Source organism: Marmota monax, unplaced genomic scaffold (genome assembly GCF_021218885.2).
Source record: "Marmota monax isolate L192 unplaced genomic scaffold, Marmota_monax_Labrador192_F-V1.1 WCK01_AAM20220418_F8-fsc00043, whole genome shotgun sequence".
Taxonomy (NCBI): Eukaryota; Metazoa; Chordata; class Mammalia; order Rodentia; family Sciuridae; genus Marmota; species Marmota monax.
The window spans coordinates 10,170,764-10,314,942 of NW_026691982.1; the positions used below are offsets into that span (position 1 = coordinate 10,170,764).

Below are 144,179 nucleotides of genomic sequence, written 5' to 3' on the forward strand. Positions count from 1 at the left end.
TAAAAATAAATAAAATGAAGGTATTGTGTCCAACTACAACTAAAAAAATACATATTTTTTAAAAACTGGGCAAAGAGTGAAAGAAGATGTATGTAGCACACAGGAGGAATGACTCATACTACTAAAAACATTTACTACAAATCATACCCCAAATCTAATGATTTAACTAATAACTCTGAAATTGCTTCTAAGACTGTGGACTAAAATAAATATTATAGAATATAAACAAAATTTTAATTTTTCTTTCTGATTGCTGGGTATCCTATGAGGGTTGAGGGTTCTCTCAGAAGGTAATGCAAATTTGATTTTGTTCTATAGGTATATTTTAAAAATTATTTTAGGAATGTACAATGTTCTGCGTGATTCATCCTATGATGTCCAACTAGCATCACTTCAATATTTTTCATAAAATAGTCTAGTTAAGTACCCACGAACAAATCACACATGGTCATAACAAAAATGTAATAAAAATATTTAGTGAAATGACATTTTAACTCCCATTTATGGATTTTAAAAATACAAATAAAATTTATCAATTTGATATTCAGCTTTTAACAGGCTCAATACATAGCCTTGATTTATTTTCTAAAATCATACTGCAGCATTTTTGAAAAACTAAATGCAACTTTATACCTTCATTGTTATAAGAGAGGTAAATATTTGAATAGTACACTCATCCCTGGGTCTCTTAAAAAAATTGAAAAGTCAGCATAAGTTTAAAATTTTAATATTTATAAATTTAAAAAATTTTACACGTGCTGAATGGTAGCAGTGCTAACATTTTGTGACCATTAACCACAAACTCACTGCATAGAGCTTCTTTCTTTGTACACAGAATCAAATCACAATACCAATATTTGCAATTTGTCATAATTTTGCGGTAAAAGACATCACACCAGAAGCCTGGGCTCAGAGCACACTTGAGGTCAGATCCCCAGGAGGAACATAGTGCAGATGTGGTATTTAACTTCAGGCTAGGGAAATTTGCTGTTAGTATATATCTGACAACTCCTAATAGCTAAGAGACCTAAAAATACAGTCTGAAAAAGAGAAAATCAGACCTCTCCTCTGCTGAGGACCAGGAACAGGTGAAGGAAGAGCAAACCACAGTGGGTGAGGAGGGTGGATAGATGGTTCATGGAGTGAGTCTCACAGGTGATAGATTATGTGTAAGCCACACCTCTCAGTTCATGGTAGGGAATAACCACCACAGCTAGCTTAGAATATTCTATCTTACAAAGACTTCCACACAGAGAGTTACAGGCTAGAAACAGAATTCTTCATTCATCTTCTTTAAAAATAAAACAGAATGGATGCCCACTATTAAGCTTCTATCTTTACCTGAACCAAATTATTCTTTGGCTACATATGTCATGGGTTCTCATTATTTGCCCAGTGGCATTTCTTACATCTAAATTAAAAAGCTTAAAGTTCAACTTGAACCATGGCACTTCAAATCAATTTGGGCTCAGCAAGATGCCTACCTTGGACATATTTTAATGTCAGATAATCAATTTTTAAAGAATTCTTAAATGCAGTGTTTTCAGAACATAGTTACCAACTCAGAGAAATACCCACTTACATTTAAAAATAATTTAAAAGATTGTTATATTCTCAAATCATTTGTTTTATGGAAAAAATTACAGGAAATTATGTTAAAACTTCATATCTGAATTAGTTCCTTATTTTCTGGTTTGAAAAACAAAAACAAACAAAACCCCTAAGAAATACTGAGGTTCCTTCTGACTTAAAAGGTTAATATTTTATTCAGGAACCAATAATGACAATTACCTGTCAGAGACAGCTAACTTAGCAAGGTCCAACAACCACCACCTCTAACAACAGAGATGGCAAATAGAATACAAGTAATAAAAATCGTATTTTAAGGGTTATACCAACACTGTCTACCAAGAGATTCAAACTTGGAATCCTTGAAACTGACAGCTAGTTTCCCTTCAATACTTGAGGGGGTTCATAGAAATTTTAACAGAAACAGAAACATGGTAATGTTAGGACTTTAGAGACTTGACATTTTTGGTAAGGGAGAAAGTTCAATCAAGACAGGGCAGTATTAGTAATGCTGACTGGTGGGGGGATTATATAGAAGCTTGTTTTTGAAATGAAAATTGTGAAGGAAAAAAATAGTAGTAATCATCTCTTCTGAACAGGGCAATGTAATTTAAGTAGATACACAGTTTACCATAAAAATAAGTCTGAATTCTTAAAATTAGTTTGAAAAAACCTGCAAAGTTTTGTTTACATAAAATGTTACACTTTATACCAGATGAAAACTCAATGCAGTGATGTTAACATGCCACTGTCTTCCAACAAAGTAAAAGACTGCCAGGCAGAAAAGACCCAAGTAACTGTGCTGGAAAGAATACTGTCAAGCAGTTTGGCTATCAGCAGCCACCCATCCAGCACAAGGATCATAAAATCACACCACCCTTTTTAACAGAACTACAAGAACAGAGTTACAGGTGCCGTTACATTAATACAAAGTGTGAGCATACAAAGTCCTTAGTAATTGTGCCTTAGGACTCCTTAGTGATTGTGCCTTGGGAAACAAATAAGGAACAAAAATGAATCACAAATCAAACAAAGGGTACAAGGAAAACTTAAGTTTAGAGGATACTATGTGAACAACAGAAATTTAATAAAACAATCTAAAAATTGAACACTTAACAGTGCCCCTTTAACATATATAAAGAACAAAAATAATGTTTTTGTTTAAAAAAAAAAAAAAAAACTTTAACAAATTAACAGGCAGTTGTAATTGGAAAAACCAATTTACTAAATTCAGCCAGTGTTCAATACCCACTGGGCCAAGAGCATTAAGCAAAGTAAAACAAAATCTGAAGAGCTAATAAACATAGCTTAAGACAAAACTGAGAAAATGAAAAAGATCCAGACTAAACAAATATCCAATTAGGCAAACGTTTACACAAACACCCTGAAGAGTCTAGCTGGTACAATTCAGTGGTATCCTTACTACCTAAAATGTGGTGTCAACCCCCATCCCCTTTGCCACTAATTGACATTCTGATGATCTCTTAAACATTATTTGGTCCAATCTGAAGTAAATGTTGTTTTAATTAAAAATAGTCTACAAAAATTGGAGTATTAGAATCTGGGAAAATTTAGCAAATATTTCTATCTGGATAGGAGTTATTTAAATACAGATGCCTTTTTACTTACTAAGGCATTCCTTTCCTACCCATCTTTACTTTTAATAAAAACCTGATTATAGTTTTGTCCTGGCCAGTCAGTTATGGGTCTCAGTGCCCTTGTGTGTCTCAGGGACCATATTTATCACACATATACACTACTCACAAGTGCTGAGGAAGCTTGAGGGAGTGAAGAAACACAAAACAAAAACAATGCAAAGCAAAGTGATCACTACTGCACATCACTTCAAGGGGGAAAAAAAAACAACCTAAAAACAAACACATCATTCAAAGTATTTTTTGAAATATAAAAAATGTGTCTTTCATCAAGAGTAATACTAGTTTTCTTCCTCACAATCTTGCAAGATGTTTTTGTTCCACTTATATTGTTAGTGGTGATCAAATTAAGAGAAATGATCCTCAAAAAGTTATGGCTATGGACCTCATATTCACTCATATCTAACATCACATGCACAGGTGGGATGAATTTAGATGCTTCCAGTATTGTCTGCTCTGTCTTTAGCACAGTTACACAAAGTTTTGCAGAGCATCACATGTGAAGATGTATATGCTATGTGCAATTCAAATATAATAGCTGTACTTGCAGGGTGGGTTAGCAGACAATTATTAAGGATATGTGGAAGGAGAAAGTCTACCCCTCTGTAGCAGAGATTCAAATGCACCTATTCCAGAATCCTCTATTTGTCATTGTGTTGTGAGATTCTGGTTTGTAAAGCGTGAAGTTTCATATGCCTACAGTTTATAAATTAGCTTTCATTTCCATAATTTAAGCTGGTACACATTATTAAAGGAAGCATGACAGCAGTATAAAAATCCTGATTAGAAAGATCCAACTAGAGGATCTAGAGTAGACTTTTTAATTTCTGAAATTAAATTTGCGTGACTTCTGTGACACAAGAATAACACCCACTTCATAATTATTGCCCCTAATGCCCCAACGTGCAATAGTCAGTAATTCTATTGTGTGAATCAGTAATTCACATCCTTTAAAAATAGTTATTGCTTAAGCAAGCTATTCAGAGTAGATATGGGCTGTGTGGCTGGATAGAAACACACTTGGAAAGTTAAATACATGGGGATAAGCCTTTTGTTTTACTCATAAACCCACATAAATTCACAATCAAATGGGGCAACAGGTTCATAGCAGCTAATACCCTAAACCAACTCTGGAGCATCAAGACTTGATTTCTTACTTAAATCTGCCTCCCCCCCACCCCCTTAAAATTAAGGCAATGAAATGGCTACAGTTCCTAGAAGTTCTTTTTATGGAACAAAAATATACACATATTTTCCTCAAGTTCAGGCATCAGAGTATGATTAGAGACCTGTATTAATTACACAAAACCTGTAACATGGGTTGATGAGAGAGAAAGAAGAGAGTGAGAGACAAAGAAGAGAATAAAGAGTGTGAGAGAATGAGAAAGAACATCAACTAAAAAGAATCCAACAAACATTTGGTGATTTTTTTTTTCCTGCTCAATCACAAACCTAATTATCAAAGGGAAGAAACATTGAAAAAACACAAAACCTCTTAAAGAGTTTTCAATGTCTCTTGCATTGATTCAAAACTTTTGGGGTGATGGAGAGGAGGAGCTTACTAAATTGCAGACCCCAAGGTCCAACCACCAGATTCTGACTAAAGGTTTATGGTTGGGCCCAAGACTCTTCCTTTTCACCAGATCCTCAGAAGGTGCAGGTGGTCTATGGACAACATTTTGAGAAACATTGCCTAGAACACATCCACCTAATATTTAATTACAAAAACTCTAAACTTTGGCTAGCCACTTATGCTTTGATAAAAGGGGAAAAGGCACTGGATATGTATTTCTTGGTGCCCATATCTGTTTGCACATATATGGAATTGCATTTTGAAAAATTGAAGTCACCATTTAAAATCTAGAAGACATGTATGTGACAGCTTGTGGCTAACACCTAACAGCAGAAGCTGATTCAAAGTTGACCTCTCCTGTTTCACTGCATTCCATATTGAAGTTTCAGGCTCTCCAAAATCCAAAATGGCCAAAAGAACTGAGGAACAGGACAAGACTCATGTCAACTTTCAGCAATTCAGTGCACTTTGCAGAAAGGATCTATATTAAGCATAGAGTTTTGTTGTTTATTTTACACAAAGGAGACCACCAACATTTGCCATAAATTCTTCTAAACTCTTTAGGAAGGACATCTTCTGCTTCCGATCCAACGTAGGAGGAGTGCTGCTTGCAGTGAGCTTGTTGAAGGCATCTGCTAATCTCTGGTAAATAACTGGGTCTTGTTGACTTGACAGTAATGTCTCAACCAGTTCAGAATATTCAGCCTGTGGAAAAGACAAGATGCCCATAAGAATGTATCTTCCTAAGAGTATCACAAACATGACTGTGTCAGTTACTGGATGGGTTCTAAGAGGTAAAAGCTGACAACTCAATGCAATCTAGTTCCAGATCCATGTAATTACCAACTTTGTATTATTGCCTCTTCTGTGTTTTCAAAGCACATTATTCATATTTACTTTTATTTTATACAAAACCTAAACTGTAATATGGCTATGAATAGTTCCCCAAAGTTGTATAGAGACAACTTGTCAATCCAGTTCTGAGGATAGTAGACACATACAGTGCTACATCAGGTGTCTGGGAGCACAAGCATGGTGGAGAAGTGTTTCAGAGCTTTCTCAAAGGTGAAGGCAGAGCACTTTGAAAGCTACACATCAGCACTGTACCTAACAGCTCTTCAAGAAAAGGCAGGAAAAGGACTTTCATGAGTACAGGAATATGGAGTGGTGTTTTCTATTTTTAATATCCTGTCTTATACAGGGGATGGGAATGGGTATGGGTTTAAGGGAAATGTTCCCGGGACAGACATAAACTCTAAGAAAGGTGGTCTGCTAATTTTTTTCATTAGCTTCTTGGGATATCATAACAGACCAAAACAGTGAAACCAAATGTTAACTGCATGTGAAAGAGGAATAGAGTGCAGCATCCCAGCCCTCCCCCTAAAACACAGAGACAGGATGGCTGTCCTAAGAGCCTTCTCCAAGAGATAGGCCTGCTCAGAGGGGATCAAGTATAATTGTCAAATCATTTCCCTACTTGTAAGAATGATTTGACATTATATATATATGGAGCCAGGCCAGCAGGGGATTCTACTAGCTATTCCTAACTCCCTGTTCTCTTTTCAAAACAGTATAAACATGTTAAAAACAAAAATCAAAAAGGACACTAAAGCAACCAGAGAGAAATGGCTTATACATGTGGGGACAGAAGGCCTATCTTTCTAGTAAGCATCAAGGAAGTCAAATTTCAGAGAAAGGCCACACAACTGAGTGCATATTATCAGCAGCAAGTAGCCACTAGAGCAGAGTGCAAGAAATAAGGTCCTAGAGCAACTTCATCTTTGGGTGTAGGTGGCACAGGAAGTCTAAAGGAAGAGGTTTTAAGTATATGAACCTCCCCTAAATTCTACCTTTTCTACAAAGCATAATAAAATGCAAAGTTTCTCTAGCCAATCATTTGGCCATGCTGGGAGGTGTACTTGTATATGAGAGGGGAGTAAATTGATGAAGTGCACAATCCAACAGGGTTCTTATATACTGAGGGACACCTACTATATCAGAATAAGGAACAGAGACAGGTAAGCAAGCCTAACTTCTTTTGTTACATTAATCTCAGATCAGTGATGCTTCAGACCTTAAGCATTCAACAAAATAATCTGCTCTTTTCTACAACATAAAACAAGAATAATATGCCGTTCTTTATACTTTATGAAGGCAAACTTCTCCTGGTCCCTAATTTTATTCATCTTGTCTCTCATAAAATTTTAGTTCCTCAAAGTATTCATTATTCATTCATGTTTATGTTCCTGGCTCCCTGTATAGTTGTTTAAGGACAAGCTTTGGAGTGTTAACTGTTATAAAGGATGACTCACAACAGTGGAGAAAAATGCTTCTGAGCTGACAAACAGTTTGCCAGATAAACACAAAACAAAAAGCTTAAAAGTTATTAAGGAAGATAAGAAATACTGCCTCACTGAAATATAACTGCAAGTCTGAGTCACTGATCCTGTAAGTATTGAGGTGTTGATAACCCACCATCTTTCTAACAAGAAGAATCCCCTGAAGAGAGGCATGTCCAGTACCTGATGTAAACACACCAAAGTGTAGAAAGCTTCACCAGCTGCAGTGGTCATCTCTGTGTTGTGCTTTTGCAAAACCAGCATGTCAAAAACCAGCTGAAATTACATAATAGGACTTCTAAATGTTTTTTAAAAAAACATTGTAAATACTTGTCGTGATAGCTGAATTATCAAATTCCCCATTATATTTACCATTTCAATTTTTAAGAATACAAAATGAAAGTGGATGAAAACAATATGTCCCTGAAGAACTGATCTCAAAAAAACCCCACCATGAAAAGAAAGTATTTCCTCTTCTCTGAAAAATTATGTACACTGACTATACTTATCAAAGTGGATGACTTTTCATGAAACATCTTACCTTAAGAAAGTGCCGAGTTGCTAGAAAAAGTGGTGAATCTGTTTCTTGTGCTTTTGCGCACTGTTCAGCTAATGGTGTCAGGGCCTCCAGGCAGAGCTGGCAAACCTCTGAACTCATTCTGATCATGAAGGTCAAAGAAAAAACTAGATTGAAATAACTCAGTTACAAAAGATTTAAAAAAAAAAAAAAAAAAAAAAAAGCCAGTATCAAATACATGACTATTTCTAGAAATGAATACAGATGTTTGTGCAGATCAGTATGCAATATATCTTAATTGAGTTATAAAGGAAAGACAATTTCCAGTATTTTTAGATGACCCATAAGAGTTTAATCTGGAGGTGGTGATGTTTAGTTCATTTCTGCTTAAGACACATACAAGTGTTAAGAAGTCATATTATTCTGTATCATCAGGGGGCTAAGACTAAAACTCCAGCAATAACACATGACATTGCTAATGGGTTCTTAATGAAGGAGTAACAATGGGATGAAGGGCCAATTGCCTTAGGATTCTATGTAAAGAGAACAGGATTAGGCAAATTAACAAAAGAAACACAAAATTAGAGCAGTTATAGAGATGACAGCTTTTTTTGAGATAAAACTAAACCACAAAATAAAAATAGAAAACAAATTTAAAGAACTTTTCTTTAAGTAACTACCATCTTTCCCCCAAGTGAGAATAATGTTCATTTTAAAGGATACGATGTCATTCCTAGTTCTAGGGAGTACATCAGACTTTTAAAAAGATCCTCAGGAAGCTGTGGTATTTTTTCAGGAAAAATCTCACAAATAAATGTGATTAATTTGTAGTATTGATTACAAAGTGTTGGAAACTGAAAAAAGAAATTAGATATGTAGATGCTCAATAGTATCTAATTTTTATTTTCATTAATGTAGTAAAATAACTGACAAACTTTTACTGCACAATGACTTCTTTAAAACGTACAAAATACAGAAAACAGGAAAACCTAAATAAATGTAAAAATATACGTTATAATAAAGGCAATATTTTACTAATTACTAAGCAAAAAAGTAATACATAGTAGAAATAATTATATTCTAGATTGTTAATAAAAGCTATAGTCAATTCCAGATAGTCTATGTTTACTTTGAACAACATCCTTATTCTTCTGGTTCCTTGCCTTCCAAACACACTTCAATCTCTATTCTCTTCCTTCCTACTATTACTCTCTCATCCCTTTAATCTCATGCGCATACATACCCCCTCTCCTTCCTTATCCTTGTCCTTGCCCTTATCCCCCCATGATAACTCAGGATAAAAGAGACTGACCCTTTCTTATGGTACTTAGGTAAGAAAAGGTCAGTCTTATCTACACAACACCTAGTACTGACTGGTGAAATCCAGGTCCAATGGAATCAAGAAGTGTAAAAATTTTATATTACATTAGTCTTGGTTTCTTACCATCCCATTTTTACATAGAATAGCTTGGAAAATGCCCTCCTTTTCTCAATCCTTCAGCCTGAGAATAATGTTCAAAAATACAAAGACAAATACTGAGGGAATCAAAACTGCAAACAGAAATGTTTTTTTCTAGGACATTTTTTTTCTGTAGCACTCCCTGACAAAATGTGTCACTAATGGACCAGGGCATACACACTCTAGAGCCTGTGTTACTAAGAAGTAAGCATAAGTCACTCTAACAGAAATGCAATCATTTTATTTTCATGTACACTTAATTAAGTCACAGGTATATTAATGTCTAAAGTATTTTTTTTTTATTGGTTGTTCAAAACATTACAAAGCTCTTGACATCAATGTATAGTATTAAAGTTCACATTTTGTTGCTTTAATTACCTTCAAAAGATCCTGTGACATCAAGGGCAGAATTAGGTTGACCCCATATAAAACAACATCAGCTGCTGATACAGATCTGTTTGCTGCTTGACCCGGCTCATGTCCTCTAAACACTTCATCTATTAAAATAGAAAAAATGCAGTCTTACAGATATAAGATCATTAAATCTCCGAAGTTCATATTCTCTTTATGAAAATAAAAATAAATTCAGGCCCTTTAGTCTAAATACATTCATGAGTTATAATAAAAGTAAACCTAACGCTTACTTAATAAGCATTACTTACCTAATGCTTACTTAATCTAATAAGAATATAAACAAATTCATACAGACACTTGTCCACAGAAATGCTTAATACATTAATATTTATAAGAGCATAAATGTAAATATTCCAGATGTCCAATATTAAGGAACTAGGTTAGATTCTAAAATGTGGAATATCACACTGCTATTAAGATGTCATGACAATTTTAATGAGAAGGGGCTGGGGGCAAACACTCAGTAATAGAATGTTTGCCTAATATGTGTGAGGCCCTGGGTTCAATCCCCGGTATCAGGAAATTTTTTTTTTTTTCTTTTAATGACCAGGAAAAGGTTAACACTCATCAAAAAAGTAAAGCCAGGTACAAAGGCACACACCTGTAATTCCAGCTACTCAGGAGGCTGAGGTGAGAGGAGTGCTAGTTCAAGACCAGCCTAGGCAACTTATTGAGAACTTTTCTCAAAATAAAAAGGTCTAGGGCAGAGCACCCTTGGATTAAATCCCCAGTACAGAAGGTGGGGAGGAAGGCAGAAGTTAAAATTATATTTACAGCATGACTGCCAATGAAATTCTACAAAAAAAAAAAAGGAAGAAGAAGAAGAAATTCCCCAAAATGCAACATACAGTTAATTTATTCTGGATACTATTAAAAAATATGGATGATTTTCCTTTCTCTTTACTTTAAAGGTAAAATGATAAGATTCTTTTTCAAGTAAAAACAACTTTTTTCAGTCTAATTCTGAACTTTCTCTAAGAATCTCAATTCTGCTTGAAAAATCCCATTTTCCAAAGCACATTTTTGGAAAAGTTCAGCAAATGTTTTCTGAACATCAGATTGGTCTATTCCATCCAAGGAGATTTGGCTTGCCCATCAGTTCCACGTCTCTCTGAGCTGCAAAGGCTGACCTGAATGAGCTGAATAGGACTCTCAAGTGCTCTGGTAAGGAGACAGGAATGCAACTCAAGCATCCAATTAATGAATAATGTCAGACACCCACTTCCAGTTTTCCTTTAAATATCTCACTTCAGCATGTTTGGTTCCCTTTTTTTCTGATACTGGGGATTGAACTCTGGGACACTTAACCACTGAGCTGCATTCCCAGCCCTTTTTATTTTTCATTTTGAACAAGGTCCTAAGTTGCTTGGGGCCCTGCAAGTTGCTGGGATTATAGGCATGTATCACCATGCCCGGCTTACATGTTAATTTTTTAAATATCTAAAATTTTATATTTTGTTTTAGCTATCTATAATCTTCATTTTAAAAATAATAAAATATTATCTTCCTTTGTATCATCTATTTTACCAGGTAATGCTGTTTCTTTAAAATTTTCTGTTTTAACAGTCTTATTTTGGTTTCTTTTAAATTTCAACCCATACATCCTTATTTAATTCTTTTCACCCCATTTTTATATTTTACCCTTATTTTGTTCTTTCTACCCTGGGCACTCTGGTGTCGATTTCTTTATCTTTTATTTTGACTTTAATCTTTTTCTAAATTTTTTTTTTTTTTTTAGTGGTAGATGGATACAATATCTTTATTTATTTATTTTTATCTGGTGCTAAGGATCGAACCCAGTGCCTCACACATGTGAGGCAAACACTATACCACTGAACTACAGCCTAGCCCTTAATTTTAATCTTTTAACTGCTTTTATTTGGTAAATCTCTTTCTCAACTGCTTAACTTTCTTGTTTGCTCTACAACCTTTTCTCAGCATGGTGACATGAGGAAGTGCAGCTACACTGTAGTCTGAATGATAGAGAGGGTCTTTGCCCTCCAAATGCCTTTAGTAGTTCTACTATTTCTTTCAATAGAAACTTTGCAAAATATACCACGTATTAGTCCTGGAAGATTCCCAGGTCAAAAATCTTTCCAAAAATGCCAATGGCTTTCCCTTCATTGGAGGTATAAGCCCTACAGGATTCAGGAAAGTTAGTACAGAAAGTGTGCTACTCAAGAGAAGATCTCAGAAGGTGCACTTGGGGAAGGATTCTTCATCCACACTCCAGTGAGGAAACAGTGTCGGTTTCCCAGAGAGGCAAGAAGAAGAGGAGACCCAGGGCCGAAGTTGTGGCTCACTGGTAGAGCACTGGGTTCAATCCCCAGCACCACATTTTTTTTTTTTTAAAGGAATAGATCCTACAAACTGGCCAGAGCCCTATCATTCCTAACATCTTGAAATGTTTATTTCTATTATAATTCCTCACTGGCCAGTGCTGGGGATCTAATATATTATATAAGCAGGTATGAACATGATGGAATTATTATTCTGGGAAAGAACATAATATTACCTTCCAGATAAGGCAGCACATCTAAAATGTCTACGGAACTTTCTTAAAATGTAGACTTCTCAAGTTAATAGGATGGACCTGATAGTTTCAGTCAGAACTGGGAACCTAGAAACTGATAATCATTCTAGAAATGAGAAATCTGAAATAATGAGCTGATTTATGAAATATAGGGGTACCTGTGACAGTAAATCATCTAACTGCACAAATGGTTTAATACTGGGTCACAGCTCCTTCTCAGCACAGTTCTTAACTCAGTACAGTACTTAAGCCTCCAAGAGGCAACAAACGCCCTGTAGGATGGTATAATGCACACTATTTGAGGGAGAGGCACTTTTGACCTGAAAAAGGTTTAACACCCTGAGACTGTGAAGCACAAACCAAAGGACTTAGAAAACATGGGAACGGCTGTTGCATGAGGTCCTGGGACAAAATGAAAAGAATTTGCTAAGGCAAAGTTTGGACAGTGCTTTTCAAACCATTTCACCATATTACCCATGGTTAACTTGAATAAACCTCCTAGACAGTGAACTTTGACAGTGTCTAGTACAGGACACATACTGGGAAAACCATGGTTCATTGAAGAAGGAGAATGACCAGAAAAGGAAACAGAGTAAGAACAACCTCAAAGATTGAGTGCAATGACTTAATTGGGGTGTTATAGCACTAATTTAAGAGACTCTTGAAAGGGAGAAGCCAAAAAGTCTACTATCACAAATGTCTGTATAACATAAACAACATAATGCTAGATATGGTTTGTTTCTCTTATAAAATAAGTTCTAGTTACCTTAAAGATAAGCTTGACAGTGGGGTTAAGCAGCTGGGTGGGGGTAGATTTTACCAGTCAATAAAGAAAACAAGCAGGCTAACTGACTGTCCTCTTGTCATGTTATTAATGAGCTATTAAATTTAAGTGGCCTGTCAATTCTAGAACTCAGGGTTTTGCACTCCACTAGGGTTTCCCAAACTACACTCTACAAAGTGCTAGGTTTGTTGGGATGCCCACTTCAGAGGATACAGAGAAGTCAATAAAACATAACTCTGAAGAAACTGGAGTCTATGGTCACCTGCTGGGTTTTAAAATTGAATCCCAAATTACTACCTAAATACCTATGAGTAAGTGACTTAACCTCTCTATGCTTCTATTGCCTCCTCTTTAAAGTGAGAATAACAAAAAATGTTGTCTACTTCATCCTATGTGAGAAGAACAGGGCCTGATATTCAGTAAAAACTCAAAAAAAAAAAAAAAAGGCATATATACACAATGGAATATTACTCAGCACTAAAAAATAATAAGATCATGACATTTGCAGGGAAATGGATGGCATTAGAGCAGATTATGCTAAGTGAAGTTAGCCAATCGCTAAAAAACAAATGCCGAATGTCTTCTCTAAGGGGGGTGACTCAAATGGGGAAGAGAGGAAGAGCATGGGAAGATTACCTCTACATAGGGAAGAGGGGTGGGAGGGAAAAGGAGGGAGAAAGGGAATTGCATGGATGGTGGAAGGAGACCCTCATTGTCATACAAAATACATGTATGAAGATGTGAGACAAAAAAAAAAAGAATAGCGTTACCCTACATTAGGTAGAGAAAAGTGATGGGAAGGGTGGGGAGGGCTGGGGAGATAGGAAGGATAGTAGAATGAAACAGACATTATTATTACTATGTATATATATGTGAATGCATGACCAATGTGATTCTGCAACCTGTATAATCAGAAAAATGATATTATACCCCATCTGATTCAAATGTATGATATGTCAAGGTCAGTGTACTGTCATGTGTAACTAAGTAAAACAAAGAAAGAAAGAAAGAAAGAAAGAAACCCTTTTTTGGAGATGGTGTTTGGAAACTATGTTGCCCAGACTGGCCCAAAACTTCTGGGCTCAAGTAATACTCCTGCCTCAGCCTTCTGAGTAGCTGGGACTACAGGAAAGCACCACTAGCCCAGCTGAAGACATTATTTTTATAAGAGGAAAGGCAGCAGGAAGGCTTGGTCTTTACCCTCACTTCAACAAAAGATATCTACTTTAATTTGTTTTGTAAACTGAACTTCAAGGGTTTTCACTTCAAACAATTTTTTGCTTTAATAAAAACAATAATCACAATCAAGTTTAAAAACCATCACACTATACTTTACCTGTGTCACTGAAATCTATGAATTCTTTTGACAGAAGGTTAGTAAGAAGTTCCATAATGAGAAGCAGGTCTTGGTACTGTTCTTCTTCAGCAGTAACATCTATTCTTTGCCTCCCTAAATTATTCTTAGAATATACTTGCAACAAAGTAAGGCAGGCTTCATATAAGTTCATAGCTTTGGACTGTAAGAAAACAAGCACAAATTATTCTATTTGGTAGAATCTAGCTGGGAAATAAGTAGAGAAGTTTAAATTTACTCTGAATTCAAATAGTAGCTATGATACTTGTTTAAATGTTGAAACATTAACAGTAACAAAAAAACATATATTAAGAATACAATGATATTTAAAATTTAGCCTTTTTCTAAAAAATTTTAGGGCAAGTTATATTATTAGACATGACTTCTCTGAATCATGAATTCTTTTTAAAAGTTTTCCTGAAGGATTTTTTGGAAAAATAAATTTATTTTAGAAAACATGCATCAATACATTATTGGAGCTTTGAAGAGTTTTAATCCTGAAGGGATAAAAACTAGAAAGTGCTCACCTCTCCAAGATAGCATATCTGTTTATGTGCAACTTCAACAAAAACTTCTATAATGAGATTGACAGTCTCTGGGGTATTTTTGTAAACTTCCATCAACCCAATGCAATTGGTAAGGAAGTCCATTAAAAAATTAAAAAGAATGGCTACATTGTCAATCTGGGTAGCCTCAGCAATGCCACAAAGGGCCTCCAGTGTAGCAGTGATTTCCTGCTTGATTTCCTCTTGCTGACACATCTGCTGAAAGTTTTCTTGGTTTATCACTCTTAAGAATCGCTGCTGAAGTGGCTGAAGAACCTATAAAAGTACAGCATAAACTTTCTAAACACGCTTTATTTAGTTCCTCAACTTGGATCAATATTTAGTTTCCAAATGATTTCTAATTATTGGAGGCAGCTCAAGCACAGAAAGTAAGGAATATATATACACACTACATTCTGGCATACACAAAGAAATGACACCCAAGTCATGAAATATCAGTTTTTCAGTACCATTCACAGAACTGTGCAATTTCATTCCATCTCTTTTCAAAGGATTAGCAAAAACATTTTTAAAAAAGATAAAAAGTTAAGACTTTACGGGGGGGGGGGTCAGCAAAGTTTTTTATATAAAGGGTCAGAGTAAATATTTCAGATTGCACTGTGTGAAGTACAGAGCCATAGAGAAGATGTAAACAATTATTTCAATAAGACTTTGTTTATAAAAACAGGCCACATTTCACCTATGGGCTGCAGTTTGCAAACCTCTGTTCTAATGAGCACCCAACACAAAGCTCTTGCCTGCTCTTTCTTTCCCTACTCTTCTTAGCATAGAACACTAACTCCAGATCCTAAATCTTGTACTGTAAATATAAGTACTCACATTCATGGGAACAGTATCTTAATTCCATATGATACAATTATTTAAACTAGAAACATACAGTCTGTGACCTCTGACTTCCGAGGTCACACACAACTGTTGCTACTGTGCCCCTTCTCAGAAATTAAGAGCACTTTAGACACAAGGACTACAGGTCAATAATGTACATACACACCTAAGCCCTAATTCAAAACTTATTATATATAATATGTCCATGGTGGTTGTTATGAATTGAACTGTGTCCCTTAGAAATTCCTATGTGGAAATCCAATTCTCAAGCACCTCAAAATGTGAACTTATTTGAACAAAGAGTCATTGCAGATGTAATCAGTTAAGATGAGATCACACTGGAATAGAGTGGGCTCCTAATCCAATATAACTGGTGTTGCATCAAAGGGGAAATTTGGATGTGGATGCTCACTTAAGAAGAATACCATGTGAACACAAAGACAGATCAGGATGATGCATGTACCTATGAAGGAACGACAAAGATTGCCAGCAAACTACCAGAAAGTATAGATTCTTCCTTAGAGCCCTCAGAATGAACCAACCCTGCTGATACCTGATCTTGAACTTCCAGACTCCAGAATTATGAGACAATAAACATCTATTTTTTAAGCTACCAAGTTTACAGAAGCCCCAGAAAACAAAGTGGTTAATTTGTGTCTGTTTGCTCAAGACAAGAAAACATTTCACCAATTTTTAAAAAAATATTTATTCTTAAGTTTTAGGTGGACACAATATCTTTATTTCACATTTATGTGGTGCTGAGGATCAAATTCAGTGCCTCATGCATGCTAGGCGAGCGGCTCTACCACTGATTCACAAACCCAGCCCCCATTTCACCAATTTTTATGTCATAATTCAATCTTTCCCCCAATGCTGGGGATCTAACCCACAGCTTCATGCATGGTAGGGAAGTTCTCTGTTGTTGAGCCACACCCCCAATCTTAGATTTTAAGTTTAGACCCTGATTAGGCTTGGGAAAATATGCCTAAAATATAGAACATTTGATAATATTCAATGTTTCCACATAAGCAGGTATGGACAAATGATAAAATTGAGTTATTTGTCAAGTAATAAGCTTCAACACATTCACTAGAGGAAAAAACATCAAAAAAAGCTATGACTGAAATATTTGTATCCCCATAGACCATAGATACATAGATAAAGCAACTACAGAGTTACATGAGAGGGTGCAATTAAATTAGAGAGAACTATTACCTCTGTCCAATATTGTTGTTTGGTTTCTGTATCCATATGTGCAAAACCCCCTAAGACAAGAGCCTTCATCAGTGTCCTCTGCACAGGACTTGACAAGAAATTAAGAGGGGGACTGCGGCTTGCAAACTGCTTAGCTAGGTTCCACCAGTTTTCACACTGAATTACTAAGTTTGCCCTTTGGGTAGAAATAATAAAACATATATTACTTTCACATATATTAAGAAAATGAAAATTAAAGATAATTGGATTTTTTTTTTTTTTTTTGAGGTGGGGATCTCACTATATTGCTCAGGCTGGTCTTGAATTCATGAGCTCAAGTGATCCTTTTGCCTCAGCCTCCCGAGTAGGTTAGGCTATAGACATGCACAACTACAACCAGCTGGAATTAATTGATCTCAATCAATTTTATAATCCGAAAAATATGGATAATAATAGTTACAGCAACCTTCAATCTCACGCTGACTGATAACTGAGACTGATACTGATTAAGTGAGATACCACATATGAAACTCTTAGGACAATATTTAGCAAATTATAAGAATTTGATAAATAGTAGCAACGGCAAGAGTATTGCCAACAATAATAATACTCATGTACAGAAAGAAAAATTAAAGTATTTTCAGAATTGCTATAGAAAGCACTAGAGTTTAAGTATCAGGTGTTCTCATCTTTAAAGTTGGAAATAATGCTAACAGGATAACTGAAAAAAAAATGAAGTGAGAATATTCTACACTCAAGTGTTTTTTAAAAACTATAAATTACTAATAAGACTTATGTTACTCTTAAGGTTCTCCGATGCCAAATCTTTGAACAGTCAATGCAATCTTCAATTATAACACAAGAAAGCCCCATCTACATTTGTTGAGATAGCATGATAACAGCTTAAAAAAAAAAAAAAAAAACCTACCATAAAAAATGTAGCATCTATCTGGACTTAGACCTGCAAACTACTCCCACACATACACCCCCATGGCATGAGTGTCTGTGTGCGTGCATGCACTGCCCCCCAGGCTCTCCAACAATGGGTTTACCTTTCTCTTCTTTCCACCAAAGTGACAAGGAGCTGCACAGTATCATTTGCAAGGTCTTGCTCACTACTCCAGACTGAGAGGTTACTGATGACTTTTTGTAAGAGGTAGCCAATAATCCACTGAGAACCTTCCGTATCTGCTCCAAATGCTGTACTGAATGGCAGACTTATCTTAAGAGAGAAAACAAATGTTGTGAGATCAGAAATATCAATCATCTGAAAAAATAATCCACAGAAAAACTGAGTCTAAATCCAAAGTAGTGCTTATTCACATTAATTTTATAAATTATTAATTTCTTAAGTCCAAAAAGACATTCTCAATTCACTCTTTATTTTCCACACTATAATGAATATATTACTCAATTTCCAAATAGCAGTCTGTTATCTTTTTGTTGTGGTGGTTGTACCAGAGATTGAACCCAGGGATGTTTAACCTCTGAGCTACATCCTCAGCCTTTTTCATTTTTTTGAGACAGGGCATCGCTAAGTTGCTGAGGCTGGCCTTGAACTTGCAAACCTCCTGTCTCAGACTGCTAAGTCACTGAGGTAACAGGCATGTGCCACTGTGCCCAATTTTGTAATTGTATCTTAACACTGGTAAAATAAATAAACTAATAATGAATGTGCTCTAAGAAAAGCCACAAAATAGCAGTAGAATTCTCAGCTGTCTTCAGTACAGAAAAATGTTCCAATTCCATTTTGATGAGAAAAATCAATAAGAAAAATGTTCTCACTTTTATAACTATCATCATAAATCCAAAGGAAGTGTAGAAGTTTTACATTCTGACCTGATCATACAGTTTTTCATCCACAAGGAGATAAGTCTTGGCCCAGCGTTTTAGAAACCAAACAATATCTTTGCCCATTTGAGGGCTTAGTAGGTGAGTGAGATCTGCTCTTATTGCTCGAGATTCAACTTCTGAAACTCTTAGAACAGCAGACAATAGCCTGTAGGTATAAAACAGAAGTCATTTATTCTTTTATTGTTTCAGAGGTTGTCTAATTATATTTTTTTCTTAAAAGTCCATTTTTATTCTCAAGTCTCTGGGTTTAGGCCAGTAAATACTTGAAAATATCATCAACTGGATTGTAGACAAATGCTTTACAATATTTCTAATGAGAATGACAAAGTTGGAGACAAGATAAAGAAAAGGAAGAAAGTCAACACTAGAGACATTATTGCACGTGCAAATCTCAGCATTACTGTCTAAAGATGAAAAATGGAGAAATATATAAAATTAAATGTTCAGAGTGCATGCCAAATTCTTTCAGCATTCCATCACTATCTAAAACTCCTTCGGTAGGCACAGCATGTGATTTTATACCATAAAACACAAGATCTGTTATGGTATAAGATCTGGAACTGACTCCTCTAGAATGTCTGCAGTACCAAGCCTTATTTCCAAATCTGATAGACCTCAGTTTCCCATTAAACGTGATTCCTAATAGTATTTTAAAATAAGAATCTTGCTATAAAGATTACATAAGTGCATATATTTTCTTTGTCCCCGATACATAATTCATATGGCCAAGAGGTGTCAATAACATAGTATGATATTTAGGTAAGTAAAAATGTCTTTGTTCTGGGAGTGCAAGATGGGCACATGTCATATATATGTTTAACTTGACTTTAGCCAAAAGGCAAAGATACAATAAAATAACTTATTATAATACATTTAATAAATACTAAATAGCAATATTGTGAATCTAATCAGAGGTTTGGTCTTTGCTCCTTTCCTCACCACTCTCAAGACTGAAATCTTTGGAATGAAATCAGATGAACATGTTTCCAGCTTCAATGTCTCAGAAGTACTAGATGATGCTGACCACTCTGTCCTTTTGAGAAAACTCCTTCCATTGGCTTCCCCAGCACCACATTTTCCACATCCCCCTTATCCATCTGCTCACTCTTTCCTATTCTTTAATGGCAGCCTCCTCCTTTTAAGTCAGAAGGTTTGTAAGGTTCTATCTTAGAACCTTTTCTTTTCTCACTATCCATGAACTCCTTATACAACAGTGCTCAAACTCTCAAAATTTATTTTAGGGGGTAGGTAAACAAAATATTCCAATAACCTCATTATTTCATTTATGTTAATATACCAAAATTTCCCCATAAGATTAAATAATTTGCCAACACAGTGGCTGAGGAGAATCGCGAGTTCAAAGTCAGTCTCAGCAAAAACAAGGCACTAAGCACCTCAGTGAGACCCCAAATAAATACAAAATAGGACTGGGGATGTGGCTCAGAGGTTGAGTTCCCCTGAGTTCAATCCTCATTATCTCCCCGTGTCCCACCCCCAACAACAACAAAAAAAGATTAAATAATTTTAGATCATTTCCAGCCTACCAGAATTCTAAATAAATGATTACATTAATACTATATGTTTATATACTAGAATTCAATCAGTCTTCTTATAGCTAACACCATCTATTTAAAATGTGAACAAAATTTTCTTTCACTTCCAATTCCCTATAGAACATTATCCTAATATAATAAATATATATGCTATATTTGCTGATCATACTATGATACAACTGTCTAGGCTAACACAGTAGTGTTTTCTTTCCCATGTATCTCTGAATAAATATTACTTATTACCAGGATAAGCCACCATTGAACACAATTTGGTTTGTATTTTTCATTTTAATGGATAGAAAACAGTGAAAAAACTTGTTCATATTAATAAAAAGAAGGTATTTTTAAAACTGCAAGGTCACCCAATTATTTGAATTTCTTCTAAAGGTATATGACAAAAATCACAGAGATCTACCATCAAAAATTATTTTAATAATCTCTTAGCTGACACTAGATTAGGTCCTATTCAATATTACATAACGCAATGGGATAAACTTCCTAATTGTACACTCATTCTAATAAACACTGCACTATTTGCACCTGCTCCTTTATTTGGCACTCTGTGATCTTTTATATACCTGCCAATCCCCACAGTAAAGTCAGAATGAGAGAGCGTCCACCTTTCTTTTGTCAAGTAGAAGAAAGGTGAATAACCTGTAATCCCAGCAGCTTGGGATGCTGAGCTGGGAGGATCATGAATTCAGAGCCAGCCTCAGCAACTTAGCAAGGCCTTGAGCAACTCAGTGAGACCCTGTATCTAAATAAAATATAAACAGGGCTGGGGATGTGGCTCAGTGGTTAAGCATCCCTGGGTCCAATCCCTGGTACCAATAAATTAATAAAAAGATGGACAGACAGACAGACAGCAGCTCAGGCAGTGGTCTGGCAGACAGAGGGGAGCCCCAAGTGCATTCTTTCATCCTTTCTATCTCCTCTCCACCACATCCAACAATTAGCATATTCCTGGGAGCTCATTCAGACACACCTCTCAAACCCAAGCGACTTTTTCTACCTTCACTCCAAAATACTAACAAAATGCTTCCCAATTTGCTGTTATCCTTTAACTCTATCTTCCACAGAACATCACCTCTAAACAACTGGATAAGTTCACTTATCTATTGCAAATCCTTTCCCCCAGTTTCACTCCTACCTTATGAGCCCACCTATAGCACCCTCCCTGCCTCAACCTCATCTCACTCATCAGGACCAGTGCTCCTCCCATCACATTCACACACTAGCCACACCAAGTTTTCTCTCTCCTCACCTTTGCTTCTTGAGCACTGTTTGCCTTCCTTTCATTCTGCAAGTAGAAGTCCCCTGCCAGTAGACTAGGTACATACAAGTGTTCCTATACACTTTATTATATCCTCAGATCCCATCATGATGGGGAATTGAAGACACTACTGATCAAAATATCTTCTATTTTTGCTATTCCAAGATTAATACCCCAATTCTACTTGAGTTCCTTAAGAATGCTATCTGAAAATACTGTATATTCTAGACAGCACTCAGTTTCCTAAATCAATCCTGGATTACATTTCCATTTCACAAACTAAAAGTCAACACAATAAATCAGTGTTTTTAACTTTTTTCATGGTTGACTTTTCTATGGTTGATCTGATCTGGATACCATCATATCCTTGAATTACTGCAACTAGCTACATATCTGGTCTTTTCACTTTCATCATTCACTCTTGATACAGCAGAGTAATCTTTTTCACACACAAGTAATTTTCCTGCTCAAAACTGTGTAACAGCACCCCAGTTCACTCAGAGCAAAAGTGAAAGATGCTATACAGTTCTAAAGACCTTATCTAATTTTTTTCTATTTTCCCAACACCATCTCTTACAAAATTCTACTTCAGTCTGCCTAGTCCACAATGGCTTTCTTGCTGTTCTCCTTGAACATGCCAGATATGCCCAGGGCATTGGTATAAGACGCTGTTCTCCTTGGAATGCTTATCCCCCAGACATCTTTATGGTTTCCATACCATCCTCAAGTCTTTGCTCTCAAATCACCTCTAAAAAAGGCCGACGTGCATCACACTGTTTAAAACTAAAATGATCCCTGAAGTCTTAACTCCTTATCCTCCTACTCTGCTTACATTTTTACCCACAGCATTTACTGTTTTCTAATATTATTTTACTTCTTGATCATCTCTCCTTTACAGGGAGCTCTATAGGAGGAGTGAATTTTGTTTGTTTTATTACTGATATATTCCAAGCACCATTAATGACTACTACATAGTTAAGTACTCAATAATTATTTGTTAAATGGTATTTTCTTCAATAAAGCTGAACTATGTTTTTGGTAAAACAAGGAACATTTTTCCTAAACACCAGTTAATTTCACATTTAATTTTTTGGATTAAAAAAAAATGGGGACTTTTTTTTTTTTTTTAGGCGGGGGGTGCACAACCCTCCATAGTCTGTGCTCTCAGATACAAAGATGTTTTGCTCCCACACTGATACCTGGGACTGGAAAAAAATTTGAAAAAGCACTTAAAATACAAGGAAAGCACTCCTAATGGTACTACCCAGGCAAGAAATATGACAAAGAATACATGACAGCACCCTGAAATTAGTTGTCTTTGAAATTAACATTCACCATAAAACAAACCAAAGCAAAAGCACTGATTTCCACAGATACTGAATTTAAAGACTATAGTAATCCCAGAGAATGATTTAAAACTTTTCAAATAGAAAGTTTTATTTTAAAGGAAATGAATTCCCAAAGATTTCCTTGATATCAGCTTAGTAACTTGGAAAAAAAAAATCACTTTTTCTTTTGTAGAGATTTAAATGATGTCCATGATTTTTCATTAAGAAAAGAATAGAAGGGATAGCAGCTTGTTTGAGTTACTGATTTTGCAACTGAAAAAAAAAAAAAAACTAATTTGTTATCATTACTGACATCTCTGACTGTATTCTTAATTTAAATTGAAAATACTCAAATTTAAAATACTATTTTCAAATCCACTTTTAAAAGTATATTTATTTATTCCATATTTACCCCTTCTTAACGTCACCATTAAAAATTATGAAAACTTGCCATTACTATTGGGAAGACTAAAGTGAATCCTCTCTCATTGGAGGCACTATTCTACCATGTGAATCCCCCAACAGGGTCTCATTGTTTCACATATTCAAGATAAATATTTCCATTTTATAAGAAAAAAATTAGTTTTCCTTAGGAAAGCCAAAGAAATGTAGTTTTAGCTTTCGTGAACAATAAACACATATTAACGTTCACCTGGTTCCTAAGAACCTCAAATTCCTGTTTCCCTTATTAAGGGTGCCTGTACATACCTCAGTACTATTTTCTGGAGGACAAGTGCTATGTTCATAGTACATTAGACCGAATGTCTCTTCCAAATCTCCTATTTAGAGTAATTTTACATTTATTTTCTTCAGTATTAGAAATAGCTGTCAATTCCCACCACAGTGGTGTTGCCTAAATAATACTGAGTACTTGCCATCCTTGTGTATTTCAAGGCTTCTCCAAGTTTTATTTTAGTTTGTGTATCCGATTTACAGCGTGCCTATCCCTCTGTTCATCTACCCATCAACTCAAAATTTATAAAACAGTATAAATTACAAGAGCACAGCTATAGAGTTCATATTACCTAATCACAGAATCTGTTCTGTTGTACCCTGGGATGGAAGAAGCCTTTTCTCCTGGAGATCCCAAAATTTGAAGTGTTGTATTAATGTCAACTTCAGATGAATGCTTAATGGAATATTCCATTATTTCTGGAGGTATTAGCGGAGTCTCTCCCTGAGTATCATCAGCTAAGAGGTAGCCTTCAGTTTAAAAAAAATTAAAAATGAACACTTAACAAATCTACATTTACCAAATTGCACTATAAATGTTTTCAGTTTTATTTGATTTATATACATCACATAAATTGATGTAAAAGTAAATCATAACTGTTAATCTGTTAATTTAAAGTTGGTGAGAAGAAACTTTCAATTTCTCAGATTATCAACCCTCAAAAATACAAAGGACAAATGTTTTCTTCATCAATTTTATAATTCATAGTGACATGTAGGCATTTGAATGCACTACCTTTTAATAATTTTCAGTAATATTGTCTATAAAGTTAATATGATTTCTATTATTCATACTAGAAATCAATATTAAAGAATGCCTTTCCAAAAGTCAAAATTTTCCCTGATTATTTAAAATAAACACTAATAGTATGGTGGTTAAGGAAGAAAATCCTAAAAGCCAGACGGCCTACATTTGCACTCTGGCTCCAAAAATTAATAGCAATGTGACCTTGGTCTACTTTCTTATACTCTTAGCTTTTTTGTCTGTTTGATGGGGATAATGATGATGATGGTAACAGTAACAATACTTAACAGTACGATTTTGGTAGAGTATGATGAGATCCACATGAAACACTTGGTGTGCAATAGGCAATGAATACATGTTAGCCAGTATTTAAAAAAAAAAGAATACATCCAAAGCTCTGTGGCAAATAACACTATACCCAAATTTTGTCCAATATTATAAATAAACTACTGTTTTTAATATATCAAGCTTCTTTTAGAGCTTACACTGTTGACAACTACATTTTAAAAAGAAAAACTAACCAACCTGTAACTAAAATAAGCCAGTGAATATCTTCATAGAGATCATCAAGCATTTTGTTATCAATGGTGCTTGAACCAGGTGAAGCAAGTAATTGTTGCTGATGTCGCTGTAACTGACCATGGAGTCTTGTTACTCTTTCTTCTAATAAACTAAAAAAGAGGAAAAAACAAAACAATTAGCTTCATGAAGTTCAACCACAAAGATGAAGAACAATTTATAACTTCCCTATACTAGATAATATAAATTAAGATGTTAGCACAAAAAACAAATATACAAAAGTATTATAGTACACAATTGTTGTCATAGCACCATAGGAATCTAATTTACTATTTATGACACAGAAGGAAAACAATGCTTTACAAACAATCAAGGTTTACAACACGCATTTGAAAATTGGTTATTCCAACTTTTTATGATATGGGTCAAATTGTTTCTCATACCATGCTTTCCATAATCTCTCTGCCATCTATGCTGTAGTGCCTGGGCTCCAAATGTATAAGCCAAAGAATGGAATCATGAGTATGTTTCTGTCCATTGATCCAGTGTGCTGGGATACGGGGTGGGGGTGTTTAAAGTCTTTAAACACTTTAAGTGCTCTCCGGGGAATTGTGAATACAGAATATTTGCTCCATGGGGTTTCTTTGGACTGTGTGTACCTTGTCAGAAGAGGTATACAGTGTTCTGCAGCAATTCTTCCTAGCATTCCTACACTGGCTAGTTGATCAGAAAACTGGTCTCGATCATCTTCTTGAAGTTCACTTATTTCTTCTTCCTCACGAGAGGCTACACCATTGGCAGTCTATTACAGGTGAAAAGAAAAAAACAATTGAGGAACTGTACTATCTTATTCAGGATTTTTTGAGGCCCTATAAAATAGCTTCAAAACTGCATATGGAAAGAAGAGCTGGACAAAGTCAACCTTCAGTGCAGCTATCCAGGGACTCCTTTCTAACCATGGCAACAGCTCTAGTGGTTATCAAAAGAGAGGCACAACACAAAAAGATGTAGAAATATCACTCACCAGTGCATAAAATAAGCACAGCTAACTGCATACCCATAACCCACCTCCCACACTGGAGAACTTCACTTGTCAATAAAATGATCTTTTCACATTCCTGGTCCTTTGGATATAAGAAATCATTCATTAGCACTGCACAACTAGCAAGACAAAGGTAGGAAAATGAAAGATGAAAGGAGAGGACTATAAGTAACACACCCCCCTCGGCCAATATAAGAACTCATTTACACAACAAGGGCCACTTTTGCACTCAGCAAATTTTCTCAGGGGGCCTATCTTAAATGCCTAGTTTTATATACTACTTAAGATGAAACAGTCTATGATGATTCTTAATTACCGCCTGGCTTAAAACTTACCAAATTCCTTGTGCCATCTGGAGCAGCTAGGTGGCAGTGAATATAGGAATTAAAAACTTGAACTGCATGTTGGGTAAAAAAGCCTTTGTGGAAATGTTTGTCATCTTGGACCAAAGTTAGCCAGGACTCCAACAACTTATCATATGCTTCCATGTATACCATATCATCCTTATCAAGCTAAAAAAAAAAAAGAACATTCATAAAACAAATATCCAAAGAAAGAAATGGGCATCATAAAGAATCACACAGTTTATAAGTTGTTCCTTAAAAAATGATGATTCTTATTGTTTTAATTAAACTTCTAAACTTTTTCTAACTTAGTCTAAATAATTGTTAGGCAATCTGAAATTACTGTTTATTTTAGAAGACTACCTGTTCAGGACATTTTGGAGCATGTATTTTCTTTTAATTTTTTTTTAGTTGTAGTTGGACACAATACCTTTATTTATTTATTTATTTATTTTTATGTGTTACCGAGGATTGAACCCAGCGCCTGGCACGTGCTAGGCCAGCGCTCTATCACTGAGCCACAACCCCAGACCTGGAGCATGTATTTTCAAGCAAAAAGAGTCACTAACATTTTTCTAAAGTAAAGAAGAAAAAATGTGGGCCTGGGGTTGTGGCTCAGCAGTATAGTGCTTGCCTAGCATGTGTGAGGCCCTGGGTTCGATCTCAGCACCACATACAAATAAAATAAAATAAATAAAGGTACTGTGTCCAACTACAACTTAAAAAAAAAGAAGAAAAAACTGTTCGAATAAAAAGATAAAATGGGCACTTTCTACCTATTTTCTTTTCCATTTTTTTTTTTTGGATGGTGTTGGAGCTAGGTGATTCGAACATTAACCAAACCATGATGCTACACACACACACAATTTTCTGCATAGTCTTAGTGAAATTACTAAGCTTGCTATTCCTAATTTCTTTTTTCCCCATTCTTTCTTATTCATGAAGAACTGCTGTTTCGGGGTTAAAGTTTTATACCAAAATTAAACTACTAAAAATAAGGGAAAATTTTCAGAGAAACAGGTAAGAGAGATGATCCACATCAACAGGCTAATTTATAGAGCTATTTGTGGTACAAAATCTCCCTGGGCAGAGCTAATTTGCTAAAAAGTCATTTTACCTTTAAAAGTTGCAAAAGCCAGGAGGGAGGAATAAGCTAGGAATTTCACACAACAGAAAGAATGCTGGTGAACCTGGAGTATATAGGGATAGGTCATGAAAGAACCTGAGGTGAGAATGGGGGTGGCAGGAAAAAACAGATTCAGAGAGCCTTGAAAGGAGACTAGGTTTTCTTCTAATTGCAGCAAAAAGCCACTGCAATGTTATAAACAGTGATGATAACACATGATACAGCTCTTTAAAAGAAAAGCACACTGCCTACACTGCAAAGTATGATGGTGACTTGGGCCAGCAGGGAGATGCTGACAAGTGGCCAGACTGAGTGAAGACTTTGAAGGAAGGAAACCGAAAGTCTGAGGGAAAAGAGAAAGCAAAGGTGGCATCTGAAATTTTATCTTGAGCATCTGGAAAGATGGTGGTCTATTTCCTAAAATGCTAAAGACTAAATAAAATAACATGTACAAGGAAAGGAAGGTTTCTCTTTTGGACATGTTCAGTGCAAGATGTAAATAAAAAATTCAAGTGAGATGTTCAATTAACTGATATATATCTGCAATCTAGGGAAGAGGGTTGGAAATACAAATGTGGCATAGTTATATATATATTTAATTTTAAAATCATAAAACCAGGAGCATTCACTTAAAAGTAAGGTGTTGGTAAAAAAAATAAGGACAGAAGAGGGAGTACAAGTCCAGTGGCAGAGTGCTTATCTGGCATGCAAGCGGCCCTAGTTTGATGCCCAGCACCACAAAAAAATAAATAAAAATAAAATAAGGACAAAGACAGAGCCCACATAGGGGCTTGAGGAAAACACTGACACAGAAGAAATACCAGGAATGTGTGATATCAAAGAAGCCAAATGTGCAAGGACAAGAGTTTGGAAACACACACAGAATATAGTCTAGTGTGTCAGAGCTATTCTTTTCTTCTAGTTTTAATTTTATCCTGATTCTATTTTGCAAGTTTTAAAAGACCATTTTATTTTAAGTGTTCTTTATGTAAGTTACAAGAAAGAAGTCTTATATGGTACAAAGAGAATTATTAAAAAAGACTTCTAATATTGTTTGAACTGTTCTGGAATTACTTTCCATCCTTCTCTCTAAGAGTTAACCACTCTTTCAAAAACGATTGCCTGATTTATGGAAAAGCAGCTGTGAAAGAAGCCTAATGGAGGGGGGAAATGCTTGAAGGGTTAACTAAAAATTAAACTAACTTCCTTAGGAATGTCTACTGAACAGAAAAGTCACATGGTGATTTACGTAAAAGAAAGTTTGCTATAGCGTTACTTAAAATAGTAGAATAAATAGTAAATTGATTTACTGAACCATTTCTCCACTGTGTACCAGTTAAGGACATAAGAAATGGCTCATAACATTAATGAAAAGCAATTATTTTAAGTCTAATTTATGCTTTAAAACCTAGAAAAAAGTATATTGAAACTATTAGAAGATGAAATTACAAGTATTTTGGTTCACATCTAATTTTTTGCTTTTTCAACAAGTATTAAAATTCCATAATTAGAATTTTTTAAAGTCCTACATGTGAATCAAAAGATGCCAAGAAAGACCGTCACTCAAATGATAACACAATTCAAGCTTCTTCTCAGCAAAAGAAACAATCAGTGAGGCGAATAGAGAGCCTAGAGAATGGGAGCAAATTTTTACTACACACTAATCTTTAGGATATATCAAGAACTCAAAAATCTTAACACCAAAAAAACAAATAACCCAATCAATAGATGGGCCAAGGAACTGAACAGACAGTTCTCAGAAGAGGATACACAATCAATCAACAAATATATGAAAAACTGTTCATCATCCATAGCAATTAGAGAAATGCAAATCAAAACCACTCCTAAAGATTTTATCTCACTCTAGTCAGAATGGCAGCTATTAAGAATACAAACAACAATAAGTGTTGGTGAGGATGTGGGCGAAAAGGCACATTCATACATTGCTGGTGAGACTGCAAATTGATGCAACCAATATGGAAAGAAGTATGGTGATTCCTTGGAAAACGTGGAATGGATCCACCATTTGACCCAGCTATCCCACTCCTCAGTTTATACCCAAAGGACTTAAAAACATCCGACTTAAAAACAGCATACTACAGTGATACAAACACATCAATGTTTATAGCAGCATAATTCACAACAGCTAAATTGTGGAACCAACCTAGATGACCTTCAGTGAATGGATATAGAAAATGTGGTATATATACACAATGGAATATTATTCAGCATTAAAAGAGAATAAAATCATGGCATTTGCAGGTAAATGGAGAGTTGAAGAATATCATACTAAGTGAACCAATTCCAAAAAACCAAATGCCAAATGTTTTCTCCGATATGTGAATGCTGATACATAGTAAGGATTGCGGATTGGGTGAGGGAGCAGGGGAGGAATGGAGGAACATTAGATAGAGCAAAGGAGAAGGAGGGGAAGGGAGGGGGCAAAGGGGTAAGAAACATGGTGGAATGAGATGGACATCATTACCCTAAGTACATGTATGAAGACATGAAGGGTGTGACTGTACTTTGTGTCCAACCAGAGACATGAAAAATTGTTCTCTATATATGTACTATGAATTGAAATGCATTTTGCTGTCAAGTATAACAAATTAGAATAAATAAATAAATTTTAAAAAACAATTCTATGTGATGGAATTTTGGGATAATCTTAACATTGCATAATTGTTTGAATTACTTTTTCCATTTTCATAACATTAGTAAGGAAATTCAAATTATGAATGTGAAGAACAAAATAAAAGTGAAAACTAACAACTTATAAGAAATTGACAAATTCCTACAAAAATCTATCTTGGCAAATTCAATCAAGGGATAAAAAGAAAAAAAATGAACATTCCCATATCTAACCACTTAAAAAATTTAGTTAAATTTTTCCCCCAAAGAAGAAAAGTGGTAGAGTGCTTGCCTAGCATGTGTGAAGCACTGGGTTTGATTCTCAGTGCCACATAAAAATAAGTAAAATAAAGGTATTGTGAGCATCTACAACTAATTTTATTATTTATTTATTTTTACTTTTCCCAAAAAGAAAACACCAGTTTCAGTGGATTTATGGGTGAGACCTACTGAACTACTCAGAACCAAACAAAAACAAAACAACCAATTTTATACAAACTGATCGAAAGAGATGAGTCTGAGAGTAACATGAGAAGCTGGTTTCGCTCTGATACTAAGCAAATCCAACAGTGCGTTAAAAAAAAAAAAAATGACATATCATGATCGAGTTGGACTCAGATCAGAAAGGCAAGGTAATTTTTGACATCAGAAAAATCTAGATATATGGGCTGGGGTTGTGGCTCAGCGATAGAGCGCTTGCCTAGAGCGTGCGGGGCCCTGGGTTCGAGCCTCAGAACCACATAAAAATAAATAAATAAAATAAAGGTATTGTAAATGAATGGATAAAAAAATGAAGCATATATACACAATGGAATATTACTCAGCAATACAAGAGAATAAAATCATGGCATTTGCAGGTAAATGGATGGAGTTAGAGAAGATAATGCTAAGTGAAGTTAGCCAATCCCAAAAACCCAAATGTCAAATGTTTTCTTTGATATCAGGAAGCTGATTCATAGTCAGATAAGGAGGGGAAGCATGGGAGAAATAGATGAACTCTAGACAGGGCAGAGGAGTGGGAGGGGAAGGGAGGGGGCATGGGGTAATTAATGATGGTTGAATGTGATGATCATTATTATCCAAAGTACATGTATGAGGACACAAATTGGTGTGAGTATACTATGTATACAACCAGAGATATGAAAAATTGAGCTCTATATACGTAATAAGAGTTGTAATGCATTCTGCTATTATATATATAAAAAAGAAAGAAAGAAAAAGATGGAAAGATCTCCCTTGTTCTCAGATAAGCAGAATTAATATTGTCAAAATGAAAAAGGAAAAAACAAAGATATTGTGTCCAACTACAACTACAAAATAAATCTTGAAAAAAAAAAAGGGCTGAGGTTGTGGCTCAGTGGCAGAGCGCTTGCCTAGCATGTGGGAGGCCCTGGGTTCAATCCTCAGCACCACATGAAAATAAATAAATAAAAATAAAGGTATTGTGTCCAACTACAAGTAAAAAAATAAATATTTAAAAATAAATTAGCAAAATGAAGATATTAGCAAAATTGAAGATATAACTAAAAAAATAGTTAAAAATTTAAAAAAAGAAAAGAAAAATCTAGATATGTAATTTACCACATTAATATATTATGCAGATAAGCTTTTAATTAATATCAATACCCACAAAAGACAGCTCAACATCCTACAGCAAACATTGTTCTTAATGATGAAATAGAAAAGGTTATCTTCTATTACCACTTGTTTTCATCAGTATACAAAGAGGAAAAAATAAACAATAACAGAAATACAAATTATAAAGATTGTAAAGAAAAATGCAAATTCTCATTATTCAGAGCAGATATCATCATCCATAGAAAATCAAACACTCTGAAGACAAACTATCAGCTGGGCACAGTAGTGGTGTGCCTATAATCCCAACAACTCAGGAGGCTGATGTAGGAGGATCATTAGTTTGAGGTCAGCTTCAGGAACTTAGTGAGGCCCTCAGCCACTAAGCAAGAACTTGTCTCAAAATAATAAATAAAAATGGGGTAGGAGCCAGGCAGTGGCATGTGTCTGCAATCCCAGCAGCTTAGGAGGCTGAGGCAGAAGAATCCCAGAATCAAGAATTCAAAGCCAGTTTCAGCAACAGCGAGATGCTAAGCAACTAAGTGAGACCCTGTCTCTAAATAAAATACAAAATAGGGCTGGGTATGTGGCTCAGTTGTTGAGTGCCCCTGATTTCAATCTCTGGTACCCTCATTTTTTAGGAATATAGTTCTGTGGTAAAGTACCTCTGGATTCAATCCCCAGTGTGTGTGTGTGTGTGTGGTGGTGGTGGGGTTATTAGAATCAATAAAAATTCTGAAATGTTACTAAACATCTCAATATACAAATGCTAACTGCATGTCTTATGCCAGAAGTAATCTGGAAAATAAAGCTTACAAAAGATATGACATGATACCAACAAAAATGAGTTCTTAAAAAATATTTGTTCCTTTGTTGAATAAATAAGACCAAAATTAATATAAAGAAATGCCACAATCATGAACAGAGAAAGTTAATACTGTAAAGATGCTCACTCTTTGTAAAAATTCATTATAATAGTAATCACAATTCAACTTGATGAACTGAATGTTTTACATGGAAGAACAGAGGACCAAATATATTCAAGACTCTTCTGATGGAAAAAATGAGGTGATGTAACATGTCTACCACCTAGCCAGACTCCTTGTTAGGACTGTTATACAAAAGTACAGAAATACCCACTTATACATGAAAACTAAGTATGTTATAGCTATGGCCCTGTAGATCATCAAGAAATAAAGTACTGCCATGCGTGGTGGAGCATGCCTATAATCCTAGTGGCTCAGGAGGCGGAGGCAGGAGGATCATAAGTTCAAAGCAACTTACCAAGTCACTAAGCAACTCAATGAAACCCTGTCTCTGAATAAAATAGAAAATAGGCCTGGGGATGTGGCTCAGTGGTCAAGTGCCCCTGAGTTCAATACCTGGTACCCCCACTCCCAAAAATTAAAAAAAAAAAAAAAAGAAAGAAAAAGAAATAAAGTACTATTCAATACTATTCAATAAATGTGCTGGAAAATCCTGTTATCCATGTAAAAAAATTAAACTGGATTTCTACTTCAGTTCTAAGATGATAATATAATGAAAGGCAAACTATGAAATATTTAGAACACAAGAGGTAAGGTCTAACAAAAGAACTAAAATCACAAAGGAAATCATCATCATCATCATCATCATCATCTCAACTATGGTAAGATGAGAATGTGTTCATCACAAGATACCACAAAGCAACATGGTATCCTGGAACAAAAAGAGGATATTGGTGAAATCCAAATAAGTCTGTAGTTTAATACCAAAAATATATCAATGTTAATTTATAGTACAAAAAAACTATGGTTATGTAAGAGTAATATTAGGGGAAAACTAGGTACAAGATATATGGAAACTCTCTGTTCTGTACCTTTGCAACTCGGCTATAAATCTAAACTTATTCCAAATTAAGAGAAAAGACCATAAAATGAAAAGGGAAAACAAAACAGGGGAACAGATCTGCAACACAAACCAACAAAAAATTAGTACACAGAACATTAAAAAAAAAAAACTGTACAAATCACTAAGATCAACAACTCAACAGGAATATGGTCAATTGGAGGGCTGGGGATATACTTAATCATAGAGCATTTGCCTAAAACGCACAAAGCCTGGGTTTTAAAACCCTGGTACTACATAAACAAACAACAGCATTAGAAACAACAAATCAAAAACAGCAGTGGACAGGAACAAGCATTTTGAAAGAGGAATCACAAGAATTGCATCTACAAAGCTTAATGTTATTAGTCTTTGAGAAAGCAAAGACTCTATTTTAACTTGTTTAGTGTTTAATGCTGGAGTGGAAATGGATCAAAGAAAACTCATACACACCACTCATGAACATGTATATAGACCCAATTACTTCAGTAAATACTTTGACACTACCTTATAAAAGTGAACATTTACATATCCTAAAATCCAAAAATTTCACTCCTAAATTTAAACCTTAGAAAAATTCTCAAAAGGACCGGGCACACTGGTGCACACCTGTAATCCCAGTGGCTCAGGAAGCTGAGTTAGGAGGATCATGAATGAGTTCAAAGCCAGCCGCAGCAAAAGTGAGGCATTAAGCAACTCAGGGAGACCCTGTCTCTAAATAAAATACAAAATGGGGCTGGGGATGTGGCTCAAATGTCAAGTGTCCCCGAGTTCAATCCCGGATTGAAAACTGAAAATTCTCAAAAGGGCTGGGGATGTAACCCACACTTGACTAGAATGTGTGAGCCTCTGGGTTCAGTTCCCAACACACTCGCGCAGACACGCATGCACACACACATAAAAGAAAAAGAAAAAGAAAAACTTTCAAAAATATAAAAGAATATTTATAGCAACACTGTAATGACAAAGGAGGGAAACTCAAAAATTCATTTATAAGAGAATGGATAAACTATAGTATAATATTCAATGATACAGTTATAGGAATACATATATATGATTAAAAACTTTAAAGGAAAGAAATGATAAGACTTGAGACCAGTAGTCAGTCATCTCTGCTGTTGGGAGTAGAGTAGGAGAACACTGAGGGAGATGAACCTTAAATATAACATGCTAATAGTCTCAAGCATCAGGTACTCCAAATGCTGGAGTTGAGTTGTGGGTTCACACATAGCTATTTTACTACATTTTAGAACTACATATATGTTGTATATGTCATCATAAAGTCACATATGATTGAGGATGAATGACAGAATACATATAAAATAACCAAAAAGAGTGCTAAAACACCTAAGCACAGTACTTGATTTGTTGTCAGTAGTGGGAGAAGGTGGTTTTATCCTTCAACAAAAATGTATGAAATGCTAAGAGCTGAATACTGGAACACAGATGAATAAAATACTTTCTTCCCATAGAAACATCTGTGGCCTGTTTATATACTTAACAAAGCATGTGCTTCACAGACATCACTTGTTAGGTCTTAACAGTTTATCTTGCCAAAATAAACAGACTGATAACATATCTTAATGGGAACTTCAGAACAGCATCCTCTGACCTACATTTCAAAAGGAAAAGAAACGGACCACTTTCTAAGAACTTTATGTTGTTTTTTTAGTATGTATCAAATACATGTTATCATAGTTGATACATTGAAAATTTTAAATAAAAACATAAAAGTCTTATACAGCTTTCTATCAGTGAAAGAGTTTTCAACAATTCCTTCTATAAAGCCCTGATACAAGCAAAAGAGAAAATCACAGGTAGACTCTAAAAGTTCCTACTCATTGGATGGCAATTTAAAATAAAAACTATAGACCCCTAAAAAAAAATTCTGGTAACCTGTGAATACCAGTACAAGTAACTCATCAGGCAAAGTGTGAGAAATGTGGTTGATGACAATTGGCTACTAGATCTTCCAGTGTAGAAGTATAATCACAGAGAACTGAAACCTAACCTAGCTCTTTTTCATAATCCTTTGGCCCTGCTCCATAGCCACTCTGGCCAAAACCCAGCAGCGAAGCCAGCAGCACGTGCACAGAGATGACTAAGGAGACCAAGCTAGACACTATGTGCTCATGCACCCGGTATTGTCAGGCCTGCTGCCAGAAAGGCTTTGGAGAGGGGCTTAGAGCTTATGAGACTACTTGACCCCACTTTACTCCATTTGGAAATGGAGGGTAGAGAAGGTAATCAAAATACGATATCAGCACTTCTCTTTCAATGCCCATAATTAACTTGCAAGTGCATAAGAAGTTATATGCAGCCCTTCAGACACAGGGGGAAAAAAATCCTGTTTTTATGCTTTGGTAATTATGTTGAATACATAATTCAAAAGCAGTGGTTAATATTTTTGTGAAAATGTTGCCAAACGAAGCTTTTGAAAGAAAATTTTCAGTATGTCAACCTGTCCCCAACCCTTGACATACTGAATTTCAGAGATTAAAATTAACGTTGTTGTATGATTCTAATTGTATAACACTCTAGACACTTCAGAAACAGTGAAAAGATTAGTGGTTGTCAGGGGCTAATGGGGTAGGGTGGGATGTATAAGTGAAACACAGAGGATCTGATTTTTTTTGGTACTGGAGATTGAACTCAGGGGCACCTGACCACTGAGCCACATCCCCAACCCTACTTTGTATTTATTTAGAGACAGCGTCTCATTGAGTTGCTTAGTACCTCACTTTTGCTGAAGCTGGCTTTGAACTCATGATTCTCCTGCCTCAGCCTCCCAAGCCACTGGGATTACAAGCCTGAGGATTTGATTTTTAAGACAGTGAAACTATTCTGTATGATACTACAATGGTGGACACAATATATATTTATCCAAACCCATAGAATTTACAACACCAAGAATAAACTCTCATGGATATACAATGGACTCTGGACGATAATGATGTGTCAGTATAGGTTCATTAACTCTAAAAAATGTACCACACTCTGAGGAGGGATAGTATTGGAGGGAGGTTGATGGGGAGGAGGCTGTGCACATTGCTACTGGGGGAATATGGAACTCTGTATTTTCACTCAGATTGTGCTATGAACCTAGAATTGCACTACGATATGTCTTTATATTTTTTATCCATCTACATAAATCTAATATTAGGCACTGTAAAAGCATACAAGATAAATATTATACCAAAGGAGTTAAAAGTTTGGTTCTTATATTGAAAACAACTCCAAATCTATTCCTAGCAATGATGGAACTATGGTTCCCAGTAGATATCGGCTATAATTCTTCCCACTACATTTTTTCCCACAAACATCAAATAACCAAATCTTCTCCATGAATTTGAAAATCTCTTTCTCTCAATCATCAAATCTTACTTTCCTCTCTCCCTGGTGCTGAGGATTGAACCCAGGGTCTCACATATACTAGGCAAGTTCTACCACTGGGCTATATTCCTCAACCCCAAATTATTTTCACATTTACATAACAAGGGGTTATGCAAGAAAAGTATGATTTGCCTATATGATTGTACAAGCCTATAATCCCAGCTACTCAGGAGGCTGAAGCAGGAAGATCACAAATTTCAGACATGCCTGAGCAACTTAGTGAAATCCAGTCTCAAAATAAAAAATAAAAAAGGACAGTGATGTAGTTTAGAAGTAGAGTGCTTAGGTAGCATGTATGAGGCCTTGGGTTCCAAACTCCAGTACAGAGAGAGAGAGAGAGAGAAAGACAGAAAAAAAAGCAATGAGATGGATGAGAAATTTTATTAAAGGAAAAAAAATTTAAGAAGCTCCTTAGCCTTGTGGAACTCTGGGTTCCATATTTCCAACCTGAGGCTACTGCTGTGTTATGGTTTTTAAGAAATTGAGCATGAAAATCAAATTCAACTACCACAGATGGAAGAAACCGGGATAATGTTAAAAGAACACAGGCTGGGAAGTTCACTAACAGAAAAATCATCTGGCAGAAGCAAGTTATGCAATAAAACTTGCTTACAATAAACAGGATGGGGATAAAAATTCAGGCTCTATCAATATATCATTTTAAAAATCTGGGTGACTAATACAGAATTGTTTATTCTATTACTCTTCATAATAGCATAATATATAAAATTTACACTTTGTATGATGAAATATTTCAAAAAGGTGAAAATTTACAGGCTATAGCACAACCACCAAACTCAATGATAAATCACACACAAAAAAAATTTACACTGCCTAGTATAAAACATTAACAAGGACTTATGAACAAAATGGAAGAGCCATGCTTGTTTATACTGTTACTCCTCTGCTGTAAGTATTTTAGACTCTTGCCTAATATAGTATCATTTTAGATAAATATGTTAATAGACAAATGTGACAGAAGAGTGATAAATGGATCCCTCTATTTAAGAAAGTAAGAATTTAGAAACCTTTGAAATCAATCCATTATCTAATTATATTGGTTTTTCTAGCTAGTCCTTAACAAAATTAACATAACTTCAGAGTACCTATGTAGCTGACAGTATTCCTGGCTTCTGAAATCCCCCAAGAGAAATTGATTTAATAGACAAGTATTGCAGCTGTCAGTAGAATCCTATAGACAGATGACTTAATTAAAAAAAAAAAAAAAAAACTTACCCCTATAAAAACATGAACAAGTTTTAATTTACAGAACAAGTTTTTGAATGTTTTACTCTGGTTAACGTACTTTCTTCCTTTGTAAATGCTCTTTGCATTTTTTGTTTTTTGATTTTGCAATGCTTGGTAGAATCCAAGGCTTGCACATGCTAGGCAAGTATTCCATAACTGAGCTACATCCCACCCCTGAATTTCCAAATTCTTAATGCAAAGTAATGCATACATATTATACATCACACCTGGCACATAGTAGCTGTTAACACATATTTCTGAAACCAAATTAACCTATTAGTATTCCTAAATGGGTTGACATCTGGGGAACTCCTTTGACTTACAATGGATTGAAGGGCAATCTTTTTCACTGCACTCTAGCATTCATTTTTTAACTGGATCCACAGGGTTCATGTTCATATTTATGTTTCTAATGCTAGCATTATAAACAATAACAGGGATGTTGCATGGAACAATATTATCACAGTAAATAAGCTTTATTCTACATCTATCATACACTATCTCAAGTACAAGAATTCTGTAAAATTTAAACACTGGTTATGTATTAGGATTTAAACAATCAGAACTGAGTTATAACCAAATCACAAAACATTGAATAGTAAAATTATAATCCAACCACAATAAAATAAAACATTAACATAATTCTTATTAACACTTCTTATAGTAAGTATATTTTATACTAAGGTATAATGGTAACCAGTTTTTTCCAAATATCATCATAGAGCTAAAACTATGGTTGTTATTATTATAAAGCAATGTACTTTCAATGTATAAGGTTTAAAAAATACTCATGCATCTCATTTCCATTTTTCCTATGATCTTTTATGCTAGAGAAATGCATGCAGGTGAACAGAGTCTGGACAGTCACCTTGCTCTCTCTAATATCATTAAATAATAGCTATCAGAACCACTGAGCAAGGGATGTTGGTAGGGATTCTCAAAAAAGCTTTTCTTTCATGAGAGAAGATGCAAGTTATTTACACTGTACTGACATCACCATTCTAGAAAATAAGGGCTGGGCATGCAGTTCAATGGTAGAGGTATGCCTACCATGTGTGAGGCCCTGAGTTCAATCACCAGCACCACAAAAACAGACAAATAAATAAATTGATTAATTAAATATTTTTTTTCTTATCATGGAAATGCCAAGATTTCTCTTAATCTTCTCAATCTGTAATTTAGCTTTACTATATTCATTTTCATCATATCTTGTCTCCACAAAGTGATCACCCAATGAACAAGAGTAGATTTTGAATCAAGAATGCTGACCTTTAAATGCCCTCACTCGCTAAATTATTCTACTGCATTGCACTCTTTAAGGAACTTCCTAACAAGTTTATTAAGTCCTTTTCTACCTTATCTTGTTGGTCCTGAGATTAGGTTATAAATGTACTAAAACCAAATGTAAAGTTCTTCCTTCATAAAGTAATATCTACCATCACACCTCCCTTTACACACACATCAAAATACATACACAGAACACATTGCTGTTCATTTTATTCAATCTGTTGCATGGCCTCTCTGATGATCCTACTTGTGAAATGAACTAAAAATACTCTACAGATAAAATAAATCAAGAAAGAAACTGATATAGAGTTCAGGTCATATCTTCCTCAAATTTCACTAAATTAATACAAATGCATGTACTAATATAATAAATATTTTGATATAGTTGGTATATTAAAATGAACAATTATTAGAATTTTAATCTTCAAGACAATACTGTTTCATCTCTACTATCATTCTCACTTCCTCAGTCCAGAAACAGATAATAATTAGACTTGGGGATATAATAAAAAACATTTTTATGAGGCATCATGAAATCTCAAGAAATACCAAGAAACTTTAACAGAACAACTTGGCTAAAGACGGGAACTTTTTTGATTCTCAGTTTACTGCAGGTCAAATGACAGTCATAAATATAATGTTCATGCAAAGGCAAAAGTCACTAAGCAAGGACATATTTCAAAAACACACCAGTATCAAAATTTTTCTTCCTATGAAAATATTCTTTTTTCCCTTTTGGTATAGCAATATAGTTACTATCAAAGATAAGATTTGCTTAGAAAAACAGAATCTAGCATTATTCCTAAAGAAATAGCAGTTCTGAAAAAAGTATTATAATAAAACAAGTCTATCTGCAAAACATGTTTTCTTACAGAAAAGAAGCTCTTTCAATATTAAAGACAAACAAAAAAAGTCTTTTAAAATTGAAATTACAAAAAATTATTGGTATGTACAAAATAAAACTTAATCAGTCTTACATAGTAACAGTACATAAAATACAGAGCATCAACCATCTTAAAGGTTCATTTTTAAAAAATTATTATTTTACATTTCAGTGTGCATACTACACAGGAACTTTCATATCGTTAATCCATACCATAAAATATCAGAGATTATCATTCTGACTTTACCAATGAGAAAACAAATTCAGAAAAGGGGAAGCAGCTTGCCTAAAATCCTGCACTTTACAACTACTCAGCTCATGACTGTATTATCTCTCCCACCAAATTTCATGATCTTTCAATACCACACTGGATCCTTTTTTTTTTTTTTTAAATGAATTAATGTCCCCAAATTTCCTTAAAAAATCATTCCCTCATACACTTTTCCAGCTCAGGACAACTACTACGTGTTATGAACTAATAATGCAACCAGGGGGTGACCAAGGAAACAAAAGATAATACAGTCTGTCCAGACAATCTGATTTGACTGGATTTGTTCATGAACTTTTAGTATTAGCTATATATTCCCCAGACAATAAAACACTGAAGCTGAAATGACATATAGGAGGATTTGTTTAGTCTTCATTCAAGTCACTGTGCAAGGGCTACTACCCCTTCAGATGTCAGCTTCACCAAACCTCCCAATGTGGCTTCCACAATTAAAAAGCTTTAAACAAACTGTTACCCTCTGTTCTTTATAATGGGTGACCAATTACTTTTAAAAATAACCATTAAAAATATCAATTAAAATAATTAAAACATCTAAAAATACAACACTTTACTTAAATGAAACCTATGAGGCACATCGGAGCATGCCCTCTTGTGAAACAAGCAGAAGATGTACCTGCTTCTCTGAAAGTTTATATAGGCTTTCCATACCCCAATACTTCTATGTTAAAACTTGACAGAAAAATTGTCAAGTTGAGGGCCTCCTGCTTAAAATAAATAAATTTTCAATGTAAAATTTGCAAACCACTAATGTCATATATCTTTAGCAATTTTTGAAATGTTAGGACTACTCTTAAACAAACAGAAACTAAAAGGTAGCTATGTTTCTAAATATCTGATCAACATGCTAAATCTTTAATCTACCTGGCTTAGGGGAGAAAATAAACCAAGAGGGAAAAGTACAAAAGCCATGTTAAATGAGTCCTAACCAGTTCAAAATCTGGAATCATTTGAGAAGAGTTTGAGTAACACTTGAATACTTAAATTTTCTATGGACTTTCACGTTTAGAACATAAAATTACTTCCCTAGGAAATTCAAACCCCACATATAATGGCTTTAACTTTCTATTCCTCTACTACTTAAATGTTTTCCATCAGATAAATCCTTTTCTGACCCAGCTACTTTCCTCTCATCAAATCACTAAAGTGCCCAATTACATAAACACAATCATTTCCAAGTTCTTAATTTTCTGAAGACCTCTGAAGGGATTCAAAAAGCCGACACAGTGCCAGAGTTCCACCAAAACTACTTGGGATTTAACATAAAATCCTAACAGATATCTACAAATACTGTTTTTAATTTTATAATCTTTTAAAAGATTCACATTTTGATTCATGAAAGAGAATTTCAACAATAACTTTTGTAGGGAAAAAAATCTATTATTTTCCATGATTAATGTAGCTATTCACAGTAACTTATAAAAGCAGCTGTGTTTTCAAGGGTTTTAGTACGTGTGTTCTAAATTTAAATATAAACTTGAAAATGTACATCTGAAAATCTGTGCTAAAAATTATCATTAGTATTATTATTAGTCTTAATTTTAATGTAAATTAGATCCTACCAAAATATACTATTAAGCCTTTCTACCAAAAAATAATGAGAAGCATCTAATCAAAATAATCATGGCTACAATTTGAACTGCATCATGTTTACATAATTTCCCAAAAAGTCCAAAATAAAAATTATCAAAATAAATACATATACATATAAAATTACACATAATCACACCATATACAACAAAGTAGTACCCTGCTAAATTGTGAAATGGGGTTTTCACAAAACTTTTAATAGAAGTAATGAATTCCAATTATCTCAAAATTAAAATCTTAAGACCAATAACTTTCACCTGTTTTGAACCCCCAAATTTTAAATGTCATGTTTCCAAACACATGTTGCTAACTAACTTACATATATGAACAAATTCGTAATTTAACAACAGCTACTACCACTCACTTAAAATAGTTACATGTCATAAGAAAATGTTACAAAGACAGCATAAATTTCCTCATGAAAAAAGGACACGATTTATTTTACAATAGTCACTCACCACTTCTTCCAATGCAGCACTTCGCCCAAAAGAACAAGTGAGGTGTGTGAGGCAGTTAACAAAGGAGGAGAAAAGTTCATTGGGAATGGCAGTTAAAACATTTCGAGGGAACACAGTTATCAGGTTGCTGATAATGCTGGAGATTCCTACAGCTTCAGAATCTTCTATTTCAATTCTATAAACCAAGTAATGAGGATTATTATTAAGTGGTAGTAGAAGAAAAATTACAACTCATTTCCAAACATGCAAGTATTATCACTTACTCATTTTTAAAAGTATATCTCTGCGTATTAATTCCAAATTAGCCACATGACTTCACTTCAAAATACAAAACGGAGGAAAAAAACCACTACTTTCTTTTTTCCTTCACTCTTAAACACAAGGAAAACTCGGAAAGTTCCCTTTTCAGTTATAAAGGGTAAATATACCTACCCATTGATAGTATTCAGCAATCCCTCAATGAAGTGTGCTAGATAATCAACTTGTGATCCTTCATCTGGGAAGATGGGTCCATGAAGAGAAGCTAACTGGGCAAGGCACTGTAAAGAATCTTGTGCCATATCTGAATCTTCTCTGATTTTTCGATGTACCTGTTAGAAAGAATTACTAATCCATAAAAATAAATTCTTCTTTTGTAAGGGTCACGTGTCTACATGCCGAATGAGGTAAGAGAAAAATTCACTGTAGCTGATTATTTCTAGAAAATTAACTCCTGAATTAAACTAATTTGAAAATTGCCCCTCAGTCCACCTGACATTATAGCCCACGATTTTAAACCTATCAATTAATTTTTAACTGAGGGCTACCTACATTTTGAAAATTGAACCGTCTCCAGCATGTTATGACAAAGAGAGAAACAGATGCCAGCCAGTCAGACATACTGCTTATTCTAAAAACAGCAACAACGACAGTCATCTGTATTATGCTAACTATGTCTCACTACAGCTTCTTGCTAAAGTTAGCAGACAAGTTCAATCAAGAGTATATAGATGCTGCTTTAGTGGAAGTAAACAGTCGAAAATTTAGAAAATCAATATACCATTCAATCCCTTACATTCATTCATTCATTCAAACAACTTGAGTCTATGCTTTCATTAATTCTGAAACTGCTTACAATTTGTTTGAATCTCATTTTATCCTACATCACTGCTTTATATAATACTAAAATTTTTTTAAATAAAAATTTCATTTAAATTATACATTAATCCATTTATTATTTTTATTTTTTTTAGTCATACATGACAGCAGACTGTATTTAAAAATCCATTTAAAAGCGCATCTTGATTTCATTTCTATTGTGCAATACTAATGTGAAATGCTTATACAATGTTCCATATGAAAGGAAATGCTCCCCAAATATTGCATTCTAATTTTACGGTATTATTAATATTCTCAGATATTAAAGGTTTCATTCTATGATATGAAAAATAAATAAACAAAAAATATTCAGTGAAGAATTATATAGCAACTATTCATCTAAGCCCACCTGATATTTACTATGACCATTTTCTATAACCATTGCCCTTCTTCCAATGTCCACACTAGTGTAACCCTTTTCTTTCCTACACAAACTCTCAACTTTGTAAATGCTCAGAGCTGAACATTTATTATTTCAGGTTATATTCATTTTGGCTCTAAAAATAATTTATAAATTACTTGATGTCAGAATATTTCTTTTAAATATTCACTGGTAGAATGCTGGTCACAGTGAACACAATAACTTATTATTCACTGATTGATTCCAGAAATACTTAATCACTGAACTACCTACTGTTCTAGTCAAGAAATTTAAAACACCATGACAACTCTAAAGATTTCAAAGTTAATCTATTGACATGCTTAAAATGTGTTACACTCTTTGGTCTAGAATGAGACTTGGAAAACCACCACCCATGGTTTTTGTATGATCACGAGGTTGCAACTAGTTTTTTCATGTATATGTAATAAGGAAAAAAAATCAAAATAATATATTCCATAACCTGTGAAAATTATACAAAATTCATATTTTAATGACTATCAATAAAGTTTAAATGGAACACTTGGCCATGCTTGTTTATTTATTACCTTAGGCCACTTCTGTGCTATAATGGAGAGTGGAGCGTGACCATATGATGTGCAAAAGCCTAAGATATTTATTATTTGGCCCAATAATAGAAAAAGTTCATCAATCCCAGGTCTAAAATACAAATATTCTTCAAGCTATAGTCCATTGTATTATATGTTTTATATAGTAAATTCAAGATAAAATATATAAATTCAAATATACACTGTCTAGTTTGTGAACTTGAATACAACATTTTGATATGCTCTTTATCAATAAACTATAAACTGAAGTGTGATGTGCAAGGATACATTCTACCAACAGCTACAAAGTAGTCTGGAGCAAGAGAAACCCTGCTTACAAGCTCCTCTACCCACTGAGACAGATGGTTGATCACTGCTGGTCTATTAGTAAGGAATTGAAAAAATATCCTCAATTAACTAGCTAATGTTGATAATGTAAAATTAACTGTCCTTGACAATGTAAAGTTTACTATCTTTGGAGCTGCCTATATTGTGCAAGCTTAATTTATTTTCCCCAAAATATCATAAAATTCATGATAAACAATTCTTATGTATTCTTGCCCTTCTTCTAATGTCCACACTACAAAAAGAGTTTCCTTACACACAAACTTGTATTTCAATTAAAAACTGAATTCATCACTTGAATAAAGGAAAGAGGTGAGGGATAAGAGGAGCAGGTCTAGCAGGACTCCCAGAGCAGTTAAGAGTGAGGCTATTCATCAAGACAAGAAAGCAAGTTAGTAAGATGACAAATTCTACTGGAACATGTTAAATGTGAGAAGTCTGTGGTCCATCCAAATTGAAATATCCAGTAAGCACTTGGGATTACGAAGCTCTGGGAATCTGAAGCAGCCTGTGCTGAATATAGATTTGGAAGTCATCAGTGAAATGGTGCCTAAAGTCCTACGCGTGGAAGCAACAGCCCCAAGAAAGTGTATAAAGTCAGCAAAGTTGGAAACTAAGATAAGAACACCAATATTTATGCAATGAGCAAAGAAAGAAAAGACCATAAGCAAGATCAGGTAGAATCTGTCAAAAAAAAAAAAAAAGCAGGAGGAAAACCTAGTAATACTGGGATTTTTCCCTAAGACCTTATGGAGAAAGAAAAGTCAAGACGTTTATAAATTTCTGAGGGGCACAAGGCAACCAAAAATACTCCAAATTTCAAATGTAATCAACAAATTAGTCTTGACCTCATGTGAGGGTATATTTATGTATATCTATTCAAATCTACCATAATAGTGATGTACACTGGAAAAGTGCTTTAAATTAGGCAATGAATTCACATAAGTGAAACTGAATTTAACAAAAATCAAATTAAATAGAAAAGTGAGCCATTATGATTTTTGTGACAAAATTATTACAAAATTAAATTGTTTATAAACTGTTTAAATGAAAAGGCACAAATAAAACTGCTAAAATAACAAAGTCAAAAAGGGTTAATTTTCAAATTCAAAAGTTATTTGCATGTGGTAGTTCACAGCTGACAGGAGCAGCTGTCTGGTTTGTCTAGACAGCTGTTCAGATTTGGTGGAGTTGTTTCCAGTATTGCCGACAAGTTTTTCACCTTTTCAAAAACTGCTGGAGTGGGATCTACTTTCAGTCCAGTGAATAATACAAAGAAGTGAACTTGGACCCCTATTAAAACAATTCCTGTCAGATGAGGCAGGCAATAGTTTTACATTTTAGTTACAATTATCTCTTTGATCTTGATAGTGTTTTAGTCATCATTTCTCTGATTTAAAACAAAAAAAAATATTAGGCGATTAATGCTCAGGGTGGATAACCTTGTTCCATGTATTTTAAAATATATACTGCAGAACTACAATATTATGCTTATGCATAATATTTTCAAAATACAAAAGAAGGTAAGAAACTATAACGGTTGGAATTCAGCAAACTAGCTTTCTTTTTTAATTGGTCTTTATTTGGATTTTTGTCCAAGTCATCATATCTAACTAACTAGTGTATTCATCCTATAACTGCAAATTAGCACCCAACACACACATACTTTTTGTTTTTTAAATTCTACTAGGGAAACTTTTTGGCAAATATGAATATACTGCTTATTTCTTGTATCTAACCAAAACTAATGAGGAGTATTTAAATTTATACTTGAAATAAATTGCTATTAAATAATACTAACTTAACCCAGCTCTTATGCTGTTCTGTAGTAGTGGAGGTCTGTTCAAAGACATATCTCTAAGTGTGGCTGGAGATCACTAAAGGTTCCTAAGATCCTGCCATTTGTCTGTGAGAGCAAAACTGCTTTCATAGTATAAACACAGTACCTGCCTTTTCCAGTCTCACTGTCTCAAATGTATAAGGCCACATGATACAGAATACCAACTGAATGCAAATGAGACAAGAAAATCTATTGTCTTCTATTTAGCCAGACTTTAGAGATTTGTAAAAATACAAAGGAAACAAAAAAGAAAGTAAAACAATGTTACTCTTCTCACAAAATATTTTTTGTTTTCAAAAATAAATGTTTATTTGTTCATTAAAATGTTATGACTATGCCGTTACTATGCAAAGGCTCTGGGTTTTTTAAAAATGAATTAATAAATTATTTTTCAAAGTTAGCTTGAATTTTTAATAAAGCAAATATAATAGCTATGGTTAAACATAAGCTAAACTAAAGCTCTTTGGGATACTCAACTTTTAAGAGTGTAAAAAGTCTGAGAAGCTCTAGGATACCAAACCCTTAATAATTCACAATATATTTTGTAAATAAGCAAGAACCTTTTTATGTAATTTATTTAGGCAAATATATTAATGAAAGGATTATAAAGGAGAAAAGCAATTGTCCTGTTCTATTTAAAAATACAAAGGCATTTCCTCTTTTCCATGGCCCTTGCTATCAGAAATGAAGACTAACACTTACTGTGAAGAAAAGTTCCATAACTCTGCTGTCCAGAAGAGTCTCCCGCCAGGACTCTGTTGGCTTCAACAGCACATTTTGTGAGGATTCAAACATAGCTATATAATGTCTGCCCAGTTATCTGGTGTCAAGGTCAACAACAATAACATTCTTACTTTGTCTAAAGTATAAGTATACCATAAATATAACAGGAGCCATCCAGAAAGAATGCAATGGAAACAGTTCAAGCCTCTTCACATATGCCACATAATTCATGCATGAAGCTAAGGAATAAAAGGCATTAAGCGCTGAAAGAAAAAAAAAAAGAATGCTATAGGAATGCAACATACCAGTTTCATAGTAATTATGTGTCATGCTATAGGGATATGCGAACTCTGATAATCAGAGAACTCCATGGTGGCAACAAAAGAAAAAAACACGACTTGCAAACAGAAGCCAAGACACACAAAAAGAAGAATCAATTTCTGCACATTTGTCGCATCATTTCCCCAATATTTTTAACAGTTAACGATATATAGCCCATTTGGAAAAATAAGCAATTTTTCCAAAAGAAATACATTCACTGGGAAATTTAAAAAAAAAAAGGCAAGAATAAACTCATATCATACTTAAGAGGAAAAACACTCCCATATCATAGTACCAAATATTAAGTCCAAACAAAGAACTAATCAGTTGGCATAAAACTTTATACTTATTTAACATCCCCAGACTACACAGAAATTTATAGGCTATTCAGGTATCAAACATGCTTCAAATGGAATACTGTTTTTACTATAAATAAAGCAACATATCTATAAATTTGTAGCTGTTTGTAACTATAATTCACTCAATGAGGCTTTTTAGAAAAATGGGAAAGCTGTTTAGGGATAAAGATAGTATTATGCCCCTTGCATTGCTAATCAATGTCCAGCTCAAATACCTCTAGGAAACATCCACATCATTCAATGAGAAATTTTAACAATAGTTATCTAAGACTACAGTTAGGAAGGAAGGAAGGAAGGAAGGAAGGAAGGAAGGAGAGAGACAGAGAGAGAGAGAGAGAGAGAAGGAAAAAGAAAAAGAAATTAGGTATAAATTCAAACACAATATTTTCACTAAAGCCCAAATCATTATTTTTAGAAGTATTCACAAAGAAAATTAAAGGCTGACAATGACTCAGAAAATATTTTTTGAAGTCAGCTTAACCCCTTTTTAAGAAAGTTAACATTTTCTCTCTGAAAAGTGGGAAGGAACACTGAGTTGCTTCTAAAAAATCACTCCTGAAATGTTCGGCAACTCCATTAACTGGATTAACAAAAATGAAACCCAAATCAGGTTCACGTAAACTTCACTTTTCTCTTCCTTTACTGCCCCCTTGTGGGGGTGCAGGGAAAGAGTCAGAGATCAAAGGTAAGGTTAAACCTGAATTTTAAAGGTGGGATAGGGAACAATGAACACTGAGAGTTATAGTGAGTTAATTTTCTTAGGAGGCACCTGTTTTCACACAATACAATATACTACTTGGATACTAGATCTTTTTCCATGTTGAAAAAATGGTTTAATTATCTCCTACAGAAACTGAAGTATTTATGGGTGAAATTTTTCTGACATCTAGTATTTGCTTCAATATACTCTAGGGCTGGCAGAGTATACAAGAAACAAGACTGGCTGTGAACTTATAGCTGTTGAAATCAGGTATTCTATTTGGAATCTATCTTTGAAATTTTCCATAATAAAGGAAGAAAGGAGCTTTAGTACATAAAATAAATCCTCTGATTCTACTTCATAAAAATGGAAAACTATTCCATTTATACTTCTCCATTTTCATTATCCTTATTTATCAATGTGCCATTTATTTAATTAAAAGGTAACTTTTGGTATATAAATTGTTCAGGAATGAAATTTATTTACTAAGCTATATTAAATACTGTGTAGAGCAAAATTGTGAGAATTATGCCAATCTAGTTTTAGTTCCTAGGAATTTGCAATCTGATATTAAAATGGTATTAAATTGCTTACTTTTTGAATATCCAAATATAACATACAAAATATATGTTCATAATCGCTAAACATCTTCAATGAGGAAAATTTTGAGTTAAAATTCTATGTGCTTATAAAAGGTGTCATGATTTCATTCACTTATTTATTTACTTATGATATGGGTCCTCACTGTCTTACCCAGGCTGGTCTCAGAACTATAGATGTGTACCAAATGGGTTTACACAATCACAATAAAATGGCAGGTTTCAGAGCAAACCCTACACCATTTTAGTGGCTAGCAGACAGCACAAAGCTTCAGGGTAAGAAGGCAAATACTTCATGTGTTGTAACCACAGGAGAAAGCTAAACTCTCCAAGCTCCAGTCAGTTCAAGTATAGGAGAAGTGGGGTGGCAAAAGCAAAGGAACTAATATGTATGGGTTTTGCTACTTTTAGAAATACAGAAAAATTTATTCCACGTGACTCCCGCATTCTAAGCCTGCCAGTGACATTCAGCAAGGAGTGCAACAAAGCTTTTAAGTATGTAAGAGAAGAACACAAAGATTTATTAAAGGAAACTAAACCAAAATGTAGGTTCTTATATAATTCTCTGCCTTTTTTATTCATTATAAAAAGTAAATAATCCACAAATACTTCTGCATCCCAGTTATTCATATTAAGGGGGTCAGAGAGAAGGCTTTTCCAAATATGAAATGGAATTCACTGCAACTTCTCACCTAAAAGTCCTGTTCAAATTCATCAAATCTTACTTCTTTAAATCTTGTCTTCAGGCTCTCCTGATCATGGTCTGTTTTTAAAACACACTATCTTTAATGCCCAATCTGAATGCTTAAAATTGTTTACAAAACTGATGAACAGAATATTAAGATCTGAATTTCTTACATATGGCCAAAAGCATGAGATTTATGAATTTTATGTCTGATACCTATCAGAAAAGACTCTTCTCCTTAATTATTTTAAGGTTCATGTAAGTTTTGTTTTTCACTTTAACTCCAAATCTGGAAAGAATTTTTTCTGGCATGACATTTCCTCTCTATTAAGAAAGTACACTTGAAATGCACCATGTAGAGGCTGCACTTATTTTCGCCAAAAAATCTACACTGAACAACCCTGCAGACCTAACCACCTTCTTTTTATCAGTCAACATAGCGTGCCACTAAGAACACCACTTTTTCATAACAAAAATGTAGAAACAATATAACTTTTATAGCGACATTGAAATGAAAAGCTAAACATTAAAACAATAAAAAGAACAATGTAATGAGCTGGGATTATGGCTCAGTAGTAGAGCACTTGCCTAGCATTGTGTGAGGCACTGGGTTCAATCACCAGCACCACCACATAAACAAACTAAACAAACAAAATAATGGTATTATGTTTTAAAAAAAAAAAAAAAGTAATAATGAATATAACAAATTTAAAGAACTAAGGTAATTCAATTTTTAACTTGGAATTCCCAAATATTCCTGTATACAAGCATTAGAAATCTCAAAAATACCATTCCTTCCCATCGATACATACAACTGTAATGCACCAATAAAAATACCATTTCTTTCCCAGATAATTCTTAATGTAGAATACTTTTTTAAAAACAAAACCACTATCATCAGAATTAAAAAATTTAGCACTTCATTTCTTAGAACATTATTTTCAAAAATTATTTAAAGGTTATCATTTCATTTTTACTAAAACAATAGTTTCCTTTTAAAAAGTTTTATAAGTCTTGGGCTGGGGTTGTGGCTCAGTGGTACAATTCTTGTCTAGCACGTGTGAGGCACTGAGGTCAATCCTAGCATCACACAAAAATAAATAATTAAAATAAAGGTGTGTCCATCTACAATTAAAAATATATTTTTAAAAAAATTGTATAAGTCTTGGCTTATAGACATTACTTTAATATGCTATAATATCTGGATATCATATTTTTATCTTTTTAAAACAAATATGTCACCAATAAAAGAGCAACTGGACAATGAACTATTATAAGTAATATTTTATTACAAATATTATACTTTTTATACAAATATTATACTCAGATTTATCAGATATCACAACATATTGGCATTGATTAAACAGCTATCATTTTACCAAAATTCAAATTAAGGGTAAATTCAGAAAGTTCTTGGGCTATGGTCAAGAAATACATTTATACATTTTTCTAAAGCAAAGACTTAACTCATTTAATATGTATTTTGTATCAGAGAATTCATTTCTTTGTAACAACAAAAACCCACAATTCCACCAATAAGATAGTCAAATAAAATTGTTCTCTTTTAAGAATCCTATTTCTATATCTTTTTAAAAATTTGTCATACACATCCAATCTTTATTTTCCCATGTTTCACTACCATTAAGTTATACAATGGTTTCCAGGAGTTATACAATGGTTTCTTCTTAGCCAGGGTTCCAGCAAGGGATCCAGCTCTGAGGTGTTAAAACTTAACCATTCTTCTAAGCTCAGTGCCACCTTAATCCCCTGGAAAATCAGTTACAGTAACATGCAAATTCTACTGTACCATAAAACAGTGAAGAATTAACTCCCTATTCCCTGCTTCCTCTCCACGAAGACACTATCTAGCTCTAGCTCTAAAATTTTCCATTTAGGAAAGCCCACCAACTTCTGAGAAACACACTTATAAGAAATACACTTATGTCCTATTCTAGAAGTGTATAACCAGAAACAAACACACACTAGGCCAATAGCCAGAAGCACAAGCTTAATGGCACCCTGCTACTGACTATCATTGGATAATCCTATTAAGTCTTTGGTCTCAAGTTCTCCAACACGGACAGTATAATCAGTAGGAGGTTTTGTTTGTTTGTTTTATTGAGTGATATTGGAATTGAACCCAGAGCTTTAGGAAGCAAGAGCTCTACCACTGGGCCATATCTTCAGTCCCACCTCTCTTTTTAATTTTGAGACAGGGTCTTGCTAAGTTGCCCAGACTGGATGAAATTCCAATCCTCCTGCATCAGGTTCCCAAGTAGATGGAATTACATGCATGTGCCACAAGTACATACATCTTACTTTGAAGAGGAGAACTGTAATCTTTGGAAATAACACAGGACTTTATATATGAAAATAAGTTCTTGTTCATTTACTAACACCTTTAGTAAAAATATTTTGTAGTGGTGACTGACAGTTAAAAAAAATTAAATGAGTCATACAATACCTACAAATCATCCTTGAGCAAATGTGGACAGTCTGAAAATTTCCATTGCCTATTCTTATTAGTATTTTACAATCTAGGGAGATGTTGCAATAACAATGGACATTTTCCAAAGCAATGAATACTTTAATCTCTCCATCTTTCTATATTCTTTTTTAAACTACTTCAGGAGCAAGAGAAAGTCCACTTTCTCTTCTTAAATATTTAACTTTTTTCATCATTAATTTTTCAAAAAATTAAAAACTGCTATTTCTCTGGCACAGCAAAGAACCAATGAGTCCAATCTGATAGATATTTAAATTAAACAAAAGGGGGAAATGTTACAGTCTGTAAACAAGTCAAGATGGCGCCTGGCATTTTGCAGAGGGAGTGGTTTGTGAAGTAATGCCAGCGAGCCATTAAGTGTGGAGATTCCTTATTGGTTGACTGCTGTATCTAGTTTATGTTAATTAAGATAAGCTGTGTGGAATGTATATATACCCCTCCTGTCCTACAATAAACGGCTCCCACTCCTGCTGTATCAATGTACACAAGTTGCTCGTCACCCCCGGTTATTTTGCTGCAGCCGGACTGCGGCACATTTGGCCCAAGCAATCAAAAAAGTTCTTAAAATAGATGAGTACTACCTCACTCAAACACTTTCTCAAGCCTTGCCTCCTAAGATTGAGTTTGGCCTGAATGAAAACCTCAAATTTAGATGACTGCTTCTGTTTTCCACTACCAATTCATGATCCAATGAACTTACCTCTAGAGAGTTAAATTAAAGAAAAATCTTCTTTAACTAAAACCAAATCATATCCACAAAAATTGAATGCCAATAAGAGTGATTATAACCAAACTAAAAAAAGAAATATTACTAAAGCCAATATACCTGCCAAACATTGTTATTACAAAATGATACTGTCATTTACCACTGCCACTGCCAAAACCCATAAGCATCTATGGGCACCAGGTGAACTACTACATAAACACACATCCAAGAACTGTCCTAACACTTCTAAACTGCCTTCCTTCAATGATTATTTGTTAAACATCTGTGTAGTTGTTTACAATTCAGTGAGCAAAAGCATAATCCATGCTTTCATAAAGCTTTGTAAAATGGGTAACAGATATTACTAAATAATACTTAAATAAACTAACAAATAAAATAGCAACCAAGAAGTGAGTAAGCCAAAGAAGAAATCACATATGACATGCTATGAAGCCACAGCCAAAGAAAGCTGATCTAGTCCAGGGTACACAGCTGAAGTATGAGTAGTGGGTGACTGGGGCAAGGACAGGGAAAATCTATCCAGGCAAAGAAAACACCATGGGCAAAGGTGCCAGGGCAGAAGGAAACCTAGCCTGTAAGTGTGACCAGAAAGAGCATGGAGGAAAGATCTAAAAGGAAGTAGAGATAAAGACCATCCAGGACCTTCAAAGCCTATTTTAGAATGAGATCATTTAAGACAGAGAATCGCAGAACAAGACACTTTTGATGGACAATAATCTAAAATAAAGTAAGTAGCAGAAGAGTTTTGCCTTTCAACAGAGATGGGTACACAAAGGCCAAAGAAATTAGTTCACTGGGGTGAAGGGTAATTTTAACATCTAACGGATCCCAAGAGCTATGGACTTTGCACAACCCAGGCCTAGTTGGATGGATGCTTTCATAAATCATCTTCTGTACACAGGAAACCTACATATAGAAATCATTTAAGAAATAATGATTTATAGCTAGGCACAATGGTGTAAGCTGAGACAGGAGGATCTCAAGTTCAAAGCCAGCCTCGGCAACTTAGCGAGACCATAAGCAAATTAGTGAGACCCTGTCCCAAAATAAAAAATAAAAAGGGCTGGGGATGTGGCACAGTTGGTTAAATGTTCAATCCCCAGTACAAAAGGGGGGAGAGGGAGGGAGGGAGGGAGGAAGGTTTACAGATGACATGACATAATCATGTATGTAGAAAATAAAGAAAAGAACCCTAAACATGCCACTAGAGTTAACAAATGAATTCGGGAAGATAACAGACACAAGATCAACTACAAAAAAAAATCATTTCTATTTACTTGCAACTAACAATATGAAAGCAACAGTTAAAAAAAAAAAAACCAACTCCAGAGCTGGGGCTATAGCTCAATGGTAGATTGCCTGCCTCACATGTGTGAGGCACTGGGTTTGATTCTCAGCACCACATAAAAATAAAAAACATAAAGATATTATATCCATCTACAACTAAAAAATATATTTTAAAAAAAAACTCCATTTAGTGAGAGGCCAAGTTCAATTCCCAGTTCTGCCTCCCCCTGCAAAAAAAAAACTCCATTTATAATTGACTTAAGAATAAAATACTTAACGAATAAATTTAACGAAAGTTCTTTTTAAACTATAAAAACTGTTCAAAGATCACTTGTAAAAATCTTAACAAGCTAATCACAAAGTAATCCCTATCAAAATTCCACAGATTTGGTTTTTGCGACTTTGATAAGTTGATAAACTAAATTTCATATGAAAATATAAGGAACATAAACAAAATAATCTTGAAACAGAAGAATGAAGCTGACACTCTCAATTTCAAAACTTAACACAGTCACAATAATAAAGACAGGATGGTACTGGCATAAAACAGACACAGACCAATGGATTGAACTGAGAGGCATAAATAAACCTTCAACATTTATACTCAAATAAACTTCCAAAAGGGGGCCAAAACAATTCAATTTGGAAAGAATACTGTTTTCAATAAATGAGACTGGAACAACAGGATATTCATATACAAAATAAAGAATTTGAACACCTACTTTATGCCAAATATAAAAATTTACTAAAAAACGACAGACCTGAATTTAAGTTTTAAGAGTCAAAATCATAAAACTCTTTGAAGAAAATATAAGAGTACATCTTTGTGACTTTAATTAGGCAAAGCCATCTTAAATATGACACCAAAAGCACAAACAATAAAATACAGATAAATTGGACATCATCAAAGTTTTACAGTTGCTAAGGGACTTGTACCTAGAACTAGTATAAGGAACTTTAAAAAATTAATTTTTTTCCATTCATCAAAATCTTTTTAGAATCCATCCTCTTTCTAGAAGTAGCAAAATGAAGGAGCATCGTTAGTAGTTATCTAACCAACACTCCCCATTATTCTTTTTTTCAAAAAAATTTTTTTAGTTGTAAACAGACATAATACTTTTATTTTATTTATTTATTTTTATGTGGTACTGAGAATCAAACCCAGTGCCTCACACCTGCCAGGCAAGTGCTCTACCACTGAGCCATAATCCCAGCCCCACTCTCCCTTATTCTTGACATTAAAAATTGAATGCAATGATTTTTTAAAAAAGAACATTTACTTAACACATTGATTCACATCATTTCCAGTGGTTAGAATTCAGTTATGCCTGAAAAGAACAGAAGACAGTAGCTGAAAAGCACACTTAAATATTATACTTAAGATGACTAATATTAAAGATTTAAACATAATACATTTTTCCTCAGAGAAAACAATTTCAGTTTCTAAAAAACATTCATTTCTGACATCTCAATTCCTAATTTCAGTGGCTGCACCCTGTGCACTTTGCAGCACATGTGTGACAAGTAAGAAACTATTCTTAACATAGTAAAAACAGAAGGTGTGTTTATGCCCTATGGTGTAAGGCATGGCAGGCCAATCTCTAGAGGGAACTTTCTTTGCCACTGGTGACTATTGCACTGCCACTATCAGAAGCACCAGTAAGAAGGAAAAGATACACCATGAAAATAACTTGCCTTTCAATTTCTGAATATTGCTAAGTGGTATAAGAAAGACCAGAAGCTCAGAAAAACTATGCCACAGAAGCTCATTATTCACATTCTCAAAATCAACTTCACAGATGTTTTGGAACTTGCAAAACAAAAGTGCAAACTTTCCCTTTGAAGGAAAATCAAAAAATTAATTCACCTAATTTCAAAAATCCAACCACAAAATTCATGCACTGTTTGACTTTCCCAATTGATCCTAAAAGAGGGTTTCAAAACTGATCATAGCATCATTCTTGTAATCACCTCCCACCAACAACATAAATAGCATACCAGAGCTTCTGATCTTTTTACTCAGTGGCTGCTGACATCTCAAGTTTGGAGGAGGGGAGATTAAAACATTTTTCCTATTGAATATTCAAAACTGTCCCCTCAGTGGCAAATTTTGAAGTAGATGGTGACTCTCCATAAGAAAAGTCACAATAGCACTTTCACTTCTGGCTCAAAGCAAATTAACAGCCCTGGCTTAAATCTATGAAAGCACTGAGTGAAACAGGAACAAACTAGCTGCTCCAGGACCTTGTTTAGCTCAAACTTTAAACTGACTTATTCTAAGCACTATTTGTATCCTCTATATTCTCTTCTCTGAAAGCCATGTCTTCTCTGACTGTCTCTTCTCCCACTTCCTGCCCACAGCTATGACAGGATTTTTGCTGCAAGTACCAGGAGCCTATGGAATCTACAAAATGTCCACGTTCCGTGTAACATTTTCTGAAACATTCTTAGGAAAGCTTGGCTTTTCCTGATGTTACCCAGACTTCTGGAACTGTGGGCATCACAATTCAATTATTTCAAAAAGAAAAACTACCTAATTAGAAACTGGACAAAAAAATATAAATACACAGTTCTCCAAAGATATATAAATAGTCAACAACCACATGAAAAGTTCATTAGCACTTACCACAAAGGTAATGTAAATAAAAGCCACAATGAGATATCACTTCATACCCAGTAGGGTAGTTATAAACTACTAGTGAGGACAGAAACTGGAATTCTCACACACTTCAAAGATAATATAAAATGGTGCGCTATTATGAAAAACAGCCAAGGACTTGCTCCAAATGATAAATAATAAATGTGTAGTTACCATACAACCCAGCCAACCGTAATTCTAGGTATTTACCCAACAAAATGAAATATATATCCATACAAAAACTTGTACATCAACTTTCACAGCAGCATTATTATATTCTGGTCACTACCTTCAAAAAGAGTGAAAAATTCAAATGCCCTTCAATGGATGAACAGACAAAAAATAAAATGTTATATCCATCCAATATTATTTGTGAACAAAAAAAATAAAGATACAAGTTACCACATGGATACACCCTGAAAACATGTCAGGTGAAAGATAAAACTGACTACAAACTATGTTTTGTCTATTTCCATTTAATTAAAATGCCCAAAATAGGCAAATTTATAGATATAGAAAGTGGACTAATGGTTGACATGGGTGGGAATGGATAAGAGAATGAGGAAAAGGGGACGATGACTGCTAAAGCGGGCAGGGTTTCTTTTTAGGGTGATGACTAATTTTCTAATATTTGTGGTGAAGAAATGTATAGTTACTCTTTTAAGAATAAACTTAAAACAGTAACTATACATTTTAAATATGTGACTTATATGTTATGTAATTATATCTCAATGCTTTTCTTTTTTAAAAAGAGACAAGGCTAAGTTTCCTTGTGCCTCAAAATTTTGTCATCTCTATGTTGGTCTTTTGTATATCAATGCTAAAAGGGTTTATTGTGGTGGTGGTGATACAGGGGATTGAACATGCTAGGAAAGTACTCCACTGAGGACCTACAACCCAAAGCTTTTTATTTTATTTTCAGACAAGATCTTGCTAGTTACCCAGACTGGCCTTGAACTTGTGATACTCTCCTCAGCCTCCTGAATAGCTGGCATTATAGGCATGCCACTATCTGGCTTGAACACAAGTTTCAGAATATGAATCATCAATTAAGAATAACAATGGTTTTAATAAGAGATAAGACATAATGCCTCAAATACACATTTTAGTTTACTTGTTTTAATTAGAGTTTAAAATCTTGATCAAGATTATTGTACATGACAATTCTGACTTCATCTGCTCTGTGAAGTTAAAACTGATATAAAATGAAGAATATTTACTAATCTTCAGTAGACTTTATAAATGCAGAATCTTGGGCTGGGGTTGTGGCTTGGTAGTAGAGCACTTACTTTCCATGTGTGAGGCACTAGATTTGATTCTCAGCACCACAAATAAATAAATGAACAAAATAAAGGTCCATCAACAACTTAAAAAAATATTTTTAAAAAATGTAGAATCTAAAACTAAGAGTTCAAAGGGGCTACATTAACTCTACTGGCTTAGGAGCTTCCTCAACAAGACTCCAAAAGTGCAAGAAATAAGATCAAGAATCAATAAATGGGATGAATTCAAAACTAAAAAAGCTTTTTCACAGCAAATAAAGGAAACAATCAAGAACACAGAGAGCCTACAGAATGGGAGAAAATCTTTGCCACCGTACCTCAGAGCAAAAACTTAATGCCCAAAACCCAAATAACAATGAATAAATGGGCAAATGAACTAACAGACACTTCACAAAAGAAGAAACATTTGTGGTTAACAAATATATTTAAAAATGTTCAACATCTCTAGCAATTAGAGAAATGTAAATTAAAACTACACTGTGTTTCCATCTCATTCCATTCCGAATGGCAACAATCAAGAATACAAGTAACAATAAATGTTGGCAAGGATGTGGAGAAAAGGGTGGCTCATTCATAAGTTGCTGGTAAAACTGCAAATTGGTGCAACCACTCTGGAAAGTAGTATGGAGATTCCTCAAAACCTAGGAATGGAACCATAATTTGACCCAGTTATAGCACTTCTCAGTATATATCCAAAGGAGTTAAAATCAACATGCTACAGTGACACAGCCACATCAATGTTTACAGCAGTTCAATTCACAATAGCTCAGCTATGAAAGCAACCTAGTACCCTTCAGCAGATGAATGGATAAAGAAAATGTGGCATATATACATAATGGAATATTACTCAGCCATAAAAAGAATGGCTTTATGATATATGCTGGTAAATGGATGGATCTTGATACTACTATGCTAAGTGGAAAAAAGCCTATCCGAAGAAAGAAGAAGAAAAAAAAAAACAACAAAGATTGAATATTCTGATATGTGGATGCTACCACACAAAAGGGTGAGAGAGGGAAGAAAAGAAGTTCAATGGATTAGACCAAGGGAAATGAAGGGAAGGAAGAAGGACGGGAGTAGGAAAGACAGGGGAATGAATCTGACATAACTTTCCTATGTACATATATAGGAAATACACCATAGTGTATCTCCACATCATGTACAACCAAAAGACTGGGATGGACCCTAAAGATATAGTCCATGTTTGTATAAAAATGTCAAAAAACTCTACTGTCATATGTAACTAAAGCTCATTAGGGAGACTTTTTTCTAGCATTCAGTGATTCTTCCCTGCTCCTCCACTATTTTAAACTATATAAAATAATAAGTGAAAAGTCTGTGAGCTTGTAAAAAAAAAAACAACAAAAAACTGCATATCACAGCTCTAGCAGTAGCAAACACCTTAGAAGATCTTCCCTTCTCTTTCCTCTGATCAGCTGCAGTTCAATTGCCAAATGGCAGTTTCATTTCCTTTTATACTCAAACGACCTTCTCATCTGTGGTGGTTACAGTGATTACAGTGAGATACAGCAGGTTATGTAACTATGAGTAGTTCAGGTCATATCACAGGCAAGGGGAGAGGGATGGGGGACACCAAACAAGTACAGAACTATAAAATTAAACAATGTTTATGAAATGTTATATAGGTTAAGTTCAGCAGAGTCAACTATGCCTGAAGTCTAAAGGAACTCTTATTCCCCAATATTTCCTCCCAAGTGATTTCTACACTTCATTCCTCTACTTCAACTAGACAAAGTTGATCAAATTACCTTAAGAACATGGGTCATCAAGGTTGGCAACATTTATCAACACATGGCTTTTTACCTTCCTCACTACCTCAAGTAAGCCTGACCTATCTCAATACCCACATCATTGGTAACACTACAATATCACATTTTCTTTCCTAAATCCTAACTTCTCCCCTTGGGAAATAAATAGATCACTTAAACCACAAAACATAACCTTCCCTTGGCCAAACTCCCACTCCCTGAAGCCATCACAGCTGATGCTCTATGAAATAACTACACTTCATTCTCTACTTAATTACAATCACTACTCAATCAGAAGTGTATGGCTTTGGCTTTTGCACCTGTCCCTTAACACAAACAGATCTCCCGATGATCAACTATACCTAACTAATATCAGATGTAGACTGCAAATACCCTCCAATTTACCCTTGGGTAACAGATGATACTGACCACCTTTATTGTTTGAAATTCTCATCTGTTTCTCAAATTCTCCTTGTCTGGTTCTCCCCTCCACTGTGTTAACTGGCCTTCTCCATCTCTTTCGATTCTTCTTGCTTTTTGACTATTGCTGCACCAAGGGTCCTGACACTGCTCCTCTTTGCTTGTTTTTGGATGACCTCTCCCACTCCTTTTTAGCTTCAATATTCTCATCACAGGAATGACTCCCAAAACTCTAACCTTAACCTCCTCTATAATGTAATTCCACTGACAGGAGGCAGCTGACCTGCAAAGCAGCATGAAGGATAAGGAAGGCTCAAGAGATCATCTGAAAGGCTTCACTAAGATATAATTCACAATAAGCATATAACTTTTGTATATTCATAGTTTATTCAGAACCACAAATCTAATTTTAGAACATTTTCATCACCTGAGAAAGCAGCTCTTTATGCTTTAGCAATCATCTCCTATGTCCTCCCAACTACCCCCCATTCTATATAACCACTAATTTGTCTCTGATTTGCTTGTTCTAAACTTTTCATATAAATGCAGGAAGACAACATGAGGTCTTTTGTGAATGGCTTCTTTTCTCAGTACAATGTTTTCAAAGTTCACCCACATTGTTTCATGTATCAGAACTTCCTTCATTCCTTTTAACTGACAAACAATATTCTATTTTATGTGTTTGCTGCATTTTGTTTATCCATCTATTAGTCAGTGAACATTAGGGTTGTTCCTACTTTTTGAAATTATGAAAAATATTGCTTATTGTATAAGTTTTGGTGTGGATGAATATTTACATTTCATACCCAATAACTGCATGTTGTAGGGTTCTTCTGCACACTGTGACATGTTCGGCAATGTCCCTGGCCTCTATCCACTAATTGCCCATAGCACTCTCCCAGTTACAGCAAGCAAACTTGTCTCCAAACACTGCCAAATGGCCTAACTGGGCGGCATGTCCCAGCTGAAAGCCTGGCAACACATACCAACACATGGCTTCTTCTACTAGAGAACTATGATTTCTTTTGTAAAATTTTGTATCTACATAAATCTTAGCCTAATATCATAAAACAAAATTTAAATATGACAGCATTAAGGCCCTTAAATGTTAATATCTAAATATTTAATCCTTACATTCTTTTGTTACTATCTCTCTGCATATCCCAGTTCCACTGGCCAAGTCAGCTTCAACTAGTTTTCCCAATGACATTTTATAGTCACACTTACACACTACTTCTCCATCAAAAATTTCCAAAATCTTTAGCTAAGTCCTCAAATTTCCTTCTAATCAATCTAATATAGATGCTGGTCTACAGTCAAATTATTTTATTCACCAACAAATACTGTGCAATTCCTACATATAAAGGTAAGTTGAACATGCATATTTAACCTCATAGACCAGTGATTCAAATAATTACCTCCTGAAATGCAAATGGTTGCATTTTTGAATTGAAAATTAGCGTTAGAGCAACTAAGTTACATCTTAACTTATGCATGTATTACATATATTAACAGAGACAGCGACCAACATGGCACCATAGGTATTTCTTACTTTCCCAACCTCTTCTAATCTTTCTGTTCAATAGTCAGTTATCTGCTGAGACACTCTGAAGTTGAATTAATACCTCACACCACACATAAAAGTTAACTCAAAGTGGACCAAAGACAAATAAGAAGTCTGTCACAGAAGAAAACAAAAACATGAATCTTTGTGACTGTGGACAAAGCAATGGTTTTTGAGATATGACATCAAATTTAAAAATTACGTAAAACTAAAAATTTCTGGGCTTCATAAAATACAATTAAAAAGCAAAAAAGACAACTGACAAAATGGAAAATATTTGAAAATCACACATCTGCTGACAGACATATCTAGACACATCTAGATTATAAAGGAACTCTTGCAACTCAGTATTTTTAAATACAAATAAACCAATTAAAAAGTAAAAAGGGCCTGAAGAGATGTTTCTCCAAAGATATACAAATGATTAATAACCACAGGAAAGGATACTCAAGCTCATTTATCATTAGAGCATTGCAATCAAAAATACAATGAGCTACCCCTTCACACCAACTAGGATAGCTATAAACAAAAATAAAGGTAATAAGAATTGGTTAGGAGCTGGGGTTGTGGCTCAGCGGTAGAGCGCTTGCCTAGCACGTGAGAGGCCCTGGATTCGATCCTCAGCACCATATAAAAATAAATAAAATAAAGGTATTGAGTCTAACTACAATTGAAAAATAAATATTAAAAAAAAGAATTGGTTAGGATGTGGAGAAATTAGTAATGTCATATAACACCTATGGCAATGAGAATGTAGCACTACCACCTTGAAAAACAACTTGGCCATTATTCAAAAGGTTACACATAGAATTACCATATGACCCAACAATTCCACTCCTTGGTACATATAGGAGAAACAAAAACATAAATTCACATGAAAATCATACACAAATACTCTTAACAGCATTCTTTTTGTTTGTGTGCTAACGAAACAGGGTCTCCCCATGTTGCCCAGGTTGACATGAAACTTCTGGGCTCAAGCAATTCTCCTGCCTCATCTTTCTGAGTAGCTGAGAATAGAAGGGTACTCAAATGAACCCAGCAGCAACATTATTCTTAATAGTTAAAAAGTGAAAACAACCCAACTACCCATCAACTGATTAATAATAAACACAAAGTGGTTCCCAGAAAATGAAATACTATGTGTTACTAAAGAGGAACAGAATAGTAATTAAAGATGCACACTACGTCTAAGAGTAAGCTATATACTATGATAAGAATATACAATACGAACTTGGAAACATTACACTAAGTTAAGCCAATGACCAAGACTATAAATTATGAGATCCTATATACATAAAATGTCCAGAATAGGCAAATATATATTTTTAGGCAAATGCATATTGAGACAGATGACAAAAATTGAACACAGAATGTAAGGCAGATAATGGTATTTTATCAAAGCTATAACTTCTTGTATTGAAAACTGCACCTACAATCTTGCAAGACATTCTCATAACTTCTTAAAACAGTACAATTTCAAAACAATTTGTTGTTGTTGTTAAGTACTGGGGATTAAATCCAGAACCAAACAATTGCTAGGCATGAACTCTGCTATTGAGCCATACCACCAACCCCTTTAAAACTCAGTGTGTGTGAGTGTGTGTGTGTGTGTGTGTGTACACACATGGGGGATTGAACTCAGGGGCACTCAACCACTGAGCCACATCCCCAGCCCTATTTTGTATTTTATTTAGAGACAGGGTCTCACTGAGTTACTTAAGCATCCCACTGTTGCTGAGGCTGGAATTGAACTCTTGATCCTCCTGCCTCAGCCTCCTGAGGCGCTGGGATTACAGGTGTGCGCCACCACGCCTGGCTCCTTTAAAATTCTTGATCACAGAAAAATGTACAGTGAAATATTCACAGGTAAATAGGCATAATGTCTGCAATTGGTCTCAAATGGTTCAAAGAAAAAATAAAGGTATATTTAAATATATATGTACATATACATAAAAATGTACATTTGTGTACACTAATAAATGGAATAAAATGTTAACAACTGGCAAAAATGGAAGTTCTCAGAATTATTCTTTATGCTTCAAATTACATCAAAGTAAGAATACAAAAAAGAAAGCAATTACAAAAAATTATGAGGACAGATTTAAGTAGGCAATTTACAACAGTTCCAATTAACATGATACCATTCTAAATGATCAAATATATTTGACATAAAATATACAAACACATTTTACAAGGTTTCTTAGTATTCATGTCTACCCTAAAAGACAAATCACCTTTTAAAAAAATCATCAACTGAACCCATTTTTTTTCTAAGTTTCAATCTTAGATCCTTCTCCATGGTACAAAAGCTAAATAATTATTCAACTTTCCTTAATGATCAAACGGGTGATCGCCAGATAATTGCTAAAATTAGATATTAGTCAAAACTGGGTTTCTTGATAATGATTTTTCCCTAATTTGCTGCAACAGCAGCTATTGCTAAGTTCTTTCTCGTATGCTTAAAGCCAATCCACTCAAAGGAAGGAAAACTTGATTGTAGTGCAGTTTGCCAACAAATGGAACTTACGGTCACATAAGCACTCACTCATAAGCCAGTAGAAGACCATCCTTAAGATCAAGATAAACTTTCTTTAAACAAGGAATTACTTCTTTGGCAACACTGCAATAGTGCTTACCATTTTCAGAGGACAGGTTTTCCAAAGCTTTATCTAAGGACTTTATATGCAATGCAACTTTCATTGATTTCCCTTCATATATATATATTAATGTTTTGATAGCTCCATTATAGCCTGATACTTCTAAAATCTGCCCAAGATTTTTCAATCTTTTTTCTTTCCAAAAAAAACTAGAGCAGGAAGTATTATCTCTCTCCCCAACTTCGAGATACCATTACAATGATCCCTAAACTTATAACCAAAGTCTGCCTTAACTTTTAAAAACAAAACTAAACATAATCTGGAGCAAAAATAAAAATGCAAACTCAAAGAGGAATTTAAAAAAAAAAAAAAAAACAAGGCTAAGAAAATATTTGCCTCTTAAAAAGAATTAAGTTAACATACTAAAAATACAAAATTGGTTATTAGGAGGAAAATGATGAAAGAATAAGGGACAAAGGAGAAAGTGATTAAACTCAGTGTAAGCCTCACCCCTCAAAGCAGTCACTATTGACTGTCCGTAACTCTGTGTGAGAAGTCACAGACACTTTACCCCATACAACCTTTCATAGTTTTCTATTACATATATACAGTAACTTGAAAATAAAAGAAAAGGTTATGACCCACCACATGCCTTCAAATCCCAGTTTTGCTTTCACAATTTGTTAAAATTCTATGTACGTGAATGTAGTAGCTCCTGGCTCTGATAGAATAAAGATGAGTTTCATCCAAAATCTCTGATATGACTTAATATCTATTTGCTTATCACCAGACTTTTTCTCCTGAACATAATCCCAGCCCCAGATCCCTAAGAAAGGCCTGATTAAATACATCTAAAACAAGTTACATTAATTTTCCATACCATATAAAAGTGTATTAGATCAAGGAGAATCATGACATAGCTAGTTACCCGATGAATTATTTTATTCAAGATGCTATCTCAACAGTAGCTAATCCTGGATGTTTTAAATGTACTATATCATTTAAACCATACAACAATCCATATCTTCATCTTACATTGATTAAAAACTAAGATTCAGTGGTTCAGTAATTTGCCTAACATCAGCTGAGGCTTAAACCCAGATTTGTCTGACTGAATTATGCTACAAATGGGTAGCCATTATATATTACTGTTCAGTCTACCAAAAGGCAGCAGATTTTCTAGAATAGCAAATTATAAACTTTAAGAAACTGCTTTCTAAAATAGAAATTTTTCTACTTTAGAAACTGATTTTAAAAAGCAGATGTATGTACCTATAACACATTTAAATTTATTTTATATTATAAATAATTTCCTAAATATGAAATATTCATCTTTTTAAACTGGTAAGGCCTTTGAAGAATAAACATATTACTAACTTATATCTATATTTGAATAATATCCATAAAGTTAACCAAAGTAGACTTAAAATTTAATATAATCACAAATACAGGGAGAAAATGGTTGTTTCTTAATAAAAATGCTTTTACCACCTTTTCCCTTTTAATTGTCAAGGATTACTGCTCCTCCTTAAATTAGCAATAGCCCCATTAGTCACCAAATGCTTCCATGTATTCTACTCTCTTCTATAAAATAGTAAATGGAATTTAAAATCTTCTAAGCAGTCCACTGTAATGTGGCATGATAAAACAAATTTAAACTTCATTTCTTAAAGAAAAATAAACTTTTCTTTCAACAACACATTTTATAAAACCTGCAGACAAATGATTTTTGAGTTATAATTAAGTTATCCATGAATATTAGCACAAAAAAATACTGTTCAATTGTTAAAAGGATATAATTTGGAGGAAGAAAGTTCCAGCTCAAGACTTGATTGGCGAGTGCAAGGTAACGCTGAAACACTGAAGACATCTGCGCATTGAGGTTTTCCCGCCTGCTGAACTCCTGCAGAACTTCAACAGTTAACATGAAGATCTGACGAAGGTCTTCTTCCTATCATCAATAAATCACAAGCATTTTTGTATCTAAAACTTATTTAAAATGCATTCCCTTTTAGAACCACAAAATAAAACAAATAAGAACCTTAAAATTCCCACTGGAAGACACTATTTCCTTAAGAACGTTTTCCATCTTGAGGACTACTCAGAATTTTTACATTAGAGTATGCTTTCAAGTGACACGTTTTACTATAATATAAATGCTACTCCATAGAGAGGAGTCTTTGACAACTACTGCAGAGCTGGAGTCAGTTGCTATAGTGCAGAGCCCTAGGATTTAAGCCAATGCCTTCACATAACTTTACTCCAGAGCCAAACAATACATACTAGAGAGACAAAGAGCCCACACCATCTGCAATAACATTTTAAATACATGGCCCTCTTTGGCATTCTGCCAGTCCTATTTTTAAGACCAGCAGAATCCTATCAATTGAATCACTTATATATAAACATGTTAATAACAAAATAAGGCATCTTTATAGTCATATCTTCTGTTTTGTTTCAAGACTAGAATTAAATAAGTAATTTTTAAAACTGTCAACTACATTGCCCAAACTTATCACTTCACTATATTCTATGAAATCACAACACAAATCCTTGGATACTAGCAATCATTCAATTACATAAATGTTCTCATTTATTAGGAACAAACAAAAACGATCCAATAATTAAAACACAAGAACAAAAATGCTAATACCTGAAATACTCTCTTGCAGTTACCATGGAATTCCATACTCAGTCCAATGTTGCTAGTTTTACTTGAACTTGAGAATTCACTCAATAGTGCAGTTAAAATAGAACAGGCCAGTGTTTGCTGTATTTGGTAAGAAATAATTTTAAGGCATTATTTTTTTTCAATGCTTTGTTTCAATACAATATTTGTTCAGACATAATAGAACATATTCTATCTTAAAAAGATTATCCATTACATCTTCAGATCTTATATCAGTCAGAAAATCAGATACGACAAAACAAAGATTAGCTCTCCTTTCTGGGTGGCCTGGTGTTAACAATACTTGTCAATTCCAGCTGTACAAATTCATTTAGGCCTTGAACTTAGGATACACTCCTATTTAATCACAAAATTCAAATGGTATTTTTAAATAATCAATCTTAAATGCATTATTTTATTTAATTCGCACAACAAACTAGATCCCATTTTACAACTGAAAAAACTGAGACTTGGAGAGGGTAAGTATTACCTAAAGCCGGCTGAGATTTGAACCCAAGTCTGTCTGACTCAATGTTCTGATGCTTGTAAGACGTATCTCAAAACAGATGAAAAGTAAAAGACTTTTTAAATTAATTTTTAATTGACACATTATAATTATATAAAATGGTGGGAGACACTGTGGCACATTTGTATCATGAAAATAATTTGGTCAATTTCAATCTCCAAAAAGATGGAACACTTCACAAATTTACATGTCACCCTTCACAGGGGCCATGCTAATCTTTCTTTTCTCTGTATTCATTCCAATTTTAGTGTAGTGCTGGTGATGAAGAGAGCACTAAAACAGACTTAATAGTCTCCAAAGTTTCAATCAGGTACTACTCAAAAAGGTTAAAAATTAAAAATGAGGATTTTTCCTTCTTTCTAATTCCAATAGGCTCAGAATATCAACTCATTAATTTTATTCATAGATTATTTAGAATCAAGGTGCCAAAGATGGAGATAACAATACAAATTATTTTGGCATTTTTCCAGGGGTTAAAAAGAAATATGCTTGCTACCTCTGAACAACCGAAAGATGAAAGTCAAGATGATACTATTTTTGCAAGCTTATACAACAGCTGAACACAGTCAGACCCACCCACCAACTGCATGCAGCATCTTTGCTCAGAAATGCTTCTGATGTTAGTACCTTGACCTTACAGATGCTTATCTTGGCAAATCTTAGCAAATATATATAAAATTAAATTTCTAAAGACTGGAAAGAGTTGATATTTGTTGAAGGTGAGCAATGATTACATGGGAGACTGACATAGTGCTCATCTATCTTTACATACATCTGAAATTTTCCTTTAAAAATGTAAAAACAAAAAAGAAATTCCTATTCTTTTTACCACCTTTTTATCTCAACCAAAATAAGCATGACTATATAACTAATATGTTTTAGCAGGCATACAATTCCACATATTAAAGTGGTTTCCCAGAATTTTCTACACCAGGAAGTAACTGTAAATAATCTGAGGAATATGAAGGTATCCATCAATGGTGCTTTCTATAATGATAAAAGTTCTCTGAGTGCTCCTGATTTATCTTTAAACACACACACACACACACACACATACACACAGAGGTGTTGGTGTTCGGCTGGTTTTTGTATGGACACCTGCACACCCTTGCTGGGGATGGAACCCAGGACCATGAACATGCTAGGCAAGCGCTCTACCCACTCTCACACTTTGTAAATTTTACTTTAAAGTATATATTTATTTTTAAAATATAAGTTTCCCTCCTCCCCAAATCTTCAAAAGAGTGGCTGTTTAACTGCTTTTGCATGTCTCAAAAAAGAACCATGGTCTGAGAAATCCAGCACAAAAGCCTCTCCTAGAAAAAAAACTGTTTATGGCATGTCATTTTACTAGAGGGACTTCAATTTATTGAGTAAGATAACTTTGGTTTTTGTTTTTTCTAAGAGTAGAATTTATTGAAGAACAGAACTCTTACAGTCAAGAGGGGACCCAATGGCAGGTTTTCTCCTAATAACTTCATTTTTGAGTTAACAAAATTGGTAATGTGGCTCATGGTTAAGCGCCCCTGGGTTCAGTTCCCAGTGCCCCCTCACCCCCCAAAAAGAAATGAGTTAACAAAATTATAATTTTTAAAAAGTCTTTCTTTTAAAATGGTGATTAAAAATTAAAGTGCCAGTAATTGAAACCTCACAAACACATTTAAATTATATCAGATCAACTGTGAACATTAATTTTTAAATATAGCCAGAAAAATAGGTATAAAATAAAGCAGTAAATAGGCACAGTAAATCAAATTAATAAAATTCAAATGAAAGCTAATTCATAAAGATCTAAAAAAGAGAATTTCAAGATCTTTGATTCTGGAGACAATTTTTAATATCCTGTATTTTTTATAAGTGTTAGTCTTGGATTTTGACCTAAAGTTTGTAAATAAGAATTCAGTGAAAAGGACCTTGGAACAGATATCTAAATGTTTAAGAGACTCTAAAATGAGATAATTTATTGAAAATAGAATTCACACACAACTTATATGAAAAAACAGGCAAGCATAAAAATTCAGAAGCATCCTTAGACAAACCATCATCCTTACAAATAAACAATCCATAATAATTTTGCACAAGTAATTTACAACTTACCATATATTGAGTGTCTTCACAAAATGGCACATTTAAACTATGATCATATTAATATTTTCAGTAAAACACCTCTAGTAAATGTTCAATACATACAATAAAGTTTTAATTAAATGTGAAATGAGTGTTTCCTTAAGATTATACACATATGTTTATTGTCAAGATATGGAACAATGCCAGGCATGGTGGCATACACCTGTAATCCCAGAGGCTCCAGAGGTTGAGGCAGGAGGATCTCGAGTTCAAAGCCAGCCTCAGCAATTTAGTGAGATGCTAAGCAACTGGGTTAGACCCCATCTCTAAACAAAATACAACATAGGGCTAGGGATGTGGCTCAGTGGTGGAGTGCCCCTGAATTCAATCCCCAGTACCAAAAAAAAAAAAAAGATATGAAACAAATTAGTGGAAAAAACAGATAAGGCAAAGACAGGTGAAAGGTTACTGCAGTTCAGAATCAGGAAAGATTTTTAAGTCTCCTTTAGCTACAAACTTCAATGAACAAACAAGGAGTCCCCAGGAGCATAAAATTGCTTTTAAGCTTTGGCAATAAATACATTCCTCCAAGAGAGAATATTCATACTAATGATGAACAAATGCATCCATAAAAGTATACTGTTCCTCCCACCCCTGAGTACTAGGGATTGAACAGTGATGCTTAACCACTGAGCCAGATCCCCAGCCCTTTTAATTTTTTTTATTTTGAGAGCCTCGCTAAATCGCTGAGGCTGATCTTGATCTTTCGATCCTCCTGCCTCAGCCTCCCAAGCTGCTGGGATTATAGGCATGTGCCACTGCACCTGGCTAAAAGTACTTTTTTTTTTGCCTGTGGTGCTGGAGATTGAACCCAGGGCTTTGTACATGTGAGGAAAGCACTGTACCAACTGAGCTATAGCCCCCCAGCCCCATTTTTAATATATGAGAATCAGGAACAAAATGAGTTTTCATTACAGACAGCTCTCTGAAAAAAAAAATAATTTTCATTCTTAATTTTTTTATCCAGAAAAATAATACAGCATATCTTCATCTCAGAAAAGCACACGAAAAAGTGAATATTGCCTATTATCCTATCATTCCTATTTCTTAATGCATATGTTATTTATATACCATTACTATTAATCCACATATATTATTTTATAGTCTACTTTTTATACTTATGGAAAAGACAAATCTATAAAAACGTTTTCTATCCACATACTACTTAAGGAATACATAAAAATTATGCAGCATGAAGAAATAGTTTATAACTATGTAAAAATTATCAGCATCCAAAGAACTAAAATTCAGAAAGAGATCTGCATCATTAAAATATATCAAGTAGTTTGATCTCTCTTTAATTTGGAAAACCTGTAAGGATATGAGATTAGCATCATAAACAATAAACACTATACAAAAGGGCCAAATGAATAAATTCATTCATCAAAGAAAGATGAATAATTAAGCGTTAATTATACATTAAGAGAGCAAAGTATTTCAACACATATCAAACATTTCTCCCTATTCACAGGGGTACTAAACATATCACAAAATGTCTACGGCTCAGTAACAAAAGTTTACTCATTTTCAGTGTTTGTCAATTAAATCCCCTTAAAATTAAGCTACCCTCACATTGTATTGTCATGAAGATAGGTAGGGAAACAAGCCAAAAATGAGCTCTCTAAGGAGAACAGAGGGCAGCTCCTTTCCAGGACAGAGAAAGTAGGAATGGAGAAAAAGCATCAAATCTGCCAAGAAGAGATCACAAACTTTAACTCGTGCATACCCTTGTAGAAGTTTTCTAACTGCTTGTCTCAGAAATTTAGGTCTCAGTGGCCATCCTAAGTGTATAACCTCTTAACTCCCCTTCTAACTTTAAGCGGCAGAACCAGAACTAGATTCTATAATAGAGATAAGAACTAAATATTATTGTATTGGAAATAGTGACTCCAATATTGAGGAGGCTCAGAAACAAACACTCTTGTAAACAACTTCAGTGAAATCAGATGAAAGTTGACTGAGAAAAGCAGTATGAGACTGTCATACTAAAGTTACCAGGAATTTGACCAGAGTCCAAATCTCAGACTTCTAAGAGGTTAACAAATAATGCTTTATTTATGCCATATCACAAAGAATTAAATTTTTAAGTGCAGTGAGTAAACTGTATTAATGAAATCATACACTTTTGCAAAAGAATTATTTCAGTAGCAATTATTACCTAATGTTAGAACAAAGTAACTACTCGGAACTACAGTGTAAGCCTCTGACAAAGTGGTGTCAGATTCATACTTTTTGATTTATGTTTGCTTCACAAGCAGCTTGTCTGTCACTCACTGCTGCTGGCAATTTACCACCAACAGGTAGCTCTAAATTTATCATTTTCATTTGCAGATAAACTAAACAAAATAACAAAATGTATTGAGCCTGTATTGTAAATAAAATAAGTGAAAAACACTGTAATAAGTAAATAAGTAAAAAACACTCTAGGGCTAGGGATGTGGCTCAAGCGGTAGCGCGCTCGCCTGGCATGCGTGCGGCCCGGGTTCGATCCTCAGCACCACATACAAAGATGTTGTGTCCACCGAAAAATAAATAAATAAATATTTAAAAAAAAAAAAAAAAAAAAAACACTCTAAAGGACTCTTTGCATCCAATATGAGAATCCTACTGTTTGGCCCAGGTGCCAAAAAAATCTGGGTTCTAACAGGCCAAGATTTCCCACTTCAAAAAACTGTGGACAAGGCACTTTATTGAAGGTAGCGACAGCTGTCTACTGGTTACTACCCTCTGCCCTGCTTAATTTCACATGATTGCCCTAAGTTTCAATTTAAATAATAACACCTGAAAGTGCTATATCAATGTAGCAGGTCATGGTGAGATAAAGTGGAAGGGGTATTTTTACCATTACCATAAAATAACTACCGTCTGTTTTGTCTTCACCCCCCCACACACATACACACACGCCTCTTGATTGTTATCTATGTTCAAGCAAATTAAAAGAGTTGTCATTTTAAAAGATAACCATAACTACAGCATCATTAAAGTAATATAGTAGATGCTCAGTAAATATTCCTTGAATTAATTAATCAATGCTTATTTCTATGCTTATCATTATGTTAACACAAGAGGAAGGTGGAAAAGAAATATATGATCTTTATTTTTTTCTTTATAAAATTTCAAAGAGAAAATTTAAATATGTAAAATAAATAGAAGGCAATGCCATAAGGTCTCAAAGTTATGAAAAAGTCTTCACAGAAGTCTTCTTTCACTGAAGTACTGAAAATTCAAATTAATAAACTGGCTAACAATTTTAAGTAACTCTTGTCTTCACATCAAAAGCTTTACAGCAGCATTCTCATTTCTAATTAAAGCCATTATTTTCATGCTAGTGGGGGTGGGGGAAGGCCCTTCAGAGATAACTTGCCTTACTCACCAGCTTACTGTCACAAGCACAAGAAACTCAAACACTAACTCCAGCTGACAAAATAAAATGCTCTTGTTCAGAGAGAGGATTGTCTCTTATAATAGCCTGGCTCTTGCCCCAGGAGCCTTATTACCAAGAATAAACTATGAAAGGTTGCCATACATAAAGCAGACTTCCAGCTGCTCTTCTAAGCAAACATCAATGAGACTTTGTGATAAGAGAGATTAACTTGGCTATCACATCCAGGGGCAGCAATGCTGTAGACAAGTGAATTTCTCACTCACTTCTCTTTAACATGGCAAAGAGGAGTGAAGGGGCTTAAATGCTGAATTAAACACCTTTAAAAGTGATTTAGTCTTGCTACTTACAAGGGAAGACAAACATGAAGTATTAAAAATTTTAGCTTAAATCTTAGCTTAAAATTTTTTTAAATGTAGTTGCTTCCCTAGGAAAGAAAGTTTCCATACGCCTTTCAAACTAGTAGGTCTGACAGTTGCCAACTGAGATGAGGTAACCACGGTAACTTTTATAAGCATAGAAGTAAAACAGCCTGCCCACAAAGACAGGCATAAAATAACATATTACTTAATAACCATACATGCATAACTACACTAAGAACACACCATGACACATGGAAAACTATACTAAGGAATAGAAAAAGTTTTATGAATTGAATGTAATCTTTCCATAAAACTCTCTGGAGTGAACCAAGACTGTAAGTTACTTCTTAAAACATTTAAAGGAAACTCATCTATTACTTATCTGTATCTTTTAAAATATAAAAATAATTAGTTTTCATTATGGATACTTTCTTCTGCTTTTCAATATTTAAAAGTTTGATAGAGATGATTTACTATAGTTCACTTTCTAAAGATTCTACAAAAATGGGGCGAAAGGCCACACGGGAAGAAGCACAAACACTGCTGAGTGAGCAGTCCCTGAAATGGTATCATCACATTTAGTTTACATATGCCTATAGTAGTTAAATAATTTGTTCAAGTTACATAGGCAGTAAATGGCAAAGCTACACTTTAAACCTAAGTAGAATTCAAAACCAGTGCTTTATTACATATACTACATTACCCTTAAACTTGGATAAAACACATTCATGAAATTAGCACAGGAGAACAACCAACCAAAACCCAATACTCTTCCAAAGGCTGAATGAGCTAGTTTCAAGCTACTGAGCAAGGACAAACAGGGAAGGCCAGTGTGTGTATTTCACCTGCCATAGAAATTATTTATTTAAGTTTTAATTATTTAAGTTTTAATGTTTTCATTGTAGTCATCAAAATCAATTTACCTTACAATGTTGAAATGAAATTCTACCTCTAACTATTGATTCTTACTACTATACAAGTTCTTGGCCCTAATATTAGAAATTTGACTTTGAAAAGAAAATCTTTGTTGTGGAGTATTTTATAAGATTTTTAAATTTACCTACTTATATTCTCAAAGTATACACACTGTGAATATAGCAAAATCTTCTCTAACTAAACAGCTCCATCTGTTCTAATCATTCTCAGAACATCAGTTATTTCAGTGCCTTGGAAAACCCCAATTGTCAGTTTGCAGTGGACTACTTTTTGTGCTGGGTCAAATTACCCCAGAGGAAAGGAAGTAGAGAACACAATTCCCGAGTATGTGCTCATTCCTGAGAGAGGCAAGGGACTCTTTATCCCTTGCTTGCAGTGTCCTAGTGCCAATAGGTTACTTGTAGCGGGTGAAGACAGGCTGCAAATCTCAACAACAAAATCCCAGCTGGGATGATCACTAAACTAGCACAGAAAGGGCATTAGTTATAGATAGATCTCAGCGTCACTGGTAAAGTTCCTCAAATTTAAATTCAGTCCATTGCAATAAGCTAGACTCTTAACTACAGGACTGTCAAAATGAAACAAGATGTGTTAAGCAAAATCTAAAATATGAGAAGTAACTTGATTCAGAGCATTCAGGGCTAGTATGCAGTAGGACTTTCTGTTTTAAACCTTTTCCCTGCCCATAGTAGCTAGCACTTTTCCTCTAAGCCCTCTGTGACAGCCAGCATTGGATTGCACACATGCCATTAAATTTGGAAGCAAACTACTATCAAAATCTGCACAAATAACAAGACTGTCATTATGCAACTACTGAGGTATCCTTAAAGCATCAACCTTCAAGAGTTAAGTTCTCCTTCAGAAATGAAGAACACATCTACCAATAAAAGCGATCTTTGAGACTATAGAGAATAATGTTAAGTAAAAAAGTATCTTCTCAATAATTTTCATCTCAAAACTTGTAAATGGACTCTTATCACAGGATCATTTTCAAGAAATTTCCACTACATAAAATCAAAATGCTTTATAAAATGTGGTGATTAAAAAATGTACGTTTTTCTAGTTTAATAAACAATTAGATTAATTTAAAAATTAGATTTCACAATACTAAGATATTCACAATATTAAGGTAAAAGGGCATAAAATTAAATCCTTGGATTATCAATATCTCTAGAACTGCCCTGTTCAATATGGTTGCCACTAGCTACATATGGTTACTTGAATTAATTAAAATTAAATAAATTTAAAAATTCAGTTCCTTGTCACACATTCCAAGTGTTCAAAAGCTACATATCACTAGTGTACCTACATAATGAAAAGAACAGATATAGTTCCAGACACAGTGGTGCATGTCTGTAATCCCAGTGGCTCAGGAGGCTGAGGCAGGAGGATTGCGAGTTCAAAACCAGCCTCAGCAAAAGCAAGGCACTAAGCAACTCGGTGAGAACCCGTCTCTAAATAAAGTACAAAATAGTGGCTCAGTGGTTGAGTGGCTCTGAGTTTAATACCCAGTACCAAAAAAAAAAAAAAAAAAAAAGAACAGATATAGAACATTTCTACCAACCAATAAAATTCTACTGAACAGCACTACTTAAAGAAATCTGCCACAAAAATGGCATAACACACAAATGCACACAATAAAAATCACAACAAATATTCTGTACCTTTGATTCTGGTAATAATTTAATGTTATAAATAATTACAAAAATCTCCTGAAGTGTACATTTTAAATAAATGCAGTAATGAATGCAAATTATTCCTCAATAAAATTGATAAGGGAAAAAAATAAACACTTGATCACTGGTGAATTCCAACGGGGAGGAAAGAAACTTAGGGCGTGTTTAGTAAGTGAGTTCCATAGTTCTAACAAGCTTGCTTATAGATTCCTTCAGTCTAAACCCTAGCAGATGTCCAGAGCAGTGAGATAAGTACACAGTCATGTATGGTAAAAGGCCAGACGTAAAAGTGAAAAGTAAAGGACAATGCACACAACCCTCCTAAAATGTACAACTACGTCTTAATCTCAAAGTATCAAGTATATCATTAAAATCATACACTTGGGGTGGGGGTATAGCATGCACAAGGCCCTGAGTTCAATCCCCAGCACCATGAAAAAAATAAAAAAATAAAAACCTCAGCCCTTTACTGAGAGGCCACTGAAGATGCAAAGGAATTCCAAAAGAATTGTATGATGTATGGGCTCACATAGATCTCTCTCAAATGATTCAAGAAAAAACTGTGGAAAGCAAAAGGAAAAAAAAATAATAATAATAATAACTACTCAAAAATATTTAAAGATTTAATTCTTGAGAATCAGAATGAACAGGTATTGCCAATATAATTTATGGGTGAGTTAAGTATTAGAAACAGTTATCATATGAGTTAAGTATCTGCAGCTCAATCCCAGGCAACTATTAATGATTTTTGTTTTGCCAAATGTCAGTTTATATTTAATTCAAACAGTTCTATAATAAACAGTAGTTGTCCAAGGTTTATTTAAAAATGGGAAAAAATATCAGACACAAAGGCACAGACCTATAATTCCAGCTAATCAGGAGTCTGGGGGAGGAGAACCCCAAGTTCAAGGTCAGTTTGGGCAACTCAGACTTTATCTCAAAAAAAGAATTTTTAATGGGCTATGGATGTTAAGAGCACAACAGAAATGACTAAGAATATTATAATATATTAATTTAAGATATTTTACAACCAATTAAAATGATGATTATGAATATTATGGCAATATATAAAAACAATCAAATGCAAAAGCAAAATACACTACATGTAAATTATATATACACATTAAAAAACAAAGAAAACTTGAACAGTGAAAATTTCTTGATTTATTAGCACACTTTTTCTTTTATGTAGAAATCCATACTACTATTGGTATAATGCTAGCTGTGAAGTAAAAATAAAAAATTTAATACTTATACATACAAATTGCATACTCACCACAGTGGGATTGCCACTACTTATCAACTGGCTGACTTCATGAAAAATGCTTTTGCAGTCAATTGATTTATCTAATGATCCTCGTTTTACAATTACTGCTACGGCTAATAGAATCTGTTCCCGAACATACTTCTGGAGGCTATAAAACATAAAAATCATAATGAAAACATTTAACTAAATTTAAAATAAAAATATTCTCAAGCTTCTCACTAGGCCTGAAACTAATAATAATACCCTTTATATCTGAGACCAGGATACCCTCCCTACAGATTCCAAAGCCAGAAAACCTATGTTCAAGTCCAAATTGCATAATTTATTGTCTGTCTGACCCTGGGCAAAACAGTACCTCTGTCTTCTCTTCTGTACAATGAGGGTAAAATTAACAGAATTATTATAAGGATTAAATGTCCCTCGGATTGTGCCTAGTATCAAGCACTTTAGGCAGTGTTCAATATAGGTTAAATGAGTTCCCTGGTAAATATTTGGGGAAAGGGGATTACTAATATTAAGAAAAATTATGATCTAATATCCATCTCCAATCAGTAGCATACTCATAAATCCCATCACCATCCACATGAAAAGGCAGAATTCTAGCTATCCAAAGTATAATATTATGGAAACATACATATTCTAAAACAAACTTAAAGTTTCCCATCTAGGTTCTGCTCCTCTGTATGATGGCAAAAATACCTACCTCTAGTCGAAGCATTTTACAAAACCCATTTGGTAACAAGGGCACTGAGATTTAAAACACCTTTTCTCGACTTTTTCTTAAAGGTAAGGCTCATAAAACATGAATTTATATACAACAGCCCTTGGGTTACAAGCAGCTCTGGGGCCCATCCTGATTTTCCTACAGCAGGCTCAATTTACCTACTGTCCACATAATTATTAACAATGCTTACTTTCACTCTCAGAGCTGTCCCAGTTTAGACATAAGTTATATGGTTATCCATTTGGAAGGCCTTTCATGGCCAGGTGCCTGCTCCTCTTTCCAACCTCACTCCTTCCACATACACTCAAAACTGCAGACCTACTGAACTTTTTTCAGTTCCTAGGTCCATGCTCTTACACAGTTCTACTCCCTCTGCTAAGACTGTGATTTCACTTTGTCCAGGAAGTTACTACTAAGGGCTCCCAAGGCACCCCCACATAACATGATACATCTGTTAATACTGTTTAACTCATCTCCCAGATCAACCACCATTCTAAGAATACTATTATAAGCAAGACACATTGCCTGCCATATAATAGGTATTTATTCAACATTTATACAATGAATAAATATGTCTACCTAGGTCAAGCCTGAAGTGAAAAATATTGAAAATATTAGATTTGAATGATTCATCCTTCATTCAGTAGGCAAATAAGTGCTTAAGTACAAAAATGTTTGTTGACCAAAGAGAATTTTATACATATATATTTTTTGGGGGGGAGGGGGGCAAAATACTTTCATAATACACATATAAAAATTTAAAAATATACATAAAGCCAGGCATGGTGATACATACCTGTAATCCCAGCAACTCATGAGGCTAAGGCAGAAGGACTACAAGTTCAAAGCCAGTCCAGACAATGTAGTGAGACCCTGTCTCACAATAAAAAATAAAAAGGGCTGTGGATGTGGGCCTTTTACCTAATGGTAGAGCACCCCTGGGTTCATCCCTAGTACCATCACTAAATAAACAAACAAATGAAGTTGAAAACTACTACTAAAAACATACATAAAAGCTAGTTTTATAAATATCCATCAACAAGAATTAGAAACCATTAAAAAATAAATAATAGCATTGAGTTCTTATGATATGCAAGGCTTTACATACACTTCACAAAAATTAACACATTTAATCCTTATGACAATCTGGGGTTAAGTACTACTGTTCACTCATTTAATTATCCTAAAATGAATGCACAAAAAATTAGTCAAGTAATTTGCAGGGGTTTCAGCGTGGCAGAAGTCAGGTACAAGTCCCTATCTCAACTACTATGCTATCTATACCCGCCTCTCTAAAGAGGGGGTTGGGGGGAGGGCGCTGGACTGTGGAATGTGGGATGTGGCCCAGTGCTAAGCACTTGTTGAGCATGCCCAAGGCCATGAGTTCAATCTTCAGCACTGAAGGGATCTCCTATGGAAAAGCACTATGTATCTCACGCCATATAAATTTTACCATAGGAGAGGAAAAAATAGAAAAGAAAAAATTATGAGCAAGAAATGTAAAGTACACAACTATACTAGACAAAGGTATACTAGTCAATACAATACAACCTGTAGTGTTCTACCTATGTAGCAAGCCAAAAATTTTTGGTTTGACTCACATTTTAGGGCATTCTATAAGATTAAAATGCCTGTGACATGAAAGATGAAAAGGGCAGAATAATTCTAGATTTAAAGAGACATAACTAAATACAATGTATAATCTATGGTTAAATTCTGGATTTTTAAAAATAACTATATGTAAAGCACACTTTAATAGATCTGAAGGAAGAGATAGACTGCAATATTTTTTAAAATAACCTAAAAGAGGAAAAGGGATATAAATAAAAATCAGACAAATGAACAACTCCAAATAAGAGTTAGAAATATATTAAATAATAAAAATATAAAAGTTATGTCAACAGTACTGAGATTATGCTCATGTAGTTAAGGATATGGTATTATGACGTGTGAGGCATACTCTCAAATGGCTCAGAGAAAATGTGATGAAATGTTAACTGAGCCACTACTAAGAAAAGGGTATATATGTGTTCAATGTACTATTAAGAAGTTTCATTTTAAATTGTTTCAAATAAATGTTTGGAGGAAAATTTATAAGTGAACTATTTTAATATGGAACCCTATAATCCATTCTAAAAAGTTTCAAATTATTATTTTGGATAATACAAGAAAGCACACACATAAACACCATGCAAATCTGTCACACACTGAAGTCTATCAAGTTGTACAGAGTTCTGAGTTCCCAGGCTGGGAGTTATGTTGTGTTAACAAACAGATCTAGCCAGAAGCTCCCATGTGATCCTGACTTCTTAGGAAAGGCTGCTTCACAGAGATGGCTACAGCAGCTAGAGCGCCAGAACTCAGTCTCATGTGATCTGGATCCTAACCACAAGACATGGCTACCAAGTCCCTGTTTCACGGTCAAAAACGAGAATATTCAGGTTTTACATCAATTCCCCAAGGTTACATAAATAGACTGCTTTTCAGAAAACACCTTAGGTCTAGGGGACAAAAGATTTTAAAAAAAACCAAAAAAACAACTTCCTACATATAAACTCATAAACATAGAAGCCTTGGCCTATTTTCTTTTCTTTTACTACGTAACTATAAATGTGCAAGCTTATCTCAACTTCTGTTCAATAGTATATATTATCAAAACTGATTTCAACATATTTTACTAGGGTAAAGAATATATCAAAATAAGTATCCTTCTCTGTAAAATTCAACAAAATATACATCATATCTCTAGGTGAACCTGTAATAGAAATTTTAATATGCCCTAGTTGTGGTGTATGCAAAAAAAGGAAATAAAATAATGCAACGAACACTTGCTGACACTGTCAAGACTTCTATTTACTTATACTTACCTCTAGTTACATACAGAAGGATCAAAGAAAAATCTTGTCAGATCTAACAAATATGGTCAAATGGCAACAATAAAAGGGCAAGCTAGTATCACACCCAAATGGCCTCACCAAATAAAAACCAACCAAACAAGCAAGCAAGGAGGAAGGAGAAAAGTTTAAAGCCAAGAGTAAGTCTCCCTTATTCTATCAAAATCAGAAAAATAGGCAATAGCTGCCCCCCCCCACACACACACACACAGCTCATCTATAGGTCAAATTGGTAACGCTAAAACCTAAGCAAACTCTGGCTCTTCACTCTTATGCATTTTTCTGTATGCAAAGAAATTAATATAAATGCTGAAGTCATATCAGTAACTATTACTAAATAAGATGAATTCAGAGACTGACAGTCAACAGTTGATAAGAACAAATGCATGACAATAATGTTCTGCATTTAAGTTTTTATGTATGTTTATCATCACCATTCCCAACTTCGTGCATTTCTGATTACATAATAAACTCTTCTCATTGACCATGGAAAGGTCAATGAGAAAGTATTTAACTGCACAGCGAACATATAATGTGCACTGCCTGTTCTTGAAAGAACACTTCGTGTTTGGGGAGACATTAAAAAATTAGTAAATCAAGTTCTCCCCAAAAGCTGAATAATTATTTTTCTCAAGAAATCATACAAACAATAAATACATAGTCTTATAAAATGTTTAAAGTACAGAAGAAAAATTCACTTTCACCTCATTTCTCAAAGGAAACTTAAAGAATGTGGTACTTTTTGTCATAACATTTTCTATGCATGTTTCTCTGTGTGTGTGTGTGTGTGTGTATAAAATATAAACCTAATACGGTAAGCTTAAGAAAAGGTATTATAATCTCAGCAGCTTAAGAAGCTAAGGCAGGAGGATCGCAAGTTCAAAGACAGCCTCAGCAAAAGCAAGGCACTAAGCAATTCAGTGAGACCCTGTATCTAAATAAAATACAAAATAGGGGTGGGGATGTGGCTCAGCGATCGAGTGCCTCTGAGTTCAATCCCGGGTATCCTTCTCCCCAAAAAGAAAGAAAAGGTATTATTAAATTCCAAAAACCCTACAATCATATGTGCATGAGGGGGTTTTTTGGTTAGTCTTTTTAAAATTTTTTAGACTTTTTACTGGTTTATATTAGTTATATACAACATTAGGATTCATTTTGACATGATTATAAAAGCATAGAATATAATTTGCTCTAATTCAGTCCCCAGTACTTTCCCTTACCCTCCCCTCTTCTCTCCCCATTTCCTTTCCTCTACTCTTCTGATCTTTCTATTTATTTAGTTTTTAAAATTAGTTTTTAAACTGTGAGTCCCATATAGAGTTTAATCACATACACCGATCATTAAAGGGAAAAAAAAAAAGCTCACTCTAAAAAGACAGATACATAAGTTTAACAAAAGTATTTTAGCAGTACTTCCTCCATGTACTTACTTAGGCCTTTGTAAGACATAGGTTAAAAGGAATGTTCGCAGTGACTCGATGCTACCTTTTTCCAAGAGAATCCACTCTCGGACAACTGCTTCCATTATGGCTGTGGCAGCTTGAAAAAGGACATAGTCCACTTTACTAGTTTCTGAGGAAAAAAATTGAAAACTTTCTTTAAACTGTAGTTCACATTACCTTGGGCATTTTGCATTTATTAATTTTAGAACTTTTCAGACAAGGAATAAGATGATTACCTGTTCATTTTTTAATCCAGTGACCTTGCTCTAGCACCACAAAGAGGTTAGTTCCTCTCAGAAGACACCTCAGGCAGGTGGCAGCTAATCACCGATCACAATTTTCACAAACTTTCCTCACCTCTCTTCAACTGTTACTTCCAAAGCATGAAGAACTAAAAAATAACACAGCTTTAAAAAAAATAAAAATAAAAAATATAAAGCAATCAGAAAATATACTAAGAGATTCTCACCCCGTGCAAAAACAAAACTTTGTATCTGAAAAATCTCTTATTAAATTGGTCCTTAAACATTACTATTTGTGATGAGCCATGCTGTTAAATTATTTTGGTTTTTAAGTAATTAAGCCTTTAGCAGGATGACCCATCTCCAATAGCAAGTTCAAAAATAAACACAAGCATGCTGATGTTATTTTTCTCAAAATATTAAAACAAAATGAGCCACATTTACACAAGGTGAGAAGTTCTCATGAATTTTCTGATTGCGCTACTGATCAAACTGAGTAAAATCCCAAGCTACTAGAAAGACCCAGCCTTAACTAGTGAGTTATATTTTCTATACTAAAAACTGAATTGGGGGGAAAAATAGAAAATTAACGTGTCTAATAAATATTTTATATTAATTTTCTATTTTTTCATCTCTTCACCAATGACTACTACAATCAGTTTCCAAACAGCATTATCAAAAGGGAGAAACAGTCAAAATGAAGTCAAGAAAAGGTAGAAGTTTTCTGAAGGTCTGAAAAATAACCATAATGTGAAATTCTTGAAAAGTCTATAATTAGACTCCAGATTATTTGCCAAGATCACTGGTCATGAGCATTTAAAAGCCATGAGAAATTAACTCTTTGAGTATAGAATGGCACCTTCAAGAATTTATCAGAAGAGCATGAAGACACAATCCAGGCACACTGTTTTCTCTCTTGTTCAAAAGCTCAGGTCATTTAAAAATCTTGTGAATAGTCTTGACACAATTAGCTATAAAAATAAGGGGGAAAAGTGTGGCCTACATAAATTCCTATCTATTGTACTACTGTATAGGAGGTCTAAACATAATAAAACTAGTAAGAAAAACCAATCTGGACCTTTTAAAAAACCTTTTATTATTCCATACTACATTAACATAAATTCTAATTGAGATAATTAGAATTCACAAAACTTTAAAACATTTAAAAATATAATAGTTAATAAAACAAAGCAGTAACTTTTAAAAGGTGTGATCCTATTATAAAAAGAAATGTTTAAAGTTCCAAGAAGGGTGGGGGGCGGGAATGAGGATTTTATTCAGAGAAGATTTAAAACAGAAACAAGCTACATTTAGGACATTTAAGGAGAAATATAGTACTGTCTCATAAAGTAATTCAAATAATCTCTCACTTATGACCCTCTTCTGAAAGAAATTGATGATTGTTTGCCTGTCTTTGTTTTCCTTGCATTTTTAAGGGCAAGGAAATAATTTAACATAGATTTTTTAACAAGGAGGTAAACTCTGTGGAACTCAGAATTTTAGAATTAGATCTCCACAGATCACCTAATACAATTCCTACATTTTATAGCTGAAGAAACTGATGCCAGAAGACTAAAGGGAGAAAATTTGAGGTCATAAGCCTAGCAAATGTTCCTAGCAATACTAATCCACCCCTAAATGCATATGCCACTGAAGACAAGATCAAATAAGCACCTTCTGATACTCATGAGCACTGAAACATACTTATTTTTAACTATTTATACTTATATCCTAGTCTTTTTGTGCCCTTTTGGTTGCTATTATAAAAGAATAATGACATTTCAAAGTTTTCAAGATACAACAAAGTTTCATAACTTTTTCTTAGCTATCTGTGCATGGTATTAAAAGAAGACTTCTAAATTACTACTCCTACAAGAAGCTGTTACTGAGAATGGAAAAATGTGGAAAAAAGAAAGCCAAATTCCAATTTAAAGTAAGAATTTTCCTAAATATTATCTTCTCATAAAAAAACATTATTAGCCTTCATAAGCTGTATTTATACACACTATAAAAAAATGTAAGAGAAACTAAAGGAACTTTAGAAGCCTACTGATAGGAGATAGAACACCTATGTCCATGAGGCTTATTTTTACTCCTTGGTAAAAAGATACATGAAATTGTAAGATTTTCATAAAGAACATAATTCATCTAGAATTTCTTCTTTAATTATTTTTAAGAAGATCTGTCACTGACTACTACACTGCCAAGATGATAAATTATTTGAGAACACTTTAGCAGGAATGCCTTCCCTTGTCTGCCACCACATAACTTTCTTTAATAATCATTATGAACATAAAATTCATTTTTATCTTATCAGCCATCTAACACTAGACCAAACCATGCAGACAAAAGTTCAAATGAAGTAAATATGAGAGGAAGAGCACTACATTCTTATCAAAAAAAGTTTTTAAGAGAATAAAAATAAGCCACTGATGCTCAACTACTACAACCTCTTCTCTGGCCTTAAAAGATTTCTATCCAAAACACAGAAAAAATAAGGATCAAAAAGTCTTCTTTTTTGACTTAATGGTATTTATGCCCACCAACCAATAATAAAGTCTCAGATGAAAGAAGACAAAATTAATAGCTTTACTGAAGAATTTTTCCAAATACAAAGAACTAATAAGTCTCACTGACTTTTTGTTAGTTTATTTCACTTTGTTTTGCCTAGTTCTGAGGTAAGAGGTGAATCAAACTCATTTCTCCCTCTGAAAAGGACAAAAGAATGCTACAAAGTTAACTCCAGAAAAGGTAAGCCAATCCCTCACAGTTCTTAGTTCTTTAACAAGAACAGAACTGATAGGTTTTTTGAGGAAATAACTGACCCTAAAAAATTTACTAATTCCAAAGCACCAAAGATTTCTGTGGTGAAGTAGGCTACAAGTACTCTTCTGACAAAATACACAAGCATGCAACATGCACACACACATAGGCCACACACATACACACAGAAAAGAGTAAAGAAAATAAAAACTAGAATGAAAACAAAAGAGAAAGAAATGAGGAAAAATAAGAACATATAAAACTCAAGTTAAAGAAGTTAGAAGGAAGAGCTTTAAGAGACCAGAAAAGGGAGACATCAAAGAGAAAATCTCCCCTTTATCAGAATATATTTCCCAGACATTCTATAAAAATGACATATAATCCCTAAATAAGAATGTGAAAATTCTGAATTGTGATTGACTGCCACTTGTATGAGAAGTCTTCTTAGAGGAATTTGCCCTTCTGTGCTGGTGGCAACTGAGTAAGGAGTTAAAAAAGGATTTTTTTTGTGAAGTTTAGATGTAAACATTAATGTAACACAGGGCTATGCAGTACATTAATGATTATGCTTGTCATACATGCACTCCACCTTTTAAATAGTTAATGTCTCAAAACCCATACTATATTAAAAGCACGGCCAGAACTAGCAATACTACTCTTTAGAAAATTTTATCAAGAAAACAATAATAATCCAAAACAAACTCAAATCATAAAAAAGCAATAATGGTTCATAAAATATATATACTCTAGGAAGGAAAGAGTGATATAAACAAATATGCTCTAATAAAATACTTATAACTAGATCAACTATTTCCAGCCAATCTAGAATGACAACTGCATTACAACAGAAAGTCAGATGGAACACTGATGGAATTCTAGTCAATGTAGGTAAGGCATAAGCCATAAAAACCAGACTAATTTTAGGTTAACAGTTTAATACAATAGTTTTCTAAATCTATTGATGATGAACAATTTCAAAGCAGTAAGGATGAGGTAAGCCTCCCTTAAATTCTTTATGCTAACGTTTTACTTCTTTTATTTTAATATTAAATTAAATATACTCCACAGGTAAAGAAATTTTCTTAGTAACACAAATCCATCAACGTATAAAAACTAATGACTTATAAGTAAATTAATTAAAATGGCCTCATTTAGAATTGAAAGAGTTGTTAAAACTGTTACTCTTAACAGTAAGAATTCCTGAATGATATAAGAGCCAGGTTGACCATTACTGTTAACTCCTTGCCAACAGAAAAGAGCATTTTATAAGCCAGTCATATTCTTAAAAAACTATCTTAAATGAGATAATGTGGATATGACATTGACCAAATTGTTCACAAAGTGTTTTTAAGTGTAATTACACCTGCATCTCACAACAACTTAAGATAGCCACATCCCTTAAGGCAAATGGTATCATTATTCCCACAATGCAAATGAAGAAGAGGCCTGGAGAGGCTGGCTTCCTAAAAGTGACAGTCGCAGCCAGATCTCACAGTTCCAACACCAGTACTCTTTCCATTACAACTTAATGCCTCTCATATACTCTTTTATATAAAGCATTTTAAACATGTAACCATAATTATGGCTTATTTCAATCTGGAAACCAGAGTATTGGTAACAGATAACCCCTATTAAAAGCACAAGAATAAAAAATCAGATGTTTTAGCTCCTAATGCTCAACTAACCAATTTTATGTTCATAGATGACTCAGAGCCTTAAACATATTATATAAAAAATGGCTCCAACTAAGAAAACAGTAAAAAATAATCAGCCTATAAAATAACAATAACCAGTGAAATCTCCCTTACTGTTATTGAAAAGCATCTAAGAAACAGATGGCAATGTCATATACAACTCTTAGAAAATGCCACCTTTGGACAAGAAAATTTTAATTCTTGTGATTTTTTTTTTAGAAGAGATCACTTCTGTACATGTAAGGTACTCATAAAACAAATCTCACAAAAGTAAAAAAACAGTGCTTTATTTTATGATATACAGTGATAACCTATCCAAAAGTATCTGATAACTGCTAAGCAAGTAGAGTTCAAATTAAATGGCTTTAAAAAAAAAAAAAAAAAACCCTATGGGAAAACAACTAGAAGAAAACAGAACTCTCTAAAAGCAATTTTAATTTTCAAACTAACACTGGGGAAGAGATATATTATAGTATATGTCTTGTAACAAATGATATGACACTTAAGAACAACTGAAACAACAGTTTTCCTCCCACCATTTACAGTTTTAAATTATTGAACACCATATCTAAGAGGGAAAAATCCAAAGTATAAATAAAGTTTCCTTTCTGGTTTCCCAGAATATCTTCAGAGCCACTGCAGTATGATAATTTTTAATAGAAAAGTATTAGCTAAAAGAATCTGCTTATTGTTAAAAGGAATTTAAAATAGTACATGTTCAGGACAGGAAAACCATATTTGATTATGTCAAAATATTTTAAAGTGAATACTTACCCAAAATATGCTTGCAAACTGCAAATGGTGATTTTGATTTTCTAAATGATAAGAATATGTGCTCTGCATGTTGGCGTTGTTCATTATTGACCATGGAAGGTGGTGCCTTGAGAATTAAAAACAAAAAGAGTAACTTAATAAGAAAGCTTTTACAACAACAATCCCACAAAAGAAAATGTTTTCACTGCTGAAAGAGCAACAAGGGAACAAATTTTCTCTTGACTCTTAAAGAAATTATAGTATAAAATAAAACTTCATGATAAAGATTTAAAATATAGTTTCAGGGAAAAATAAATTCCTGGCAAGGTTTGAATCAGAATTCTTCAAAGCTGCCTGCATTTTATAACATAGATGCCTAACATTAAAAGATTGGTGAATTATTATCAACTTTTATTCCAAAATATACCACTCAGTCTAACTTGACCCAGTTCAAATAAGGCCTAAATTCTTCAGAACTGGTGAAAATCCAAGTTACTAAAAAACAATTTCTAAAAGCAATTATTTATGATAAAAGATCAAATAATTCTATCTTAAATTTCTAAAATCACCACTAAACCAGGGAACAGTTAAAATTTGGAATTTATAGAACTGTTCTCTAAATAATAAATTTATCAGTCAAAAAAGCCAAGACTTCTATCTAACCAAAAATAACTTTTAAAGTCTGTTCACGTTTTTAAATTCCACTTTGGTTTAACAATCTTTCTTCTAAACCAATCTACCTAAAATATATAATCCCATTATATGGTTTGGTTATCTTTTGATCCTAAAATATCTGAAGAGAAGAGGAAGAGATTGCTTATACAGCCTACCAATCCCAGTTTGGGAATAATAAAGATTTATTCTTCTACCATCTACCCAAAATTGTTTCTGAAGCTAATGATTCAGGTAGATGATTAAAAAAAAAAACTTTTTATTCTTACTAACTTAACTACGTGAGAGGGTCATAATTTCAACCATATCAAAGAATCTGAAAGATGAAAAACATTTTTCAACCAAATTCATTAATCAAATTCATTAAAAATAATATCAATTTTGCAATATTAGTCACTCTAATTTCAGTCAAAATAATAATAATATAATAAATATATATACATATATATTTATAAAATATAATAAATATATAGGGGCTGGGGTTAATGCTCAGTGGTAGAGCGCCTGCCTAGCATGTGTGAGGCCCTGGGTTCGATCCTTAGCACCACATAAAAATAAATAAATAAAATAAAGGTATTGTGTCCAACTATAACTAAAAAATAAAATATTTTTTTAAAAATGTATAACCAAGAAAAATGAATTACTGTGATAATGACTTAAGTGAATTCCTATAGAAAGTCAATTCTGATTATTCCTAATGCTCTAGCACCCTCTACAGTTCTCTAGATAAAAATGAAAATAATTTTTCTTTTTATAATTATTTTTTATTTGTTTTCAGAAAAAAAGAAAATATTTCCATTAAAGACATCGTTTATTTATAATAAAATTCTTTATTACTAGTTTTTAAAAGGCTTTAGTAATAAAATATTATCAATAGTTTATATCCTGTAAGTATTTTTGTCCTTCCATCTGTAATTCTTTATTCCCAACATTTTCCCTAGTACAACAAGATGAGTTTATATTTTTACAAGGTATCTCATCATTGTTTGCTCACTTTACCCTGCATATATGACATATTAGTAAACATTACTACCCATGTTCTACTGCTATGTAGAACAAGTCAATTCTGGATTACCTAGGCAATTTCTGAATCATTCTCATTATTCTATGCAAATTAATATGCTTATTATTCTACAAATAAAAATTGTTTCTAAAGCAAATGATCAAAAAGACACCATGATATAGTCATATACATTTACTAAGAACTGGTGTGAATAAATTGTTTATACAGAATGCAATGAGGATTCTACAAATAATGAAGTGTAATCTAAAAGTTTATATTAACCACCTAGTTGAATACTATCACACAAACAATAAAATCATCAAATCAATATATTAAATGGCAAGATGACACTCCTAACACCAAAATTTCAAATTCCTTCTTGAAAGCAAGATGTGGTGGTGCACACCTATAGTACCAGCTACTCAGCTGGTTAAAACAAACGATTGCTTGAGCCCAGGAGTTGAAGCCAGTCTGGATAACATAGCAAGATCCTGTCTCAATAAATACACAAAAATTCCTTCTTGAAATTAACCTGGCTATGGTTTCCAAATACAAAGTCCCAAAAAACTTTAAAAAGAAAAAAAAAATGCAACTCTCAAAGATTCAAAAGATTGAAACTCAAAACCAAAAATACACATTTTTCCTTCAAATTTCCCCAGGTGGTACTGACCTGCACAACACACCTGTCAAACTTCTTAACCTTCAGAAACCTCAATCTCTTACTGGGCCTAAAAACTTATAAATTATATTTTATCATAGATATATGTATGTATAGGAAAGAACATAGTACACAGAGGATTTAGTATTATCCACAGTAGGCATCTACTGGTGGTCTTGGAATGCATCCCCTGTAAATAAGGGAGGGTACTACTGTGTAATTATTATGCTCATTTTACAGATGAGGAAACTGAGGCAAAGAAGGTGAACATAAAGTCACACTATTAGCAGGAAATTAAGCTAGAAATTAAATCCAGGAAGTATGAATGCAGGTTCCTAACTGTGAACAGAAATTATATTTAAAAGGATCAAATGTAATCACACTAGAGACCCTGCACCTAATAAAGGAAAAAGTAGGCCCAAATCTTCACCAAGTCAAATTAGGCCCTGACTTCCTTAACAAGACTCCTAAATGGCAAGAAATAAAATCAAGAATTAATAAACGGGATGGATTCAAACTAAAAAACTGCTTCTCAACAAAATAATCAATGAAGAGAAGAGAGAGCCTACGTTTTTGGAAGCAAATTTTTGCCACACGCATGTCAGATAGAGCACTAATCTCCAGGATATATAAAGAACTCAAAAAACTTAATACCAAAAATACAAACAACACAATCAATAAATGGGCTAAGGAGCTAAACAGATACTTCTCAGAAGAAGATATACAATCAATCAACAAATATATGAAAAAAATGTTCAACATCTCTAGTAATTAGAGAAATGCAAATCAAAACTAAGATTTCATCTCATGCCAGTAAGAATGGCAGTTATCAGGAATACAAACAACAATAAGTGTTGGTAAAGATGTGGGGGAAAAGGGACATTCATACATTGCTAGTGGAATTGCAAACTGGTGCAACCAATATGGAAAGCAATATGGTAATTCCTTAGAAAACTTGGAATGGAACCACCATTTGACCCAGCTATCCCACTCCACAGTCTATACCCAAAAGACTTGAGAATCAACATACTATGGTCACACAGCCACATTAAAGTTCATAGCAGCACAATTCACAATAACTAAACTGGAACCAATCTAGATGCCCTTCAGTAGATGAATGGGTAAAGAAACTGTGGTACATATACACAATGGAATATTACTCAGCATTAAGAGAATAAAATTATGGCATTTGCAGGTAAATGGATGGAGTCGGAAAATATCATACTAAGTGAAGTTAGCCAATCCCAAAAAACCAAAGGCAAAATTTTCTCTCTGATAAGTAGATGCTAATCCATAATGGGGGTGGGAGACATGGGAAAAATGGAGGAACTCTGATTGGGCAAAGGGGAGGGAGGGGAGGGGAGTGTGTATGGAGGCAGGAAAGATGGTGGAATGAGATGGACATTATTACTCTAGGTATATGTATGACTGCACATATGGTGCAACGCTATATCCTGTACAACCAAAGAAATGAAAAGTTGTGCTATAATTGCGTACAATGAATCAAAATGCATTCTGTTATCATATATACCCAATTAAAATAAATAAAAATTTTTTTAAAAGGATCAAATGTACACTAAAACTCATCCTTCTTAAGACCTGCAAGTAGAAAGGAAGCAAATCTTCCCTAAGTCTTCCTCCAGGACCCAATACAGACATTAGGGTGTTTTACATAGATTGTGACATTTCAGTAAAGAAATTAGAACAAAGGAGCCTTTTTGTAGTCCATTCATGTTCTACTGTGGCCACTAACAGCAAAAGCTTTTAAAGGGCTCATACTTCAGAATTGAAATGAAATAAATCAGAAGAGTTGGGAGCAATAGGTAGTGAAACAGCAGGAAAAGAAATAGTAGGTGACCAATCCCAGAATCCTCAGGAAACTAAAGACAGGGATGGGGGAGAAACTAGGTGTGCTTCTCAAGAGTCACAATAGCACAAAACCCAGAATGCATAAATCATAACTCAACTGACTGATGTCTACGGCTCCAACTGCACCGTGTCATTGATGTAGCCCAGTGCCTTCAGTTTACAAAATCTCCTAGAGAACACAACCAATGGCTCAGAGCTGAAAACATTCAAAGTGGAACTCCGGAGATTATTTACTGAAAAAAGGATTAATCTCATGTTTAATTATTTGCTTTTTTTGAAGTACTGGGGGTATGGAATGGAGGAAAAAAGAAAAACAAAATCTTTGGTTTCTATTCTAAAAAGTATATGAGCACTGATTATATGACTACCACTTTTCCAAAATCAAGGGATACAAAAGAAAGGAAAAAAGTCCCTGCCTTTTTGGAATTCTATTGGGGGGGGGGGGGGGGAGGTATTAGTCAACAATTACACAAATAATTAGGAGTCCATAAATTCTGCCTCTACTTATTCTGGCTTCCTCCCCACCCAGGCTGCTTAAGCCTTTCCTCAAAAAAGTCAGAAATCCCAATCATCAAATCCCACAAATATTATACTTTTTTTTCTTGAGAAGCAATGATTATAACTTTAGTAACAATGGCTACCATCTATTTACCAGAGTGCTAAATTCTTTACATATGTTATCACATTTAATCCCAACAACACCCCTGTAGGAATAATCTCCCCTCAAAAATATATAGAGAAACTGAGATTCAAAAATTCTTACATATCCAAGATCACAAAGTTAATAAGTATTTTACCAGATCTTAGTCTATGTAAACATTAAAGTCCATGCTCTGAACTTCCTTAATATTACTGCTGGGGACATGCAGTTCGGTAGACTAGTAGCTGTCAGGTATCTAGTAAAAAAACCAAAATAATAATTCTTTTTAATTTTATTCATATATATTAATTGCAGGGTTGCCAGGGATTGAACCCAGGGGGGCACTTAACCACTGAGCCAAATCTCCAGACCTTTTTTATACTTCATGAATGGTGTGACTCTCCTTTTGTACAAACCAGAGAAATGAAAAATTGTGCTCCATTTGTTTACTATGAATTGAAATGCATTCTGCTGTCATGTATAACAAATTAGAACAAATAAATTAATTTTTTAAAATAAATAAATGGTGCTAAAGAACTGGATATTTTTAAAGCAAAACATAAAATCATCTTTACTCAAATTGTACCTAGTAAAAAATACTATATGAATTTAAGATCTTAAAAAGAAAAGCAAAACTTCTAACAAAACATTAGAAAGAAAACAGGAGAGTATACTGTAAGCGTAGGGAAGGATTTCTTAAGCAATAAAAACTACAAATTCTTTTTAAAATTAATAAATTTGCCAGCCACAGTGGCACACGTCTGCAATCCCAGCAATCTGGGAAGCTGAGGCAGGAGAATCCCAAGTTTGGGGCCAGCCTCCGCAACTAAGCAAGGCCCTTAGCAAGACTGTGCCTCAAAATAAATAATAAAAAGGGCTGGGATGTGGCTCAGTGGTAAAACCTCTGGGCTCAATCCCCAGTACAAAAAAAAGAAAAGCTAATAAATATAATAATATATTCAACCTCACTAGTAAACATGAAAATGCAAAGTTAAAAAAGTACTATCATTTCTGACTGATGGTTAGACAAAAATTAAGTACAAAAACAAGTGTTTGGGAACTCTGATGTACCACGGACTATTATACACTGTTGATGACAAAACAGAACATTCATTGAAATTTAGGATCATCTGTTGGGTCTTGAACAACAGGTATGTACTAGTCCACTTCTAGGCATGTATTCCCTAGAGAACTTCTCCCCACACACATTAAAGTCACAAAGTTGTTCCTATAGCACTATAAAAGCAAGGAAGAAAAATAAACAATTCAAATTCCCATCAATAGAGAACACACCATAGTATAGTCATGCAGTGGTTTATAAGGCAGTTAAATGATTGAGCTAGAGTTATAGTTATCATTATGAGTAAACTCTGAAAATTATTCTGAATGGAAGAGGCAAATGACTATATATATATATATAATGTATCATTTACATTAAAAATTTTTAATTAACTTTTTTAATTTATATGACAGCGGAATGCATTACAATTCATATTATACATATAAGCATAATTTTTTATATCTCTGGTTGTATACAAAGTATATTCACACCAATTTGTGTCTTCATACACGTACTTTGGATAATAATGTCCGTCACATTCCACCATCATTTCTAACCACATGGCCCCCTCTCTTGCCCTCCAATCCCTCTCCCCTATCTAGAGTTTGTCTATTCCTCCCATGATCCGTCTCCCTACCCCATTATGAATCAGCCTCCTTGTATCAGAGAAAACATTCGGCATTTGGTTTTTTGGGATTGGCTAACTTCACTTAGCATTATCTTCTCTAACTCCATCCATTTACCTGCAAATGCCATGATTTTATTCTCTTTTATTGATGAGTAATATTCTGTTGTGTACGTATGCCATATTTTATTTTATCCATTCATCTACTGAAAGGCATCTAGGTTGGTTCCACAGTTTAGCTACTGTGAATTGTGCTACTATAAAGATTGATGTGTGGCTGTGAACCTGTAGTATGCCGTATTTAAGTCCTTTGGGTATAGACCGAGGAGAGGGATAGCTGGGTAAAATGGTGGTTTCATTCCCAATTTTCCAAGAAATCTCCATACTGCTTTCCATATTGGCTGCACCAATTTGCAGTCCCACCAGCAGTGTAGGAGTATACCTTTTTCCCCATATCCTCGCCAACAAGTATTGTTGTCTGTCTTCATAATAGCTGCCATTCTGACTGGAGTGAAAAGAAATCTTAAGAGTGGTTTTGATTTGCATTTCTCTAATTGCTAGAGATAATGAACATTTTTCCATGTATTTGTTGACTGATTATATATCCTCTTCTGAGAAATGTCTGTTCAGGTCCTTGGCCTATTTATTGATTGGGTTATTTGTTGTTTTGGTGTTTAACTTTTTGAGTTCTTTATATACCCTAGAGATTAGTGCTCTGATGTGTGAGGGGTAAAGATTTGCTCCCAAGATGTAGGCTCTCTATTCACCTCACAGATTGTTTCTTTTGCTGAGAAGAAACATTTTAGTTTGAGTCCATCCCATTTATTGATTCTTGATTTTAATTCTGTGCCAAAGGAGTCTTATTAAGGAAGTTGGGGCCTAATCCCACATGAATGAGATTAGGGCCTACTTTTTCTTCTATTAGACACAGGGTCTTTGGTTTTATTCCCAAATCCCTGATCCATTTTTGAGTTGAGTTTTGTGCATGGTGAGAAATAAGGATTTAATTTCATTTTGCTGCATATGGAGTTCCAGTTTTCCCAGCACCATTTGTTGAAGAGGCTATCTTTTCTCCAATACATGTTTTTGGCACCTTTGTCTAATATAAAATAATTGTAATTTTGTGGGTTAGTCTCTGTGTCCTCTATTCTTTTTTTTTTTTTTTTAGTATTTTTTTTTAAAGAGAGAGAGAGAATGAGAATTTTAATATTTATTTTTTAGTTTTCAGCAGACACAACATCTTTGTATGTGGTGCTGAGGATCGAATCCGGGCCGCATGCATGCCAGGCGACCGCGCTACCGCTTGAGCCACCTCCTCAGCCCTGTGTCCTCTATTCTATACCACTGGTCTACCAGTCTGTTTTGGTGCCAATACCATGCTGTTTTTGTTACTATTGCTCTATAGTATAGTTTAAGGTCTGGTATAGTGATGCCACCTACTTTACTCTTCCTGCTAAGGATTGCTTTAGCTATTCTGGGTCTCTTATTTTTCCAGATGAATTTCATGATTGCTTTTTCTATTTCTATAAAGAAAGTATTGGGATTTTGATTGGAATTGCATTAAATCTTTATAGTGCTTTGGAAGTATGGTCATTTTGATAATATTAACTTTGCCTATCCAAGGGCAAGGTAGATCTTTCCACCTTCTAAGGTCTTCTTTGACTTCTTTCTTTAGGATTCTATAATTTTCATTATATAGATCTTTCACCTCTTTTGTTAAGTTGATTCCTGTTGAGAGCCACAGCCGAAGGGGCCCCAGCAAACTTCCAGCTGATTGGCTCACCGTGGCCCCTGCAAACTTCCAGCTGCCAGCTGATTGGCTCCTCTGCGGTGATGCTCATTGGGCTGTTTCCCTGCCCTTTCAGACCACCAAGCTGCTCATGGGGGGACTCTTTTGGCTCCGCCCACACAACCCAGCCAATCGGCCTCAAGAGCAGGAGGAGTGGGGGGTTGAGAGGCTCGCCAGAAGCCGGTGGTGGCAGTCGGGCTCTGAGGGAATTCCTGAAGTGCTCTGTGGTGCAGCGTGTTCTAAAAATAAAGTTCGTTTCTGCTTGACAAGTGGCTGGTAAATTGTGCCCAGTCAGACTGCGGCAGATTCCCAAGTTTTGGGTTTTGTTTTTTTTTTGAGGCCATTGTAAATGGGATAGTTTCCTCATTTCCTCTTCAGAGGATTTGTCACTGATATAAAGAAATGCATTTGATTTATGGGTGTTGATTTTATATCCTGCTACTTTGCTGAATTCATTTATTAGTTCTAGAAATTTTCTGGTGGAACTTTTAGGATCTTCTAGGTATAGAATCATATCATCAGCAAACAGTGCCAATTTGAGTTATTCTTTTCCTATGTGTATCCCTTTGGTTTCTTTCATCTGTCTAATTGCTCTGGCCGGTGTTTCAAGGACTGTGTTAAATAGAATTGGGGAAAGAGGGTACCCCTGTCTTGTTCCAGTTTTTAGAGGAAATGCCTTCAATTTTTCTCCATTTAGAATGAAGATGGCCTGGGGCTTAGCATAGACAGCCTTTATGATGTTGAGATATGTTCCTGTTATCCCTAATTTTTCTAGTGTTTTGAACATAAGGGGTGCTGTACATTGAAATTTTTTAAGTAGTACATGATTTATCTTTGTTGGAAAGGGATAAAGACACAGAAAGAAAGGATAAGCAACTTTAAAACTGTAGTTACCTTTGTGGAAGAAGCACAGGCTGAAGAATAGCATCTAAAGAAACTCAAAGAGGGCTTCAAGTATATATGGGATATATGTTTAACAAAATGAACATATATTATTTACTAATCTGGTAGGTTGGCATATGAGTATGATTTATATGATTCTATGTGCTTTTCTGTTCATCTGAAACACTGCATTTCTTTAAATGAATGGACCTTTCATTCTCCACAGCACAGCTAACTAGGTACCTTAAATAACTTTTCTGCTGAAAAATCAAATAAAAATGATACATAATTAAGTATTAAATGTTTTTCTGAGCTTTCTGGAAATTAAGGAATTATAAGAAGCTTAAAAGCAGGATTTACAAAGATTCAGCACATACTCATTTGTGCCAATCCCTACTGACCTTGAGTTTCCTGTTTGACAACTGCCTAGGCTATAAAAGATAGGATAAAACCAGGGTCCACCTAAGGTGGGGATCTAACCAAACATCCCTCCACAAAAAACTGGGATCCTTAGCACAAGGTTAAACTATTTAACAAACAAAATTCCATTAGGAAGGAGGAAGTGAGAAAGGAAGATAGAAGGAGGAGAAAGGGGATTTGCCAGTCTGGATTTCCAATGACAGATGAAAAAGGGAAAATTACATCAAACAACAAATAATAATAAGTAAGCCCCAAAATAGAGCTCCTGCCCAATTATAATAGAACCTATATACTCCAAAACACTTGAACTCAGTTAAGTTTAAAGTAGTCCTGTGTTGGTCATATTCCTAGACACTTGGAAAAACACATCTTAATCCAGGTTTCAGAGTTTCCCAGAATTACTTCCAAGAGTTAATACAGTAGTGTCCCAGCTTATCCACAGTTCCACATTCCATGGTTTCACTCTCCCATAGTTTCAGTTACCAACAGTCAACTTCAGTCTGAAAATATTATGTAAAAATTGAAGAAAAAAATAATTCATAAGTACTACATACTTTTATTACATATATTATTATAACTGCTCTATTTTACTACTATTGTTGTTATTCTCTTATGACTAATTATAAATTAAACTTCATCTTAAGTCTGTGTATTCAGTATAGGAAAAAATCTAGCATATACAGTTCAATACTATCTGCAGTATGTCTTGAAACATATCCCCCATGAATAACAAAAGAGGGGGGACTACTATACATAAATTTTACAAAACACACAAGAATGTAAGCCACTATGAATTTGCAGAGCAACAAATTAAGAAATCAAGCCAATAAAACTCACAGATGTTGGAAATGTCAAACAGAATATATAGTACGTTTAAAAAGACAAATTAAAACTGTTAGAATCAGACTTCATCAAAATTAAAAACTACTGCATATCATATGACACTATTGAATAAAAAATCCAAGAAATGAGAGAAAATGTTTATAAATCATATATCTGATAAGAGATTAATACCTGAAATCTATAAAGGACTACAGAATAACAAAAACCAAATAACCTGATTAAAAGATAAGCAAAGGACCTGAATAAATAAGATACACAAATAGTTAATAACCACATCACTAATCTGGTGATTAGAGATGTAGTTATTAATTTCATATCATATTATTAATCATATCATATTTTCATCAGAAAAATGCAAATCAAAATAAGATACCAGTTCACCTCTATGAGGATGGTCACTATTAAACAGAAAATATGACATTATACATTATATACATGAATTAAATCATATGCTTTATGGAAATATGTACAATAATTATGTGTTAATTTAAAATTAAATTATGTATATATTAATTTTAAAAACAATAAGTTTGGGTGAGATATGGAAAAACTGGAACCCTGTGTAATACTTATGGGAAGATAAAATATTGTAGCAGCCACTGTGGAAGACAGTTTGGCAATTCTTCAAAAAATTCAACACAAAATTACCACATAATCCAGGAATTCTCCTTTGTGACACATATATTCAAAAAAACTAAAAGCAGAACTGTGATAGATTATTCAGAATGTTCACAGCAGCATTATTCACTATGAAAAGGTAGAAGCAACCAAATATGACCACTGATAAATGAATGGATAAACAAAAAGTGGTGTAGTTTTATAATGGAATGTTATTCAGCCTTTAAAAAGAATGAAAATTGTGACAGAAGCTACAACATGCACCTTGAAAACATGCTGAATTAAATAAGCCAGACACTGAAGAACAAATAATGAATGACCCCATATATGCTAAAATAAGTCATATTCATAAAAGAAAGTAAAATGGTGGTTATCAGGGGATAAGAGAAAGGAGGAAATGAGAAGTTAGTGTTAAATGGCAGGAAGTATTCCAAAATTGATGCGAAACACTAAAACTAATTTCAGAAAGACCAATGAGTTCCAAGCCAAATAAAGCCATATTACTAATATCATATTGAAACTGAAGAATTCAACAGAGAAAAACCTTAGCAGCCAAAGAACTATATTACCTTCAAAGTAGTAAGACTGAAACTGATTTCTTAAAGCAATAAGAAGTCTGAAGACAGAAAAGAATAACGTGCTTAGGGAACTAAGGGAAAATAACTATTAACTTAGAAATATGTATCTAGCTGGGCACGCTGGTGCATGCCTGTAATCCCAGCGGTTTGGGAGGCTGAGGCAGGAAGATCAAGAGTTCAAAGTCAGCCTCAGCAACTTAGTGAGGCACTTAGCAACTCAGTGAGACCCTATCTCTAAAATAAAATATAACAAACAGCTGGATATGTGCCTCAGTGGTTGAATGCCCCTGAGTTCAATCCTCGGTACAAAAAAAAAAAAAAAAAAGAAGAAATGTGTGTCTGGGGGGTAGATGTAGATATGGAAGACCATGGGTTCAATCCCCAGTACCACCAAAAAAAAAAAAAAAAAAAGAAAGAAAGAAAGAAAGGTATATCCAAAGAAGCAATTTTTCCCCCTAAGATTACTGTATTAAAGGCATGATCATGCAAATAAATATCACTTGAGCATACCACCCAAGCACTCTCCTTCAAGAAATTCTAAAGTTATCCCAGATACAAAGTCTTGAATGCAAAGGACTATGGAATAAAGAAATTGTTGCCAAGCACGGTGTTCCATGCCTATAATCCAAACAACTAGGAGGCTGAAGCAGGAGGATTACAATTTTAAAACCAGCCTTGACAACTTACAGAGGCCCCAAGCAACTTAGTGAGACCCTGTCTTAAAAGAAAAAAATAAAAAGGACTGGAATGTGGTAAAATGCACCTGGGTTCAATCCCCAGTACTGAAGAAGAAGAAATTGTTACCTATGTTGACTCAATCTAAACAAATACTGATTATATTTTTAAATTGGAATTTTAAAAAGATAAAACTTTAGATTAAGGTGTTTTAAAATTTTTAGTATGTTTAAAAAGACAAACTACAACTATAAGAAGCAGACTTCATAAAAAACTACTATATATCAAAGACACTATCAAAATAATAAAAAAATCCAAGTAATGAGAAAATGTTTAAAAATCATATATCTGATAAGAGATTAATACCTGAAATCTATAAAGGACTACAGAATAACAAAAGTCAAATAACCTGATTAAAAGATAAGCAAAGGACCTGAATAAAGAAGATACACAGATAGTCAATAACCACAGCACTTTTCTGGCTGAGAAAAAATATAAGATTAGGACTGGGATATAGCTCAGTGGTATAGCACTCACCTAGCATGTACAAGACCTGAGTTCCAGTCACAGCACACACACATTAAAATATATATAAAGTTCATCTGTATAATCTTTTTTTGGGAGGTGGGCGCAGTGCTGAGGGTCAAACCTGAGTGCTCTATTACTGAGCTACACAGCCAGCCCTAGACTCAAACAGTGTTGAGCATGTTAAAATGTCTACTGTAACCAGCAAAAGAATAAAATTAAAAATTAGTAACACTGTTCATGGAATGATTAAACAAAGGATTACCAAATTTCAAATCCCATAAGGAAGGGGAAAAAAATCAAACACAAAATAAGATAACAAAACAGTGATTCATCAAAATCACAAATGAATGTAATAAACTAATACTCTAAAAAAAAAAGATTATCAGCCTGTACAAAAAAGAAAATCCAAATTTATGTTCTTTATATGAAACGCATACAAAATTCAAGGGCATGGCAAGTCTGAAAGTAAATGGCTAGAAAAAGATAAGCATTCTAAGCAAAAAGTCAATTAAACTGACTTATCAGAAAAAATCAGAATATAAGGCAAAATGTTACCAAAATAAGTCAATTCACAATTATAAGCAAGTCAACTAAAATGGTATAAATAATATATAGCCTCAAATTAAAAAAAAAATGGCAGACTCACCAATCAATCCACTAAAGTGGAAAATTAACATGCCCCTTGTTAGGTGTTAGCTTATGAAGGAAAAAAAAAAAAAGATTTAACAAGCTTGATTTTATGTATGTATGTGGTGCTGAGTATCAAACCTAGTGCCTTACCTGTGCTAGGCAAGCGCTCCACCACTGAGCCACAACCCTAGCCCCCCCAAACATTTTTTAAGTAAGTATTTTATACATAACAATCTTGGACCACAACCAATTAAGAGACAGATTGATTTAACAACAAAAACTAGAAATGAATCAAGAATAAAATTTTAAAAATCATAACAGAAATTAGAAAACAAATATTTAACTAGTTTAATCCCCAGGATCACTAAGAAAGTATTTACAACTGACGAAAAATATTTCATACCAAAAATCTGTATTATACAAAAATGAGGAAAATGTATAGGCTGAAAAGCCTACATGAGAAAAAGACACGAGTTAATAACCTAATAACTAACCTAATAACTCGGGAAAACAGCAGAATCTACCCCCAACCAACAGAAATAGAATTAAGGAAGTACTGATAAACCTTTGCAAAATTAGTCAGGAAAGGGAGGTAGGGGAGGAAGAATACAAATAAACAAAAATTAAAAGAATTCAACTAAAAATGCTCCAGAAAATAAGGCTTCTAAGATGACAGCAATCATTTACAGTAATAAATAAAAATTTAAGTGATACAGATAAATCCTTAGAAAAATATAACTTAAAAAAACTTAAGATGAAATAGAAAATCTGAACATTCCTGAGGCACTAAGTAAATTGTATTAGTAGTTAAAATAGTTTTTTGTTAAATAAACACACTGGTCAGGTAATTTTACTAAACAATGAGGAACAAATAAATCCAAACATACACACTACTTCAAGATACTACCAAAAAAAAAGAACACTCTTGAAATTGTTTTAGGAGGTAAATATATCATCATAAATATGCCAATATAAAGACCAGGTGAGGATAGCAGAGGACAAAGGCAGCTTAAAATAATATTAATATACTAGGTGTGCTTCCACAAACCTATAATCCCAGTAACCCAGGAAGTTGAGGCCAGCCTCAGAAATTCAATAAAACCATTTAGCTCAATAATTGTTTTTTTGCTTGTTTGTTTTGGATTTTTGGTGATATGGGGAATTTAACCCAGGGTGATTTACCACTGAGCTACATCCCCAGATCTTTTTCTTTTAATTATTTTTAAATTTTATTTAATTTTTATTTTTTAATTTTGAGACAGGGACTGGCTTTGAACCTGTGGTCCTCCTGCCTCAGCTGCCTGAGTCACTGTGTTTACAGGTATGCACCACCATGCCAGAGGAGACCCTGTCTCAAAACATTTAAAAAATAAAAAACAAAAAGAGGAGCTGGGGTTGTGGCTCAATGATAGAGTATTCACCTAGCATGTGTGAAGCCCTAGGTTTGATCCTCAGCACCACATAAAAATAAATAAAATAAAGGTACTGTGTCCAGCTACAACTAAAAAACATTTTTTAAAAAAAGAGGGGCTGGGATTGTGGCTCAGTGGTAGAGTGCTCGCCTAGAACGTGCAAGGCCCTGGGTTCGATCCTCAGCACATAAATGTAAAATAAAGACATTGTGTCCATCTAAAACCGAAAAATAAATATATAAAAAAAAAAAGGAGCTGGAGATGCAACTCAGTGGTAAAATGCCCCTAGGTTCAATCTCCAATACTACAAAATAATAATAATAACCACAACAATTATAACAATAATAAAAAATATTTCCCAAACCACAATCAATAAAATAAATAAAATACAATTAAACAAAAGTTGTTAAAGTAGTTATTCAGGAAATGCAAAACTAGGTTAACATTAGAAAATCAACTAATATCTTTCAAATTAACATGTTAAAGGAGGCAGATCACATTATCAGAAAAGGAGAAACATATTAAGTAAACGAAGATCTTTAACTAAATTTTTGGTGAAGTAGAAATTTCCTTAACTTCATACAAAAGAATTTACACAAAACCAATAGCAGGGGTTGGAGGTGCAGCTCAGTGGTAGAGAAGCTTTGGGTTCAAACCCCAGCACCAAACAAAAACAAAATAAAAATGTGGGCAGGGTACAGTGATATGCACTTGCACCCACAAATTCAGGGCCAGCCTGAGCAGCATAGTGAGATCCAATCTCTTTTTTAAGAGAAAGAAAAACTATAGCAAACATCATACTACTGTTGAGACAACAAAGGCATTATTTTAAATTGTCCACTTATCTTCAGCGTACTAGACTCAATTTTTAAAATTTTTCAAGTTGCTGAGTTTTTTGTTTTTATTCTATTTTAAATACTTGCTATTTCATTATTTTTCATTTTTCTTACAAATATGGAAATTTTTCTAAAAAAACAGAATAAAACTCATTCTATCTTGAAATTACTTTGTAGGCCCAATGGACCCTTTTTAATTTTTTTTTAATAGTTGTAGATGGACATCATGCCTTTATTTGTTCTTTTTTTTTTTTTTGGTGCTAAGCCTTGGACCCAGTGCCTCACATGTGACCTACAACCCCAGCCCCCCAATGGACTCTATTTTAAAATCTATAATACCCAACAGAAGCACAGTGATCTCACTTTTTCTACATGTTGAAACACTATGCTATTTCATCATCTTAGGAATTTTTCATCAGAACTCATAAATTATTCCCAACTATGCTAAGAAAAGACTAACAACAGAAGGGTTAAATAACTTAGAAGAGGGAGGCAATAAATAAATAAACTATCACATTACCCTTAAAATTTTTGCTATAATTTCTAAGTTTAAGAAGGTGTGAATTCACGAAGGTATGAAATCTAGAGACACTATCTATGTGGTCTAAAAATTAATTATTTCAATGGGGCGGGGCACAACTATAATCTCAGTGACTAAGGTGGCTGAAACAGGAGGATCACAAGTTTGAGGCCTGCCTCAGCAACTAAGTGAGACCCTCAACAATTCAGCAAAACCCTGTGTCTCAAAATAAAAAAAAAAAAAAAATGGGTATGTGATTCAGTGATAAAGCACTCCTGGGTTCAATCCCCAATGATAAAAAATAAAAATAAATAATGAAGGTTTCAATGGAACAGTATTGAGAAACAGGAATTTTTCATATTCCACCATAATGACAAAAAAAAAAAAAAGCAGACAGTGGAAGACATTTCAATTAAGAGGAAAATTAGAAGAAATCTGAATACAGAATAACATCTAGCAGCACTCTCCATGTTTCCAATATAGTAGCCACTAATCACATGATACCATGTAAATCTAAGACAAATTAAAATTTTAGTTCCACATTTTATTAGCCACATTTCAATGCCTAACCTGCAGGCATGGCTAGTAGCTATCACACTGGAACATTACTATCATTGTACAAAAAAATTTCTTGCAGGCAGAGCTGTTTTACACTCTATGGATGATGGTAAAAGTGATCATGTAAGTATAATCTCAGATGATTATACTTACATTAGAGGTTATTAATTAAGGGCAGTTTTCCCTCCCCTCTCAGGGACATCTGGCAGTATCTGGAAACATTTTTGGTTGCTACAACAGGGGAGTGTTACTGGCAACCAGTGGATCGAGGGAAGAGATGGTGCTAAACATCCTTCTTGACAACAAGGAATTATCCAGCCCAATGGTGACAAGGTTATGAATCCTGCTCTTCATGAATTTTCTCAAACCCAATTATAATGAATAAACACTGTAATGAGGACAAAAAGGAAATATGGTGTTCTTATCCAGTTAGTCATTAGGTAAAAATTACTTCATTACTCAATACCCTGTGACAAAAAGTTGGACATGCCTGCTTTGCTAAAGGAAATGTGACACTATTCTTTCAACATATGTGCTGTGTGAAAAAAATTTACTTGAGACAATTCACAAATGAAAAAAATGCTAAAGGCAGATGTGTATATAAAAGTGAAGAAAAAAAATGTTTTGATCATTCTAATTCATTTTATAAATCTAAAAATGAAAATTATTTATAATTATGAAGCAAAGAATATACCCATCCTCTGAGCATTATATGCCATCAATGTTATCAAAAGTATTGTTTTGATGATGCTAGAGCAAGAAAAATAACCAGAAGTGCTAAAAAGCAGAACATTTTAAAGATGTGTTGAATGCCTAGAATTAGTATTGTACTTTTTTTAATATTTATTTTTTAGTTGGACATAATATCTTTATTTTATTTATTTATTTTTATGTGGCACTGAAGATCAAACCCAGGGCCTCACATGTGCTAGGCGAACGCTCTACCACTGAGCCATAACCGCAGCCCAGTACTGTATTTTCACAGTGGGAATAGCAACAACCAGAAGAAATGATAAGCTAGAATATTTCAAATGTGAATCAGGATTTATAAATCAGAAGAAAAATGCCAGGAGACATAGAGCCATATTCTAGACATGTGCTATCCAATAGCCATTATTACTACTTATGGTTCCATTACACTACATTTCAAGCCACATGTACAAGTAGCTAGTGGCTACTATACTGAAGAAAATGAACACAGAACATTTGTATCAGCACAGAAAATTCTATTCTATCAGTCAGCACTGCTCCAGAAGAAATTTGATTAACAAATATTTACCTACTGAATGTTATTATAAGGTCATCATGACTTATATGCTTTGATGCAAGGTCATTTGATACATTAAAATATAAAATAACAGCTAACATTTATACAGCACTTTCTATGTGTCAGATGCTTCTTTTTTTCCCCCAATACTAGGGATTGAACTCAAGGGTGCTCGCTTTACCACTGAGTTACATAGCCAGCCTTTTTTTCTTTTTTTCTTTTTTTGAGACAGGATTCCACTAAGTTGCTGAGGCTGGCCTCAAAACTTGCAATTCTCCTGCCTCAGTCTCCCAAGTTACTGGGTGTGCCACCAGCAACACTTTCCTTTCAATGTAAATTAAATCATTTAATCTTCACATTAACCGGAGACAGTTATTATTATTACCCAATTTTAGAGATGAAGAACAAGATAATACAGAGATTAATTTATTTCCCAAATGTCACACAGCTAGTCACTGATGGAACCAAAAGGAATCCAGACAGTCCAGCCCCTCTGTTATACTGTCTTTCAATTCCTATGGTCCCAATAATCTTTCTACATGGGCTTATTAACATACCACCAAGGTGATTTTTCTAAGAACTCATCTGATTAGGTCACTACCTTACTACTGATTTGTTTTCTAATTAGTTCCCTAATCCCCACCTATCAAGAAACCACAAAATAAAAATAGACCAGCCTTCTAAAATTAGTGGTCTTATTCAAAGACTGAGGGCAAATAACTTGTATTAAAACATAAAACTTTATATTGTATATTATAATGAAATTTTTATTAATTTTTTTAGTTATACATGGTCACAATATCTTTATTTTTTTATGTGGTGCTGAGGATTGAACACAGTGCCTCACAAATGCAAGGCAAGCGCTCTATCACTGAGCCACAATCCAATTTTTCTATTAATTTTTAATTTAATTTTTCTATTAATTTCAATCCAAAATTTCTATTAATTTTTAACAAAAAAGTTGAGAAAACAAATTTTGAGCCTGCTCTGGGGTCAGAGCTTCCCCCAAATATACACATTCACTCTTCTTCACCATTGAGAATTACTTTGGCATTTAAAAAAATTTAAGATATCTATATTCCCTCTATACTAGTCTTATTCAGAACTTCATCGTTCTTGTTGACCAACTTCAATGGCCTCACATCTTTCCACCTCATATATTGCTTCTCTCAAATCAGATTTTACCACCTGTTAACAGTTAAAAACATCAAAACTGCAAATCTCAGAGAAGTTGCACTAATGAGTAAACTCAAACTAATCTTTATGGCAACAAGGACTTAAGATAACCCAGTCCCTATTTCCTCATTTATTCTTTTTTTTTCATTCAACAAATATTACTTAGTAACTGCTATGCATCAAACTCTGCACTAGATGCAAAATACACATCACCAAAGAAAAGCAAGCAAGATTCCTAAACTAATTTAAATTAAAGTCTAGCAAAGGAGACCTACATCCATCAACTCTATAAATAAATGTGTAATTCTAAATGTGGTAGGTGATATAAAAGAAATACTTGGTTATCTGAGTATAAGAGAGATGAATTTTACCTTCCAGATAAGCTAAGAAGGCTCCCTTGAAAAGTGAGAAACCATTCTCCCCGTGGAAGGAATAGTAATATGAGGGGCCCGGGATGTAGCTCAGAGGTACAGTGCTTGCCTAACATGCACAAGGCACTGGGTTTGATCCCTAGCACCACCAAAAAAAAAAAAAAAAAAAAAAAAAAACTTGAGAATAAGAGAATAGTATATAATAGTATATGAAAGGCCCTGTGATAGGATGGAGGACAAGAATGGAAAGGATTGAAAGAAAGCTGGAGTGGCTGATTCAGAGACAAAGTAATTGGAAAGGAGTTCCAAGAAACTGGAAAGGTAATAACTTATTTAAAAAAAAAAAAAAAAGTCCCAAAAAGCAAACAGTAAGTAGTAAAATCTCAGTTCAAACCTGGGTAATCTACCTCTGGACCTAGCACTATACTTTATGCCTTCCCCCCACAGGAATTTATGTATTTCAGCCCACAAATTTATAAGTTTGCAACTTATATATTTATTGTTACTCATAAATCACTATATCCCTATTATGAGTTAAATAATTTCAAAAGGAAATGCTTTATATTTTACAATCGTCAGGTTTAAATGTGCTAAATATTTCAAAATAATTATCACATGCCCATGATGTTCCAAAAATATGCTAGATGCTGTGGAACAACAAAGAATCAACAATAAATAAAAGTAGAATACCTACATTCAAAGAGCTTTTGATTTATTGGAAAAAGTCAGTCACATAGTCATATAGTGTAAAACTGTAGGTGTAATAAATGTTACCAAAGCAAACGGTGTTACCAAACAACAATGTAGACCAAACAGTTCCACTGAGATTCAAGGCATCAAAGGCAGGAGAAAAGTATTTTAAGCCAATGGAATACATAAATATAAGGTTCTGAAAGAATGAAGAACAATGAAAACACACAGAAGCCCAGTATGCTAGAGCTTAAGGTCAGCTTTATGGATATCTGACCTGTGCAATTGAACAGGGCCCCATTCTCAAAAGGACCACATGCTTAATTTGATGTGTTGTGGTCATAAGCCTGAAATTCTTTTTTTTTTTTTTTTTTTTAGAGAGAGAATTTTTTAATATTTATTTCTCAGTTTTTGGCGGACACAACATCTTTTGTTTGTATGTGGTGCTGAGGATCGAACCTGGCTTGCACACATGCCAGGCGAGCGCGCTACTGCTTGAGCCACATCCCCAGCCCCTGAAATTCTTAATAATTGTTATCTTCAAATCTGTTTTGTAAGTGAAAACCAATGGGACAATGGAACGGATGTTTCATTAGTAAAGACAGGCTGATAGCCAGCCAAGTACAAACAGGCCTTAGAGCAACCTTGGAGCACCACAAGTTCCCCCTGCCCCAGGTACCTGGGTTGAGACCTACATGTAGACTGGCAATAATAAGGGGACTGGGGAGACAATGGACACAGCCTGATGGTCCATCCCCAGAACCTGTCCCCAAGGCAGTTACACAAATGTTACTCTGCAGCCTGAGCACCTGCACCTGAACAGGAACTGCTGTACTCAGGCAGTAAACTTGGTCAGTAAACTCCAGAACAAGGGCTAGGAAGGAGCATAGCTCAGTGGTAGACTGCCTGCCTAGTACATGGAAATTCCTGGGTTCCTTCTCCAGCACTGCAAAAACAAAATAACAACTGAACAAAAGTGGGCACATGGACACTGCAATAAAGCACTTCAGGAAGTTATTAAAATCTGTCATAGATTTTAGAATCTGTGGCTTTTATTTTATTTTTTATGTTTTTTTTTTAGTTATAGGTGAACACAATATCTTCATATTATTTTTATTGGTGCTGGGGATTGAACCCAGTGCCTCACACATGGTAGGTGAGCGCTCTACCTCTGAGCCACAATCCCAGCCCGAATTTGTGGCTTTTAAATCTGCTACAACAAAGCAAATATCTACAAGCTTAGAAACAAAAATTAGGTTTAAAGATTGTCACACTCAAAGAAAAGAACACTATTTTAATATAAAGCTTTGAGTGAACCCAATTACTAATGAAGAATATAATTTTAAAATTATTTATTATATCATTGAAAATACAGCAGCAAGATGAGGGTGACTGTAAATGCCTGTGATCCCAGCAACTTGGGAGGCTGAGGCAGGAGGATCAAAAGCAACTTAATGGTAGAATGCTTGCCTAGCTTTTGTGAGGCCCTGAGTTCAATTCTCAGCAACTTATACAAATAAGTAAAATAAAGGTCCATTGACAACTAAAAAAATATTTAACAAAAAGCAACCTAGTTGTAGCCTCAGCAACTTGAGAGCCTGAACAACTTGGTGAGATCTTGTCTCAAAATGAAAAATAAAAAGGGCTGGGCTGGGGCTGTAGCTCAGTGGTAGAGCACCTGCCTGGCACATGTGAAGCACTGGGTTTGATCCTCAGCACCACATAAAAATAAATAAATAAAAATAAAGGTTTTTGTGTCCATCTACAACTAAAAATATTTTTAAAAGGGAGGGGGGACTGGGCATATGGCTCAGTATAAAGCAGTCCCTGGGTACTACTACTACTAATAATAATAATAAACAAGCATTTAATTATGTACAAATTGTGAAACTACTTTTGATTTTTTATTTGACCTGTATTAATAAGAATGGCCAGAAAAAAATTTTAATACTCTATAAAATTTCATGTAACTAAATGCAAATTTACATAAAGCTAATTTTATGTAGTTAAACCTTCCTGGAAAAAAAATTCTGCAAGAATCATCAGCTTTAAATGTGCTAAATATTTCAAAATAATTAGAAAATTATCCTATTATAACCTATAAATTATCCTATTATAACCTATAAATATATAGCTACAAATGCATTAGTGAAAAGATCCTTCTCAAAACCAAAACTTGTGAATCATATTTTTTTACATGCTCCAAATATATATGAAAAGAATTTACTTTCTATCTTTGGTTGTAGAGATATATACACATACATACACATGTAGGTTAGCATAGGCTAACCTAGTTATAAAATGTTTAACTTACTATTTAGCAACAGCAATTGATGTCACTCTCAATTACACTAAAAATAAATTTGTTAAAAGTAAAAACATTGAAAACCTAATAAAATGAATTTACAGAAAAAACAAGCTGCAGAAAAACTGCAAGACCAATCAAGATAGCACATAAAAGTAATATTAGAATTATATAAAATTTTTACCAAAATGTTTGAAACTTATAAATTTATTGTTACTCATAAATCACTATATCCTTATTATGAGTAAAATACTTTCAAAAGGAAATAAATGCTTTGTATTTTACAATTTTAATGGCACTTTTCCCCCTGGTTTTTGAACTACGCTGGACCTTGCAAATTATGTAGCCAGGGCTGGCTATAAAACAAAGACAGTAAGTAGTTCCAGCCTTAGGAGCCCATAACTATGCTGAGCTTTCAGACCTACTAAGAAAGCCACTAAAGATAAGGAAATGGAATAAAACATGACTACTAAATCAGACCTTTATAGGTAAGGCAAAAGAATCTGTCAACCTCAGACCAACTGTGCACATTCTAAACTTTGAAAGCCCCTACTATAAAATATTCTGTCACTCAACAGTTGACCTAATTTTCCCCATGATTAGAAGTAAATACAGTAAATCTCTCTTCTCTAAAACAAAAGTGTATTAGTTTCTATTCATTCTTTGTTACTCAAGATATTTTCCCTTTTATTTGTGAACAGTCATACCTAGCAATGATCAAAGAAATCATTGATAAATAGGAAGCCACAAATGTAGTCTTAATTCAGTCTGAGCCATGGCACACTTTCAAATTTTCTTTAAGATAAAAACAATTACAGACCCTAGTATGAACATTACACATTATACACATGCATAAAAACATTATATAGACTGTTGGGCATAGCTTGTAATCCTAGTTACTCAGGAGGCTGAAAGCAGAATTGAAAGTTGGATGTCAGTCTCAGCAATTTAGTGATATTTCAAAATAAATTTTTTTTTTTAAAAAAAGGCTGTGGAGGTAGCTCAGTGGTAGTGTGCTTGCCTAATATGTGCGAAGACCTTAGGTCTATTCCCCAGTACTACAAAAAAAAAAAAAAAAAAAAAATCACATGGTAACCACATATATACAATTTTTATGTCAGGGAAAATAAATTCCATGTTTGCAAAAATTAAACATAAAATAATAAGACATTCAAGAAAACAGTCATAGATTTTTCTAATTACATGCAATATTCAAATTTACTAAAATTATGTATTCATTATATATGACCCTATTTTTGTTTTCTAAAAAAAAGAAATGACTGTGTGTATCTGTATACACAAAAACAGAATTGGAAACTATACACTGAAATCTTTAAGAATGGCTGGGTACACATCTGTAATCCCAGCTACTTGGGAGGCTAAGGCAGGAGCAAAACAAAGATGGAGATCAGTGTGAGCAACTTAATGAGACTTTCTCAACATAAAAAATTAAAAGGGCTGGGGATAGCTCAGTAGCAGAGTGCCACCTGAATAGTTTCATAGTCTAAGAATTTCAAATTATATTAGAACATGAAAGACTTTTGTCCTGGGACTGGAGTTGAGCAATAGAGCGCTTGCCTCGTACGTGTGAGGCACAGCATTCAATTTCCAGCACCACACAGAAAGGGGCAAATAAAAAATAAAGGTCCATCAACAACTAAAAAAATATTTTAAAAAAAGACTCTTGTCCTTCCAATCCCATTCCTCAGACAGCCATTCTCTCCCATCCCTACCTTCAGGTACAAGGGATTAAATTCAGGTGGCACTCTGCTACTGAGCTATCCCCAGCCCTTTTAATTTTTTATGTTGAGAAAGTCTCATTAAGTTGCTCACACTGGTCTTTGTTTTGTTCCTGCCTTAGCCTCCCAAGTAGCTGAGATTACAGATGTGTACCCAGCCATTCTTAAAGATTTCAGTATATAGCTTCCAATTCTGTTTTTGTGTATACAGATATACACAGTCATTTCTTTTTTTTAGAAAACAAAAATAGGATCCCATATTCTGTTCTATACCTTTTAATTTTTTTTTAAAGAGAGAATTTTTTTTTTAATATTTATTTTTTAGTTTCGGTGGACACAACATCTTTGTATGTGGTGCTGAGGATCGAACCCGGGCCGCACGCATGCCAGGCGAGCGCACTACCGCTTGAGCCACATCCTCAGCCCTACCTTTTAATTTTGAACATCTTTCCATGTACATCAAGTCTTACCATTTAAAAAACCTACCACCTGAAGCAATGGTATATACCTGTAATTCCACATATCAGGAGGCTGAGGCAGGAGGATCATGAGTTCAAAGCCAGCCACAGCAACATCGAGAGCAATCCTGTCTCTAAATAAAATACAAAATAGGCAGGGGATGTGGCTCAGTGGCTGAGTGCCCCTGTACCCCCCCACCAAAAAAATCAAATATATAGGGCTGAAGATGTAACTCAGTGGTAAAGCACCCCTGGGTTCAATTCCCAGTACCACAAAAAAAAAAATTAATTAAATAAGGGGCTAGGGTTGTGGCTCAGTAGCAGAGAGCTTGCCTGGCACATAAGACACACTAGGTTCAATCCTCAGCACCACATAAATAAATATAGAATATCACAGTTTATTAAACCATTTTCTTATAACTAGACATTTACATTGTTTTAGTCTTCACTACAGCATAGTATAGGAAGCATTCTTTGTATATATAAAAGTATTTGCACAGGCTGAATAAATGGCTAGAAGTGAAACAGCTGGGGTCAAAGCATTTATTTATTTATTTTTTTTTTTTTTTAATATTTATTTATTTATTTATTTTAGGTTTCGGCAGGCACAACATCTTTGTTTGTATGTGGTGCTGAGGATCGAACCCGGGCCGCACGCATGCCAGGCGAGCGTGCTACCGCTTGAGCCACATCCCCAGCCCCAAAGCATTTATTTTTAAGGCTTTTAGAACATACTATGAAACTATCTTCTAAGACTGTCACATTTTATACTTCTACTAACAGTATCTGTTTCCTCATACCTTTACAACCTGAAATACCTTTTTATTCTTAATTGTTTCTGGCCTATTCTATTCCAACTTTCTATTCTTTTCCAGTGTCAATGCTACAATGTTTCAATTATTGTCACTTTTGTACTCATTTTAATAATTGGTATATAAAGTCCCCCAAACCCTTCATTTTTTTGGTTTTAAAAACATTCTTGGGAGCCAGGTGCATGTAATCCTAGCATCTTGGGAGGCTGAGGCAGGAGGATAGCAAATTCAAAGCAAGCCTCATCAACTTACTGTGGCCCTAAGCAACTTAGTAAGACCCTGTCTCAAAATAAAAAATAAAAGGGTTGGGGATGTGGCTCAGTGGTTAAGCTCCCCTGGGTTCAATCTTTGGTACAAAAAAAAAAAAACTTAGTAATTCTTATATAATTACTCTTCCAGATCTTCCAGATATATTTTCTAATTAATTAGTCCAGTTTTTATATGTAGTGCCACACCATGGAGTAAAATAATTAAAAATCATTACTCAGTATAATGTATTTTTTCAATAAAAGTAAAATATAAATCTATCATGTTTAATATTGCCAGGCATGGTGGTACACACCAAGAATCTCAGTGACTCAGGAGGACAAGGCAGAGGGATAGCAAGTTTTGAGGCCAGTCTAGGCAACTTAATAAGACTCTAGCCTCAAAATAAAAAATATAAAAAGGATGTATCTCAGTAGTAGAGCACCCTTGGATTCAGGCCTAGTACCACACACACAAAAAAAGTTTGATATTATGAAGTATGAATTAATGATTACAAAAAATTGAAGCAATGAACCTTATACATAAGAGGGGCTCAGGAAATATCCATTAAATGGATGCTCAAATATCTCCTAAAAAAGTTATATTATCTTGGGCCTTAATAATACATATCCCTTCACCTAGGATATCCTATATCCAACTAAAAAACTACAATTTGTCTTCAAGACTCAAGTTAAGGATCACCTGTTCCAAGAGGCCCTTTCTAGATCCCCACCGCAGTCTGGGATAGATGTTCATCATCTTTACTCTCACAGAACACTACTACATAGTACTTCTAATATTGCCACCCAACAACTCCTAAAATTTTTGCCTTTCTCTCCCAATTCGCACTACTTTTTCAATCATTGAAAAGGTGGTCTTTCTCCCATCTGTCAGCATACACAGCACTGTGCCTAAGTTATACATACTAAAAAAAAAAGTGGGGGATATAGAATGAATGGTCAGAGATTGAATTCCAGATCCAGACTGGTTTTAAGTTCACAGGCAAATTACTATCTCTGAAGCTCAAAGTTTTCTCATGTACAAAATTTAAGACTATCTCACCATCCTGTTTACAGAATTGATATGAGAATCAAATAAGAATTTGAATATATCCCTACATATCTGCAGATACTTTCAAAGATATTAACCAAATTCCAATACAATAAAAACTAGGAATAGCTGGGATATATAGCTCATGAGACCCTAGGTTTGATTCTGAGCACCACAAAGGGGAAAAAAGTAGAAAGAACAGTCATGAATCCCTCTTGCCTAGACTTACTAAACTCATTCTTGCTTTAAGACAAATAAAATTATAATATATCAATTAACATGTATGTTCTAAACTGTCTCATATTATCACTTATATTATATAACCACTAAGAACAACTATAAACAACCTAACGGATATGGGAACAAAACCAAGGAAATTCAAGGAAAAAAGGAAATAAAGCACTCTTTAGACTCATGGTTTAAATGAATGTGGTATTAATACTGTAAGAACACTAAAATTTTGATTATGCTTTTCTCTGAAATCAAAATGCATCCTACATTTTATACCGACTCCCAAACAAGAAAATGGAAACAAATTTATAGATTATACAATCTCATTTTCAAAAAGATACATTTTTAAGATTTATATATGTATGCTTTTATACAATTAGAGATTTCCTATATAGACACCAAGAAAATCATCCCTGTGGAAAGTGAGAATGGGAGCTTACAGAACTTTTACTTCTCCCTATGTACCCTTCCGCATAGTTTGAATTATGTACTTGTTCACAAAGGTATCTCTCAAGTTTGTTTTTTTTTTTTTTTTTAAATCAGGAACAATGTTTATAGTGTATTTTGCTTAAATGTTAAAAAGAAGAAAAGCTACATAATACATATATATGTATTAAAACTGATAACTGGGAGGGGCACATGAGGAAATGAAGAGGGAGACTTTTTATTCTATGTATCTGTGAATTGTTAATATCCTTTAAAAAATGAATTTGGGCATTACTGCTGTAACTTGTAATTACATAATATGCAGCTATATCACCAAATTTTTAGGTTTACATTTTACATAACCTGCTAAATTCATAGGAGTCAGGAAGATTCTCACCACATAGAGTTACAGAATGAGTGGTTAGCTTTACTTACTCTGATAATTATCTAAAGTCATCTAAAAAATGTAGGATTAGGTTTTTTAAGCAAAACCATCAGAGTATTTTTGGAAAAGACCCTATTTAAACAATGTTACTTGTACACAATGTTTTCAAAAGAATTTTACTTGCATACTGTGACTAATTTACAACAACAGTCCTTCCTCATTCTAGTTTGTTCACCTTTAAATTTATTTTGCAGAAAGCAATCTCACTGCCTTGAATCGAAAGATGAAGCAGTAGTTACAAGTATCTACAAAAAAATTTAAAAACTCCCTGATTACTATACCTTTGGGTAGAAAAATCCTGGTTTATGCTGAGATCTATAAAAATATCTTTTTTACCTGACAGGACCAACATATTGGCACTTCATATTTGGCACTTTATCCAATAACCTCGGCAGAACTGGATATAAATGTATTACATTTAGAAATCTCTCATCAAACAATAAACTGTAATGTTCATGTTATTATAATATGTTGGCTTTGAGAAGATATGTGAATAAAAAATTAAAAGATTAAAAAAAAAGAATTCTTACAAATAATAAAAAATGCTGATGAGGATGTGAAGGAAAAGGTGTACTCTTACACTACTGGTGGGACTGAAAATTAGTGCAACCACTCTGGAAAGCAGTGTGGTGATTCCTAAAAAGACTAGGAATGGAACCACCATACAACCCAGCTCTCCTGCTCCTCAGTATTTATCCAAAAGGTCTAAAATCAGCATATTAGAGCAATATACAGCCACTTCAATGTTCATAGCAGCACAATTCACAATGGCCAAATTATGGAATCAACCCAGATGCCCATCAACAGATGAATGGATTAAGAAAATGTGGAAATATATATGTATATACATATATACACATACACATGCACACAATGGAGTTTTGCTCAGCCATGAAGAATGAAATAATGGTATCTGCCAGCAAATGAATGGAAATAGAGAAAATAATGCTAAGTGAAATAAGCCAGACTCAGAAAATCAGGGGTATAATGTTTTCTCTCACATGTGGAAGCTAGAGCAAAACAATGGAAAGAAGGCAGTTGGGGAGGGGATTGAATATCATAAAGCAGGGAAGGTCAGGAAAGTAGGACAATTAAAGTGAGGAAGGAAGGAAGGGAAAGGGGAAGAAAAATGGGATACATTTAACAAAGTCATGTTATATTAATATATAAAGGTACCAAAGGGATTTCACCTTTATGTATATGTAGAACAAAGGAAGTTTAGAGGAATAGGGGAGGGAGAATAAAGGGAGATGGGGAGAAAAGGTGAGGGAAGGATGGGGACTGAATTCAAATTCCTTCCAGGTACGATTTTGTCAAAATTAACCTGAATACTATGCATAATTATAATGCTGTAATAAAAAAATTAATTAAAAAAAAAGAGTTCTGGAGCCAGGATATAATTTAGTCAGTACAACATGTGCATGGCCTAGGGTTTGATCCCTGGCATTAGAGGGGGGAAAAAAAGTTCTGAAATGGAAGTCATAATGATCAGAGCTCTAGAGCAGCCCATCATTAATTTGCTCTGTGACCTACCTTGGACAAATCACTTTTACCTCTTTGAACCCTAGTTTCCCCCAACTATAGAACAAAAGAGAGAAGGCTTAGAGAATCTTATTTTCCAGAATCCCTAGTATCTAAGAGAAGTTAGTAAATCTATAGACCCTAATACTAAAAGTGTTTGCACCAAAAATTTTGCTTACAATTTCCTTTGATATCCATCCTGAACTCTCAAAGACTTTGTGCTAAAAGTTCTCTTAAGATTGTTCTATGCACTATAATTCTACTAAGTTCATAAAAGAACTATATGGCTAACCTAATGGAAGAAGTATGCAAATAATATTAGTAACAAAATATATTACTAATTATCTTGAATATGAAATCTTATTAACAGCTTAAGTATAGCAATTTACTATATAAAAAAGTCAACTCACAGCCAGGCACAGTGGCACATGCCTAAAATCCCAGAGGCTCAGGAAGCTGAGATGGGAGGGTCTTGAGTTCAAGGCCAGCTCATCAAAGCAAAGCACTAAACAACTCAAGGAGACTCTATCTCTAAATAAAATACAAAATAGGGCTGGGGATGTGGCTCAGTGGTCGCAGGCCCCCCGAGTTCAATCCCTGGTACCCTCCGAAAAAAGTCAACTCAGACACATAGATAGATAGATGCTAGAATCATCATTTTTAGTTACATATTTTAATGCTTAATAATCAAAGGATCAATAATAATTTTAACTATCACTAAATGCATTAATTTATATCCTGTCTGGTTCTACTATCCTATAGGTTAAGAACCACAGGCTAGTAACAGACAAACAGGAGTGTGAATCCTCAATCTTACATTTTCCATGTAAATTACTTAGCGCCTACATGTTTGAGTTCCTTAGTCTACAAAATGAAAATGAGAGTAATAATATCTGTAGCTCAGAGTTACTGAGAATGCACTCAATAAATGATAGCTATTAATAATAATAAATTTGAATATAACCTTTACATTGAGGAAGTAAGGATGTAATTCCAAAAAAGTAATTTCCTATTTTTAATAACATTTTTTCAATACTCTTCTCTGAAATGATAAAAAGCATGTAAACAGGTATCTATATAACATATGAGAGGTAGTGGGGTAGAATGGAAGGAGAGAAAATCCAGCTTTAGAGTCAGACCCAAGTTCAAGACCTAATTCAGTCACCTAGTAGTCATATAACCCTGGCTCCTTAAAGCTGAAGAAGGACTCATCGAATAGGTAAAGTATGTAAAGCATCAAGTTCAATATCTAGGATTCATTAAATAGTACTTACTATCATTTTCTTACCTACCCTTCATAGCTTATAAAAAAACAGTACAGGAAAGGTACTGGTAAGTACTAACACAGATTATAAAAGGCCAATGATGAACACTGATTTTATCCATGTAAGTAAAAAAGTAATGTTGTTTGTCTGGGTCATATACTCCTTCCAGACTCTAATGAAAATAGGGCCACTAACTCACAGGAAAAGTTCAATAAGACCTATATGTCAGGGACTTTAAGAACCTTGTGTTAAAGGGGATACTAGCTAGTTTATCAAGAATTTGGAAATGTTATCTAGCCAGCTTTGTAGCAAAACCATACATTATCTTGACTCATAAGCAAGCAAGTAAATCCTCCTTTTATTAGACTTGTCAATTTCTTAAGAAGCTAAAATATCTAGTGGTGTGTATTGAAACAAAACTTGATAGATGAAACTACAAACCATGCTGGCATGATGTTAGATCACATAACCTTATCATCGAACCAAAAGGAAAAAAGAAAATTAAGTCTGGCTGCATTCAATTATTTGAACGTTTGAACCAATTCAAGTAATCAAATAAACATCTACCGTTCAAAAAACTACAAACATGTCTTAATTTACAAAAACAAAGCTGAGCCAGCAAACATAAAAGTTTACTGAATGACTGAATGTAGTTTATCCTTACTTCTACTCCCTGAATGGCTTCTCAAACTCCCTGAGTAAATAACCTCATCAAACTATTTACTGTAGCATAAGAACGAAGTTAAAGAGTACCAAAGACTCAATTCTCCGAATGAGCGACCCAGAAGGAGCTGGGTACTGGACCAAGTTTTGCCCCAATGACCTTGGTCCCAAAGATTCCGGTCCCTCCCTCCAGCCGGTCTTTCCACGTGCTGCCGGCGCGGTTACCCCAAAGGTGGCTGGCTGCACGTCAGGGAAAGCGCTAGAAGACCCGAAAGCACGAAGGGAACAAGGGTTGCTAACAGCACCTGGACGGTGCCATCCCTTCCCTCCTGGCACCGACTCCTCCCGCGGCGCGCACACTGACCCACAAATTTTCTTGACCTCCCTGCCAGCTCCTTGCTCTAAGATCCAGTCTGCCAGGCACCGTGTAAAGTGAAGCCCGTAACACAGGAAACCTTCTACGTTCCAATACCCTGCTAAGGAGATGGACATCCAGGAAATGGGGACAGTCCTAGAAAACGGGGACCAAGGCAGGAGGAAAGTAGGATGGAGACTCCTGCGCCACGCCACCGCCACCTCCTCCTCCGCTTCCAAAGCTCCCCGGAGGCCCTTCCCGGTCGCTGGCCCAGCGGGCGGCAAGGCCTGACGTAGCAGAGCCAGCCGGCGGCCCGTGGATCCCGGGGTCCCGTGGGGGCAGCGTCCTCACCATCAGAACTTTGGCCGCGTTCTCCAGCTGAGCGATCACTTCTGGGGGCCCCAGCGCCGCCGCCATCATGGTCTCTCTTCAATGACGCGCCATGCGCTGCATTATGGGAGCGGGCGCCGCGACCGGCCAATCGCCGCCACGACCCCGGAGCCTCACGCGCTCCCGAGGCCGTCGCAGCCGTGGTCGACGCCGGCGTGGCGGCCTCGGCGGGGCTAACAGTGCCGCCGGGTCCTGGGCGGCCAAGAGGAGACGAGTGTGAGCCAGGCCGCCGCGCTACCGTGAAGGCGGCTGCAGCCGGCGCCGGGCGAGACCGGGCTATCCGCCTAGACCGCGACGGCCGCACGTCCCACTCGGCTCTGAGTTCCGCGCATGCGTGCTCTTCTGCGCGCGGGTCTCCTGGCCCCCAGCTGGTGCCTTGAGACCCAGCACCCGGCCACGCGCGGACGCATGCTCCCTCCCTCAGGGTCCTGCCATCCACCTCGCGTGCTCCTGCTGCTCCTTTCCTTTCCAAACTTTAATGCTAAGCGGGATTTCTTAGTCTTGGAACTGCTGTGCCCGCTTCCCGATTCTGAGAGCGCACCTCCTCTCAGAACGTCTGTTTCACTGCTCCTTCTTACCACAGGAGGAAGCATTCCAGGATAGAACTCTTCGTTTTCTTAATGGAACTCCTTTGTCCCGAGAGTTATCTAAACTTATATGGACCGCGAATCGCTGAGAGACCCGAACAGGAAAGCCCACCCTTAGCACTTAACCATTTTCACTTCCCAAGGGCTGTCTCCTATAGAAGGAAAAAGCAGGGACGCAAAACCTTGACCTTGACCGCCTGGTTCCTTGAATGCAGTAAGACCTCAATTGCCATCAGCTTTGTCTTGTTTAGGGAATTTATAATCGTAATATTAAATATACAATATGTGATGAAAGGTGTATTCAAGTATCTGTATCCCTCCAGCGCTTCAGTCTTTTTTTACAACATTCCAATTCAAGTAATCAAATGCTATTTCATTGTTCAAACTAGTTTTAACCGCACGATGGTTTGAGTAAGGGGCTTGTTTTAAGTTGACATCTCTTCTGTAACTTGTACCTTTTGGTGCCTGTTCTGCTTTTTGGAACTGCATCAGAATTTCATTATTAACTCCATTATTTCTTGTATTTGACTTGTCTACAACTTGAAATTGAGAAAGTAAATTAATGAGATTTCTATTGTTTGAGAAAGGAAATACCTTTTATTTCATTACCAAAGAGTAAAGTGATCCAAAATGCAGTTAATAGTCCTTTTTTAAGAAGTGTATGAACCTAAGTGGTTATCATAGTACCTGACAAATAGTACTCAACAAATATTCTACCAAGTTTAGAAATCTTCAAAAAGATTGCATAATGACTCTAGCTTCAACCAAACATAATTAACCTAAGATCAATTATATATCTGCAGATATATAATAAATGAAGTTTGTGACATTAAATGTTTGAGGCTTAATAAATACTTCAGATTGGGCCTTAGATTACAAAGCATTTGTTTTGTGCAATTATGTAAGAACTTCACAACTAGGCATGCTTTAAGAAAGAGGAGGAAAGTGAATGTACCACAATGAATCCTTTTATATATATAATGCACTATATCTTTATATTACATATAGTGTATATATATAGTATTATATATAGTATATATTGTAAATAATATATAGTATGCATAATATTTATAATTTTTAGTATATATCACATATAGTATATACTTATAATGCACTAATTAAAATAGTAATAATAATAGAAGGGATATCAGTACAATAAGTGAATCAGTAGAGGGGAGAGGGTAGGAAAATGAAGGTACTAGTGAATAAAACTGATCAAATTAAGTGCATGTATAATTATAGCATAAAGAATCCCACTATTATGTATAATTATAATGCACCAATAAAAAATACATTTAAAATTTTTTTAAATTTTTTAAATTTTTTTTAGTTGTTGATGGACCTTTATTTTTTATTTATTTGTATATGGTGCTGAGAATCGAACCCAGTGCTTCACATATGTAGGCAAGCACTTTTCCACTGAGCTACAGTCCCAACCCTCAAAAATATTTTAAAAGAAAAAAAAGAAAGAAAAATATTAAATATGAAGATGAATATGCTTCCTTTCACATTAACATTGTTTTTAATTTGAGGCTTTTTTTTTTTAAGTGGTACTGAGCATCAGACTTGGGGCCTTGCATGTGCCAGGCAAGTGCTCTGCCATTGAGCTACATCACCAGCATGAATTTGAGGCTTTATAAAGTAAGTTATAGCATCTCACATAACTGGGAGCCATAACTTCAGTGCAAAATTGAAGTTGTAGAATCTCAATATCGGAAGCACTTTAAATGTCACCTTTTTATTTTTTAACTCTCTTCCAATACCTAACACTTGTTATTCTTTGACTCATTATTCAATAATAACATTCTAGGAATCATTAGAGTAGTATTTCAGCCTATCCTGCTTGTTCTTCACATCCTAAAATAGAAGAAGAGAAGAAATTTCAAACAATTTGCCACTAGGCATGAGAGAAATGTTTATAGTCTAGAAAAGGGTAGATGCCTGGTTAAAATCAAGAACATTTTACTAATACGTCCCCCCTAGTTTCAGAGTATTCTTTGTACACCTGTGATGCCTTAGGCTCCAAAACATCCCTTTTTATTCTTTGCCAATGGGGTTTGCTTTATAGACAAATTTATTTTCTGTCTTTCTTAAATAGTTACTTTCTGGAAACATTTGTTAAGCCAAAATATAGCTGCTCACCATCCCTGCTACTGACATTCTGGTGCAAAAGGATAGCCAATTGTTGTACATAATAGATAATGCTAGTTTAAAACTAGAAGATAATGTAGAGAGTATAGAATCTTAAGATTTGGGGACTGAAAATACTTTTAAGGATTTTCTGGTTTTCAGATTTAAAAAATAAGACCAAAGAAGTTAAATGACTTAGGAGGTACAACTTAAAGGTGTGAAGTCAAATATGAATGCAAGGTTTTGCTGTTATTATGGAATGCCAATCACTTGAGTATTTATTTATCACAGTGCTTAATGCTGTAAGTTATTGAAATTGGAGACATCTTTGCTTCCAAAGAATTTGAAATATATATTAAAAGATAAGACTAACATTTAAAATAAGTGCCAGGGGTGTAGCTCAGCAGCAGAATGCTTGCCTAGCATGAGTAAGACACTGGGTTCGATCCTCAGTACCACATAAACAAATAAATAAATAAAATAAAGGCATTCTGTCCATCTACAACTACAAAATAAAATAAAATAATAATAACAGTTAATTCATTCATATTCCATCACTTCTCTCATTTCTTTCCATTTTCTATGCTATAAAAAGTACATTTGTCTTTGCCCCTGATTCTGGGAAGAATGCACCTGGATGGTAGGATATTTTTTGTTATTCATGACAAGCCCCTTGTAATCACACCTGAGTTTGAGCTAATGAGGTATCCTAGGATGGACTGGTCATGAGAAAGACAAAGTAATTAGAAGGTTAGAACTTTGTCTCACCCACTGGCCTCTGAGAAGGAAAGGGGGAGAAGCATACACTAGAAATTTGAGTTATTCCACAAGGAGATGGAGGTTGATAAATCCATCCCCCCATGTGTATGGACACACCCAAACTTAGTGAAGACAGAGGCTCCTGTGCTTAAGACTCTTCCACACCTCACACTATGTGGCTCTTCATCTGGCTGTTCACTATGTTCTTTATAATAAACTGGTAGATGTCAGTAGTGTTTTCCTGAGTTCTGTAGGTCATTCTAGCAAATTATTAAACCTGAAAAGGGGATTTTTAGAATCCTTAGCTTAGACTCAGCACATCAGATCTGTGAGTGGCCTCCAGGACTTGTTACTGCCAACTGCCTTCTGAACTAAAGAAATTCTGTGAGACTGAACCCTTGGCTTCTGGAGTCTGCAGTAGCTATGAGTAGTTAAGGTCAGAATTAAATTGACCTTAGAATACCCAGTTAGTGTTGGAGAATTACAGACCAACATATGGATTATTGAAATATTTAAGAATTTGATATCAATAATGAATATCCTAAGGGGTGAGGCTGTAACTCAGCAGTAGAGTGCATGCTTCACATGTGTAAGGCCATGGGTTCAATCCCTAGTACTGAAAAGGTAAATAAACAAAATATGCCAATCAATTTGATACTGATACTATATGATAGTTTATGTTTCCAACACAATTACCAAATGAAGGACACAAAGTCATTTCCATCTATTAACTCATTCAATTCTTGTAAAAACCTTATGAGATAAATAGTTATTTAATTCAAAATACAAATGAGAAAATTGAGGTAGACAATAGTTGAGTAACATGCCTCAGAAATAGTGGAACTGGGACTTGAAATCACACAAATTATCTTTTCCAATTACAATGAAATGAAACTAGAAATTAACAGCATAAGGAAAATAAGAAAATTCACAAATATGTGAAAATTAAACACCATACTCTTTTAAACAATGAAAGGATCGAAGAAGAATTCAAAAGGTAAGCTAGAAAATATTTTGATACAAATGTAATAAAAACACAACATATCAAAAGTTGTGGGATGTAGCAAAAGCTGTGCAAAGAGGAAACTGCATAGCTGTAAACAAAAAGAAGAAAGATCTCAATCAATATCCTAACTTTACACTTTAAAGAAATAAAAAAAGGCAAAACTACACCTAAAGCTAGCAGAATTAAGAAAATTAAGATTAGCTGGGTGCAATGGCACGTACCAGTAATCCTAGCAATTTTGGAGGCTAAAACAGGAGGATCACAAGTTTGAGAGCAGACTCAGCATTTGTAAGACCCTTTCTCAAAATTTTTTGTTTGTTTTAATATTTTTTTAGCTGCAGATGTACACAATATCTTTATTTTGTTTATTTTTATGTGGTGCTGGGATAGAACCCAGTGCCTCACACATGCTTGGCAAACTCTGTACCACTGAGACACAGCCCTGGACCATGTTTTTTTTTTTTGTTGTTGTTGTTGTTGTTTTGGTTTTGGTGGTGCTGGGGACTGAACCCAGGGCCTGGTGCATGCTATGCAACTGAGCTATATCCCTAGCCCCTCTTTCTCAAAATTTTAAAAAATAAAATAAAAAGAGCAAGAATTATAGTTCAGTAGTAAAAGGACCCTGGGTTAAATTCCCAGTATCCCCTCTTCCCCAAAAAAGAAAAGAAAAAGGTTAAACAGATAAATGAAATAAAAAATAGGAAAAAAAGCAATGAAATGAAGAAGTTGTTTTTTGAAAATATCAACAAATTAGAAAAATTAAGAAAGAAAATTTAAATAAAGTAAGAAATGAAATGGGATATTACAACTGATTTTACATAAATAAAAAAAGGATTATAAGAAAATATTATAAATAATTATATTTCAATGTTAGGTAGTAGCTAGCAATGAGCAGTGAAATGTGGGCAAGGTCACAAGTGTTCTTTTAATTACTTTAGGGTCCTTCTTTAAACTACTTCCAAAGTAGACAAGAAAGCAAAGGGTGGAGTTAACTTGTAGAAAATAAACAGAAGCTAAAGGAGTTAAGCTAAAGGAGTTAAAGGAAATATGTCAAGAGAAAAGGATTAATGGGACTAACTCTTGATAGTGCCCATTGATATTGACATAAAGCTAGAAATTGTGGCTATAAGTGTCTCCAATTTTCTGGGAAGGAAGATTTCCTTTAGGTAGCTCAGGCACACTAAGGTAACTTCTGACCCCAGCTATGTCCCCAGCCCCTCTTTCTCAAAATTTTAAAAAATAAAAAGAGTGGGAAGTATAGCTCAGTAGTAAAAGGACCCTGGGTTAAATACTCAATACTCGATCCCCCAAAAAGAGAAAAGATTAAACAGATAAATGAAACAAAAAATAGGAAAAAAAGCAATGATAATTAGGCTCCTTCATTAAAATTAGGGTCAGTTGTTGACCCCAGCACCCACATTAACATGGTATTGACTTGTAGATGAAGCTCCCCTAAATAGGATGGCCACCATGACAGTTCCAAAGAGGACCAACTAAGGTCAAAAACCCCACCGCTTGAGGTGAAGGAGTTGAACACCTGATTGGCAAAGGATTCAGAAGGTGGTCCCCAGTTCTCCTGGTAAACATCAAACAGTAATAAAATTGGGGACAACATTGTCTCCTTTGTCGTTCTCTGCTTGGAGACAGCCAACTCTCTCCCTTGAGAATGCTTTTTGCTTAAGCCTCACTTTTCTTTTATATTATTTTCACTTCACTTTCACTTCTAATAAAGTTCTTTTGCATGACTTTTGGTGTCTGACTTTAAATCTTCTTTTGTTGGAACACAAGAACCGAGGTTTGGAGTTTCAGCTCCCTGCTTTCCTGTGACACCAACAAATTGGGTAATGTAAGTAAAATGGAAAAATTTCTAGAAACACAACCTTCCAAGACTGAATCACAAAGCAATTGATAATCTGAATAGACCTATAACTAGTAAGAAGACTGTATCACAAGTCAAAATCCTCCTAACAATACCCAGCAACAATCAACAACAAAAACTTCTAAAACAATAAAGCCTAGTACCAGGTGGTTTCACTGGTAAATTCTCTCAGACATTTAAGAATTAAAATTAATCCCCAAATCTTGAAAAATCTAAGAGGTAAGAATAAGTCCAAACTCATTCTATGAGACTAGCATTACCCTCACAACAAAGCCGAAGACAACACAAGAAAACTATAGACCAATATTCCTCATGAGTATTTCCTCAGAAACATACTGACAGAATTTGAGTACATTAAAAGAATTATATCATGACCAGGTAGAATTTATTCCTGGAATTCAAAAACAGCTCAGCATTGCTAGGGTTTGAATATGGGTAGTGTCCGTCAAATGTCCATGTTAAAGGCTTGTTTCGCAGAGTGGTGTTATTGGGAGATGCTGTGCACCTTTAGAAAGTGGAGCCTTGTGGGAGGTCCTTAAGGCATTGAGGGTTTGCCCTTGAAAAGGATTGTGGGACCTTGCCAATCATGGTTTTTGTTTTTGTTTTCGTTTTTTTTGGTGCTAGGGATTAAACCCATGCACACATAACTACTGATTCACATCCTCAGCCCTTTTGATTTTTTAAATTTATTTATTTATTCTAATTTGTTATATATAACAGGAGAATGCATTTCAGTTCATAGTACACATATAGAGCACAACTTTTCATGTCTCTGGTTGTACACAAGGTAGAGTCACACCATTCGTGTCTTCATACTGTACTTGGGGTAATGATGTCCATCTCATTCCACTGTCCCTCCTACCCCCCCTTCCCTTCCCTCCCCCTCCTTCCCCTTTGCCATATCTAAAGTTCCTCAATTCCTCCCATGCTCCTCCCTCCACTCATTCCCATTATGGATCAGCATCCTCATATCAGAGAAAATATTCAGCATTTAGTTTTTTGGGGATTGTCAGCCCTTTTGATTTTTTATTTTGAGACAGGGTACTCCTAAATCTCTTAGGACCTCAATAAATTGCTGAGGCTGCCTTTGAACTGCTATCCTCCTGCCTCAGCCATCTAGTCACTGGGATTACAGGAGTGCATCACTATGCCCAGCACCAATCATTTTTGGTTTTTAACTTTGTAATAACAACATTTCATATTTTTTCTTTCCATATTTTTTCTTAGTGCATTATAGTTGATATGATGATGGGATTTGTTGTTACATATTCATAAATGCACAGAATATAATAATAAAATTTGTCTACTATCACTCGCCAGCACTTCCGCCAATCATGTTTTCACATAAGAAAAACATTTGTCAAAACAAACACTCTTTCATTATTTAAAAGAAAGAAAACAAACTAAGAACATTAAGAAACAAAAGCTACCTCAACATAATAGAGGCATATATGAAAAATTCCACAGCCAAAAATACTGAAAGTATTTTTCTTCTAGATGAAGATCTAGAAGTGATTTGGGAATACCCTGTCTTCAAGATGAACACAAAGATGCCCACTTTTACCACTTATGTTCAATGTAGTACTGGAAGTCCTAGTCAGAATAAATAGGCAAGAAAAAGAAAAGTTATTTAAATTGGAAAGGAAGAGGTGAAATTATCTGTTTACAAATGACATAATCTTACATGTAGAGAACCCTAAAAGTTCCACAAAAAATCTGGGAGAACAAATAAATCAATTCAGCAAAATTGCATGTTACAAAATCAACATACAGGGTTGGGGTTGTAGTTCAGTGGTACAGTTCTCACCTAGCATATGTGAGGCTCTGGGTTTAATCCTCAGCACCACATAAAAATAAATAAATAAAATAAAGATGATATTGTGTCCACTAAAAAATAAATATTTTTAAAAAATCAACATACAAACATTAGTTGCATTTCTATATATTAATGAGTCATCCAAGAAGAAAATTAAGAAAATGATTTTATTTATAGTAGCATCAGAAAAAAAATGAAATATTTAAACTTAACTGAGGATGTAGAAGTCTTATTCAGTGAAAATCACAAAATGTTGCTGAACAAAATTAAATACAAATAAATGGAAAGATAGCTAATATTCGTGGGTTGCAAGATTCAATATTATTAAGATGTCAACATCACCTGAGTGATAAACAAATTCAATGCAACTGCTAAAAATCCCAGTGGTATTTTTTGCAAAGATAGAAAAAAATCCATCCTGCAATTCATATGGGATTTCAAAGGACCTCAAATACCCAAAACAATCCTGAAAAAGAAGAGCAAAGTCAGAAGTCTTCCACTTCTAATTTCAAAACCTATTACGAGGCTACAGAAATCAATACAATGTGGCACTCGCATAATGACAGACATGAAATACATGTCTGTATAATACGAACCTTTACATATCTGATCAATAATTTCTGTCAAGAATGCCAAGACTATTCAATGGAGAAAACAATCTTTCAATAAATTGTATTGGACAGAGCAGGGAGGAAGAGCAGGAAGAAAAGATTAACATTAAATAGAGACATGAGATGGGAGGGAAAGGGAGAGAAAAGGGAAATTGCATGGAAATGGAGGGAGACCCTCATTGTTATACAAAATTACATATAAGAGGTTGTGAGGGGAATGTGAAAATAAACAAGGAGCTAAATGAATTACAGTAGATGGGGTAGAGAGAAAAGATGGGAGGGGAGGGGAGGGGGGATAGTAGAGGATAGGAAAGGTAGCAGAATACAACAGTTACTAATAGGGCATTATGTAAAAATGTGGATGTGTAACCGATGTGATTCTGCAATCTGTATTTGGGGTAAAAATGGGAGTTCATAACCCACTTGAATCTAATGTATGAAATATGATATGTCAAGAGCTTTGTAATGTTTTGAACAACCAATAAAAAAATAATAAAAAAATAAATTGTATTGGGAAAACTAAATAGACACATGCAAAAGAATTAAGTTGGATTTTTACCTTGTACCATATTCAAAATGGATCAAAGCGCTAAATGTAAGACCTAAAATTCTTAGAAGAACGCATAGAGGTAAAAGTTCATTATCTTGGACTTGGCAATGATCCTTAAGGTAAGACAAAAAGTAAATAAGAAAAAAAGTAAAAAATAGATAACTGGTGTTAGACCACATCACAAAGAAAAGACCACTGACTCCAACTGAAATCAAATTAAAGCAAGCTTATAATTTTGACCAGCCAGGCTGCCTCTCCCAACAAAAACTGTGGAAACAAAAGACAGCCCCACAGCTCTTTCAGAGCGCAGCTTTATAGCCCAGAAAGTTACACAAAGGAGGGATTGAGAACTTACAGATAACAAAATTTTGACAAGCACAACACAAAGGCAAGAAGTAGATCTCAGCACGGGATTTATGAGGCACCATTAGAGTTTCAGAGAGGGTCCTTATCTGGCCAGAGAAAGCCAGAATTTGGGCCACTAAAGTTTCAGAGGGGGTTGTTATCTGGTCAGGGAAAGCCAGGCATGGGTGAGTTCAAGGCATGGGTAGGCATTCTAAGCAAGTTTAGAAATCACAGTAATTTATAGTAAAGCCGAAATTAGCTTTTCATGCCTTTGTGGCGAGATGGCTCCCAATCTTAAGAGGGAATTAAGCTGGGTTTATCACTGGATTACATAAACATTTAAAAAACTGTCCAAACATATGAAAAGATGCTCAACATTATCAGTCATTAGGGAAAAACAAATCAAAACCATGAGATAACTCACACCCATGCAAAAAAAAAAAAAATAGCAATAAGGAATGAGTATGGGGAAATATTGGAACCCTTGTGCAAGGTTGGTACTGGTAGGCAATATGCCACTTATTGAGTGTGTGGGAGACCTTGCCTTTTGGTTTTGTTTCCCCCATCCAGTTTCTCTCCACTGAAGTTAAGTTTCTGTCTCTGGAGAAGAACATCACCTAACCCCGCGCTCCTCCCCCTCCTCTCTGAAGGGTGCCAAGCCAAAGGGTGCCAAAGTCAAAAATTTTCTCAACCAATCCCTGAGGGACACAGTGTCCACTCACGTGTTCCTGAGTCACCCTGCCAATCAGCACCTCTTCCTGTGTCAACCTGCCGTGTGGCCAAAGCAACCCTTCTTAAGCTGAAGATTCCAGGCTCACACTGCTGCTGCTGCTCTCTCTCTCCTTTCTTCCCCTTCAGGCAGCCCCCCAATAAAATCTCTTGGTTGAATTTCAGTCACTCATCTTTTACCACTGAGTTACATTCCCAGCCCTTCTCATATTTTATTTTGAGACCTGATCTCAAAGTTGCCTGGGCTGGCCTACCACTTGCAATCTTCCTGCCTCAGCCTCCCAAGTTGCCAGTGTTAACAGCCATGCACCATTGTGCCTGGCTAGAATTTCAGTTCTGTAAGATGAAAATTCTAGAGATCTGTTGAACAATAATTTAAAAATTTTGAATATATTTAACACTTTTGAACTGTATACTTAAAAATGGTTTAGCTGGTAAATGTGTATATTCTTTATTGCTTGTAGAATTTTTTAAATAGTAGTATATTAAGCAAATGATTTTTTATGTAAAACTTGACTGCTTTGCTTAATAAAATAATAGAGGGTACTTAGTTCTCTTTCCCTTTTTGCAAGATGGCGAGTGAAATGGCTGAGAAGAAACCCAAGAAAGGGAAGCCCCACTGCAGCTGAAACCCTGTCCTGGTTGGAGGAATTGGCAGATACTCCTGATCTGCTATTTATTCCCAAAAGACCATGTACAAAAGAAAGTACTTCACTGCTAAATCCAAGGTTGAGAAGAAGGAGGAGAAGGTCCTTGCTACTGTTACAAAACTAACCCGCGGTGACAAGAACGGTGGTATCAGAGTGGTTAAGTTGTTGAGCCACGACAAACAAACAAACCAATCTTCAGTCAGCATGTGAGAAAACTGCAAGCCAGCATCACTCCTGGACCATCCTGATCATCTTACCAGGCGCTGCACAGGCAAGAAAGTAGTGTTCCTGAAGCGGCTGAGCAGTGGCTTACTACTTGTGATGGGACATCTTTCTCAATTGAGTTCCTCTGCGTTGAACACAACAGAAATTTGTTATTACCATCTCCACAGAGACTGATAATAGCAACGTGAAAATCCCAAAACATCAACTTCCAGAAGAAGTTGCAGAAGCCCAGACACCAGGAAGGTGACGACATCTTTGACACTGAGAAAGAGAATATGAGATTACAGAGCAGCATAAGGTTGATCAGAATGCTGTAGACTCACAAATTTAACCCCAAATCAAAGGGCTACATGTGATCCATTTGCTCTAACAAATGGAATGTATTCTTACAAATTGGTGTTCTAAATTTCTTTCCAAGAACCTAATTAAATAACCAATATCTTTTAAAAAAAAGGAAGAAAAAGATAATAGGCACGTACCTGTAATCCCAGAGACTCAAGAGGCTAAGGCAGGAGGAATAATATTCTTGACTTACTATAAATATCATTATTTACAGAACCATTAAAAAAGTGGGTTTTATTAAAAAGTGGGATTAAAGTCAGGTTTAAAATCAGTTACTACTCGTAGATAGAACATAAATTACAAAACTTGGAGAGAAACATGTTTTGAAATCATTTCTGCGCCGTCTGATAGAAGAAAAAGTTGGCTACGATCTACAGTTGGTGGGGTCGGGCCCCAAATTCCTCAATAGGACACCCATAGCACAAAAGTTAATAACTAGAATCAACAAATGGGACTTACTCAAACTAAAAAGTTTTTTCTCAGCAAAAGAAACAATAAGAGAGGTAAATAGGGAGCCTACACCCTGGGAACAAATCTTTACTCCTCACACTTCAGATAGAGCCCTAATATCCAGAGTATACAAAGAACTCAAAAAATTAGACAATAAGAGAACAAACAACCCAACCAACAAATGGGCCAAGGACCTGAACAGACACTTCTCAGAGGAGGACATACAGTCAATCAACAAGTACATGAAAAAATGCTCACCATCTCTAGCTGTCAGAGAAATGCAAATCAAAACCACCCTAAGATACTATCTCACTCCAGTAAGATTGGCAGCCATTATGAAGTCAAACAACAACAAGTGCTGGCGAGGATGTGGGGAAAAGGGTACACTTGTACATTGCTGGTGGGACTGCAGATTGGTGCAGCCAATTTGGAAAGCAGTATGGAGATTTCTTGGAAAGCTGGGAATGGAGCCACCATTTGACCCAGCTATTCCCCTTCTTGGTCTATTCCCTAAAGACCTAAAAAGAGCATGCTACAGGGACACTGCTACATCGATGTTCATAGCAGCACAGTTCACAATAGCAAGACTGTGGAACCAACCTAGATGCCCTTCAATAGACGAATGGATAAAAAAAATGTGGCATTTATACACAATGGAGTATTACTCTGCATTAAAAAATGACAAAATCATAGAATTTACAGGGAAATGGATGGCATTAGAGCAGATTATGCTAAGTGAAGCTAGCCAATCCCTAAAAAACAAATGCCAAATGTCTTCTTTGATATAAGGAGAGTAACTAAGATCAGAGTAGGGAGGAAGAGCAGGAGAAGAAGATTAACATTTAACAGGGATGAGAGGTGGGAGGGAAAGGGAGAGAGAAGGGAAATTGCATGGTAATGGAAGGAGACCCTCAGGGTTATACAGTGGAGGGGGTAGAGAGAGAGGAGGGGAGGGGAGGGGAGAGGTGGGGAGGGGGGAGGGTGGAGGATGGGAAAGGCAGCGGAGCACAACAGACACTAGTATGGCAATATGTAAATCAATGGATGTGTAACTGATGTGATTCTGCAATCTGTGTATGGGGTGAAGGTGGGAGTTCATAACCCACTTGAATCAAAGTGTGGAATATGATATGTCAAGAAATTTGTAATGTTTTGAACAACCCACAATAAAAAATTAAAAATATTAAAAAAAAAAAAAAGAAATCATTTCTTAGAGTTCATAGTAAGAATTTCTTAGCTTTGGGGCTGGGTTTGTGTCTAGTGGTAGAGGGCTTGGCACCACATAAAAATAAATTAATTAATTAAAGGTATTGTGTCCATCTGCAACTTAAAAAAATAAATGGAATCATGTGATCTTAAAAAAATAATTTCTTAGGTTTAATTCTAAAATTAAAAATTATTTAGCTGGGAGAAGTGACAGAGTGTAATCCCAGCAACTCAGGAGGCTGACTCAAGAGGACTGCAAGTTTAAGGCCAGCCTCTGAAAACTCAGTGAGGCCCCAAGCAATTTAGTGAGACCCTGACTCAAAATAAAAAATAAAATGGACCAGAAATACAGCTCAGTGGTAAAGCACTTCTGGGTTCAATCCCCAGTACCAATAAATAAATACCTATTTTAATAATTAAATTAAGATACTATCTTTCAGTATCTTTCTCTCAAGTGAACAGTGGAATTTTCCACATGCTATGGGATATGGGTGGGGTATCACAGTAGATTGAATGCAGAGACATTTATAAAAATTCAGTGGTCTTCTAAGACTGACGTTAAACTGGTAAAATTATAAGACAATATCACTCCTTCACAAAATGTTGTTTTATTTTATTTTTTTAATATTTATTTTTTTAGGTGTAGATGGACACAACACAATACCTTTATTTTATGTGGTGCTGAGGATGGAACCTGGGTCCTGCCCATGCTAGGCGAGCGCTCTACCGCTGAGCCATAATCCCAGCTCCCAAATTGTTGTTTTAAAAAGTGACTTTTCTTAAAATATCTTAACTTGTAATAGGTTTAAGAAAATTTTTTAATTTCTTAAAATTTGTAATGGAATAAGAAATTCTTTTTTTTTTAAAGTCATATACCACATGTTTCCTTTTTTTAAAAAAAAGTTTTCCATTATTTTAAATGAATAAATATATGGGGGCTGGGGTTGTGGTTCAGTGGTAGAATGTTTGCCTCACATGAGTGAGGCACTGAGTTCCTCAGCACCACATAAATAAATAAAATAAAGGTATTGTGTCCATCTATAACAAAAAATTTTTAAATAATTTTTTTTTAAAAATATTTTTCTAATTTCTTAGTTTTTTTTTTTAGACAGTATATATCAATAAGTATAATTTACATAAATCCTTTGCGTCATCAATAAGGTTTAGGGATTTTAATTGGTTTTTTTAAATATTTTTAGTTGTAGATAGACACAATACCTTTTATTTATTTATTTATTTGGGTACTGGGGATTGAACTCAGGGGCACTCAACCACTGAGCCACAATTTGTATTTTGTATTTTATTTAGAGACAGGGTCTCACTAAGTTGCTAAGCTCCTCATCATTGCTGAGGCTCAAGATCCTCAGCAAGATCCTCCTATCTCAACCTCCAGAGTTGCTGGGATAACAGGTATAGGCCACCACACCTGGCTTTATTTTATTTATTAATTTTTATTTGGTGCTAAGGATTGAACCCAGTGCTTCCCATGTGCTAGGCAAGTGTTGTACTGCTGAGCCATAACTCCAATAAATTAATTAAAGGTATTTATACTTTATTTTTAATGTTCAGAATATTTAGGAGAGTATAACTTTAATTTTGTTTTGCATTGTTTGGGTTTTGGTTTTTGTTACTTTTGGTAGGGGGAATTGAACACAGGTGCACTCTTTTTTATTTTATTTATTTATTTATTTTTAAATATTTTTGTAATTGTAGATGGACATGATACCTTTATTTAATTTATGTATTTTATGTGGTGCTGAGGATAAAACTCAGGTCTTCACATATGCAAGGCATGTGCTCCACCACTGAGCCACAACCTCAGCCCCCTTTTTTATTTTGAGACAGATCTCAAAGGCATAGGGCTTCACTGAGTTGCAGAGGCTGGCCTCAAACTTGCAATCCTCCTACCTCAGCCTCCTGAGTTACTGGGATTATAGGCCTGTGCCACCATTCCCAGCTAACCAGCTAACTAATTTTTAATGTTAGAGTTAGTTATGAGATAGTAAGAAAAAGAGCATGGTATTGACACCAAAACAGACATGAAGACTAATGGTACAGAATAGAAGACACAGAGACAAACACACATAAATACAGTTATCTCATGCTAGACAAAGGTGCCAAAAACATTCACTGGAGAAAAGATAGCCTATTCAACAAATGGTGCTGGGAAAATTGGAAATCCACATGTTACAAAATGAAATTAAACCCCTATGTCTCACCCTGCACAAAAATCAACTCAAAGTGGATTTAAAAACTTAGGCACTAGAACAGAGATCCTGAGCCTAATAGTAGAAAACGTAGGCCCAAATCTTTACCATGTTGGCATAGGAACTGACTTCCTTTTAGGCAACTATTAGCAATTTTCTGATACTTCCCCTTTTTCTCTCATTTTTTTTTTTTTTTTAAATTCTTTATCCTTTGCAGTTCTTCCTGGGAGAGTGGATCTTCTGGATATGGCTTTCTATGCACAGGACACAGGCCCCTTTCATCAGCATAAATCTGATGCCCCAGGACTGGCCAATCTGGTTTCAAAAAGCTGCCTCCCTGCGTTAAGACACCCTGAACAAGAGTTGGGAAAACTCCTCATCCAACCTGAAGGCTTCCAGGAGGAAGCTATTTATAGTCTGAGAGAGACTATCTTATCAGTTAGTTGGAGCCTTTGATCAGTCATTTTTTAAGATATAAGGAGTAGTCAGATCCACAGGCACACGCCGGAAATCCCAGTGATTTAGGAGACTGAGGCAGGAAGATCTTAAATTGGTGGGCAACTTGGTAAGACTCTCTCTTAAATTAAGAATCAGAAGGGCTGGTGATGTAGCTCAGTGATAGTGTGTCCCTGGATTCAATCCCTAGTACCATAAATAAATAGTTCCAAAACAAAAACTTTGAAAACCCCCTCAGTTGAAGGTTTGTGGTTTGAAAGAGTGTCCTGACACATTTGGTCTAGTGGGAAGGAGAGATGCAATTTGCCAATAGTCCATGGGGGTTTTTGTAGTTGTAATTGTTCTTCAAATATGAAAGTCATAGGCTGGGGATATAGCTCAGTTAGTTGGTAGAGTGCTTGCCTTGCATGCACAAGGCCCTGGGTTCAATCCCCAGCGCCACACCACACACACACACACAAATACATGAAGTCATGGTCTGGCTTGGTCAGGTTGACTTCATTTCTCGAGAAACCAGTCATACCTTTTGCGTTCTGGCTTCCACCTCATGAGGTAATTGTTGTTCCCCTCATACATGACACTATCCCTGCCTCCTCCTGTGAGGATTTGCATTCTGTTTTTCCCCAATAAAAGCTCCAGCCCCCCTCTTATCAAAGACTTCCCCAACCAGTTCTTCTGACTCCATCCCTACATATTTACTTAAAAGGAATAGTCATATTTGAAGCAAAACCATGGTCTTCCTGTAATCTTAAAAACAATTCTTTCTTCAAAGTTCTAAATTCTAAATCTGGAAGCTAAGTACTGCAAATTTCAAGTTTAATGAAAGTAAATAATTATGACCAATAGAATGTAACTGAATTAAATAATTCTATCTGCTTTATATACAAACACTTTTATCAATTTATGTAAATAATCCCTATGAATTTTGCAAACATTCAGGCTTCAATTTCAAGCATTCAATATGTGCAAAATAATGTTCAATACATTCATCAAATATCTTGCTGTTCAATATTTTTTTGTTAATTTAACATAGGTTCCCCTAATGGTTCAAACACAAGAGGTAGCCATGGTATTCAAGGTTATTTACTGTTTTGTTATGTTTTGGTTAGGGAAGAGGGGCAGCTCATTATGCAAATTTGACAGAACACAATAGAAATTTGCAAAATATGTCTTGTTTCTAAGTGGCCATGTGGGTTCAACAGTACTCTCCTGGACAACACAGATGAAAACAAACAACTAAAAGAAAATGTTGCAGTCTGCAGGTAGCTTGATAAAGAATGGCTACCTTGGGCAAGGGCTGTAACTCAGTGGCAGAGTGCTTGCCTAGCACATGTGTGGCATTGGGTTCGATCCTTAGTACCACATAGAACAACTAAATAAAACAAAGGCATTCTGTTCATCTGCAACAACAAAAACAAATTTAAAAATTAAAAAAAAAAAAGAATGCCTACCTTCCTTTTGGTGGAAATGATATGCCAAGAAATTTTGTAGACCCTTGGAATGAGCACAAATCTCACTTGCAAAAGCAAATCACCAGCTCCCTCTGCTGTTTGTTAGTTCTGTTTGAACTTGGAGAAACAACAGTAGTACTTTCTGAGCTAAAACATTGTGTATAATTCATCATATATTATTTACGAGATTAGACACAGGCTAGCAGTTGATGTCAGCATGTTCTTTTTAATGTATGTATATATGCATGTATTATGTATTTTTTGGTGGTATTAGGGATTGAAATCATGGACTCTCTACCAGACAGACTTTCTGAGCTAAACATTGCGTACAATTCAGCATATATTATCTACTAGATTACACAGACAGGGTCTCACTAAATTGCTAAGGCTGTCCTAGAACATCCTTCCACTTCAGCCTCCCCAATCATGGGGATCACAGGCATGTGACACTACACCCAACTAATGTCTGCATATTCTATTTGTATATTCCAGATTGAAGAAAATCAAACCACCAAATGCATTTGCATAAAGTAGTTCCACCTTTAGTATCTGTTTGTGTTTCAGATATGATCATGTAACCTGTTATGAGAAAGAAAGAATGCTAGAAAATTTTATCTATTTACATTTATTTAGTACAATCTTCAAAGGCTCAGAAGAGAAGCATGCAAAAAAATCCACTAAAGACTCTCAGATAATCATTGGAAACGAAATGTATTGAAGATCAGGAACCAAACCCCATTTAGAGAGTTCTAAAGACTTTGTGAATCCCCACTTATAGAAACAATAGCCTGAATAGAAAGTTCTGCTCTGATCACACAGCCGCCTGTCAAGATGGTGCTACAGAAAGACAAGAAGCCTAAGAGAACAACTTGGAAGTTGAATTTGGACCTTTTTCATCCTGTAGAAGATGGGATTTTTTTTTTTTTTTTGATTCTGGAAAGTTTGAACAGTTTCTGAGGAAGAAGGTTAAAGTCAGCGGGAAAACTGGAAATCTCAGAAATATTGTTTACATTGAATGCTTCAAGAATAAAATCAGTTGTTTCTGAGAAACATTCTCTAAAAGGTATTTGAAATATCTTACCAAGAAATACATTAAGAAGAATAATCTTCATGATTGGCTTTGTTTGGTTGTATGTGACAACGAGACTTAAGAATTTCGATATTTCCAGATTAGTCCAGATGAAGAAGGATCAGAGTCTGAGGACTAACTGGTCTCCCTTTTTAGGGCTTTGCTTTTTAATAAAACAAATGAAGTATTCATGAGAAAGAAACATCTAAAAAAGGGACTACCAGTAAATAAAAAAATTGTTCTCAAAAGAAAAAGAAAATTTCCCAGTTGTCCACGGAGATCAACACCATGAGGCTTCCTCTAAGTTTAATTAAAAGTCTTATCAATTCTTGAAGTTCAAAATTCGGAAACACACACACACATACACACACAGACAATTTAATTAGGGAGAAAATCTGAAGTCATATTCTAGGTAACACATTTATTTTATTTCTCTAGTCTGAGAGTATTTCTTACTCCACATATTAAAGCCTTCTTGACTCTGGAGTGTAGATTCTAACTTATTTCTCCTTAGTAAAAATAAATAATTTAAAAATTACCCATAGATCTAGCTATAAAGCACATTATTATTATTATAGATGGTTCTTTTGCTAAAATTTATATACCCTAGTATATCATAATACTTTTTTTCTTTTTTCTTACTAGTACACAAAGACACAGACTTAATTTGAAAAACTTTTATTTGGAAAAAGAAATCCATTATATTTTTATAAAATAATTTTTGGATAAAGGAACGAGACAGAGCTTATCTATGAAAAAGCATTCTCAATGGAAAAATCTTTCTTGAAAGTCTAGACTACAGTTAATATGAGGTTGTTAGGGCTATAGTTTAGTTATCTGTACTAATCAGTAATATAATAAAGGAAGCTATTACTTGAAAAATTTACATTCTTTTGACATCTTAAAAATATGATTTTTGCAAGTTTAAACCAGCCTCAGCAATTTAGCGAGGTTCTAAGCAACTTAGTGAGATGCTGTCTCAAAATAAAAAAACAAAAAAGGGCTGGGGATGTGGCTCAATGGTTCAATCCCCAGTACTAAAACAAACAAACAAGTAAGGTTTTGAGGAGGATATTTTATTTTTATCTTTAGATCTCAATTTCTCACATAAACAGGAGCTGTTGAGTTCATTTGCTCACTTTTTCAACTCAGATGGGTTGAGACTTACTGAATCCACTTAATTTATGTCTTTCAAATTCACCTGAGATCTTGAATAAGATCTCCACATAGAGGAATAAAGAACAGTCAGAAAAGACAAATTGTAAACATCACTAAGACTTAGATAAGAAAATGTCATACAACATTGGTTTCTTCCTGATACTTTGAAAAAAAATCATTTATTATTAAAAAAATGCATTCAGTGATTTCTGAAGCACTTGCAGACTTTGTCAAATGACTAAACCTTTTGAGGTTTCTCTAATGAGGCAGGACAATTCTTCTCTTTTTATCTTTCTCAAATAATCATTTTTATCCAGAAGTGATGAGGAAGAAGCTTGATTTTCTGTCTCTGAAAATTAGACTTATAATTTTTTTAAATGGAAAATTTGAAGTTTAGAGAAGACACAAGTTAGCACAAAATTTAGCCTGTCTCTGATTTCATACTTCAAAAGCATTAACTCATTAATTTTTAAAGAAACTTTAGAAAATATTGACAATTAAAAATCCTTTAAAATGTTCACATTGGGGCTGGGATTGTGGCTCAGCGATAGAGCGCTCGCTTCGCACCGGTGGGACCCGTGTTCGATCCTCAGCACCACATAAAAATAAAGGCATTGTGTTGGGTCCATCTACACCTAAAAAATAAATATTTTAAAAAAATGTTCATATTGAAGGAAAGTGATGGAAGAATAAATAACAGATTAATAAATGTAAAAAATTCTTGATTACACTAATATGCAAACAACTGATTTTTTTTTTCTATTAAATTGAAATGTTGGAGCTGGATTGTGGCTCAGTGGTAGAGTGCTCACTTAGCATGCACAAGGCACAGGATTTGATCCTCAGCACCACATAAATGTAAAATAAAGATATTGTGTCCACCTAAAACTTAAGAATAAATATTTTTTAAAAATTAAAATGTTTTTACAAAATATTTTTTAGTTGTCAATGGACCTTTATTTATTTTATTATATGTGGTGCTGAGAATTGAACCCAGTACCTTGTGCATGCTAGGCAAGTGTAAGCTCTTCCACTGAGCTGCAACCCCAGCCCAAATTGAAATGTTTTTAAAGATAATATCCAAACTCTGCACAAAGGTAATATAGAGCAGGTTGAAAAACTCAGATTCTGTGAATTTATACTTAAATATACAATATAAGGTTCTTAACATTTTTTGACCAGAGTTTTGGGTTTCAGCTGCAATTCTGAAAAATAAAAAGAAAGAAAACCTGCATGAAACATTTTGTCATATATGTTTATTCAGAATATAGAAACAAAATATCTAATACAGAAAAAGATTAGTGTGCAAGGATGTGTATTGTGATGCTATTTATAAGGAATATTTATATATCCAATTACTTAAAATAGGAAATAATCCACATTTTCAATATTAAGTAAACAGGGAAATTGTGTTCTATCATTATAATTGGAATATTACAGAACCATTCAAAGCCATAGTTTTATTGAGTTTTAGTGACTGAGAAAACAATTACCATAGGTGCCTCTTCATTGTGATTTCAAAGTGTTCTAAGTTTTTTCCAGTGAATTTTTTTTCTTGCTGCTGGAGATCAAATGCAGGGCCTTGCACATGCTAAACACACGTCTTACCACTAAGCTATATTCCACCCCTTATAGTGAAAATTTCTATTGCTAGTTTCAATACTAGGCGCAAGTAGGAAATAATAGGGCCTTCGCAACAGTGGTTGATAGGCGAGGGCAGGTGAGCCTGATTCTGTCATCGAGCAGCACTGAGACAGTCTAAAAAAAGTGTAAAAGCACTTTGGAGGAATATCAACAAACTGTGTTGTTCTGAGTGCTTGCTCAGGCTAACAAATGAAGCTAATATAATAGTTCTCAAAATTTTTGATCTCAAGATCCTTTATATTCTTCAAGGTTATTGAGGACCACAGAGAATTTTGAGTGTGTATATGAAGGGTGGAAAATGGGATTATATAGTCACTTCTCTGCATCTGAGGCTTCCACACCCTTGGTTTCAACCAACCACAGGAGGAAATTAACTGGGAAAAAAATTGTCTGTACTGAACATATGCAGACTGTTTTCATGTCATTATTCCTTAAACAATACATTACATGACATTTATATTGTATTAAGGTTTTTTCCTTTCTTTCTTTTTTTTCCCTGGTACTGGGAATTGAACTCAAAGTTACTTTACCACGGAGCAACAACCCCTTCCCCCTTTATTTTTTATTTTGAGACAGAATTTTGCTAAGTTACCCAGACTGTCCTCAAACTTGTGATCCTTCTGCCTCAGCTTCCTGAGTAGCTGTGGTTACAGGTGCACACTATTGCACCGTGCTCTGTATTGGGCATTTTAAATCATCTGATTTAAAGTATATAGGAAGGGGGCTGGAGGTGTGGCTCAATGGTAGAGCACTTGCCTCATGTGTGTGAGACACTGGGTTTGATTCTAAGCACCACATATAAATAAATGAATAAAATAAAGGTCCATCAACATCTAAAAAATATTTTTAAAAATACTTAAAAAATAAATAAATAAAGTATATGGGAGGATGTGGGTAGCTTCTATGTAATACTATGTCATTGATATAAAGTATTTGAATATCAGAGGATGTTGGTATCTGTAGGAGAGCCCTAGATTCAATCCCTGGCTGATACTAAGGGATGACTGCATTTATCAATGTTCTTCATACTAGAAATTAAAACTGAGAAATTTAGAGAATATGCATTAATTGAAAAATAGCAATTATAAAGCCATTAGATGTTAACACAAGTAATGGTTATTGGTGAAAGAATTCCCCACGCAAAGACACTTCGCCGGGAGAATTCCAATTTTATTGCAAAAAGCAGTGTGCTTATATAGAACTAAGGGGGAGATGGTAGGGTTTAGATAAATGGCAGGCAACCCGTTTATTGGCAAGTTCTTTCAGATATCAGCTCTGGAGCCCAGGAATTAGTTCTCATTGGGGCTAAGGTTCCCCGCCAGCGAGATTTGAAATTGGCGCCGGCGGGAGAGTTCACACGGGCGGGAACTTTTCGCGCCACTGCAGAAAAGAAGAAGGTAGGAAGAAGAGGTGCTTAGGCGCCATGTTGGGGTTTTTTCTCTGGGGTATGGCTGCCGTTTATACTTTTCCCAACAATTGGCAGCCAAGCAAGTGAATTGCCTAGAACCTGGCTGGCAGAATTCAGTCATTTTAGCACATAAGAAACAAGCAAATGATGGGCTGGGGTTGTAGCTCAGTGGCAGAGTGCTTACCTAGCACGTGTGAGGCACTGGGTTTGATCCTTAGCATCACATAAAATAAACAAATAAAATAAGAACATATAGTTTTTTAAATTGTTTATTCTAATTTGTTATATATAACAGCAGAATACATTACAATTCATATTACACACATAGAGCACAATTTTTCATATTTCTGGTGGTATACAAAGTATATTCACACCATTCATGTCTTCATACATGTACTTAAGGTAATGATGTCCATCTCATTCTATCATCTTTTTTATACCCCTTACCCCCTCTCTTCCCCTCCCTCCCCTTTGCCCTATCTAGAATTCATCTATTCCTCCCATGCCGCCCCCCCTCCCAACCCCACTATGAATCAGCCTCCTTATCTCAAAGAAAACATTCGGCATTTGGTTTTTTGGGATTGGCTAACTTCACTTAGCATTATATTCTCCAACTCCATCCATTTACCTGCAAATGCCATGATTTTATTCTCTTTTATTGCTGAGTAATATTCCATTGTGTATATATACCACATTTTCTTTATCCATTCATCTACTGAAGGGCATCTAGGTTGGTTCCACAGTTTAGTTATTATGAATTGTGCTGCAATAAAGATTGATGTGGCTGTGTCCCTAGAGTATGCTGTTTTTTAAGCCCTTAAAAAGACCAAGGAGTGGAATAGGTGGGTCAAATGGTGGTTCCATTCCAAGTTTT

General features: G+C 34.7%; 1 protein-coding gene and 3 pseudogenes across 4 annotated transcripts; 2 read left to right on the forward strand and 2 right to left on the reverse strand.

The window, feature by feature from the left end:
* Positions 1-460: 460 nt before the first annotated feature.
* Xpo4 (exportin 4) lies at positions 461-120,915 on the reverse strand. 4 transcript variants are annotated; one of them, XM_046447733.2, is made up of 24 exons: positions 120,589-120,606; positions 88,423-88,528; positions 83,186-83,340; positions 82,938-83,079; positions 77,899-78,037; positions 67,599-67,715; positions 66,743-66,896; positions 47,467-47,579; positions 42,948-43,105; positions 42,516-42,690; positions 26,164-26,340; positions 25,446-25,588; positions 24,793-24,938; positions 23,816-23,993; positions 18,622-18,781; positions 17,835-18,004; positions 16,804-16,978; positions 14,725-15,018; positions 14,180-14,360; positions 9,491-9,609; positions 8,377-8,507; positions 7,678-7,795; positions 7,320-7,412; positions 461-5,502 (listed from the first exon to the last, which is right to left on the reverse strand). In XM_046447733.2, the coding sequence occupies exons 4-24, from the start codon at positions 83,030-83,032 to the stop codon at positions 5,305-5,307; spliced, it is 3,234 nt and encodes a 1,077-aa protein (XP_046303689.1). In that variant the 5' UTR covers positions 83,033-83,079; positions 83,186-83,340; positions 88,423-88,528; positions 120,589-120,606; the 3' UTR covers positions 461-5,304. The 4 variants fall into 4 exon arrangements, with proteins under 4 accessions (XP_046303689.1, XP_046303680.1, XP_046303697.1 ...); XM_046447724.2 differs by lacking the exon at positions 83,186-83,340 and having other exon boundaries at positions 120,589-120,914; XM_046447741.2 differs by lacking the exon at positions 120,589-120,606 and having other exon boundaries at positions 83,186-83,356; positions 88,423-88,517.
* LOC124095321 (U6 spliceosomal RNA) lies at positions 68,299-68,412 on the reverse strand (annotated as a pseudogene).
* Positions 120,916-131,611: 10,696 nt separating the features above from the next.
* Positions 131,612-132,319, forward strand: LOC124095242 (large ribosomal subunit protein eL6-like; annotated as a pseudogene).
* Positions 132,320-138,857: 6,538 nt separating this feature from the next.
* Positions 138,858-139,234, forward strand: LOC124094380 (ribosomal protein eL22-like; annotated as a pseudogene).
* Positions 139,235-144,179: the final 4,945 nt, after the last annotated feature.

Excerpts from the sequence above, each read along its gene's own strand:
- Xpo4 (XM_046447724.2), bottom strand. The coding sequence starts at position 120,657 with ATGATGGCGGCGGCGCTGGGGCCCCCAGAAGTGATCGCTCAGCTGGAG. Across the intron at positions 88,529-120,588 it reads ACGCGGCCAAAGTTCTGATG|GCACCACCTTCCATGGTCAA; the intron begins GTGAGGACGCTG and ends TTAATTCTCAAG. Across the intron at positions 47,580-66,742 it reads GAACTTTCTTCCTCCAAATT|TGGGCAGACATTATATAGCT; the intron begins ATATCCTTTTAA and ends ACACCAGATAAC.